Genomic DNA, 144,179 nt, shown 5'->3' on the forward strand with positions numbered 1-144,179 from the left:
GTCAACAAATGTCCATCTAGTAAAGGTTGTGATTTTTCCAGTGGTCATGTATGTATGTGAGAGTTGGACTATTAATAAGGCTGAGCACTAAAGAATTGATGCTTTTGAACTGTGGTGTTGGAGAAGACTTTTTAGAGTCCCTTGGACTGCAAGGAGATCCAACCAGTCCATCCTAAAGGAAATCAGTCCTGGGTGTTCATTGGAAGGGCTGATTGCTGAAGCTGAAACTCCAATATTTGGCCACCTCATGCGAAGAGCTGACTCACTGGAAAAGACCCCGAATCTGGGAAAGATTGAGGGCAGGAAGAGAAGGGGACGACAGAGGATGAGATGGTTAGATGGCATCACTGACTCAATGGACATGTGTTTGGGTGGACTCCGGGAGTTGGTGATGGACAGGGAGGCCTGGCGTGCTGTGGTTCATGGGGTCGCAAAGAGTCGGACACGACTGAGCGACTGAACTGAACTAGAGGTGTGGTCCATGTTTTATTAATTAAAGAGCGATGCAAATTATTCTGATAGGCAGACGATTTTGTCAACTACTGATCAAAGTCTCGCCAATATGCTATTTCCCAGTGCATACTCAAAGAGCCTCTCTCTCACCCTGTCTCTAGCTCTATCATCTCTGTCTCTATTTCTATCTCCACTCTCAAAATATTTCCAAATTTCCTGTTAAAGAACAGAATGTGAAACAACATACTCTTAGTTACCATCTTGAAAAATCCCAGTTTAATTTTTTTTTTTTTTTTTACTTTTTTCTTAATCCTTTTCATATCTAATTAGGACTCACGACATGTCCTCCATCACAATATGCCCTGAATCCATTCCTTTACTTCCACTTTCATTATAAGTACTTCAGTCCAGCTCATAACCACCTCAAGATTTTAATGTGTTTCACTAAAATTTTTCATCCTTTCGCATTCCCAGTATTTATTCTATTTATATATCAAAAAGTAATTAATATTTCTAAATCTATTCAATTCAGTTCAGTTGCTCAGTTGTTTCTGACTCTTTGCAACCCCATGGGCTGCAGCATGCCAGGCCTCCCTATCCATCACCCACTCCCAGAGTTTACTCAATCTCATGTCCATTGAGTTGGTGATGCCATCCAACCATCTCATCCTGTGTCGTCCCCTAACTTAGGTTGTTTATTTGAGTTTTTTCTTTCTTGTAGTTGGCCTGTATTGTTATACAATTCTCTCTTATAACTGCTTTTGCTATATCCCATATATTTGGAAAATTATGTTTTATTTCCATATTCTCAAGGTATTTTGTGATTTTTCTCTTTGCATTCTTCATTGACCCATTGTTTACATTTTTGGTAACATAATTTTTAGTCTCCATGTGTTTGTATTTTCCCATTTTTTCTCCTATAATTAATTTCTAGTTTCATGCCCATGTGATTGGAACAATTACTTGATGTCATCTGTGTTCTCATAAATTTATTGAGACTTGTTTTGTAGCCTAGCATATGAACTTGGGCAAACTCCAGGAGGTGGTGAGGGACAGGAAGCCTGTCTTGCTGCAGTCCATGGGGTCTCAAGCAATCAGACATGACTAAGAGACTGAACAACAAAAGAACAGCATATGAACTATACTGGAGGATGCTTCTTGTTTGCTTGAGAAGAATGTGTATTATATTCTTTCTGGATGGGAAGAGCATATCTGTCCTGTAGATAGCTATTAAACCCAACTGGTCTAAAATATCATTTAGGAGTACTAATGCATATATAAAAGCAGAGACATTACTTTGCCAACAAAGGTTCATCTAGCCAAGGCTATGGTTTTTCCAGTAATCATGTATGGATGTGAGAGTGGATGGTGAAGAAAGCTGAGCACCGAAGAGTTGATCCTTTGAACTGTGGTATTGGAGAAGACTCTTGGGAGTCCCTTGGACTAAAAGAAGATCCAACCAGTCCATCCTAAAGGAGATCAGTCCTGGGTGTTCATTGGAAGGACTGATGTTGAAGCTGAAACTCCAATATTTTGACCACCTCATGCAAAGAGTTTACTCATTGTAAAAGATCCTAATGCTGGGAAGGATTGGGGGCAGGGGGAGAAGGGGACAACAGAGGATGAGATGTCAGGATGGCATCACCGACTTGATGGACATGGGTTTGAGTAGACTCCAGGAGTTGGTGATGGACAGGGAGGCCTGGCACACTATAATTCATGGGGTCTCAAAGAGTCGGACACAACTGAGCGACTGAACTAAACTGAACTGAACTGAATCCCTTAATGATTTTCTGTCTGGATGATCTGTCCATTGAAATAATTACACTGTTAAATTTTCTGATTATTATTTTATTATTGTCAGTTTCATCTTTTATCTTTATTAACATTTGCTATATATACTTTGCTGCTGCTGCTAAGTCGCTCCAGTCATGTCCAACTCTGTGCAACCCCATAGACAGCAGCCCACCAGACTCCTCTGTCCCTGGGATTCTCCAGGCAATACTGGAGTGGGTTGCCATTTCCTTCTCCAATGCATGCATGCATGCTAAGCTGTTTCAGTCATGTCCGACTCTGTGCAACTCCATGGACAGCAGCCCACCAGGCTCCCCTGTCCATGGGATTCTCCAGGCAAGAATACTGGAGTGGGTTGCCATTTCCCTCTCCCATATATACTTTAGGTACTCCTATATTTGGTGCATGTATGTATGCACCTTTATCATTATATAATGCCCTTCTTTCGTAATAGACTTCATTTTAAAATCTATTTTGTTTGATATTACATTACTACTCTTCCTTTCATGTCATTTCTGTTTCCTGGAAATATCTTTTTCCATCCCCTTACATTTAGTCTCTGTTTGTCTTTAGCTCTGATGTAAGTCTCTTATAAACAGCATATAGATAGGTCATTTCTTTAAAAAAAAAAAATATCCAATTAGGCATTTGGTACATTTGGAGCATTTGGTACATTGACATTTAAAATGATTTTTTTTTTTGGGGGGGGTAGTTTTTAAAATTTATCTTTAACTGGAGGATAGTTACTTTACAATGTTGTGTTGGTTTCCTCTGTGCAATGGCGTGAATCAGCCATAAGTGTTGATAGGGATGTTCTTACTGACACTTCCTCACTTGTTTTTCTGGTGCTTTTGTGGCTCTTCTCTCTGCCTCTTTTCTTTCGATTCCTTCTCTTGCAGTTTGATGATTTTCTTTAGTGGTATGTTTGTGTACCTTTCTTTCTAGTTTTTGTACATCCACAGCAGATTTTTGATTTGTGGTTCATGTGGGGTTCATATACATTGACTTATAGCTATATCTATTTTTTTAAAACTGATAGTCATTGAAATTCAAACACATTCTAACATGCATATTTTTTTTATTTCTTCTTTTTCTGATGTTATATTTTACATCCTCACTTACCCCTTCACTGTTAATCTTGTGTATAGTTGATTTTATTTGTTTTTATCTTTTAATCTTCATACTAGCTTATGTAAATGGTTGATTCTCAGCCTTTACTATATATTTACCTCTACTAGTGAGACTTTTCCTTTCCTATAGATTCTTACTTCTTGTCTTAGCCTTTTCTTTTCCCCTTAGACTAGATCTTTAAATATTTGTTTGAGGGTAGGTTTAGTACTAATGAACTCTTAGTTTTTGCTTCTCTGATAAGTTCTTTATCTCTCTTTCAATTCTAAGTAATAATCTTGTTAGATGGAGTATCCCATGTTGCAAGGTTTTCCCCTTTCTGCACTTTCGATATAATATTCCACTTCTTTCTGTCCTGCAAAGTTTCTTCAGAATAATCAGCTGATAGTCTTACTGGGATTCTTTTTTATATGACTCTTTGCTTTTATCTTGTTTCCTTTAGAATTCTCTCTGTATTTTGAGTTCCCTATCTGGTAAACTGTTTATTTCTGCTTCATTTGTTCTTTTCTCAGAGGTTTTCTCTCGTTCTTTTGATTGACACAAATTCTTTTGCCTTCTTAATTTACTTAGCTTTCTGTCTCTATGAAATTAGGTGAAACAGTTACCTATTTCATTCTTTGAGGGGTATCCTTGTGTAGTAGTGTTGCTATACAGTCAGCATGTGCCCAATGGCTTTGGAGAGAAAACTGGATCTGATGTAAGTACAAGTCATGTCTTCCTCCAGAGTCTGCTGATAGCTATCACCTTCAGGTGAGGCAGAGATGGTGATAGAGAGGCTAGAGCCAGGGAGCCAGGTGTAATCCATAGGTTCATTGTTCAGTGACCAACATCACTCTCTTGGGGGGTGAATATGGGCCCGACATTGCTGGGGCAGAAAACCTGAAGGTTGGGTCTGAGCTCGTTTCATTTCCTATAAGTGCATGCTCTTCCCACTTCTAGCAGCAGCACTCTAATCCCAGAGGGGAGTGTTACTGGAGCAAGAGGGCCTGGAGTGAGAGCTGAGCATGGTGTTGGGGGTAGGTTGAGGCACCCAGACCTGTCAGAGCTCCAGAACATACCCCACGTGCTGCCTTTGTGAGCTTTTGTAATGATGACCCTTGCCCTGTTCAGATGCTATTCCATGTCTGAGCCAGCTTCATCACTGGCTTCAGTGCTTTCAATTTGCTTCTTGATTGTTTTTGCAGAAGTTAGGGCTCTCTTCATAGTAGAGTCTAGGTTTCTTACAGCCCTCTTATTAGTCCTACTTGTTTTCAAACCGGCTAAATGGACTCATTTCCCTAAGAGAACTGGGGCATCCAATATGTAACTGGCACGTCCAATATGTACTCACTCCCCAGGGAAAAACTCCAAGCCCATGTAATTCCCCCTCTTTTCTCTGTCCCTTCCCAGGAGGACAAGTTTAACCTGCATGCTTCTCCTCCTTCCTAAATAATTCTCTGTCTCTTCTTTACAGTTTTAGTAGTATAAGTCCTTCTGTCGGTCTCCAGGAAGTTTTCAGTGAGAGTTCTTTCACAAGGAGATGTATTTTTGATATGTTCATGGGTGGAAATAAGGTCTGTGTTCTCCTACTCTGCCATCTTGATCTCCCATTCAGAATCAGTTATTAATATTAACTCCATTTCAAGGTTTTCTTCCCTCTCTGAAGAAGAGTGAGGTGGAGTTGAAAATTCTAAAATTCTGATCATGGTTTTATCTTATTGGTGACCGGTTTCCACCCAAGAGTCATCCAGGAGCCCCTTCAGAATCTCCCTATTAGAACAAAATACGCTCCTAGTGCTCCTATCAATTAGGAATTTGCAGGCATCTTAGGAGCCCCATGTCAGGAAACATGGTCAAAGGCCAAATATTAGAACAAGAGATGCTACTCATATTCTTAATCACTTAAGAAACTATAAGGGTTTTTGGAGATGTGTGTCATGAACTAGACGCAGATATGTATGTGTGTGTGTGTAAAATTAGCTTACATAAATATGATAAAGTTTATAAGATATACTATGAACAACTCCAGCCAGTAAATTTTATGTATTGAATTAAATAAATTATCATGAAAACATGGGGCTTCCCTGATGGCTCAGATGGTAAAGAATCTGCCTACAATTCAGGAAACCTGGGTTTGATCCCTGGATTGGGAAGACTCACTGGAGAAGGGAATGGCTACCCACTCTAGTATTTTTGCCTTGAAAATTCTATAGACAGAGCAGCCTGGCAGGCTACAGTCCATGGGATCACAGATTCAGAGGGACTGAACTACTAACACATTACTTCCCATAACGAATCAGAAAATCTCACTAATTCTAAAATCAGTAAAGCGATATAAGGTCAAAAATATCCCCACAGAGAAAATTCTGTGTCCAGATATCTTCACTGATGAGTTATGCTATACAGTAAGAAAACAAATATTTCAAATTTTAGATATTTTATACAATTTTATGAGGATAGAAGCATTTCTCCACCTCAGCATCATTAACAATTTTTGGTCAGATAATTATTTATTGTGTCATGCTATAGTGTTCGTTACAGGATATTTAGCAACATCCCTGACTTCTACTCATTGGATAGAATCTCCCTAACAGTTGTCCAATTGTGACAACTAAAACTTTCTTCAGATATTGTCAAATGTTCCTGGGATGTAAAAACAGTTACTGCTGAGACCTAGCTTGATATTAAACTTGACAACATTATGTGAATGAAAAATTATAGCCCGATAGAACTCATGAACTTAGATACAATTAATTAAGGCAAAATACTAGTGAACTGAGCATGACAACTTATAGAAGAACAAAAATTATGACCAAATTGGGTTACCATAATCATTAAAGATTGATTTAACATTAGAAAGTAACACAAATCACTGCAAGCACAATCAAAGATCTATAACTATAGGAACTTTTCAAAAGCTATTGGAGAAGGATTTAATGAAATTCAGCAGTTTAGGAGCTTTCACTAACTACAAAAGGAAGAAAATTTCTTTATTCTGGTATCAGTATCTTCAGAAAAAATAAAGGAAACAATCTTAAAGTAACTACAATAATTAATATTGCTGCATTTAAAGCATTTTTTCAGGGAAATTTTGTGTGCCTTTTATCATCATTTTATTTATCAACCTAGTAATGCATTTTTTAAAATAATGAAACATGTAAAATATGTAAGGGATAGAAATCAACCATTGACAATGACATGTCATGTTATTTTAAAAAATAACAAATAAATTATAGGAAATATATTAGCATTAGTAGAGAGTTTAACAAGATCACTGGACACAAAATTACTCCATAAGAAAATAAAACATATAAATGTTATAAATAGAAAATAAATAGAAAAAAAAATCTAAAAGTAGTTTACAATAGCATCAAAAATATGAAGAATCTGGAAACAGATATACCAAATGGTTTACAAGTGATATATGGAAAATATTATGAGATGATTGAGAAAGACTATAATAGACCTAAATAAATGGAGTTGCAGGCTATGCTCATGAATCCTAGATCAGTCATCTTCCAAGTTGATCTGTAAATTTAATGTAAATCCCAATAGATTTTACTGTGGGCAAGCTAACTTGGACATTTGCCAAATATGAAGAAATGTCAGAATATTTTGAAGAAACATATTAAGGATGGGAGACTTATTACATGACAAGATTTACTATAAAGCTTAGCAAATAAGTCAGTGTGGAAATGATGGATAGATAAGTGGATCACTGGAACGACATGGAGATGGACTGACATAAAATATGGACCTAATAGGCTTTATGACAGAGATTGTAATGCAGACCTAAGGAGATAGGATAGATTGTATTACAAAGGTGTTGGGATAATTGATAATTCTTGTGAAATAAAACAAATTTAGATATTTATTTCCCAAGATATATAAAATTCAATTATGAATTCTGTAAGATTTCATTCTAAAAAACAAAACTTCATTAATTTCAGAAGAGATCAGGCAGAATATCTTTATAATCTTGCAGCAGGGAAAGACTATACAAGACACAAAGTACACTGACCATAAAGGTGAAGATTGATTGTTTAATCAGTTTCAAAGTTAAGATTCTCTAGACTTCAAAAATCACCATAGAACGAAAAAACAAAACTAATTGAAAACATGTAACCAACAAATGGTGTTACCTGTAACATATGATGACATCTTATAAATCAATAATGAAAAAAAAAAAAACAATTCTTTTTTTACATTTAAAGTCTCTCAGTCATGCCCAACACTTTGCAACCCCATAGACTATACAGTCCGTGGAATTCTCCATGCCAGAATAGTGGGGAGTGTAGCCTTTCCCTTCTCTAGCGGATCTTCTCAACTCAGGAATCAAACTGGGGTCTCCTGCATTGCAGGGGGATTCTTTACCAACTGAGCTATCAGGGAAGCCAACAATCTGACACGTAGTTTTTTTCTTCCTGCCGCTTAAGAGAGAGATAAAAAATGTCTGACACTGGCAGCCTATTTCCTCCATTTTACAGAGGAAGAAACTAAAATAAACATTAATATATGAAAAATACCATCTCACAATAATCAGACAAATGCAAATTAAACTGTTAGCAAGACACCATTACACAATTACCAGGCTGTCAAAAATTACAAAGTCTGATAATATAATGAGTATTAAACTGGGATGGCATAGACTAAACAGCAACTTAAAAATAAAAATCCTCTGCTTCAAACAACGAAAGATTATTTAATAGCCATGTGCAGTTCAATGCAAGAGCTTGACTAAGGGTTTCACACATAATAATAACTTAGGGGCAAAGCTAAAACAAGTTTTATTGTTGCAAGGCACTGCCACCTACACTTGCTGCAGCACAGAAAGAAGGTGGAGAATTACTTTAAAGGTCTTAAATGCTTTCACATAGAAATAAAAATTATCATTTAAATCAAGGAAAAACTTAGCCTCATGCTTTTGACTGACTTCTAAGAGGTGAGTGAATGTTGTTCACTGAAAATATTAATGACACTAGTGATATCTATCACGTCAAAAGATGACTCCCATATGGATCAATGGAAATGGTCAAACACTTCTGGAAAAGTTAAAATTAAAAAAAAAAAAAAAAAAACATGTTATAAAAGTTTTGTGTTGCCTAGAAAGTGAACAATGCAAGGAAATAGAGGAAAACAATAGAATAGGAAAGATTAAAGATCTCTTCAACAAAATTAGGTACCATGGGAACATTTCATGCAGAGATGGGCACGATAAAGGACAGAAACAGTATGGACTTAACAGAAGCAGAAAATATTAGGAAGAACTACACAAAACAGGTCTTAATTAAAAGGACTCAGGTAACCATGATGGTGTGATCACTCATGTAGAGCCAGACATCCAGGAGTGTGAAGTCAAACGGGACTTAGGAAGCATTACTATGAACAAAGCTAGTGGAGGTGAGGGAATTCCAGCTGAGCTATTTCAAATTCTAAAAGATGATGCTGTTAAAGTACTACACGCAATATGCCAGCAAATTTGGAAAACTCAGCAGTGGCCAAAAGACTGGAAAATGTAAGTTTTCATTTCAATCCCAAAGAAGGGCAATGCCAGAGAATGTTCAGACTACACACAGTTGCACTCATTTCACTTGCTAGCAAGGTAATGCTCAAAATCCTTCAAGCTAGGCTTCAACAGTACATGAATCAAGTGCTCTGGCCTGGTGCACTGGGAAGACCCAGAGGGATCAGGTAGAGAGGGAGGTGGGAGAGGGGGTTGGGATGCGGAATACATGTAAATCCATGGCTGATTCATGTCAATGTATGACAAAAACCACCACAGTATTGTAAAGTAGTTAGCCTCCAACTAATAAAAATAAATGAAAAAAAAAAAAAAAAGAAGAAGAATTTCTAAATGTACAAGTTGGATTTAGAAAAGGCAGAGGAACCAGAGATCAAACTACCAACATCTGTTGGCTCATAAAAAAAAGCAAGAGAATTCCAGAAAAAAAATCTACTTCTGCTTCAATGACTATGCTAAAGCCTTTGACTGTGTGGATCACAACAAACTGAGGAAAATTCTTAAAGAGATGTGAATACAAGACCACTTTGCCTACTTCCTGAGAAGCATGTATGCATGTCAAGAAGCAACAGTTAGAACCAGACATGGAACAATGGACTAGTACAAAAGTGGGAAAGAAGTATTTGAAAACTGTACATTGTCACTCTGATTATTTAACTTATACGCAGAATACCTCATGTGAAATGTAATGCTGGATGATCACAAGCTGGAATCAAGATTGCTTGGAGAAATATCTACAACCTTAGATATGCAGGTTATCTAAGGCACAGAGTGGAGAGGAGTGTCTTGATGCAGGTGACAGAGGAGAGAGCAAAAGCTGGTTTAAAACTCAACATTCAAAAAACTAAGATCATGGCATCTGGTCCCATCATTTCATGGCAAATAGATGGAGAAACAATGGAAACAGTGACAGACTTTATTTTCTTGGCTCCAAACTCACTGCAGATGGTGAATACAGCCACAAAACTAAAAGATATTTGATCCTGGGAGGAAAAGCTTTGACAAACCTAGACAGCCTATTAAACAGCAGAGACATCACTTTGCTGACAAAGGTCCATCTAGTCAAAACTATGGTTTTTTCCAATAGTCATGCACAGATGTGAGAGTTGGACCAAAGAAGGCTAAGTGCTGAAGAATTGATGCTTTTGAAATGTGTTGCTAGAAAAGACTCTTGAGAGTGCCTTGGACTGCAAGGAGATCAAACCAGTCAATCCTAACGGAAATCAACTCTGAATATTCACTAAAAGGACTGATGCTGAAGCTAAAGCTCTAATAATTTGGCCAGCTTATAGAAAGAGTCAACTCATTGGAAAAGACCCTGATACTGGGAAAGATTGAGGGCATGAGGAGAAGGGGACAGCAGAGGATGAGTTTGGTTGGATGGTATCACCAACTTGATAGACATGAGTTTGAGCAAACACCAGGAGATGGTGAGGGGAAGGAATCCTGGTGTGCTGCAATTCATGGAGTTGCAAAAAGTCAGACACAACTGAGTGACTGAGCAATTTCACCAACAACAACTAAAGTGAAACATGCCCACGCCCAGCCATCTGGTAATCCTGTCTCTGGGTATATACTATAGAATCATTACTATATGCGTGTACTAGAACAAACTGAACATAAATGTGAACAGAATCATTTTTCACAACGGCAAACATTCACCAAACATTTGAAGCTTCACAAAAAAATTAATTTATCATATAATAGAAAATAAATGTATTTATACAGAGAAATTCCATAGAGCAGTGAAAATGAATGACTGACCTATGCTACTTAGATCAGCAAGGATAAACATAATAAACAAAATATTGAGGAAAGAACAGTATATAAAATGTGATTCAGGTTGTAACTGGCAAAATTGTATTATATGTACACATATATTCATGTTCATATTTACATCATATCAAGGATATACAAACATGTGTATATAGATATTTAGACTGGAACATATGCAAAATACTTAAGTGATGTGTTTATATTTATGTATACTTAGCAATTTATTTGTAAATATTTTTCTAAGTGGAAAAGCTGTCCAAAAGAACAAAGAATAGCTATCACAAAGGTCAGGATAGCAGTCACCTCTAGAGTAGAAACAGTAGGATGAAATTAAGGATGCTATTAATAAGAGCTCTTTTCCTCACCAGGTGTTTTTAATAAAGGTGATTGGTTTATTCTCCCTATCTGTATGTATGTAAAAAGAAAACAAGACAAATATAGGTAGGTAATATGTAAAACATTTTTTAAAACAGAGAAAATAATATTCAAGGAAGAAATGGCAAGAGGCAATAACTTAAAAATAATACCAAGTAAGAGTACAGTCAGTTAATTTCAAAAGGTCAGAGAATAGTGAAATGACTCTAGGCTGCAATGGTCAAGAATTATATTAATGAAGGAGCCAGAACTTATCATAGAAGTTGTAGGAGGATAAAATTCTAGTGGGTGGGAAGAAAAAGCAGCTTGCAAAATGGAAATGCCACAAGAAGAAAAATGCTGAAAGATAATTGAGTACATGATGAACATGGAACAGTGGCTTGGATAGCACATTTGTGTACAATAATGGGACTGTTTTGTTTTCTTTCTATCCAGTTATTAATTTCACTTCACTTCAGTGAGGTATATATGAGGATAGTGCAAGTATGTTCCATTGTAAAGGTCTGTGCATTTGCATTTAATCCTTAAACAAAAATATAGATACAAAAATAAAATTTTAACTGTTCTCCCAAATATTCAGGAGATGGGAGAAGTATAACTAGAGGATTAGAAAAGGAGAAAAGAGAATCTCTGGCCATTGCTGAAATCTTTGAAACCATATTGTAGAAATGATCCTCTAGACCACTGTTATTTGAAACATGGACAGTGCAAAGGGGAGCTGGTACCTAAGCTGTTCATTACTCGTATGACAAGAGAAATTGACAATAGGCATTTAGGAATTGTTGTAGAAATTTGAAAGTAATCTTTTATTTGTTGAATAAAATAACTAAAAATTTGGAGTATCTATATGTCAGTTTTTAGTTTAAATATATTTGACATAAAATTACATAGATGTAAGATAAACAGCATGTTAATTTTCTAATTTATATATTGCAATATGATTGCAATTATAGAGAAAACTAACACATTGATCATGCTATGTATGTCAATTATTTGTTCATTTTATTTCTACAGGAATTTATACAATTCAGTGTTGGACAGAATTTTTTTTTTTAAAGAAGGGATTTTAACCACATATAATTTAAGAAGTAGTGATATGCATTTTATCTAGACATGAGGCTTACACCTAGATATATTTTGATATTTAGATGAGACCAAGAAAAAAAAATGAATCTAAATTTTTTGTAGCAATTCTGCTAATGCAAATAGTGAGATCACCTTTTAAGAAAAGAAGAGTCTAATTTATTCTCACACTATACCCTGGGAGAAATCCTTGGGTATTCTTTCTTGGATATACTTTCCCTTGACCTTACCTCTATGCCATAAGTAATCAACCCTCCACTTACTCCAAAGAAGGTTAGTTAATCTTAGACCACTACTAACTGATAAACCCTAAACTCTTAAATTTTCACCACACTTGCTTTCTCTGAATCTCAGAACAGATTCATGGAGGCAGGAATTGGAAAGTCATATAACTTTGATCTTGCTATTTCTCTGTTCTCACATCTTGGGTTTTTCCTTTTTATATTTGAAACATATTTATTTTAGTATCCAAAGCACTTTTACACACTCTCTTCTTTCCATGTCTATTGCCACTATCCCATCTCAGAACATCATTATCTCTAGCTTAATCTTCTACAATAACCACCAATATAAATTCCAGCCTACGGCTCCCTCCACCATATTTTATTCCACTCACAACTGTCAGATTTCCTTTCCTGAAGTGGAAATGTAATTTTAGCTCTGAAGTTTAAAATCCTTCAGGGCTGCCTACTGACCAATTGCTATTGATGAATTATAAATTCCTTATATCCAGCATTCAACATTCTCCATGCTATGGACTCAAATGACCTTTCTAGTCTGACCTCCCACTGTTCCTCATCACATAATTTATTATGCTTGAAACAAACCAAATACTATTCTCTAAACACAGCATGATGAAAGTGAAAGAGAAGAGTGAAAAATTTGGCTTAAAGCTTAACATTCACAAAACTAAGATCATGGCATCTGGTCCCATCACCTCATGGGAAATAGATGAGGAGACAGTGGAAACAGTGTCAGACTTTATTTTTGGGGGCTCCAAAATCACTGCAGATGGTGACTGCAGCCATGAAATTAAAAGACGCTTACTCCTTGGAAGGAAATTTATGACCGACCTAGATAGCATATTGAAAAGCAGAGACATTACTTTGCCAACAAAGGTCTGTTTGGTCAAGGCTATGATTTTTCCAGTGGTCATGTATGGATGTGAGAGTTGGACTGTGAAGAAAGCTGAGAGCCAAAAAAATGATGCCTTTGAACTGTGGTGTTGGAGAAGACTCTTGAGAGTCCCTTGGACTGCAAGGAGATCCAACCAGTCCATCCTAAAGGAGATCAGTCCCGGGTGTTCATTGGAAGGACTGGTGATGAAGCTGAACCTCCAATACTTTGGCCACCTCATGCGAAGAGCTGACTCATTGGAAAAGACCCTGATGCTGGGAGGGATTGAGGGCAGGAGGAGAGGGGGATGACAGAGGATGAGATGGCTGGATGGCATCACCAACTCGATGGGCATGGGTTTGAGTAAACTCAGGGAGTTGGTGGGACAGGGCAGCCTGGCGTGCTGCGATTCAGGGGGTTGCAAAGAGTAGGACACGACTGAGCGACTGAACTGACCTGAACTGAAACACAGCATACCCTCTTAAGCCCTCCTTACAGTCTTCAGTAAAATACGTGACATCTCCCTCTTTTACCCTCATATTTTCCTTCTTTCCCTTTATGCCACTTTGCTTGATGGGCATTATAGTTATTGACCTTATAGCATACTGTCATAAATGTTCCACAAAAATAGTCTGTGTGCATGTATGCTAAATCACTTCAGTTGTGTCTGAGTCTGTGTGACTTGGACTGAAACCCGCTAGGCTCCTCTGTCCATAGGATTCTCCAGACAAGAATACTGGAGTGTGTTGCCATGCCCTCCTCCAGGGGACCTTCCTGACCCAGGGATTGTACCCCCATCTCTTAGGTCTACCTGCATTGGCAGGTGGGTTCTTTAACACTAGGGCCACCTGGGAAGCCTGATAGTCTATAGTGTGTGAAAAATTGAATTCTCCACTGCATAGGAGACAAACGTAAGCCTATTCTTGTTTATAACAATCTTTCCAATGTTATTACCCACTTTCACATGTCCAACATTTTCAGTCCAATATATTGACTTAGAATTGTTCTCCATATATATTCTCATACTGTTCTTTCTGGATAGAGAGAAAATTCTTTTTTCTCTGTGTATGCAAACTCTACTTATCCTTTATCCTGTTAAATCCCAACTCCTCCATCTTTCATGTTTTGAGGGTAGGAAGTGATTTCTCCGTTTGCAGTAATTTCTTATTACTAATTTGAAAATTAGTACTGAACTGATTTATGGCATTATATTCATCTCTTTTTCATAATCACTTTGCAGCCATATGTCCATTTTTTATTAGTTTTTAACAGTTGAGTTTCCTGTAGCTTGTCTGTCATAGGCTGTAGTAACTAACAGTATGCACGATGGATCCAGATTGCTTAGGTTTAAATCCTAGTTCTGCTATTTGTTAGTAGCACGGGGAGGTTTCTTATCCTCCATGTGCCTCAGCTTTCCTTATCTGCACCTACCTTATGCAATTGATGAGGATTAAACGAGTTCATACAAGAGAAGCACCTAGAACAGTGCCTGCCCCTTGGTAAGTTCTCAGGAAATACCAACTTCCATTATCATACTTGGAGAATAAGGGCTTTTTCTGCTTTTTTTTTTTTTTTTTTCCTTTTGTTTTTCTTTTCTACCAGAGCACAACATTTAATTTGTGTGTATTTAGTGCACACAGTATACTACTGCTGGCATATTTGCAGGGGGTAGTACGTGAACAAGATGAGGCTTATATTCTGGAAGACATATTGAGCTTGTTTTTTCCCTCAACTTTATAAACCATTACCATTTGCACAAACGAGGCTTTATTGTTCTAAGTTCATGATGCTTCCATCCTTACCTTAGCTCTATGTTCCCAGTAAGAAAAACACTGATTAAAATCCAATAAACTTGAATTGAAATTCTAGGGAACCAGTATGATTCAGAACAAAACCACAGACTTTGGAATAAGAAAGGCCTTAGTTCACTGCTCAGGTCTATCATTTACCAGATGGCTGACTTCAAACCCACTAACTTTCCCGAGCTTCAGTTTTCTCCTCTTTAGAATCTGCATAATATCCACCACTTAAGATCATTGTGTAAATCAATTGAAATAAATATTTAAAGTGCCTGGCACATAGTTATAAACCCAATAAAGCAAGCTATAATTGTTTTCATGGAAGACTGTATATTTGTTATAGACATCAAAGATTTCTATAATAAAACATCCTAGAATGCTTACCCCATGATCCTCCTTCACTAAAATTAGATTTAATCATTCAAATTTAATACATTAGAAGTACATTAGGTAATCTTATAAAGGTTAATGAATTGTGCACATTTTAATAAATAACAATTAATAACCTTTAATGAGGTTTAAATATATAAACTAATATCTTAATATAAAAATGTCAATTTTCTCATAAAAACAAAACTGTTATTTATGATATCTATAAGAAAGTTCATATCTTTCTCATGTTTTTATGCTAATCTCTTTCTCCAGTCTTCTTTTCACCAATAGCAGCATTTTCAACTAGACATATTCTTAAAAACCAGAAGAAGCAATCCTTTCCTTAAGCCCAGACCAAGAACTGAAAGGAAGAGGAGGGTGGTTAGCCAGTTTTGGCTATGGAGTCTCACAGCTTATAGGTGACATGTCGCTGTTTTTATCATTTTTTCCTCTCTTCTGGTGTTTTTCCAAGTGGTATCAATTATGAAAAGCACCATCCTGTCATCATACTTAGGAAAAATTAAAGAGTTCTAAACATACTCAAGAAATGTTTATCAAATAATATAATTTTTGTCATTATCTAGAGATGCATTTTCCAATATGGTAGTCACTAGCCACAGTGACTATTTTGAGGTGGTATGCTGGTAAATAAATGCTTAACAATCAGCTCCCCGCTTCAACCCATCCTCCAAAAAATTTGCAGGAATTGAAGATTCCTATGGAATAAATATTCTTACAGCAACCAATTTTAATTTACCATTGATTCATGAAATTCAGAAAATGTAATAACCAGCTAGAAATTCAGTGCAAGCTGACTCCAACATGACACTGAGATGGCTAGTCCATATTGGGTGCATTTTAAGTGTAAAATACACACCATGTTTTGAAGACTTAGTAAAACAAAAAAATAAAAATATGTAAAATATCCCAATATCTTTATATTGACTGCACATTGAAGTAATATTTTAGATACATTGGGTTAAATAAAATTATTAAAATTAATTACAATTGTTATTTATCTTTGTAATGTTTGGCTACTAGAAAATGTAAAAATTAAATATGTGATTCAAATTCTATTTCTATCAGACATCTAGGGAAATATTTTTAAAACAAACAGGCATATTTGCATTTTATATTATATTTAATTAATAGATATTATTTGCTTAATTACACTGATGATTAAACCCTGGCTAAAATTAAATTTCTGGAAATCCTAACCTGATTTAACTCAGATAACTCAGAAAAATGTTTCAGAACAGTATTTTGGTAATTTTCACCTTACTCAAAAAAACAGCAAAATCTTTGAATATGTACATACATATTTAAAAAAATGCAAATCAAAATCACAATGAGGTACCATTACACGCCAGTCAGGATGGCTGCTATCCAAAAGTCTACAAGCAATAAATGCTGGAGAGGGTGTGGAGAAAAGGGAACCCTCTTACACTGTTGGTGGGAATGCAAACTAGTACAGCCGCTATGGAAAACAGTGTGGAGATTTCTTAAAAAACTGGACATAGAACTGCCATATGACCCAGCAATCCCACTTCTGGGCATACACACTGAGGAAACCAGATCTGAAAGAGACACGTGCACCCCAATGTTCATCGCAGCACTGTTTATAATAGCCAGGACATGGAAGCAACCTAGATGCCCATCAGCAGATGAATGGATAAGGAAGCTGTGGTACATATACACCATGGAATATTACTCAGCCATTAAAAAGAATTCATTTGAACCAGTCCTAATGAGATGGATGAAGCTGGAGCCCCTTATACAGAGTGAAGTAAGCCAGAAAGATAAAGAACATTACAGCATACTGACACATGTATATGGAATTTAGAAAGGTGATAACGATAACCCTATATGCAGAACAGAAAAAGAGACACAGAAATACAGAACAGACTTTTGAACTTTGTGGGAGAATGTGAGGGTGGGATATTTCAAAAGAACAGCATGTATACTATCTATGGTGAAACAGATCACCAGCCCAGGTGGGATGCACGAGACAAGTGCTCCGGCCTGGTGCACTGGGAAGACCCAGAGGAATCGGGTGGAGAGGGAGGTGGGAGGGGGATCGGGATTGGGAATACATGTAAATCCATGGCTGATTCATATCAATGTATGACAAAACCCACTGGAAAAAAAAAATAATAATAATAAAAATTAAAAAAAAAATAAATAAAGACAAAAAAAAAATAAATAAAAAAAAAAAATAAAAAAATGCCTCATTACTTCTCAGATTCCTTAGTATTAAATGGCTCTTGGAAACACTTTATCTTTAGCATATCTGGTAAAGCTGGGGTAAGAGGGAAAATATTAAATGCATGTGATCAAATGACACACCCCTGAGCACACTTACAAGAAATAATGATTGAAGCAAATTGAAAGTTGTAGCACATAGGCTGAATCAGGGACGTGTGGGTTTTTTCAAGGCCTGCAATTTTCCAGCTGGTTCCACTGAGGGCTGTGACTATACTACATGTGATTTTGAAAAGGCACTGATTTCCCTTCAGTGAGCTGATAGATCAGCTTGAAGGAGTGATAACACAGCCTCACTGGGGAGCTTCACCTACACAAAGGAGCAGAAGATGGACCAGGACACACGGACAGCTGTGGGTCTAGAAGTCATAACTGGCAGATGACATATGAGCCCTGCGAGGTTACCATGCCTCACCAATCTTGTCAGAAAACATTTCTTGTAACCGTGTTCACACAAAAGGGTACAAAGGATTCACTTATCAAAAACACAAATTCCAAATTCAGTAGGCCTTTATCATTAGGAAATTTGTGGAATCTGGTTTTTCACCTAAATCACTTTTTTACTATGCTAATATCATCTTTTGAGCATGAGAGAATGGAAAGGAGCTCCATAGGGGTACAATACAATGGGAGGTAGAAAGATATTATGGGACGGAGGAAAGCACTTTGGACTGGGTATCAGAAGACCTCTGTTCCAGTTCTGATTTCTCTTTAACTCTGTTTAACACTGAGCAATCCTTTTAGCTACTGAACTTCAGTTTCTTCATCTGCAAAATTGGAATGATAGTAAATGCCTGATGAAGAGACTGTGAGCTTAAGTAGCAATTACAAATAAAATGGGGTGGTCTTTGAATGTGGAATATTTTAAAGCATTCCTGTTAAATAGTCTTAGGGTGCAAGTAGGTGTCACCAAAGAAGATTCAAAGAAAATTTGATCTTTCAAGATACGTTCAGATAAATAATTCATTGAACAAGGCTGTCTAAAATTGAGAGTTCTCTGCAAAGGGTTTAAGGAATTTTTAAAAACTCAGTTACTAATATTTTCTCTGTTCTTCATTAGTTTATAATTTAGCTTAGAAAATGTGAATAAACACAGGACAATTCTAAGAAACTTTTTAAGCAATAGCATGTTTAAGTGAATTAGCTGAGTTCCCTTAGCACGTTTATCCTGAGTAAGAGAACAGACTAGGTTTTATACTGTGAAGGTTTAAGTCTTAGGCAGGGGCTTGTAATATTTTTGAATTTGACTGGGAGAGGAATGGCATGATAAAGCAGTTGTTGTAGCCAGAATCAAGGGCATATTTTAGGGAGTTGGGAAAACAGTTCAAAAATGTTCAGAAGACAAGCACAGGAGTTTTCAAACATTAATATGAGGGTCTGCATAAACTGAGAAGCATGGCTTGGATTAATTGTTCAGTGGGGAAATCTTGAAGCTCCTGAGTAGAATTGTATTTTCAACAAATGGAAGACCATGATCACTAAAGCCAAACATTCTAGAGTGGGTGGACACTCCAAGAATGAGCTCTGTTTCCTCATCTATAAAATGGAAATCAAATTTTATGATTTTATAAAAATTAAAGATTTGAAACCACAATTGCCTGACATATACATAGATGTTCAATAGGGAGTAACTTTTATTTTACATTTAAGTGGGGTTTTGCATTTTAAAAAGCCTTGGATACTTTTCCCTATACCACAAACCTGACCTTCAGTTTTCCTAAGAGGTTCATTGGCTGTGCATAGATCAATGGCTAGTAAATTGTGGGAACTGAATTGGCTTCAGAAGCTGGTTGGGATTACTCCTTGCAGATATTTGTGTTTCTAGAAAAGAGCATTTGCCTTATTTCATATAGCATATTATTTTCAAAGGTATGCACCCCGCAAGGCTTAGATTTGGATTTGGTTACCACAATGTGTTGTTAGATTATAGAACTTACTCACATACACTTATTCATTCATTCATTCCATGTGAAATATGCTAAGTATTCATGCTGGGTCAGGTTCTACACTAGGCACCCACCATAAAAATTTACAACTAGCCTGCCACCCTACAGACGGGTTCTCCTTTCTGTTTTCTTGTTTTAGACTCTGATCAACTTCATACTTCACAGCCCTTAGAGAGAAAGCTATTTATTCTACAGTGTTCTTTACCTGTGAAAATATCAATTCTCTCTTCCCTTTAGTAAACTGTGGTTTTAAAAATGCTAAAGTTTTCAGATATTCATAGCATTTTTAAGTAGTAAGAATACCAGATAACGGAGTTGGAAAATGATTTTCTTTCTGAAGCTGTGTTATGCCTGGCCAACTACTGAAACTTTCTGGGCTAATTAATGAACTGCAAAATAATCCCTGCTTGACCCACATAACAATGCTGCTATTAAGATGAAATGAAGCAATCTATGTAAAATGGTCAAAATCATAGTAGGTTCTACAGAGATAAACACATAGGTGTGTGTTGAGTATATTGAAGTGTGAGAAAGATATAGTTCAAACTATAGAAATTGTATTTATAAAATTATTACCAGGAAGCCTATAAGGGGACATGTGATTGCAGTGCTGTAGGTGATGTGGCAATTCTGAAACCTTATAAATAGAGACAAGTAGACTAAAACCTGCCTGATCAGTGCATGGATGTTGTGTGACCTGCTACTCTCCTCAAGGACACATTTCGCACATTTATCAGCTGCCTGGGAATGAAAGTCTTCATCTCTGTTAAGACCTTATAAGGTTGACACACTTGTATAAGGCAAAAATGTTTCTTTACAGTAATAAAACATCAATACCGATGCAGGCTACTACAAGCGGGGCAGCCAATATGGGGGCATTTTGCCCTTAGATGGAGGCTGTTTCTGCTCTTTTTTATTGTGAGCCGAAATTGTTGCTCCTGCTGTCATGTGGAGGAGGGAGGAACAGTTCTTGAACATCTTAAATAAGAATTTTTTTTTTTCCCCTGCCCTGGTAGTTTCAGTGAATGACCTCCTATGTTAGAGAGCGTGAAAAGACAGCAGTGCAAACTGTGTAGTGTAGAGGGAAAAAAGAAAGTGAAGTCACTGAGGTATGTCCAACTCTTTGCCACTCAGTGGACTGTAGCCTGCCAGTCTCCTCCATCCATGGGATTTTCCAGGCAAGAATACTGGAGTGTATTACCATTTCCTTCTCCAGGGGATCTTCCCAATGAAAGCACAGGCTTTTGGAGATTGGCTAATCTGGTAAAAATGTATTTTGTATGTCAGTTGCTATCAGCTACCCCTGATACATGTGTGAACATAGTTTCTTGCATGTCTGCAAGTGTTTGAATAAGTTCATATCCATACAATATATAGAAAATACTTATGAACCTATATTATACTACACATACACATAAACACACACAAGATAAATGAAAGAGAGAGAAAATTATTTCCCTGGGGGAGAAATTTGATTGTTCTGTTCAATACAGTATCACTACTATTCAGAACAGAGTCTCACATATAGTAAGTGCTTATATTAGTCATTTTTCATAGATGTTACATTAAAAAAAAAAAAGAAATTCAAGGCTGATAACAATGGACACATTTCTCATGCATAGATCCTTAGGCTTGTTATTGCTTGGCTTCACTCCTCTAAGTCCTACAAGGCTTTTGCTGGGCTTGGTTCCAGGCTGAGGGTTGGATTCAGATCTATTTCATGGGCTTCTCATTACAGAACCTAGGATTGGACATATGGGATATAAGTCCATTTTCTTGCTTCAAATTTAAATAGAAAAATGTAAAGAAAGGCTGTGGATCTTACCAGCATAAAGACCTGAGGGGAAGCAGAACTTGAATTCCCTGTGACTACAGAGGAGTGACCATATTTTTATGGGCAAATCACTGTCCCTCTCTAGGTAGTGAGAGAGGTGGACTAAGTCAGAAGTTTTTAGACTTTGGACAAGTTCACTCACAATCACAATGTACATCAGATAAGAATACCATGGCCTGGTGGCAGCTTCTGGGAGCACAGTAAGAAAAGTGCTACCCACAGTGGTCTCTTGTTGTCCTAAGCAGGAGTAGTGCTCTAAGGAAGAAAGAAGACATGAGCTCCGAGCCCCAGGAGGGTGTCTGGACCGGCAGTAGCAATATGGAACAATGGCAGTCTGAGCAGAGCGAAGTGTAACACAGCAGAGATGCATGATCACACATATTACCATCAACTGTCTTGCCCTAGAGGAGAAGCAGATTTGACAACACCCACAGTCTCCTACTGTTAAGGACAGAGATTGAAACACTAGAGATGAGTGACTGGCCTCAGAAACAAGCAGAAATTCCTTCTGCTCCAGATCATATGATTATGCAATGGCAGTGTATGAAAAAGCACAGTTATTTGTGCTGTTTTCCATTTCTTTTAACTTAAAAACCATTCTGATGTATTAGTGCATATTTATTTGGGCATATGCATGTACACGCTCCCAGTGACATCCCTAAACAGAAACCTCACAGACAGAATTCCCTTAGTGCCTCAAAAAAATAGAGGTTTACTCATCCTTTCGATTTGCTTCCCTTCAAAGATTCACATCCATCTTAATGATGGGAATGTTGTTTCAGTGACTCTGTCTAACAGCTCTAATCTGGGTGAGATTCAATATGAATTCTAGAAATGTGCTAAATATTTGCATACCAGGGGGGTTTGATTTATTATAATTTTTGTTTTTTAATACTAAAACTGTTGTTGTTGTTGTTGTTAAGTCACTCAGTAGTGTCTGATGCTCTGCAATCCCATGAACTGCAGCATGCCGGGCTTCACTGTCATTCACCATCTCCTGGAGTCTGCTCAAACACATGTCCATTGAGTCAATGCTGCCATCCAACCATCTCATGCTCTGTTGCCCGCTTCTTCTTCTGTCTTCAATCTTTCCCAGCAACAGGGTCTTGTCCAATGAGTCAGCTCTTCCCATCAGATGGCCAAAATATTGGAGCTTCAGCTTCAGCATCAGTCCATCCAATGAATAATCAGGGCTAATTTTTTTAGAACAGACTAGCTTGATCTCCTTGCTGTCTAAGCAACTATCAAGAGTCTTCTTCAGAAAATTTTGAGACCATCAATTCTTCAGCACTCAGCCTTCTTTATAATCCATATCACACTTCCATACATGATTAGTGGAAAACTATTAGCTTTTACTAGACAGACCTTTGTAGGCCAAGTGGTGTCTCTGCTTTTTAATAGACTGTCTAGATTTGTCATAGCTTTTCTTCCAGAAACAAACATCTTTTAATTTCATGGCTGCAGTCACTGTCTATAGTGAATTTGGAGACCCAGAAAATAAAGTCTGTCATTGTTTCCGTTGTTTCTCCAGCTATTTGTCATGAAGTGATGGGACCACATGCAATGATCTTGGTTTTTGAATGTTAAGTTTTAAGCCAGCTTTTTCACTCTCCTCTTTCACCTTCATCAAGCGGCTATTTAGTTCTTTGCTTTCTGCAAAGAAGGGTGGTGTCATTTGCATATTTGAGTTTATTGATATTTCTTCCAGCAAGCTTGATTCCAGCTTGAGTTTCATTCAGCCTGGTATTTAAAATTATATACTCTGCTTATAAGTTAAATATGCAGAGTGAAAATATACTGCCTTGACATACACCTTTCCCAATTTTGAAACAGCCCATTGTTCCATGTCTGGCTCTAACTGTTGCTTTTTGACATGCATACAGGGTCCTCAGGAGGAAGGTAAGGTGGTCTGGCAGTCTCATCTCTTCAAAAATTACCTACAGTTTGTTATGATCAATACAGTTGAAGGCTTTAGCATAGTCAATGAAGCAGAAGTAGATGTTTTTCTGGAATTCTCTTGATTTTTTCTGTGAGCCAACAGATTTGGCAATTTGATCTCTAGTTCCTCTGCCTTTTCTATATCCAGTTTGTGCATCTGGAAATTCTAGGATCATGTACTGTTGAAACCTTGCTTGAAGAATTTTGAGCATTACTTTGCTTGCGTGTGAAATGAGTGCAATTGTGTAGCAGCTTGAACATTCTCTGGCATTGCCCTTCTTTGGGATTGGAATGAAAACTGAGCTTTTCTAGTTCTGTGGCCACTGCTGATTTTTCCAAATTTGCTGGCATATTGAGTGCAGCACTTTCACAGCATCATCTCTCAGGACCCCCTGAAAGCAGGAATCCCATCACCTCCACTAACTTTGCTCATAGTAATGCTTCCTGAGTCACAGTTGACTTCACACTCCAGGATGTCTGGCTCCAGGTGAGTGATCACACCACTCACCTGTTCATTGAGACATTTATCAATGGTTATCCTGTTCATTGAAACATTTTTTTTGTTATCCTGTTCATTGAGATATTTTTTTATACAGTTCTTCTGGGTACTCTTGCCACCTCGTCTTAATATCTTCTGCTTTTGTTAGGCCCAGTTTCTGTCCTTTATTGTGCCCATCTTTGCATGAAATGTTCCCTTGGTATCACTAATTTTCTTGAAGAGATCTCTAGTCCTTACCATTCTGTTGTTTCCCTCTATTTATTTGCATTATTCACTTAAGAAGGCTTTCTTATCTCTCCTTGCTATTCTTTGGAATTCTGTATTCAGATGGATATCTTTTCTTTTATCGTTTGCCTTTTGCTTCTCTTCTTTTCTCAGCTATTTGTAAGGCCTCCTCAGACAGCCATTTTGCATTTCAGTATTTTTTTTTTTTTTTTTCCTTAGGGATGGTTTCAGTCACTACCTCTTGCACAGTGTTTTGAACCTCCATCCATAGTTCTTCAGGCACTCTTATCTAATCTCTTGAATATATTTAGATCATACCTGAATGATCTAGTGGTTTTCCCTACTTTCTTCAGTTTATGTCTGAATTTTGCAATAAGGAGTTCATGATCTGAGCCACAGTCAGCTCCCAGTCTTGTTTTTGCTGACTGTATGGAGCTTCTCCATCTTTGTCTGCAAAGAATATTATCAATTGATTTTGGTATTGACCATCTAGTCCATTCGTAGTCCAACATCTTGTGTTTTTGGAAGAAGGTGTTTGCTATGCCCAGTGCATTCTCTTGGCAGAGCTCTGTTAGCCTTTGCCTTGCTTCATTTTGTACCGCAAGGCCAAAATTGCCTGTTACTCCAGGTATCTCTTGACTTCCTACTTTTGCATTCCAGTCCCCTATGATGAAAATGACGCATTTTCTTTTCTTTTTTTGCTGTTATTTCTAGAACGTCTTGTAGATCTTCATAGAACTGTTCAGCTTCATCTTTTTTGGTATTAGTGGTTGGAGCATAGATTTAGATTACTGTGATAATGGTTTGCCTTGGAAGCAAACTTAGATCATTCTGTCATTTTTGAGACTGCATCCAAGCTTTGCATTTCTGACTCTTCTGTTGACCATGAGGGCTACTCCATTTCTTGTAATGGATTTTTTGCCCACAATAGATATAATGGTCATATGAATTAAATTCACCCATTCCCATCTATTTTATTTCACTGATTCCTAAAATGTTGATGTTCACTCTTGCCATCTATTGTTTGACCACTTTCATTTTATCTTAATTCATGAACCTAACATTCCTGGCTCCAAACTGCTGTACCATGATTTAACCATAAAAATAATTTTCAGAGAATAGGTATGTGGCCCACATGGACATAGGGACATAAGGAGAAGACTTGGATGATCTTGAGCGTTCTGCTATTATTACCTCTGAAAACATAAAAGACACATTTTTTTCTAGCTCCAAATCCTGGTTATTGCATATTTGCAAAATTAAAATTCAAAGATTTAGCTCATATTATCACAGAGGGATGGTAGAGACAAAAATTTCCCCCAATTCAGGATCAGGGGACCAAATAGCACCAGTATTTAAAGAGAAGGCTGCTTTGTATCCTTGAATCCTTATAAAAAGGCATAAACTCTACCATAACTCGCTATAGGAATGCTTGATCCCTCTCAAGGACTACCTTATGGTTCTTATTATCTTTTGGATTAAAGAACACTTTTTTTTTTTTTTTTTTTTTAGCTTCTTATCTTGTATTAAGCTATAGCTGATAACACTGTTGTGATAGTTTCAGGTGAACAGTGAAGGGATTTAGTCATTCATAGGCAATGGCACCCCACTCCAGTACTCTTGCCTGGAAAATCCCATGGACGGAGGAGTCTGGTAGGCTGCAGTCCATGGGGTCGTGAAGAGTCGGACATGACTGAGCGACGTCACTTTCACTTTTCACTTTTCACTTTTATGCATTGGAGAAGGAAATGACAACCCACTCCAGTGTTCTTGCCTGGAGAATCCCAGGGATGGGGTCGCACAGAGCTGGACACAACTGAAGTGACTCAGCAGCAGCAGTATACATGTATCAATTCTCCCCCAAACTCCCCTTCCATCCAGGCTGCCACATAGCATTGAGCAGGTTTCCATGTGTTCTATAGTTGGCCTTGGTTGGTTATCCATTGTAAATATGGCAGTGTGTGCATATCCATTCCAAACTACCCTCATGTTTCCCCTCAGCAACCATAAGTTTGCTTTTAAAGTCTGTGAGTATCTTTCTGTTTTATAAGTAAGTTCATTTGTTTCATTTCTTTTTTATATTTCACATGTAAGGGATGAAGGAGCACTTTTAAAATGAATGCTATGAATCTCTCTGCAGAAGACAACACCATATGCCAAAGGTCACAAAGTTCCAGATTCAGGCTCCCCAAGGCTTATCAGTGGAAGACTAAGAAATGGTTTTTGGATAGGGATCCAACAACCTTAGAGTAATAAAAATACTTTGTGGAAATATAGAAAGAAATTATAATTTCAACTTATAAAATACCTATTTTTATTTATTTATTTTTTCCATTTATTTTTATTAGTTGGAGGCTAATTACTTTACAATATTGTAGTGGTTTTTGCCATAGATTGACATGAATCAGCCATGGATTTACATGTGTTCCCCATCCCAATCCCCCCTCCCACCTCCCTCCCCATCCCATCCCTCTGGGTCATCCCAGTGCACCAGCCCTGAGCACTTGTCTCATGCATCCAACCTGGACTGGTGATCTGTTTCACACTTGATAATATACATGTTTTGATGCTGTTCTCTCAGATCATCCCACCCTCGCCTTCTCCCATAGAGTCCTGGAGCCCTAAAATACCTATTTTTAAAAATTTGACTCATTAACATTTAGTATGATTTAAAAGTTCACTTATTTATAGATAACACATATATTGAGGGCACATATTTTAAAAATTACTTATACTACATAACACAGTTTAAAGAACATGTGCCTATAGATCATAAGGGAAGAAATTCTCTCTGTTCAAAGGACCCTAATCCTGAACTCTGGGAACCAAGGCTAGTCTCATAGTTATGTAGAAATGTGATTAGAAGACTTTCTAACTTTAAGCCCAAGAATTCTGATTCTAAGCCCAAGAATACTTGAGTGGGTAGTCTATCCCTTCTGCAGCAGATCTTCTTGTCCCAGGGACTGAACCGGGGTCTCCAGCATTGCAGGCAGAGTTACCAGGGAATTCCTTTCTAATTTTATAACTGCTGGTGTTATTATGGTGTCTAAATCCCTCATTATCCATTTCTTTAGTTGTTATATACTGAAAGCATATATATGTGTGTGTGTATATATATATATACACACACATAAATCTTAAAGGACAAGATAATGAATATGTGCATTGTTTCTCTATTTAAAAGATTCTTGGAGAAGAGAACACCTAAAAGCAATGTTTTATGGATACTCTGGGAAGAAAAGTAAAGCCATGAGAATGTGTGGAGTCACCAGGAGATACAATTTTGGTCCAACCTGTAATAGGGACTCTCATATGCTACAAGAGAGCAGTTGAGCACTAAACATCATGAGCAGCATAGAAGTGGAAGTGTGGTGAACAGGAGTGGAAGGAATGGTAAACAAAGCAGAATTTGGAATCCATTGCAAACACACTTTCCCCTGATTTGCAGTTTTTTTCTGTCTGGCTATATTAGTGACTTTTTCGTCTTTTTTAGTGACTTTTATACATAAACTTTTAGTGACTTTTATGCATACACTGCTTTTATGCTGACTATCTTATAAGGTGATACTTTCCTGTGGCTCAGACAGTAAAGAATCTGCCTGTAATTTGATAGACCTGGGTTTTACCCCTGAGTCAGGAAGATCCCCTGGGGAAGGGAATGACAACCGATTCCGGTATTCTTCTCTGGAAAATTCCATGGACAGTGGAGCCTGGAAGCTACAGTCCATGGTCTTCCAAAAAGTCAGACATGACTGAGTGACTAAAATAATGTAGATTTCTGTTTGGATTCCGAGCTGACTTGAGGGAGACAGACTCTTCAAACACCTTTTTTCTGTTTTTGGTTGTACTGGGTCTTGGTTGCAGCATATGTACTCTTCATTGCACCATTCAGGCTTTCTCTAGTTTGGTGTCCTGGTTTCTCTAGTTGTGGTGGACAGGCTTAGTTGTCCCACAGCATATGGGATCTTAGTTCCCCAATCAGGGACGAAATCCAAGTCCACTGAACCACCAGGGAAGTCCCCTGGAATATCTTAAAGCATTGTTTTTCAATTGGGTGTGAGTTTATTCATGGGACATTTTTAGTTGTCACTACTTATAGGGTGTGTCACTGGTATACAGTGGGTATAAGCTAGGCAGGTGGTAACATCTTACAATGCAGAGGACAGCTCCCCACAATGAAGTATTACACTGTGCTTAGATGCTCAGTTGTGTCTGACTTTTTGTGGCCCCGTGAACTGTAGCCTGCTAGGCTCTTCTGTCCCTGGGGATTCTCCAGGCAAGAATACTGGAGTGGATTGCCATGCCCTCCTCCAGGGATCTTCCCAACCCAGGTCTCCGCATTGCAGACAGATTCTTTACCATCTAAGCCACCAGGGAATCCCCCCAAGTATTACCTCACCCAAAATGACAGTAGTTCCAAAACTGAGAAACCTTGTCTTACAGGGACAAAATGATGCCATTAAAATCGACCCATGTCAGGAGGCAACACCATCTGTGTATGCTCATTCAATGGTTCCTTGTTGTCTGTTCTATCCCAGAAATCTCAATCCTATGAATAACCAGTCTGCTCCCAGTGGGATCTGAAGTATTACTGATTTGTCACCAACTATCTATCTCACAATAGAGAGGAGATTTAAGATGAGCTCTGTCAAAGGAACTGCAAATCTGCCCTTTCCATTGATCTTAAAGAAACAGAATTTAATGGTCTCAGCTGGGACCTAAAGAGCCAATGTTCACATCAGAAAGCTACTCTGTGTTTGACATATTTGCCAGTGTGTTATGGGGAAATAGAGGGGAAACTATATATGTATATTCAAAGACTAATTGAGCACTGAAACTGAGAAATCCATGGACATTCTATCCTCTAGTTAGAGGTTGCCACGCTTCAATGGAGCCAGAGACAGACTCTGCTATGAAGATGTCATTTTTTTAATATGAATAAAAGATGGCTTTAAATATAGCAAAAGCAGGGAACACTGGGGAGGAATGATGTTGGTTATAGGAACTGCTATCAAAAAGAACCATCCAGCTGTGGCTAACAGTTTGACTTCAAACTAAAATGCATCAGATATGAAAGGGTTTTAGGTGCTTCATGTTCTGCTTTGGTATGGAGAAAATAGGACTGAGGTATGCAGGGGATCCCATCACAGAGCAGACTGGGCCAGTCCAGGGAGACAAGGACATCAAGACAGAATTTCTGAATTGGTCAGGGGCTCGTAGCACAAGGACTACCACCTAATATGGCTACTTCAGGACTACAGGACTACAGGATGTAAGGGACTGTTAGCAGAGAGGGTGGGATAACTACGATTCTGGAACAGCCTCAAGCAATTTATCCAGCTCTGGGATGCTGCTAAATTACTGAATCAAGAACTGAGGCCAGAAGTGTAACAAGCATTCATGTGCATTGCTTATGTCAAACTTGCATGTAAAGATTAATGTCAGCTGCTTGCATGTGTGCTTAGTCACTCAGTCATATCAGACTCTTTGTAACCCCATGGACTGTAGCCTGCCAGGCTCCTCTTTGCATGAAATTTTTCAGGCAAGAATACTGGAGTGAGCTGCATTTCCTCCTCAGGGGGTCTTTCCAACCCAGGAATTGAATCCGCATCTCCTCTGGCTCCTGTGTTGGCAAGTGGATTCTTTACCACTGTGCCACCTGGGAAGCTCAATCACCTGCTTAATGTCTGACTAATTAACATTTTTCAATCTCAGTTTTTGCACCTTAAAATGGAGGTACTAATATATTTCACAGAGTTACTTTAAAATCATGCAAGTAAATTACTTATGAAGGTTAACCAAAATCCTGCTTATAAATCTAGCACATAGCATACTCTTAAGGAATATGTGTGAACACATAATTGAAATAATCTGAGATTATAAGTAGGGCTAGTTTATGGCATAGGAAACAGACCAAGTGTATGTGGACAGGACCCTTCATTTCTATTACCCAATTTATGGGTTGCTATGGCATCTGGACTTCCCTGGTGGCTCAGAGGTTAAAGCATCTGCCTGCAATGTGGGAGACCTGGGTTCGATCCCTGGGTCGGGAAGATCCCCTGGAGAAGGAAATGGCAACCCACTCCAGTATTCTTGCCTGGAGAATTTCATGGACAGAGGAGCCTGGCTGGCTACAGTCCAAGGGGTCGCAAAGAGTCAGACACGACTGAGTGACTTCACTTCACTTCACTTCATGGCATCTGGATAGGCTACAGTCCATGGGGTCACAAAGAGTCAGACACAACTTAGTATGCAAGCATGCACTATGGTATCTGGAATATTGTATATGTGAAACTACCCTTCTGATGTAAGGCACCCTAGGTCTTTATTAAAACCTGATCACTGCTTAAAATGTTTACCTTTTCTATCTAATAAATTCTTATGGAAAAAATTTTTTAATTAATTTATTTTTATTGAAAGATAATTGCCTTACAGAACTTTGTTGTTTTCTGTCAAACCTCAACATGAATCAGCCATAGGTATACATACATCCCCTTCCTTTCGAACCTCCCTCCCGTCTCCCTCCCCATCCCACCCCTCTAGGTTGATACAGAGCCTCTGTTTGAGTTTCCTGAGCCAAACAGCAAATTCCCATTGGCTCTCTATTTTACATATGGTAATGGAAGTTTCCATTTTACTCTTTCCATATATCTCACCCTCTCCTCCCCTCTTCCCATGACCATAAATCTATTCTCTATGTCTGTTTCTCCATTGTTTCCCTGTAAATAAATTCTTCAGTTCCATTTTCCACATTCTGTGTATATGTGATAGAATATGGTATTTATCTTGATCTTTTTGACATATTTCATTCTGTATAATACGTTCTAGGTTCATCCACCTCATTAGAACTGCCTCAAAGGTGTTCCTTTTCATGGTTGAGTAATATTCTATTGTGTGTATATACCACTACCTCTTTATCCATTTATTTGTTGATGGACATCTAGGTTGCTTCCATGTTCTAGCTATTGTAACTAGTGCTGCAATGAACCACGGGATACCTGTTTATTTTTCAATTTTGGTTTCCTTAGGGTATAAGCCACGGAGTGGGATTGCTGTGTCATATGGTGGTTTTATTCCTAGCTTTTTAAGGGATCTCCATACTGTCTTCCATGGTGGCTGTATCAATTTACATTCCTACCAACACTGCAAGAGTGTTCCCTTTTCTCCACACCCTTTGCAGCATTTATTGCTTGTAGACTTTTTGATGATGGCCATTCTGACTGGTGTGAGGTGATATCTCATTGCAGTTTTCATTTGCATTTGAGCATGGGCTTCCCTGGTGGCTCAGAGGTTAAAGTGTCTGCCTGCAATGTGGGAGACCTGGGTTCGATCCCTGGGTGGGGAAGATTCCCTGGAGAAGGAAATGGCAACCCACTCCAGTATTCTTGCCTGGAGAATTTCATGGACAGAGGAGCTTGGTGGGCCACAGTCCATGGGGTCACAAAGAGCTGGACACGACTGAGTGACTTCACTTTCAATAATGAGTAATGTTGAGCATTTTTTCAGGTGTTTGTTAGCCTTCTGTATGTCTTTTTGGGAGAAATGTCTGTTTAGGCCTTTTCTCCACTTTTTGATTGGGCTGTTCGTTTTTCTGGAATTGAATTGTATGAGCTGCTTGTATATTTTGGAAATTAATCCTTTGTCAGTTGTTTCAATTGCTATTATTTTCTCCCATTCTGAGGACTGTCTTTTCACCTTGCTTATAGTTTCCTTTGTGGTGCAAAAGCTTTTAAGTTTAAATAGGTCTCACTTGTTTACTTTTTTGTTGTTGTTGTTGGTTTGCTTTTTTGTTTTTATTTCCATTACACTAGGAGGTGGGTCATAGAGGATCTTGCTTTGATTTATGTCATCAAGTGTTCTGCCTATTAGTGTTTCCTCTAAGAGTTATATAGTTTGTGGTCTTACATTTGGGTCTTTAATCCATTTTGAGTTTTTCTTTGTGTTTGGTGTTAGGAAGTGTTCTAATTTCATTCTTTTACATGTAGCTATCCGGTTTTCCCAGCACCATTGATTGAAGAGGCTGTCCTTGCCCCATTGTATATTCTTGTCTCCTTTTTCAAAAATAAGGTACCCATAGTTGCATGGGCTTATTTCTGGGCTTTCTTTCTTGTTCCTTTGGTCTCTATTTCCATTTTTGTGCCAGTACCATACTGTCTTGATGACTGTAGCTTTGTACCATAGTCTGAAGTCAGAAAGTAGATTCCGCCAGCTGCATTCTTCTTTCTCAAGACTGATTTGTGCATTCTGGGTCTTTTGTGTTTTCATATGAATTGTAAATTTTTTTCTTCTAGTTCTGTGATAAATGGGATTCATGTCAATGTATGGCAAAAACCACTAGAATATTGTAATTAGTCTCCAATTAAAATAAATAAATTATTTTTTAAATGCCATTGGTAATTTGATAGGGATCATATTGAATCTGTAGACTGTATTTGGTAGTGTAGTCATTTTCACAACAATGAATCTTCCTACCCAGAAACATGGAATATCTCTCTATCTGTTTATATCATCTTTGATTTCTTTCATTAATGTCATATAATTTTCTCTGTACAGTTCTTTTGTCTCTCTAGGTATGTTTATTCCTAGATATTTAATTATTTTTGTTGCAATGGTGAATGGGATTGATTCCTTAATTGCTCTTTCTGACTTTCCATTGTTAGTATACAGAAATGCAAGTGATTTCTATGTATTGATTTTGTATCCTGAAACTTTACTAAATTTGCTGATCAGCTATAATAGTTTTCTGGTACTATCTTTGGGTGTTCTAGGTACAGTATCATGTCATCTGCAGACAGTGAGAGCTTTACTTCTTCTTTTCTGATCTGAATTAGTTTTATTTCTTTTTCTTCTTTGATTGCTGTACCTAGAAATTCCAGAGCTATGTTGAATAATAGTGGTGAAAGTGGATACCTTTGTCTTGTTCCTAATCTTAGGAGGAATGTTTTCAGTTTTTCACCTTTGAGAATGTTTGCTGTAGGCTTGTCGTATATGGCCTTTATTATGTTGAGGTATGTTCCTTCTATTTTTGAAGCGTTTTAATCATAAATGGGTACTGAATTTTTTCAAAGGCTTTTTCTGCATCTATTGAGATGATCATATGGCTTTTATCTTTCAATTTGTTAATATGGTGTATCACATTGATTGATTTCTGTATATTGAAGAATTCTTGAATCCCTGGAATAAACCCAACTGGATCATGGTGTGTGAGCTTTTGGATGTGTTGCTGAATTCCGTTAGCTAAAATTTTGTTGAAGACTTTTGCATCTATAGTCATTAGTGATATAGGCCTGTAGTTTTCTTTTTTTGTGTTGTCTTTGTCTGGTTTTGGTGTCAGGGTGTTGGTGGCCTTGTAGAATGAGTTTGGATGTGTTCCTTTCTCTGAAATTTTTTGAAAGAGTTTTAGAAAGCTAGGCATTAGCTTTTCTGTAAATGTTTTATAGAATTCTCTTGTGAAGCCACCTGGTCCTGGGCTTTTGTTTTTTGGGAGATTTCTTATCACAGCTTCAATTTCAGTTCTTGTATTTGGGTTGTTCATAATTTCTATTTCTTCCTGGTTCAGTCTTGGAAAATTGAACTTTTCTAAGAATCTGTCCATTTCTTCCAGGTTATCTATTTTATTGTCATATAGTTGTTCATAATAATCTGTTATAATCCTTTGTATTTCTGCATTGTCTGTTGTAACGTCTCCTTTTTCATTTCTAATTTTGCTGATTTGATTATTCTCTCTCTCTCTCTTTTTTTTTTTTTTTTTGATGAGCATGTCTAAAGGTTTGTCAATTTTCTTTATCTTAAAGAACCGTCTTTCAGTTTTATTTATCTCTACTATTGCTTCTTTCTTTCTTTTTCATTTGTTTCTGTTCAGATCTTTATGATTTCTTTCCTTCTAATCTTAGGCATTTTTTTTTTTTTTTTTTTGCTATTGTTGTTCTTCTTTATCTAGTTACTTTAAGTGTAAAGTTAGGTTTTCTATTCGAAGCTTTGCTTGTTTCTTGAGGTAGGATTGTATTGCTATAAACTTCCCCCTAGAACTGTTTTTGCTGCATCCCACAGGTTTTGAGTTGTTGTGTTTTCATTGTCATTTGTTTCTGGAATTTTATTTTTTTTATTTCCATTTTGATTTCTTCTGTAATGTGTTGGTAATTTAGAAATGTGTTGTTTAATCTCCATGTCTTTGTGTTTCTTATAGTATTTTTCTTGTAATTGATATCTAGTCTCATAGTATTGTGATCAGAGAAGATGCTTGATATAAATTCAATTTTCTGAAATTTACTGAGGTCTGATTTGTGACCCAAGGTGTGGTATGTCCTGGAGAATGTTCAATGTGCACTTGAGAAGAAGGTGTATTCTTCTGCATTTGGATGAAATGTCCTGAATATATCAATGAGATCCATCTCATCTAATGTATCATTTAAGGCTTGTGTTTCCTTTTTAATTTTCTGTTTTGATGATCTTTTCATTGGTGTGAGTGGGGTGTTAAAGTCTCCTACTATTACTGTGTTACTGTCAATTTCTCCTTTTATGTCTGTTAGTGTTTGTCATGTATTGAGGTGCTCCGCTGGTGGGTACATAGTTGTTTCCAATTGTTATGTCTTCTTCTTGGATTGATCCTTTGATCAATTATGTATTGTCCTTCCTCATCTCTTGTAATCTTCTTTGTTTTAAGGTCTATTTTGCCTGATATGAGGATTACTAATCCAGCTTTCCTTTGCTTCCCATTTTCAGGGAATATATTTCCATCCTCTCATTTTCAGTCTATATGTGTCTTTAGATCTGAAGTAAATTGCTTGCAGACAGCATATATATGGGTCTTGTTTTTGTATCCATTCAGCCAGTCTGTGTCTTTTGGTTGGAGCATTTAATCCATTTACATTTAAAGTCATTATTGACATATATGTTCTTACTGCCATTTTCTTAATTGTTTGGGGTTGGTTTTGTAGATCTTTTTTGTTTTCTTGTATTTCTTAACTATATAAGTCCCTTTAACATCTGTTGTAAAGCTGGTTTGGTGGTACTGAATTCTCTTAACTTCAGCTTCTCTGTAAAGCTTTTGATTTCTCCATCAATTTTGAATGAGATCCTTGCCAGGTACAATAATCTTGGTTGTAGATTTTTCCCTTTCAGTACTTTAAGTATATCCTGCCATTCCCTTCTGGCTTGCAGTTTTTGCTGAAAGATCAGCTATTAAACATATGGGGTTTCCCTTGTATGTTACTTGTTGCTTTTCCCTTGCTGCTTTTAATATTCTTTCTTTGTGTTTAGTCTTTGTTAGTTTGATTAGTATGTGTCTTGGTGTGTTTCTCCTTGGGTTATCCCGTATGGGACTTTTTGTGCCTCTTGACTTGATTGACTATTTCCTTTTCCATCTTGGCGAAATTTTCAACTATAATCTCTTCAAAAATTTTCTCATACCTGTTCTTTTTCTCTTCTTCTCCTGGGACCCCTATAATTCGAACGTTGGCGCATTTGGTATTGTCCCAGGGATCTCTGAGACTATCTGCAGTTCTTTTCTTTCTTTCTTTCTTTCTTTTTTTTTTTTTACTTTATTCTGCTCTTCAGAAGTTATTTCCATTATTTTATCTTCCAGATCACTGATTTATTCTTCTGCTTCAGATATTCTGCTATTGCTTCCTTCTAGAGTGTTTTTAATTTCAGCAACTGTGCTATTTGTCTCTGTGTGTTTATTCTTTAATTCTTCTAGGTCTGTTAATTAATTATTTTCATTTTTTCCCCTTTATTTTTATTAGTTGGAGGCTAATTACCTTACAATATTGTAGTGGTTTTTGCCATATATTGACATGAATCAGTCATGAATTTACATGATTCTTGCATTGTCATTTCATTTTCAAAGTTTTTGATCATGTTTACTATCATTATTCTGAATTATTTGTCAGGTAGTTTGCCTATTTCCTCTTCATTTATTTGGACTTCTGTGTTTTGGGCTTGTTCCTTCATTTGTAATATTTCTTTGCCTTTTCATTGTTTTTCTTTCTTTTTCTATTTATTGTGTTTGAGATCTCCTTTCCCCAGGCTTCAAGGAAAGTTGAATTCTTTCCTTGAAGAAATTTGAATTATTTCTTCCATTTGGTTTCTGCCCTCCTAAGGTTGGTCCACTGGTTTGTGTAAGCTTTGATTAGGGTGAGATTTGTGCTGAGTTTTTGCTTGTTTGTTTGTTTTTCCTCTGATGGGCAAGGCTGTGAGAGGTAGTAATCCTGTCTGCTGATGATTGGGCTTGTATTTTTGTTTTGTTTGTTGTTTAGATGGGGCATCCTACACAGGGTGCTACTGGTGGTTGGGTGATGCCAGGTTTGTATTCAAGTCATTTTGTTTGTGTGAGTTCTCACTATTTGATACTCCCTAGGGTTAGTTCTCTGGTAGTCTAGGGGCTTAGAGTCTGTGTTCTCACTTCAAAGGCCCAGGGCTTGATCTCTTCAAAAGCTTCCCACACAGTATATTCTGCATCTCTTGCATTCACTTTCCAGCTGCTGAGTTAACTAGAAGCCCCTCCTTCAGACCTACCTCTGATAATTTTTTTTTTCTTTTTTTTTTTTTTTTAAATTAATTTTTTTTTATTATTATTATTATTTTTTTCCAGTGGGTTTTGTCATACATTGATATGAATCAGCCATGGATTTACATGTATTCCCAATCCCGATCCCCCCTCCCACCTCCCTCTCCACCCGATTCCTCTGGGTCTTCCCAGTGCACCAGGCCCGAGCACTTGTCTCGTGCATCCCTCCTGGGCTGGTGATCTGTTTCACCATAGATAGTATACATGCTGTTCTTTTGAAATATCCCACCCTCACATTCTCCCACAAAGTTCAAAAGTCTGTTCTGTATTTCTGTGTCTCTTTTTCTGTTCTGCATATAGGGTTATCGTTACATTACAGCATACTGACACATGTATATGGAATTTAGAAAGGTGATAACCTCTGATAATCTTTCAAGAATCTCAGCCGTCACCTGCAGAGGTCTCAGTCTCCAGAACAGTCTCAGTCTCTAGTACCAAATTGTGAGCCACAGAACTGGAGGAGCACCTCTGCCACTAGTCAGGTTACCTCTTACTGCATGCTGAAAATTATTTCAATACATTTTGTGCAGAACACAGACTTTAAATTTGGAATGATTACGTCTGTAAACTAAACTCTGAGTCTAATTAGCTGTGGACTTTGGACAAACAGTTTAACTGATCTGAGCTGTTGAATCCTTTTCTGTGGTTAATTACAATTCTAACTGATCTTCCATTTCTTAAAGGCATTGAAATATACTGAAAATTTCAAAGTGATGTGTAAGCAAATGACAATATTACTAGAACTATTATTCAACATGTTACATACACATACGTACATGAAACAGAGTGTGTGCTAGTAATAAACTCATCTTTGAATGTAAGCAAAGATAGAAAAAGAAAAAAAAAAACATTTAATTGTCAATATTAAGGTTGAAATGATGGGCATCAAGAAATAGCATTAATCAGGAGCATCTTCTAGAAGGGGGTATCTTGGAAGAAGGAAATAATATGAAAAAACAGAGATGGTGAATCAGGATTTTCCAGATGCATGGCAAGTAGTAGAGGCAAATAATAATTACCCTTTCTCCACCAATCCTAAGGTTCAGTATGTCTCTTCTAGTGAGTGAAAGTCGCTCACTCTTTGTCCGACTCTTTGCAACCACAATTCTCTAGGCCAGAATACTGGAGCTTTTCCCTTCTCCAGAGGATCTTCCCAACTCAGAGATCAAACACAGGTCTCCGGCATTGTAGGTGGATTCTTTACCAACTGAGCACTCAGGGAAGCCCATGTCTCTTCTAGTAGAAGCTAAGGGAGCAATGATTCCAAAGCAATGGAGGAACTTCTATTAGAAGATTATTCCCAGAAAGCCTGAGGCTTAGGTTGACAAATTACATCTCTGGAAGTTTAGAGTTCCATGTAGGAACTTAGTCATGGGGCAAGGAAAAAACAAATAGTATTTTTTAAGTTCCTGGACTTCCCAGGTGGTGCAGTGGCAAAGAATCTGCATGCTAATGCAGGAGACACAAGAGATGCAGGTTCTGTCCCTGGATGGGAAGATTTCTTGGAGGAGGAAGTGACAATCCACTCTAGTATTCTCGCATAGAAAATTCCATGGACTAAGGAGCCTGGAGGGCTATAGTCCATGGGATTGCAGAGTCAGACAGGACTGAGCAACTGAGCAGAGCAGATTAAGTGCCCATTTGGTGATGTGTGTTGAACCAGTTTTAGAAAGTTAACCAATCTAATCACATGGAAACAGCCTTGTCTAACTCAATGAAACTAAGTCATGTGGTGTAGGGCCACCCAAGATGGACAGGTCATGGTGGAAAGTTCTGAAAAAATGTGGCCCACTGGAGAAGGGAATGGCAAACCACTTCAGTATTCTTGACTTGAGAACCTCATGAACCTTATGAAAAGGCCAATAGATAGGACACTGAAAGATGAACTTCCCAGGTCGGTAGGTGCCCAACATGCTATTGGAGATCAATGGAGAAGTAACTCCAGAAAAAATGAAGAGACGGAGCCAAAGCAAAAACAACACCCAGTTGTGGATGTGACCAGTGATAGAAGCAAGGTCCAATGCTGTGAAGAGCAATATTGCATAGGAACCTGGAATGTTAGGTCCATGAATCGAGGCAAATTGGAAAGAGTGAACATCAACATTTTAGGAATCAGCGAACTAAAATGGACTGGAATCAGTGAATTTAACTCAGATGACCATTATATCTACTATTGTGGGCAAGAACCCCTTAGAAGAAATGGAGTAGCCATCATAGTCAACAAAAGAGTCCAAAATGCAGTACTTGGATGCAATCTCAAAAATGACAGAGTGATCTCTGTTCATTTCCAAGGCAAACCGTTCAATATCATGACAATCGAAGTCTATGCTCTGACCAGTAATGCTGAAGAAGCTGAAGGTGAACGGTTCTAGGAAGACATGGAAAACCTTTTAGAACTAAGACCCATAAAAGATGTCCTTTTCATTAAAGGGGACTGGAATGCAAAAGTAGGAAGTCAACAAACACCTGGAGTAACAGGCAAATTTGACCTTGGAGTACAGAATAAAGCAGGGCAAAGGTGAATAATGTTCTGCCAAGAGAATGCACTGGTCATAGCAAACACCCTCTTCCAACAACACAAGAGGAGACTCTACACATGGACATCACCAGATGGCTAACACCAAAATCAGATTGATTATATTCTTTGCAGCCAAAGATGAAGAGGCTCTATACAGTCAGCAAAAACAAGACCGGGAGCTGACTGTGGCTCAGATCATAAACTCCTTATTGCCAAATTAAAACTTAAATTGAATAAAGTTGGGAAAACCACTAGACCATTGAGGTATGACCTAAGTCAAATCCCTTACGAGTATACGGTGGAATTGAGAAATAGATTTAAGTGACTAGATCTGATAGACACAGTTTCTGAAGAATTATGGATGGAGGTTCATGGCATTGTACAGGATACAGGGATCAAGACCATCCCCAAGAAAAAGAAATGCAAAAAAGCAAAATGGCTGTCTGAGGAGGCCTTACAGACAGCTGTGGAAAGAAGAGAAGAAAAAAGCAAAGGAAAAAAGGAAAGATATACTGATTTGAATGCAGAGTTCCAAAGAATACCAAGGAGAGATAAGAAAGCCTTTCTCAGTGATCAGTGCTAAGAAATAGAGGGAAACAATGGAATGGGAAAGACTAGAGATGTCTTCAAGAAAATTAGAGATACCAAGGGCACATTTCATGCAAAGATGGGTTCAGTAAAGGACAGAAATATTATGGACCTAACAGAAGCAGAAGAACTATACAAAAAAGATCCTCACGACCCAGATAATCACGATGGTGTGATCACTCACCTAGAACCAGACCTCCTGGAATGTGAAGTCACGTGGGCCTTAGGAAGCATCACTACAAAAGCTAGTGGAAGTGATGGAATTCTGAGCTATTTCAAATACTAAAGATGATGCTGTGAAAGTGCTGCACCAATATGTCAGCAAATGTGGAAGATGCAGCAGTGGCCACAGGACTGGAAAAGGTCAGTTTCCATTCCAATCCCAAAGAAAGGCAATGTCAAAGAATGCTCAAACTACCATACAATTACACTGATCTCACACACTAGTAAAGTAATGCTCAAAATTCCCCAAGCCAGGCTTCTACAATATGTGAACCGTGAACTTCCAGAAGCTCAAGCTGGTTTTAAGGCACAGGAATCAGAGATCAAATTCCCAACATCTGTTGTATCATCAAAAAAGCAAGAGAATTCCAGAAAAACATCTATGTCTGCTTTATTGACTATGCCAAAGCATTTGGCTATATGGATCACAATAAACTGCAGAAAATTCTGAAAGAGATGGGAATACCAGATCACCTGACCTGCCTTTTGAGAAATCTGTATACAGGTCAGGAAGTTACAGTTAGAACTGGACATGGACAACAGACTGGGTCCAAATAGGAAAAGGAGTATGCCAAGGCTGCAGATTGTCACCATGCTTATTTGACTTATATGCACAGTACATCATGAGAAACACTGGGCTGGATGAAGCACAAACTGGAATCAAGATTGCTGGGAGAAATATCAATAACCTCAGATATGCAGATGATAGATATGCAGATATGCAGATGACAGATATGCAGATGGAAGAAAGTGAAGAAGAACTAAAAAGCCTCTTGATGAAAGTGAAAGAGGAGAGTGAAAAAGTTGGCTAAAATTCAACATTCAGAAAACTAAGATCATGGCATCCAGTCCCATCACTTCATAGCAAATAGATGGGGAAACAGTGGAAACAGTGGCTGACTTTATTTTTGAGGGGCTCCAAAATCACTGCAGATGGTGACTGCAGCCATGAAATTAAAAGAAGCTTTTATGACCAACCTAGGCAGCATATTCAAAAGCAGAGACATTATTTTACCAACAAAGGTCCATCTAGTCAAGGCTATGGTTTTTCCAGTGGTCATGTATGGATGTGAGAGTTGGACTATAAAGAAATCTGAGCACTGAAGAATTGATGTTTTTGAACTGTGGTGTTGGAGAAGACTCTTGAGAGTCCCTTGGACTGCAAGGAGATCCAACCAGTTCATCTTGAAGGAGATCATTCCTGAGTGTTCATTGGAAGGACTGATGTTGAAGTTGAAGCTCCAATACTTTGGCCACCTGATGAGAAGAGCTGATTCATTTGAAAAGACCCTGATGCTGGGAAAGATCGAAGGCAGGAGGAGAAGGGGATGACAGAGGATGAGATGGTTGGATGGCATCACCAATTCAATGGACATGACCTTGTGTAAACTCTGGGCGTTGGTGATGGACAAGGAAGCTTGGCATGCTGTATTCCACAGGTTTGCAAATAGTCAGACATGACTGAGCAACTAAACTGAACTGTTGAAGCAGTTGTCACCATCATATTAGAATCTGAGATGCTTTCTATCATGTACAAATGAAGACAGCTACACTCAAAGAGTCTCAAGAAATCAAGTGGAAAATGCAAAGATCATGTTCTTCTTTACTGTATAATTAATAAAATTTCAGTAATACTGGTTTAGTGGGGAAACATTGAACTGAATTTACTACCACACTGTCAAATAGGCGCTTGTGTGCTTGTACCCTCATCTTCCTCAAGAGGAATGTGAGCCCAGCATATTCTCCTCTTGTACGTCCTTCAGCATAATGAAGGACACATAGCTGAAGTTTAATAGGTACATAGAATTTTGAATGAGACTGAATTGAAAACTTGGACAAGTCTATTGAATCTTTATACACATGTGTCTCCTGAAGGTATTTTCTTCAGAAACTTCCCAAATATGCAAAGCAAAGCCAATACAAAAACAAGGCAAAACAATAAAAGCTACTATATCTGAACATTAGGTAATCCTTTCTCTGATATATGAAGAGGGTATTTAGCTTTCAAAGTGTTTCTCTGAAAATTCACCACACCTTCTTGCCACCTCTCAGAGTCTGTTTTTTTTTTCGCATTGCAAGACTAAGGCTAGTTGACTCACTGTACAAGGGCAATTAAACCCACACAGACTTCCTTTTTGATTTCACCTGGTTATAAGCCTCTGTCCTCTGTTCTCACCTTCAACACACAAATACACACCCCTGAAGCTCATTCACACTGCCTAAAGACTAGGAGACACAGAAAAAGCAGCGGAAATATCAAGCTGCTAGCAGCGCTGTCAACTACTCAGTTTTGAACTTAGAGCACAGCGCTGCCGACAGACACCCAAGAGCATCCACGTGTTTCCCTTTGTTAACTGGACATGCAGGGGCCTTTCACAGAAAGAAATAAAAGAGAAACACATGTGTGTAGAACGTGCTTCACAGTCCTGACTTCAAAGAATCACAGTATTATGTGATTTCCCCCCAGATTCTCTTTTATAACAGATGCTAGTAATATACTGTTGTTTTGTCTTTTACCACAATATGTAAAATAAAAGGAAATGGCTGTTACCCAAGAGGTATGGATCAGCACCAAAAACTCTGTGGAACTATTAAGTATTGCCTTTAATCACATTAAGTGGAAGGAAGTGATATAGCTAATTACAGAAGACCAGGTTTTTCTTTTCATTTTTTAAATATTTGAGTGTATTGCAACCTTCCATAATGTACACTCATATTTCTGCATGTGACATATTTCACACCCACTTTAATGAAGCCCACTGGACATTCATATTCTTTGTTAAGCTAGAATTGGACCAGAATGAGGGCCTCCCCAACATCAGTCAGTAAATTGAATGTATACTGATAGTCAAGCTGCCCTGCTTGCCATCCACTGAGTACAGTTTCCTACCCTTTGCATGCACTATTTCCCCAAACTCCATTCCACAGTCTGACATGGTTATACGTAAATTATTTTACATAACTCATTTCAGTCCTCTATTTCTTCTGTCCCTGACCCTTTTAGTCTACAGTGTATGTTCCTCACCTTGTGTGCTCATTATACCATTCATTTAGTCCTGCTTATATTTCATATTTCCATCTTCCTGCTTATATTGTGCACCACAACCCATCCATTCATCCACAGAAGGGAGCTCCTATGAAACACAGACCAACATTCATGTTTCTGTCTTTAGTTTGTATAGTGTCCTGAACATTAATGGGAGCTTTCCCCCCAAAAAAAGGAGTAAAAAAAGGAAACTACATTTGTGCCTCCAAGTGAGTGAATAAAATACAAATATTATTCCAGCCAAATTTAGATGATTTATGGGTACAATTTGAGGGAGTGATAATAGTGGATTTGGGCAAACTTTTTACTGGGTTGAGAGGGTATAAAAAGAATGAATATGATAGCTAGAAAAGGAGGGTTGTGAAGAGCCATAGAATCTTTTACTGTTGTGAAACAGTGCCAAGAGCACAAGGAAATTTTTGCTATAGTGCCAGACCATGAAGGTCTGGACTATGAATAAATGCTTTGATCATCTGTCTTGTGATATTCACTGTAGTGAATTGTAACCATATCAGTAAATTTTCACTGTAGGCTTAGGTTCTGAAACAAAGGCACAGCTTCATTGCATGGAACTCATCAGAATGGCCTTTGCTTTCATGGAATTTTAATATAGTGAGAGGATGTACGGCTCTCCCCTGCACCAACCCCTTTACAAGATTCTTTAGGGCAAATAAGGCAGCTCTCCGTTCCATGCTTTTGCTCATTCAATTGCTATATGCTCATCTATTGTCCCAATTGTACCCCGTGAGTGGAATAATGACTGTTCTTTAAGAAAAGGAAAGAAAAAAGCTGTTTTGAGAAACAAAAGGGAGCTAGAAGTACTTAACTATAGGATCATCTATGGCTTTGCCCTCCTTCCATTGCATACCCTGGGTCTTATCTCAAACAGATATGAGACAAAAGAAACAGGCATTCAGGTAAAGAAGAACTCCTGGTTATATAACTGAGTGTGATAAACAGGCTCACATACAACTTTATTGATCAGATCTGGCATCTGTAGAGATGATGAGAGCCCCAGAACAAGTTCTTATCTCAAAATGTCTTTTTAATCTGTGCACTCATAACTAATACCTGCACTTCTTTTTGAGGAAGGACAGAGTCTTATCTTTCATAAGAAATGTGACTTCAAATGGCAAATTACTCCTGAGGGAGTGGAAAGCACCAGAAATTTAAAATAATAATAAAATATAAAAACAGAATATAGATAGAAGGCCAAGAGGGTGGGGTAGAAGAATGTTCACTCAAGGGATAAAAATAAAGACAGACTGAAAATTGGGAATGAAGTCCAGATTTATCAGGAACTGGAGAATTATTTCACTCTGGTTTTCGCAGACCTTAAACAACTATTCTCTAACAAAGAAAACACCTATTGAAATAGCATAAAATTCAGCAAGCCATATAACCATCTCTTCCAAAACAGACTGTTGATACACAGTAAGACTCTGTCCTTCCTCAAAAAGAAGTGTAGGTATTAGTTATCAGTGCACAGACTAAAAAGACATTTTGAGGTAAGAAACTTAGTCTGGTGATATCAAGGGAATATTTCATGAAAAAATGGGCACCATAAAGGACAGAAATGGTATGGACCTAACAGAAGCAGAAGATATTAAGAAGAGGTGGCAAGAATACACAGAAGAACTATACAAAAAAAGATCTTAATACCCAGATAATCATGATGGTGTGATCACTCAGCTGGAGCCAGACATCCTGAGTGCAAAGTCATGCAGGCCTTAGGAAGCATCACTATGAACAAAGCTAGTGCAGGTGATGGAATACCAGTTGAGCTATCTCAAATCCGAAAAGATGATGCTGTGAAACTGCTGCACCCAATATGTCGGCAAATTTGGAAAAAGTAGCAATGGCCACAGGACTGGAAAAGTCAGTTTTCATTCCAATCCCAAAGAAAGGCAATGCCAAAGAATGTTCAAACTACTGCACAATTGCACTCATCTCACACACTAACAAAGTAATGCTTAAAATTCTCCAAGCCAGGCTTCAACAGTACATGAACCGTGAACTTCCAGATGTTAAAGCTGGGTGTAGAAAAGGCAGAAGAACCAGATATCAAATTGCTAACAGCTGTTGGATCATCAAAAAAGAAAGAGAGTTCCAGGGAAACATCTACTTCTGCTTTATTGATTATGCCAAAGCCTTTGACTGTGTAGATCACAACAAACTGTGGAAAATTCTTCAAGAGATGGGATACCAGACCACCTTATCTGCCTCTTGAGAAATCTGTATGCAGGTTAAGAAGCAACAGTTAGAACCAGACATAGAACAACAGACTGATTCCAACTGGCAAAGAGTACATCACGGCTGTATATTATCACCCTGCTTATTTAACTTATATTCAGAGTACATCATGGAAAATGCCAGGTTGGATAAAGCACAATCTGGAATCAAGATTGCCATGAGAAATATTAATAACCTCAGATATGTAGATGACACCACCCTTATGGCAGAAAGCAAAGAGGAACTAAAGAACCTCTTCATGAAAGTGAAAGAGGAGAGTGAAAAGGTTGGCTTAAAGCTCAATATTGTAAAAACTAAGATCACGGCATCTGATCCCATCACTCCATGGCAAATAGATGGGGAAACTACGGAAAAAGTGGCTGACTTTCTTTTCTTGGCCTCCAAAACCACTGCAGATGATGACTGCAGCCATGAAATTAAAAGTTCTTGTTCCCTGGAAGAAAAGTTATGATCAACCTTGACAGCATATTTAAAAACAGAGACATTACTTTGTCAACAAAAGTTCATCTAGTCAAAGCTATGGTTTTCCCAGTAATCATGTATGGATGTGACATTTGGACTATGAAGAAAGCTGAGTGGTGAAGAATTGATGCTTTTGAACTGTGATGTTGGAGAAGACTCTTGAGAGTCCCTTGAACTGCAAGGAGATCCAACCAGTCAATCCTAAAGGAAATCAGTCCTGAATATTCATTGGAAGGACTGATGCTGAAGCTGAAACTCCAAAAGTTTGGCCACCTGATGTGAAGATCTGACTCACTGGAAAAGACCCTGATGCTGTGGAAGATTGAAGCCAGGAGGAGGAGGAGACAAAAGAGGATGAGATGGTTGGATGCCATCTCTGACTCAATGGATATGAGTTTGAGCAAGCTTTAAGAGTCGGTGTCCAAAAGGTATCTGTGAAGACCTTCTTTGCAAATAGGGTATTTACAAATGAAATCAAGCTAAGAAAATATCATACTGGATTATACAGGTCCCTAAATACAATGACTAGTGTCCTTAAATGGAAAGGAATATTTAGAGACATAGTAACATGGATACATAGGGAAGAAGAGCATGTGATGAAAAAGAGATTAGAGTAATACAGTTACAAGCCAAGGAATAGCAAGGATTTCTGGGGCCCACTAAAAACTACAAAGAGACATGGGAGAATTATTCCCTAGAGTCTTCAGAGGGACCATGGTCCTGCTAACACCTTGATTGTGGAATTCTAGCCTCCGGAACTGTGAAAAAATAAAAAAAACATTTCCACTGTTTTAAGTCACTGTGGAATTTGTTACAGCAGCTAGAGCAAATTCATAGGGTTCTCAGGAGGCACTCATGGTAAAGAATTCCAATTCTGTGTGTGCCAATGCAGGGCAAACAGAGATGAGGGTTTGATCCCCGGGCCAAGAAGATTCTCTGGAGTAGACAATGGCAACCTGATACAGTATTCTTGCCCAAAAATTTAATGGACAGAGGAGGTGAGCAGGCTACAGTCTATAGGGCTGTAAAGAGTCAGACTGAGCGACTGTCATAGCAAATTCATACAACAAGTACCATCCAATCCATCTATGTGTTCACCTGTGTGAAAGTTAAAAGTGAAAATGAAAGTCACTCAGTCATGCTCGACTCTTTGAGACCCCAGGGACTGTAGCCTGCCAGGCTCCCTCATGGAATTCTCCAGGAAAAAATACTGGAATGGGTAGCCATTCCCTTGTCCAGGTGATCTTCTCGATCCAGATCAAACTCAGGTCTCCCGCATTGTAGACAGAGTGTTTACCATTTGAACTGCCAGGGAAACTCTGTTCACCTGTGTATTAAAGCACAACTCTCCATGTATCTCACTTTCCTGCATATCTTGTGAACAGAGGCACTGACAGCTTTTGATCCAGACTATCTTTTCAAGGATGCCTGAATAGCAAAAGTTTTGAAAGGCTAAGAATCCACCTCTGGACAGGTGGCAGACATATTTGCTGTCCAGGATGATAGATATGATGTCTGTCTTTAGAGTCAAAGTTGAGAAGGTTTGCTTTCAACATCTTTATAAATTTCCTAAACTTGAAGTCTCTCCTATAATTGGACCATTGTGTTGCAGGAAAGGGGACCCCTTCCAGGGCCTGAAACTGGGCTCTTGTCTAACACTTGAAAATGAATTGTCCGAAGAGACACATCTGCTGACAAAGCAAGAGATTTTATTAGGAAAGGGCACCCGGTGGAGAGCAGTAGGGTAAGGGAACCCAGGAGAACAGCTCTGTGGTCTCCAGTTTTATGCTGATGGGATTAGTTTCCAAGTTGTCTTTAACCAGTCATTCTGGCTCAGAGTCTTTCCTGGTGGTGCATGCCTTGTTCAGCCAAGATGGATGTCAGAGAGGATTCCGAGAGGTGGTCGGACACGTGGTGTCTCCTTTTGACCTTTCCCGAACTCTTCCCATTGGTGGAGGCTTTTTAGTTTGATCCCAGAACCCCCTGTCATAAAACAGCTCACACAAATGGTTACTATGGTGCCTGACCAGAGTGGGTGGTTTCAATCAGTGTGCTTCCCGTAACAATTGTATATGCCGAGGTCACCGTGTCCTTGGCCCCAGTGGCAAGTGGGGCTCATAAAACTAGCACAAATGATATCCTGGCTACCAATTATTGCTATGGGTAGAACACTGCCCTTTGTCTCTGACTTAGGAGTCTTGTGTTTTCTGTCAGAATTCCTGAAATTGTGGCAGATGCATTTATAAGCTTGCAAGTAGGGTAAAGTCTCAGACACTTTGCTGTTCTTGAAACTGTGTCTTGACATCCAAACACCAGTCTTCTCCCCTGTCTCCATTAGTGAGTGAGCTCACGGGCCCTTTTCACTTGCTCATCAACATGCCAAACAGGCAGTACAAGACTAGGTGTTTATGGTTCATGATTATTAAATGCATAATTGGGTAATCAAGACCAGCACACACAAATCGGTTAGACCCTCAAGGTCAGCAACATGGATATCCCCTGAGAGTCTGTCAGAAATATGAAATCTTAGACCTCACTCCAGACCTAAGAATCAAAATCTGCATTCCCCCAAGATCCCCAGGTGATATACAGGCATATTATAGCTATTAGCTGAAGAATACCTGCTTCTCTGTGCTATGATAGCTTAGTGAGGAAGACCAGAATTACCTGTGGTTGTCAGGATAAGCTGCATAGAGATAGGAAAGGTAGACATAGGGGACTGGGAGATAGGAGAACACTGAAAATTAGGAATATGTAAGAAAAAGACACAGAAAACTCTGAACTCAAGTTTACAATTTATTATCTTTCATTTGTGGAGAAGGAAATGGCAATCCACTTCAGTATTCTTTCCTGGAGAATCCCACGGACAGCAGTCTGGTGGGTAACAGTCCATGTGGTTGCCAAGAGGCAGACACAGCCGAAGCAACTTGGCACAGCACAGCACACCTTCCATTTGATCCACTCAGACCAATAATAAACCAAAGACTTCCAACCGCTCAAAGTCCCCCATGACCCCTGTAGGAGGTAGGGGACTCAGACTGGAGGATTTCAGAAAGCAAGAAGAGGTATTTAAGCTCCTGTGATTCAGGGGAGCTTAACTCAGGAAGGGAAGAGATTTCACACTTTTGACAGAAAAAAAATATTCAAGCAGAGACCAGTAATGAAATGTCCTCTCCGTCTTTTAGCTGACTCTCTAACCTGTTTCATTGCTGCTAGTGGCCCAAAAATGTTACTTTCTTCTCATACTTTAAATACAAATATTTCAAAAGTTAGGCTATTTTAGTAGATTTCTGGGTCCCCAAAAGCTTTAGGGAAGGAAATTAGGTAAGGAACAGAAAAGTAATGTTACAGGCAAACTAATAATCAGAAACATGGGAAGTGGGCATCAAAGTCTTATGGCTTTCCAGAACTTCTGGCTTCCCAGTGCAGCAGCATCTCCATGTTAAAAAGTTTGAACCACCTCCACCCTAGCTTCCATCTTGGACAGCAGAGGTTGGAAGCTCAGTATACCATTAGTCCTGCCAAGCCCTGCTATAAAGCACAACAAGATGGGGAGACCACAGGAAGAACTGAAAAGGCTTACAGCACCTGGAAGTTTCCAATAGAAAGGTTTTCTTGTAAAAAAAAAAAAAAAATTAAAATATAAATTGCAATGTCTGCTGAATATCCTTTGGGGAATTCTAATACTATAATTATATTATTTACCCCTAGACATGTGCCTGGGTGCATAATTGTGTTAATATGCAGGAGAGCAGCTCATTCTTCTTGTTAAATCTCCTTCTACATTTTACAACTTTGTAAATGTCAGGCCATTAGGTCCTCTTTTGTGAGGACCTCATTACCTATAAAGCATTCATATCTGCCAGATAAAAAATGCAAGTAGATGCAGATTCAGCAATTAACCCATATATCTTTGTCCATCTGGCTGGTCTTTCTTTTTAAAAAAAAAAACACAAAAAAAACCACAAAAAAACCATTTTTTTTTCTTTTAAAAAGTCCCACTCTTTCCTTTTATTTTAAATTTGGGAAATGGAACTGTCAGTCCAAAGATTCAGTTCCTCTGGTAAGTGGCTCAAGTAAGGGCACCATCTTTAAATTATAATCCAGGCAGAGTCCCCAAATTCTAAGCAGTTCCAGGGCAGGAGATCTCTAAGCTCCTTGTAAGGAAGTGAAAACTCCTCTCTCCTGTGCTGTACCCACCCCTGCTACAAACAGGTGACCTGGAAGTCTAAGCCTTGCCACACAGGACTACCTCTTATAGCAATGTCCTTGAGTTCTGCCTTTCTTTACCTCTACCCCTTTGTCAGAACCTGTCACTGCCATGGCAAACAAATGTAACCTTTGGAGTGACAAAAATTCTCATAGATCGAGTTCAACTCAGGATCCTCCAAACTCCAAACTCTTTTCCAACTAGTCTTAATTTTGGGAACTTCTATGTTCGTCTCTCCAATTTATCAACAATCTTGTTAAATCACTTAAACAAGAAGCTCTACCCTCCATTTGTGATCAGATTCCTCATTCTCCACCACCCCCCAGGAGATATCTAATCAGTTTGACCTCCTCCCCACTCTGCACCACCCACCTCTCCACCTCCATCCTTAGGGAGGGAAGGCAACTGTATCCCAGGCATTGTTCTTCATTTGGGGGATCCTCTGGGTTCTGAAATTCACATTTGGAGAGTGTGGATGGCAGTGACATCCTTTTTTATAGATATGACATGAGATACTCCTCTCCACACTAGTAACTGTCTCAGGATTGCATTCTACTCAGGAGTACAGCATTAACCTAAAGGAATGGAATTAATGACCCCATAGGTGAAACTTTTTTTCACTCTAAATGAGTCTTGTTACTTCCTCAAGGTCTACATACAGAATAACAATCAAACTTCTCCCTGTTTGCTTCTATGCTGGGGGTGACAAAGAAGAGGTGCAGCTTTCCTAGTACCATAGAAATGTGTCAGTCTTGACTCCATTTGCATTTCTAAGAGGAATCAGTGAAGCACATTCCTGTACTCAGCCAGAATGTAAATAGGTTAGTTCCCAAGGGAACAATTGCAGACTCTCACAAACAACCCCCAAGAAATTAGATTGTTAAGTGCCATTTTTATGACAACTTTCAAGCACCCAAGATAAAATCCATAATGTCTCACATCTCACATCTATTAAAACAATTTATTACTGGCCTGCCTCACCTACCCAGGTTCTTTAGGTTTTGAGGGACAACTTTCAGTTACTTTGCTAAAAAAAAAAAAATATTTTATCTGAAGGAAAAACTGTCTAAGAAGTGTGATTAGTCAGGTAAGTCAGTCTTGTGAACTTCGACTGGACTGAAAATAACTTTATTGGGTTTCACAATTAAAAATAAATACTGAACATTCTAAGCCAGGTATTAAACAAAGTGAACTTGATGTATGTTTTGTATGCTGAAATCAAATAATAATAATGACTTTGAATTTGTACAGAGGAGTCTAGTGGGCTGCCATCTATGGGGTCGCACAGAGTCGGACACGGCTGAAGCAACTTAGCAGCAGCATACATATATTAGGGCTTCCCAGATGGCCCAGCAGTAAAGAATCCACCTGAAATGCAGGAGACACAGGTTCAATCCCTGTGTCAGGAAGATCCCCCTAAAGGAGGGTAAGCAATCCAATTCAGCATTCTTGCCTGAAGAATTCCATGGACAGAGGAGGCTGGCAAGCTACAGTCCAGAGTCTCAAAGAGTCAGACATGACTGAAGTGACTTAGCACACACATACATATATTAAAGTACTTCCTTATAATTTCATATGCTGGCTGGGTCTCCTTGCTAGCATGAGAATACCTGACAGAGCCCAAATAACAATTCAATATCCCAGAAGGAGCAGAACACTCCCTCTGAGAAATGTAGTATATCCTACCATATCAGTAAACAAGAATGTCACAGTTATCAGTGATTCTAGCTCTCCAGTGTGAGTTCCTGAACTCTAAGGGCACTCTGGAAGGAGAAGAATACCTGTGAACTAGCAGCCATCAGAATTGTAGCCACTCCCTAAGGTGAACCCAAGAGAGCTCAGGATGTGAAAAACACAGGACCCTGGCCCTAGGAAAGCTGAGAGTCTCTGAAAGGAATGATTTCAATGAGCCCAGACTCTTGCATCTTCCCACACACAGAAAAGCTCTAAATTTCTTAACCAGGGATATGTGGTTTCTTTAATTAATAATATTTTGATGTTCAGACTACCTGCTCTTTATTGCAAAACTCCAATATATAACCTGACTCCACTCACCTCCTCAAAGCAGTTCTCTCAAGGTTACTTGAGATGCTGTCTCCCAGTCTTGAAGTCCTAAAAATTCCCACTGAACAAAACATAACTCTCACCTATTAGGCTGTGACTATTTTTCAATTCGACACCACAGAGTAGTCACTAGTAACATTCCTTATCACCATGCAACTCCTTTCTCATATCCTGCCCCTTATCTGGTCCTGTGATTTTCCTCTCTCATGACTCCTTCTTGCCATTTTCATGCCACAGTCAGCTCCTTGGTACACAACATTTGGAGACAGCCTTGTCCTCCAAACTGCTGTTGTTGGTCACTTGAGTAGGAAGCCAAGGTCCAGGAGACCACATTGACTCTTCACATTTGGAGGGCATTTAAAGAGGTTTAAATCCTGATGGGAACTCTGACTGGGAAAGGGAAACATGATTTGAAAAGAGAGGATGGTGAAAAAGGAGAAGCAACATGAACAGAGAATTGTTGACTAAAAAAAAAAAAAAAAAAAAAAAAAAAAAGTTGCTACTTAAGTTTTATTTGGGGCAATATGAGGAATGTAGCCCAGGAGACAGCACCTCAGATAGCTCTGAGTAACTATTCCAAAGAAGTAAAGGAAAGGAGAATATATATGTGATTTCAGTAAAGGAGAAATACACGCTATCAAGCACCTATTTTTCCAAAAGATTCCTACTAGTCTTATGAAACTTCTGCTGGTCACAAGAAACAGTCATCTCCATTAAGGATTTTAGTGTTTTTCTACGTATGAGGATGTACAAGAATTGGGCTCATAAAATCAGCTCCTTAGAATATCTGACTGAAGATCTTTTTCCCTAAGCAGAGAGTGCCTCATTTCTGCCCTCTGCCCTGGAACTCCTTTACAAAGGGAATGTTGATGGTCAGCAGCTGCAAAAGCACATGATTTAATTCTTGTAGAGGTAGACGGCAAGCGATCATGGCAAGTGTCAGCTTGTGGTTGACAGAATAAACAACTTAGTTTGCTTCTGTCTTTTCATGTTTGACGCGCAGCCTCTCTAACCCCTCCTGAGGACCCAAGGTTTGGTTCACTTGTGCACTGTCCTTCCCTGAGAACCTGGCCTTTGAAAATGCTCTACTTCCTAAAAGTCAATATTTACAGAGAAGGAGGTCTAATAACATCACCTCCAGAACACAGGGTCACTAATTGCCACAAGTAAACAAACACAGGCAACCAACATCTTGTAGCCTTGAACATCATTAGTTTTCAAGAACACCAGGGTGACCCATCCCCAATTAGTGGAAAACTGGGAGCAGAACTGAGGGAGTTGAGCCAGGCTGGCAAGCAGGAGACCTGATTCCTATTCTGCTGCCTTCAGACTCCACAGGGAAATTCAAGAAGCCACTTAACCTTGCTGCCTTTGTTTTCTCATCTGTAAAACAGTCGGTGATAAAATCCTTCTGCTTCTTCAATGGGTTTTATATGAGTGAACTAATTAATGATTGTATAAAGTTTAATACAATGCAACATGTAATTGAGTAGTTTAATTATCAAGGTTCAGTTCAGTACAGTTCAGTCGCTCAGTCGTGTCCAACTCTTTGCGACGCCATGGACTGCAGCACGCCAGGCTTCCCTGTCCATCTCCAATTCCCAGAGGTTATTCAAACTCATGTCCATGGAGTCAGTGATGCCATCCAACCATCTCATCCTCTGTCATCCCCTTCTCCTCCTGCCCTCAATCTTTCCCAACATCAGGGTCTTTTCAAAAGAGTCAGCTCTTCACATCAGGTGGCCAAAGTATCATAAAGGTAATTGACCAATAATAGTAGGTTGCAAAACAGTGATAAATAGTGCTTTTAAAATATAGATGTTACCATTTTGATATTTTCTTTCTGATCTGTATTTTTAAATTAGTAGCATATATATTAATATTTTCAGTTTTATTCCCAGTTTTATAATATTATTCAATTCTACAAAGCTATTTCCTCTATTATTTTAATTGTGATATTTCAACCAAGCAGAGAATTGTTGTAGATTTAAGTAATCACTGGACATTCTAATTAAAATATCTTTTATGCTTAGGAGTCCTAACATAAAGCCATAGGGTCAAGGATCTTCCCACTCCTTACACATTTAGAGAATTCACTACTTTTACCTCCATTTTCCAAACTAGATCAAAAGGAGGACTTCTTAATCATAATTTCTTAGTTTTTGACTTCTGTTTCAGTAAGTTCACTTTTGTTTTTCTCTATTTATAAACCTTTTCACAAGCTATTTTCTCCTCCTGGAATGCCCTCTATTTTCCTTCACAGCAGTGCTTCTTTCTGGAAAATTCCTACACCTTTTTCAAAAGGCAAATTAAACTTTATTCACTGATGTTTTCCATCACGTCTTCAAGAAAGCCTAGGATTCTCTCATCTGTTTAATTTCTTTTACATTTATGTGTGTGTGTGTGCAATGAGCTGCTCAGTCATGCCCAACTCTGTAATCCCATGGACTATCACCTGCCAGGATCCTCTGTCCATGGAATTCTCCAGGCAAGAATACTGGAATGGGTTGCTTTTTCCTTCTCCAGGGAATCTTTCCAACCCAGAGACCAAATTCACATCGCCTGCAACTCTTGCATTGACAGGCAGATTCTTTACCACTGAGCCACCTGGAACCTCCATTATATGAATTATCAGCATGTGTTGTTCTGACTTGCTAACTATTGGTCCCCTCACTGTTTACTAAGCAACTTAAGAGCAGAAATTATCTCTTCTAATCATCTCCCTTTCCCAGCACAATGAATGGCACAATGTCAGTGTTCAATGAATATTCTGGTTGTGATTAATAAAGGATAGATTCCAAGAGGGCAGTGTTGAATAAGTTATTGTTTTGTATCATTATATATTTTCTCATTTAATAGTTATCATATGTGAATCTGCAAAAAAAATGTGACTTTAATAAGAGTTGTCTCACTTGACACAGTTGATAGCTGCATCGTGCTCAAATCTTTATGCTTTGCAAAAAAGTCTTTCATGACTTGGTGCCTGCCTACCTTTGTAACCTCAAAATCCATCGCCCATATGTGCTAAGTCGCTTCAGTCATGTTTGACTCTGTGCGACCCCATTGCTGCTGCTGCTGTCGCTTCAGTCGTGTCCAACTCTGTGCGACCCCATTGGCTCTCTCTAATTTCCACTGTCTATGGGATTCTCCAGGCAAAAATACTGGAGTAAGTAACCATTCCCTTCTCCAGGGGATCTTCCCAACCCCAGAGTGTCTCTTACATCTCCTGCATTGACATGTGGGTTCTTTACCATTAGTGCCACTGGTGACATAAGAAACTCGGGTTTGATTCTTGGGTAGGGATGATCCCCTGGAGGTGGGCATGGAAATCAACTCCAGGATTCTTGCCTGGAGAATCTCATGGACAGAGGAAACTGGTGGGTCCATAGGGTTGCAGAGTCAGACACAATTGAAGTGACTTGGAACACACAAAACCCATCACTGCCCCCAAAAAGACACATACTAAAACCACACCAGACTTCCCACAGTCTCTTCAACCATCCTTGTTGCATGGTGCCTATGTTTATGCATCCATCATGGTCTGGAATAGCCTTCCCACCTTCTTTGATAAATTCCTACTCATCCTTCACTTCAGTTATCATCTCTGTGCTTTTCCCTGACACTTTGTGCCCCACCTCCCTTTTATTCTTTGTATTTTCCCAGGGTCTTTACAAGCCACTCCCTCTCTAACCTAATTGATTATTTATACACCTTCTTTTCTTCAAGCTAGGGGCTTCTAGCAGATAAGAAACATATTTGATTCTGACTTGAAATACATCTTGCCGAAGGGCCTGACACACAGTTAATGCTTATGAATAGTTGTCCAATTAATGAATGAATGAATTAGTTACCGCATGAATGAATAAATACTCACTGATTGCTCTGCCTATTATGTAGGTTGTGCTGTGCTGTGCTTAGTCGCTCAGTCCTGTCCGACTCTTTGCAGCCCCATGGACTGTAGCCCACCAGGCTCCTCTGTCCATGGGGATTCTCCAGGCAGGAATACTGGAGTGGGTTGCCATGCCCTCCTCCAGAGGATCTTTCCAAACCAGAGATGGAATCTGCTTCTCTGGTATCTCCTGCATTTCAGGCAGATTCTTTACTGGTAAGCCACTGGGGAAGCCCATTATGAAGGCTAATTGAAAGAAAATGAAAATTACACAACCTTAATCTTCTACTCTTTAACAATAAGGCATAACATTTTCACTTTCTCCCAGTTTATTTTTAGATACACTTGAATAAACATTTAAATTATTTTATGAAATTTCTTTATTTTATTTTCCCAGGATAAACTGTGTCTATGCACTACCTTTCCTTTCTCCAAGATGCCCAGATACCCTGCTATGCAACCTCATGTTCCACTCTCTCTGCCCAGGTTTTAGAATTATTTCCAGGCTACTTTGAGAAAAGTTATTTCTAGTCTGCACAATTCTAGCCAATAAAAGGAAATTTCCTGACCACACATGAAAATTGTCATGGATTAAGGAGCTCAGAGGAGAATAACAGTTATTGTGAGCACCCAAGAGTAAATCCAGCACATGCTAAACTTTAAGAATTCTAGAGATTGAAAAGAGATATATGGCTTGAAGAAGAAGTTAAAAATCTGTATTTCAGCATACTTCTCGAATCTGTGCAATTTGAAAAAGAAAAAAAGAAATTGTGTGAAGACTGACAGACTTAAAATGTTCCATTTCTTTAACTGAAGAATTTCATTGTGCAGCTCAGAAGTAGTGATTGCTAATTAAAACTGAATGTAAGCATTGGTGATATAATCTTATTCTGGAATTTTTATACATAAATGGGAAACCGAAAGCATTCTTTTACAGAGTATGTAGAAAAATTTTGCATATTCATTTTCAAGGAAGATCCTTGCTCAAGGATGAATATAATTTAAATATATATTTATCAAATATATATATTATCAAGTAGATATATCAAAATATACATGTGTATATCTTTTTTAATCAAGTAAGTTCAGCATCATCATTAACAACTAACATCATCAGTGATATTTACTAATATCTCACTGGACTGGGTGGTATTTACCTTGAAATATCAATAGAATAAAATGAGATCATGCCTTTTCTGAAAGAAGGGCCTGAGGAATACTCCTTGAATAAGTATCCAAGACGTTACCAACACCATCCTGAGATGCCAAGCCAGAGCTCCACAGGGAACAGAATCAAGCCCCTTTGATGTTTTGTAAAATAGAAATAACTTAGTCTTGTCCCTCAGAGAAAAACATCAGTTATTTGTAAACAACTCAGAAAATTAAATAATAGGGTCAAGTCATAAACATTCTTTGCATTGTATTTCTCTTCATGTCAATGTTTAATAGGCTGAAGAGTTCTCATTTCTTAAGAATACTCATTCCTCCCCTGATAGTAATGACACTTATGTCAAGTCCACGGAGACTTGGGCTTGATATGGCCCACAATAGATGACTGATTCTGCTATTGTACATTTTGGGGGCTGGTCCTTGTAGGAGAGAAATCCCATAATCAAGTCACAATAGTTTCAACCCATGGGGTTTTTATATAACTTGTTTCTAAATCAAGAGAATTTTCTCAAGGCTGGACTGTAGTACTTTGTAGAGATTGGAACCACTGCTATACTTATTTTTCTTGGTTTCCATAGTTTCTTTTCAGAAGAAAGTGAATTTGAGCAAGGTGTAGGTGTAAAATTGTGAATTTCAGCACAGTTCTTTTTGGAAACTCCAGGTTTGCTTTATTTACGTTTCTTTCCTCTGGACTACTTCTTCCATTTTCACTACCTCCTTCTTCCTCCCTTTATATTCTTCATAAAATGCTCCCAGTGGAGACTCTCAGAGCAAGCCTATTCAGCTTCCTGTGGATTTAAGTCACAGTTACACTTTAATAGGGCTGTTAAGCCTTCTTTTAACATCACCATGGCATGCTTAGGTGAACAAAAACAAAATCATTTTGGAGCAGGAAACCATATCCTTTTGCAATCATAATTAGGTTTGTGGCTTTTCTAAGTATAAATGAGTAATACTTAAATAAAGCGGCAATTTTTATCACTACTATTTACCTTAACTCATTTACTGCTCCCTCTCTCCCACCTTCATGTAAGGAATATATTCCATGGTTGCAGAGACAGAATAACCTATGCTTTTCACTTCCCCTTGAGGGGTATGAATGCCCTTGAACTCTAGTCCTTCCAAATATGCATCTGTTCTTCATCAGACTTAAACACATGTTTGCTGAAACACTTTGGATGTTTTCTATTTAAAAATGTCATTTTTACTCTGCTCAAGGGATATAGATAAATCTCAGTCTTTTCTTTTGAGTCAGTCAGTACTTAGTGAATCACAAATGAATAGTGTAACATGAGGTTCAGTTTATTCTTCTGACTTTTCACTGTAGAAAATCTGAATACACAGGAGAAATCTGCTTCAACTTTAGCAAACATCTTAAAGATCATTTTTAAAAATTAGTGGTTCCTATTCAAGAGCTTTAAACAAAAATCAAAGTGTAAAAGTTATGATATATGTTTAATTATGTGGTTCTTGAAACAGGCTATGAATATTGGTCCTTATGGTAATATTTATAAGCAAAAACATTTAGATATTGGAAGTTTCAGTGGAATAACTGTGTGACTTCCCTAGCCGAGCACTTATATGAAAAGAATATTGATTTGGATTATGAATTCAGTAAATTAAAATCATATGGTGAAGGCATTGGAAGGAAGGGGCCTTGGAGATATTACTAGTATATTTGAACCTGTAGGAAACACTGTCAATAGAGTGGAAAGAATTCCTAATTAGTTTCACAAGCTCTCAGGGTAAGGGGACAAAGATTCTTATATATGTTCTGTGACATAACATTTAATTTCCTGGGATTAACATTTCTGATAGTCATTGGCACCAAAAGCTCAATTTGCAATCCCAAAAGCTTAAACTCATTATCATGCTTATACATTATAATTAATGTGGGCAATAGACTCCAGAAGTTAAGTTTATATCATTTCATCCTTTGTCTCTCTGCCATTCTTTTATCAATAAGCATTGACTAAGCATCCACTCCATGCAGCATCTCGGTGCTGCAGATTATAGCCATGAATCGTTATACCAAGGCCTCTGCTTGACGAACTTACATTTTTGCAAGTGAGTTATAGGAAAGAAAATAAATGAATGAATAATGAGTAAGATATTTTGGAATAATAAAAAAGAAATTGCAATAATAGAATAGAATAGAATGCTCCTGGAACATTTATAGAAAGAGCTTTCTGATAGCATGAAAAACAATGAACAGCCAACTCTGCAATATTGTGGGAGAAGAGCAAAAGAGGTTAGAGGGCTCAATTGGTGCAATGATCCTGAGAAAAACATGTAAGGGGACCAGGAAGAGCCCTGGTACCTGTGACTCAGCCAACTTTTCTTTCTAGGGTTTGTTTCTCTAACCGATTCCTACTGCACTGCATTTGTTTAGACCTAGTCACTTGGGCGGAGAAAGCAACGGCAACCCACTCCAGTACTCTTGCCTGGAAAATCCCATGGAAGGAGGAGCCTGGTAGGCTGCAGTCCATGGGGTCGCGAAGAGTCAGACACGACTGAGTGACTTCACTTTCACTAATCACTTGGGCTCTGCTGCATTCTCATCATTCTCATGGTATCCTCACTTCCATGCTTTTCTTTATTGTTACTCAAAATATCTCCATATATTAGAGTTCTAACTGTCCTGTGGAGTAGTCAAATCTCCATAAGCTTAGCTTCTATAAATGTCATCATCTCGTTATGATTCCTAATGTTTCTATTTATTTGTCTATTACTACAGACATGCCATGAATTTTGCTACCCTAATTTCTATGTTCAGATCATTCTCAAACAGTCAACTTACATAACTTTGTCCTTATATTCAAATCCTACATAAACTTTAAAACATCAGTTTAAGACACTAAGATCAAATGAAAATTTTCCCTCTAAGTCTTCCCTTGTTATTGTAGCCTGAAGTATATCATTTTTCTTTCAAAGCCTGTGGCAATTCCTGCCCATATTATTCATTTTTCCATCAATCAATCTATACTTTACAATATCTTTTCTTTAATTATTGAGAAATATTATATATTCATCCTATTTCTCAAATGCTCATTTTTGCTTCCCCAGTTAATTGTAAATTCTTTCAGACCAAAACTGTATTTCATGTTTCTTCCTTTCTCCTAGTCAGCCCAGCCTAGTGTCTGGCTCACAATAGATACCCAATAACTGGTTATGATTTTATCTGAACTAAACACAGTTCTGTCTGACTTAATGGGCATAAGTGTATGTAAATCAGAGAGTTTCCTTCAATAAAAAGAAATGAACTATTATGGTACACCCTTTAGTGAAAAGGAAATACCTTTCCAACTCATGTCTCAAGTCCCTTCCCAGCAATATTTGTGAAATGTACTCTATAGACAGAAAAGGGAAACTTCAGGAGGCAACACTCCACAGGAAAATTAGTGATTCTGTAGATGATGAATGAAATTGCATAGAAATAGATGAGAGACCCCAGGGATAGTTGTTTAGTCAGCAAAGAATAAGAACAACTAAGAGACAAATCTGTTCAAAAAAACATCATGTCCCATATAAAACCTTTAGAAACCTAGAACCAACATTGAGAACTACTTACTGATGCTAGTCTTACAGCTCTTTCCACCTAATCACATAACTTTTAATACCTCTTATATGTGGTGTCTATCCCGACATCTCGTCATTTGTTGGTCCTTTAGTGGACCGGAACCTGGTGGTCCGGAGTGGACGATAAGAAAGTAAGAGAGAAAGAGGCTGACATCCCCTGGTTTACGCGGAAGCCAATAGAGTCCTGTTCTCAGGGCTGGCGCTGCTGCACGTAGGTACCGGGCGCCCTCTCGGGTGGGTGAAGGCACAGTGCGCCTTCTCGAGAGGGTCTTAGAAGCCCGGGCAAGAAAGTGAGCTCAGCGGGCCTCCGCGCTCCAGGGAATTAGCCAGAAATAGAGAGAGAGAGAAAGAGAGAAGGAATAGAAAGAAAGAAAGAAAGACTCGGGGACCAAAGCTCTGATGGAGCAAAGGTGTTTTAATCAATATGGCGTGGGCATATATACTGTCTTACAAGGTGGTTATCCTCAGCAAAGATAAAGATTAAAATTCCAGACTTACGAAACATAAGAAGATCCCTATCAAAGAGAGAGATGCAAACAATCACCTTTTACTGTTTGGCTCATAAAAAGGAAGAGGGTACTTATTACCGTAATGAGAAATGCCTGGATTCCTCAGCCCCAGGAAAGGCGTGCCTCTCCTCTTAATTCCTGAATATTCAGGAATTAATAAGGGCCAGAGGGTTCCTGACAGATCCAAAACAGCACACAGGAAGCCTCTTGGTAAATGCTTCCTGACAGTCACTCTCTCTTTCTTACTGAAACCTGTAACTCAGACCACACCCTACTGTGGCTCATTCCAAGTTCTGTCTTCACCCTGGTGTCCTCAGTATCCCTGGTTTTAAGTCATCAGACCACCATTACTCTCCACTGCATTTTTATCCCCAAGGTCTCCCCATCTCTACTTATGCTATCCACTTCCTCACACTCATCCTGGACTTTGTCACTGCTTAGTGTTGTTCCTTTTCTAACACATCTGATTTAAAATTTACTTTTCAAATAATTCAAGTGCCCAATAATAGGCCAATGGTTGAATAAATTATTGCCATTGAGGAATACAAAATAACATGCATTTATTCAAACAAATGAGATAGATGTAAATGTACTATGGAAGTTCACTAAGATATTATTTGTTGAAAAAAATCAATTCAAGCATTATCATCCATTAAAAAAAATAAGTTATGTGCAACTATGTAGTATGTATTAATATGTATGTAAATGGGCTTCCCTGATGGCTCAGATGGTAAAGTATCCACCCGCAATGCCAGAGAACTGGGTATATGATCCCTGAGTTGGGAAGATCCCCTGGAGGATGGCATGGCAACCCACTCCAGTATTCTTGCCTGAAGAAGCCCCATGGACAGAGGGGCCTGGGGGGCTACAGTCCATAGGGTCGCAAAGAGTCAGATGTGACTGAGTGACAAAGCACAGCACAGCACATTTACATAAGTGCATAGAAAAATTTCCAAAAGAATAAATACCAGACTGCTGAGAGTGGTCATTTTGGGAAAGAAAGAGCTCGCTGATGGGGAGGATGAGGAGCCCCTTCAATATTTTACTCTCTGTAGTTTTAGATTCTCTGATTTTTTTTTTTCTTTGCTTAATTTTTAAATTTTTAAAATTCAAAATATTTAATGAAGTAAGCTGAAATATAATTTGCATTAGTTTCAGATGTACAACTTAGTGGTTCCCCTGAAACACTTTCATCAAGAGTCTATTTGTACATTATTTGTGTAATTTTAAAATGTATGTATAAATAAATAAATTTCACACCCTGAACCCAACCTTTACCCTTCTAGTCGTTATGCAGTTACTTCTCTCAACTTTGTTTCAACCATATTGTGAGTTTATGAGCTTTGACAGCTATCATTTTTCTGCTTATTTCCTCCTACCTTTCTTTGTTTGACAGTCAATCCTACTTTCCATTGTCTTATTCTTCAACCACCTTATTGTAGTTTTGCAATTTTTGCCCTATTTTTCTTTTATCATACCTACTTAGTATTATTCCAACTTAGAATGTGTTCAACTGTCCACCACATTCTTATTTTCTTCCTACTTAAATGACTCCTCCACCTGCACTGCAGGCTATTTTTCTCTATTTATACCTACAGTATTGTCATTCCTCTGGAGAAGGAAATGGCAACCCACCCCAGTACTCTTGCCTAGAAAATCCTGAGGATGGAGGAGCCTGGTAGGCTACAGTCCATGGGGTCATGAAGAGTGGACATGACTGAGTGACTTCACTTTCACTTTTCACTTTCACGCACTGGAGAAGGAAATGGCAACCCACTCGAGTATTCTTGCCTGGAGAATCCCAGGGACAGAGGAGCCTGGTGGGCTGCCGTCTATGGGGTCGCACAGAGTCGGACACAACTGAAGCGACTTAGCAGCAGCAGCAGCATTGTCATTCCTCAGAGTTTTCCCTGAGAACCTCTTCTTTCCTCATGTTGCAGGCTCTTTACAGCAAATCTCATCTACTTTTGCAACTTTAAACTCAGCCAAAGCTTAGTGATAATTTCCAGGTCTTTGCTTCAGTCTATTTCTCTCTGCTACAATCCAGACTCATGTATCCAGTTGGCACCATGTGACTTTCACAGATACTTTAACCTAAAGGCGTTCAAAACCACACCTTCTTTCTTCTCCCCAGATCTGTTCCTCTGTAGTATTTGTTATCACTATCTCAGGGATGGCCCCATCATCTTCTGGTTGTCCAAATCACCAGATTTTCAGATTTGAATTATGATTCTTTCTTGCTGTCCACATTCATTCATTCACCTGTCTTACTGACTGTACCCCCTAAATAATTAGCACAATGTTTATTTCTAGTCATCATCTCCTGCCTGGAATATTACAACAATGTCTAATCTAGTGTCTCTCATTTCTGCTTTTTTCTCTCTAAACCATTTCTCACACAGCTTTAGTGATCTTTCTAAGACCCAAATCTAATTGGCCACTTCCCTGATAAAGATTCTTTAATGACTATAAAAGTCTTTTGTAGGGCTAACAACACTTTTTACAGTGGATTCCTGGTTACTTCTCCAGTTCATTTCATTTTACTAACACCTTACCTTCCATTCTCCATCTGTAAGGAGCTTCTTTAAAGTGATATACTTTTTTTTGTTACCTCTAAGTGTTTACTAATTCTGGTTCTTCTGTCTGTGCTGTTCTTCTACTACTCTGCATTGAACAAACTCCCACTCTCCTTTCTAATCTCAAGTTAGAGGTAATTTATTTCCCTGGATCCCAGAGAACCTTAAGTATTTTTTCAATATTCTAACTCACTTTTTGTCTACTTTGTTCACTGGACTAAAACCAAGTTCCTTGAGAGTTAGGAAAAGGAAATTTATTGTAATGCTCATAGTTGGAATATGATATCACCTAAACGTTTATGTCTTTTGTATCTCTCCCTCCAACTGAAGTCTCTATTTTAACTCATTATTCACACCATTTACTGGACTTCCCTATTTCAGTATTCCCTGTGCTATGAGTTAAACATCTAATATTTATTTTATTATGTCCTGATTCCCTTAGGAAAATTCTTGTTTGCTTGCATGATTCCCTTTCTTGGTGATTTGCACTAATATGCATCTCACATCAGCCTCCTCATTGGTCTTCCAGATTTCATCTTGCTCTGACTCATTTTTCTTTTAGTCATCTGAACAATTTGCTTGAGGCTAAATAAAATCATGCCACTCCCCACTTAAAACTATATGTTCAATAAATATTTGTTATATTAAAGAATAAACATTGAATGGATGAACAAAAACATAGTTCCGATAAAGTAGAGAGAACCTAGGACAGAAACCAGTGGTTAAGATGACAGGACTACTTTTGTTGTTTGCAGTTATGTAATACTTATAGAGTTAAAAGATAAATCACTATATGGGATATATTTACCCTAAAAAAATGTTCATCTGATATTCATATAAAAAGAACATCCTATATTTACATTTACTAAATCTGGAAAACTTAGACTTGGTACAAAATATAGCTGAGCCTCAGTTTTGCTATCAATAAAACAGCAAATTATTTTCCCCTTATCTGGCTTCTGTGATGATTAAGTGAAATAATCCATGGAATCATTTATAAATAGTAAAACATCTAAGAATCATAGTTACTACCATTTACTATCAACATTCAGTGGTGAGAGAACTGAGACAAATATTCAGATCCTACACATTCAGTTCAGTAAACTTTCTGATTAATAAGCAATCCATTCCTCCAACAATAACTCACTCAATAAAACAAAATGTTTGAGGAGAATTTTAAGAAATGAGCCACTGATGCAGATCTTTTACTTTTAAGTGATAAAACATCATAATATTGTATGTGTATAAATAGATTAAAATATATAATATTGTTTGGCTTGTTATCAAACTTAATACAAATAATTAACATAAAGTATGGATCATTAAGTAGTTTTTCCACTCAACATTTGAGCTCTGGTGGCGGTTTAGTCGCAAAGCTGTGTCTGATTCTTGAGATTCAAAGAACTGTAACCTGCTAAGCTCCTCTGTCCAAGGGATTTTTCCAGGCAAGAATATGGGAGTGGGTTGTGATTTCCTTCTCCACAGGCTCTTCCTGACCAGTGGTCAAACCTGTATCTCCTGCATTACAGGCAGTCTCCTGCATTGCAAGAAGATTTCTTACTGCTGAGCCACCAGGGAAGCCCCATTAAATATTTGCATTTCTTTAAATTCATGCATGTTTATATATCTGAATCCTACTCATTTTAAAACTACCAAATAGTCAACTTAAGAGATTTTAAACTTGACTGAATGTATTTTTCATCTTTAAGCTTGACAGTTAATTTTCATTTCTCTATGTTTGAATATTTTTTTCCCATTGTGTTATGTATTTTCTTATCCTTCATGAAGCTATTTCTTTACTTATTTCATAGGTTATTATAGTTAATACTCAGAACTATTTCTACAGCAATATGAAATTGGCAACAATAATATAGGGATTCTGCCTCTCAAAAGAATTAAGTAATTTGCTCAAATTTTCATCACTATGAAGTGGCATTGCTGAAATTCAAAAGAACAGCTCTTTTCATTTATCCCTTTCATGTGAAAACAATTTATTCTGAAAGCCCTCAAACCTGGTAAATCACTTGAATAATAATGATGATACTGAGAAATAATGGACACAGCAAAGAAATGGTGGGGAATATCACATTTCAAGGTATACATTGAAGGGGAAAAGTCAAATTATATTACAAATGAGAAGTATTTTGGTTTTACCCTTTCCTAAGAATCCCAGAGGCAGGGAAGCCTGGTGGGCTGCCATCTATGGGGTTGCACAGAGTCAGACACGACTGAAGTGACTTAGCAGCAGCAGCAAGATGTTTATATTCCCTAAGGCTTCCCCTACTTATAAATAATGAAAACTCTTCACCAATATCTATGTTTCAACTGGATAATAAAGTTAAGTTCATTGAAATGTGTCTCTAACACAGAGGTCAACAGACTTTGTCTATAAATGTAAATATTTTTAGCTTTGCAGCTTTGTACCTTCTGTCACAAGGACTCAACTCTGCTGTCAGGGCACAAGAATCAACATAGATAATAAGCAAATGAATTTATGTGACTGTGTACCATGTGCTCCTCAGAGAAGGGCATGGCAACCCACTCCAATGTTCTTGCCTGGAGAATTCCCCTGGCAGGCTACAGTCTATGTAGTCACAAAGAGTTGGACACGACTAAGCAACTAACACTAACAATTGCTTTATGAATAGTCACTGGGTTATACAAACCATTGGTCATGGTTTGCTAGCCCCTGTTCTGTAGAAGAATTTATTAGACATTGGTTCTAGACAAATAATGAATAACACTTTGAACAGGAAATAATTCCTATATTACTTCACATAGTTAAGCATGCACTTCTCCCTTACAGGTGGTCAGCCGTGCCTTTAGACCGGCTAGTAAAGGGGTTTGTGATATCTTTCTGCTTACAAATTGTAAAGCAGCTCAAATCTCTAAAGGGAGCCATGAGACCACACATGTATTACTATCTAGGACACAATTGGCTCCTTGTTCTATTCATTTCTGTGTCTGCTAGCAAAAACATCATCAGAGACAGACCTCAAGAATTATTGTCCTGTGATATGTTGCTTAGTATCTGCAAAATGCAAAATTTCCAGAGCATAATTGGAAAGGAAAACACATCTATAATACATCACATGTGAATTTTTAACACATATATCTTAACTTTAACATGCTTTTCAACTATTCACTGCTTCAAGTATTATATACAATAGTTTGTATGCATATTGGCCACATGGAGGAAGAGAAATTTGGAGCAGTAAATTAGGATCCAAAGTTGCCTTAATTCCCATACTTAGGTTTCCAAACTTAACAGCCAAAGAAAATGAAACAAAAGGAGATGAAGAAGGAAAAAAATCTAGAAGGGGAGGAGGAAGAACGAGGGAACAAAGAGGAGCAACCAAAAGGGAGAGAAGAAAAGAAAGGAAGGGAGGGACTAAAAATGAAATTAAGAAGGAAGGAAGGAAGAAAGAAAGGTGAGGAAACTGTACCAAACGTAAACAATCATTGTTTCTAAACAAAACTTGGATCTCCAGATCTCTGTTATTCATTTATTTATCCACTGGTCAAGCACATATGGAGTGCATCTTCCTACACTAGATATCTGGCCCACATACCTTGATATGCCTCTGAGGTACCTGACAATTTATATAATTATTACTTGTAAGTTTCCCTATCTCCTAAAATATTATGATTTCCTTGAATATAAGTACTGCATATTAATCATCTTTGTATCTTCAGATAATCTGTGACAAGTGGTATTGTTAGCACCAACTCTGTCTCCCCAATTCTGTCATGTGACATTGCAGTTCTTCCCATAAGGTTACTGCTAAGCCCCTTCACTTTGGACTTAGCCAAATTTATTGGTTTGATCAATAAAGTGAGAGGAAAAGGTTTTGTGCATCTTCCAATGCCTAATAAAATGTATTAGGTGTTTCTTCTTGCCCTATTGTTCATCTGGCATCATTAGGAGTGCTTTGTCTGGCAGTTACTGCACCGTCAACCTGGGCCCAAAAATAAACATACAGAGAGGGGCTCCTGAGCCTAGAATTTAGTGTGGAGCAAGTCCAGACAAGTCTATGGCTTGAAGAAAAGCTGCTCAGCTGGGACCAACCAAATCAACCAACATCTTCTTGATATCAAGACATATGAACTATATTAACTAATTGTTGTTTAAAGCTACTGGGTTTGGGAATAGTTTAGCAGTAGTAGCTGACATATACTATCCCAACCTTATGTCTAACAAAATGTATGGAAAATAGTAAATGCTCCATAACAAACTAATGGGAACTTTAAAAACCTTTAAACTAATTCTTTTAAGCCTTGCTTTCCTAAGCCTTTTCTAAGCAGACAGCTCTCCTTTTTACCTTGTCTGACATTCCAAATCATACAGACCCTAAATAAATACAAGTCTCAGACACCCTTCAATATTAGTAGATTTAAAATCACTCTGGAAGTCTATATCTTAGGAAAACAAAAAGAACAGAAGAGAAAACAATGTTTGACCCGTTCTAAGGTACACATTAAAGTAATGCTCAAAATTCTCCAAGCCAGGCTTCAGCAATATGTGAACCGAGAAACCAGATGTTCAAGCCGGTTTTAGAAAAGGCAGAGGAACCAGAGATCAAATTGCCAATATCCTCCGGATCATCAAAAAAACAAGAGAGTTCCAGAAAAACATCCATATCTGCTTTATTGACTATGCCAAAGCCTTCGACTGTGTGGATCACAATAAACTGTGGAAAATTCTAAAGGAGATGGGCATACCAGACCACCTGACCTGCCTCTTGAGAAACCTGCATGCAGGTCAGGAAGCAATAGTTAGAACTGGACATGGAACAACAGACTGGTTCCAAATAGGAAAAGGAGTACGTCAAGGCTGGGTATTGTCACCCTGCTTATTTAACTTCTATGCAGAGTACATCATGAGAAATGCTGGGCTGGAAGAAGCACAAGCTGGAATCAAGATTGACAGGAGAAATATCAATAACCTCAGATATGCAGATGACACCACCCTTATGGCAGGAAGTGAAGAAGAATTAAAAAGCCTCTTGATGAAAGTGAAAGAGGAAAGTGAAAAAGTTGACTTAACCCTCAACATTCAGAAAACTAAGATCATGGTATCTGGTCCCATCACCTCATGGGAAATAGATGGGGACACAGTGGAAACAGTGTCAGACTTTATTTTTGGGGGCTCCAAAAATCACTGCAGATGGTGACTGCAGCCATGAAATTAAAAGACGCTTACTCCTTGGAAGGAAAGTTATGGCCAACCTAGATAGCATATTAAAAAGCAGAGACATTACTTTGCCAACAAAGGTCCATCTGGTCAAGGCTATGATTTTTCCAGCGTTTATGTATGGATGTGAGAGTTGGCCTGTGAAGAAAGCTGAGTGTTGAAGAATTGATGCTTTTGAACTGTGGGGTTGAGAAGACTCTTGAGAGTCCCTTGGACTGCAAGGAGATCCAACCAGTTCATACTGAATGAGATCAGCCCTGGGTGTTAATTGTAAGGACTGATGCTGAAGCTGAAACTCCAATACTTTGGCCACCTCATGCGAAGAGTTGACTCATTGGAAAAGACCCTGAAGCTGGGAGAGGTTGGGGGCAGGAGGAGAAGGGGACGACAGAGGATGAGATGGCTGGATGGCATCACCAACTCGATGGGCATGAGTTTGAGTAAACTCCGGTAGTTTGTGATAGACAGGGAGGCCTGGCATGCTGTGATTCATGGGGTTGCAAAGAGTCGGACACGACTGAGCAACTGAACTGAAGTGAAGGTCCACATTCGTCTATTTTTCCTATTGAGTGCTTCAGTAACGAATCCTTTGTCTTTCACTGTATTTTCTCATATATTTTTGCAATTTTGTCATGCTTACCATTGAGGAGATGGAGAACTATCCCCTTTACTAATTAATTTTGCAGAAATACTCTTCTTCTCTTGGTAGTAAATCCAATAGAAATAGTCATGACAGAATAACTTCTAAAGATAATGAACTGTCATTCTCTTGACTCTCATTGGGTAAGGGCTTTTATCCTGATGGTTAGGGGAATTCCCCATTTCTCTGGATGTGTTTACACAGAGAGTTATCAACAGCAGCAATTAATGTAACAAGTCACAATTTAAGACAGACATCCATCACTCAATCACAGCAACTAAGGAGTAGGAAGCCAATTGATCAGGCCCTGAAAACTGATTAGTATGGAAAATTTCAAGTGAAATTGTTCAAGCTGGAATATGAGAGCTTTCCCTCCATCTGGCTCTTCAATATCCCTATATTTAATAACAAATATAAATAAATTAGAAAAAGGTATTTTCTCTAAAAAAAAAAAGAAAGAAAGAAAAAAAGATCAATGTGTACTGAATGTGGGAAAAAGACATTGCTTTCAAGCCCCTCCTGAAACTTTCTCTTAAACCAGGGGATGAAGAAGAGAGAATCTTGACTGGGAGATCAATAGTCTTAATATTTGCACTAGTTGCTGCTAATTCTCTGTGTGATATTGATACCACCATTCTAACATCAATTTTTTCATCTATAAAATGGGATGTTTTATGAACTTAAGCATATTTTCAAAATCTTTGTGTTTGGCATTTATATTTGGTATCCCTTACTAATTTCCATTACTACATATGCTGAGAATTAATTCAGGCTAGCTTTAGTCAAATAATCAACCAATAAAGATTGGCAACTTGACTTAGTTTACCATGATCAGAGTCGATTTTTTAAGAAATATAGATAGCTAAATAATACTCAAAAACTGTAGAATGAATATGAAAGGATTCATTTATATTATATTTTCATTTTATTTTAAGCACTGAATGAACATCTGTCTTTAGCCTCATATTAGGCAGTAATCATATACATTTGCTCATTACTACTTTGTATATTAGTATAATGGGAATGGAAGCTACATCGTATGAATTGCTGTTCTATGTCATAAAACAATCTCCCACAGAAGTTGCTGACACATGTGATTACAAAAACATGGTTAGTCATTATGAACAATTTGTGAGAGGGAGACTAGAATACCAGATATGATCAAAATAGTGCTACTCAAAAAATGTAGGGAAATGAAACACTATTTACTGAATATCTGCTATGGATCAGATTTTTTATTACCTCACTAAAATATTATAAGCCTCCTGCAAAGGATGGTTTTACAGAGAAAGTAGAAGTTTAAGGGGGATAAATGATCTGGGGAAATAAAAGATGAAAACTTTAAGAACCAATCTTTCTAAATTACAGTCATATATCCTTTTAAAAATCACTAAACTGATACTAAAATGAGAAAGTGATCAATGAAAAATAAAAAGGCAAATTTCTTTATTTTATTGACCAGCACACTTAATATCAATTTCTATCAAATTCCAAGAACTGTCACTTTGTGACATGTTATGTAATTTTCGAAGTGTCTGATAAGATGTGCAAGCCCACATACTGGCCTACTATACTTTGATTTCAGGGAGCCGATCCCCTGTGAAATTTTTGTGGACAAAATTAAAATATCTAGACTTGATAGCATAATCAGATGGAGAATATGTGGTTAAATATTTTTATACTTAAATATATTAATTAATGGATATGTAATATTGTATAATAGTTTCAGTTCAGTTCAGTTCAGTTGATCCGTCATGTCTGACTCTCTGTGACCCCATGAATCACAGCACACCAGGCCCCCCTGTCCATCACCAACTCCCGGAGTCCACTCAAGCTCAAGTCAATAGTTTGGAAGACTTAATTCAATCAACTCACTCATGCATATACACACAAAATCACAAGGAGTGTTTTACTTTCTGAATGCTTAGACCAGAACTGAGTGAGGAGGGCCCATGGAAATAGTATCTAGAGTTCTAAAATGCTAAACAAATTGAGGCAAGTTTGTCAATTAATCAGTTATATAGTTATATATATATATATATATAAGCAGTGGCCGAGAGGATATAACCCACGTCCAAGATCAGGAGAGTTGGCCGTGTGGAGCTACCCCACATCCAAGGTAAAGAGAGGCAGCCGTGAGGAGATGCCCCACGTCCGAGGTAAGGAGCAGTGGCTGCGCTTTGCTGGAGCAGCCATGAAGAGATACCCCATGTCCAAGGTAAGAGAAACCCAAGTAAAATGGTAGGTGCTGAGAGAGGGCATCAGAGGGCAGACAGACTGAAACTACAATCACAGACAACTAGCCAATCTGATCACAGGACCACAGCCTTGTCTAACTCAATGAAACTAGGCCATGCCATATGGGGCCACCCAAGACAGACGGGTCATGGTGGAAACGTCTGACAGAATGTGAGAATGGCAAACCGTTTCAGTATTCTTGCCTTGAGAACCCCATGAACAGTATGAAAAGGCAAAAAGATGGGACACTGAAAGATGAACTCCCCAGATCAGTAGGTGCCTAATACGCTACTGGAGATCAGTGGAGAAATAACTCCAGAAAGAAGGAATGGATGGAGCCAAAGCAAAGACAAAACCCAGTTGTGAATGTGACTGGAGATAGAAGCAAGGTTCGATGCTGTAAAGAGCAATATTGCAAAGGAACTTGGAATGTTAGGTCCATGAATCAAGGCATATTGGAAGTGGTCAAACAGGAAATGGCAAGAGTGAACGTCGACATTCTAGAAATCAGCAAACTAAAATGGACTTCAGTTCGGTTTAGTCGCTCAGTCGTATCTGACTCTTTGCAACCCCATGAACCACAGCACGCCAGGGCTCCCTGTCCATCACCAACTCCCAGAGTTTAGCCAAACTCATGTCCATTGAGTCTGGGTGAATTTAACTCAGATGACCATTATATCTACTACTGTGGGAAAGAATCCCTTAGAAGAAATAGAATAGCCATCATAGTCAACAAAAGAGTCTGAAATGCAGTACTTGGATGTAATCTCAAAAATGAAAGAAAGATTTCTGTTCATTTCCAAGGCAAACCATTCAATATCACGGTAATCCAAGTCTATGCACTGACCAGTAATGTTGAAGAACCTGAAGTTGAACAGTTCTATGAAGACCTACAAGACCTTTTAGAATTAACACCTGAAAAAGATGTCCTTTTCATTATAGGGAACAGGAATGCAAAAGTAGGAAGTCAAGAGACACCTGGAGTAACAGGCAAATTTGGCCTTGGAGTACAGAATGAAGTAGAGCAAAGGTTAATAGAGTTTTCTCAAGAAAACGCACTGGTCATAGCAAACACCCTCTTCCAACAACACAAGAGAAGATTCTACACATGGACATCACCAGGTGTCCAACATCAAAATCAGATAGATCATATTGTTTGCAGCCAAAGATGGAAAAGCTGTATAGAGTCAGCAAAAACAAGACTGGGAGCTGATTGTGGCTCAGATCATGAACTCCTTATTGCCAAATTCAGGCTTAAATTGAAGAAAGTAGGGAAAACCATTAGACCATTTAGGTATGACCTAAATCAAATCCCTTATGACTACAAAGTGGAAGTGAGAAATAGATTTAAGGGACTAGATCTGATAGACAGACTGCCTGATGAAGTAAAGACAGAGGTTCGTGACATTGTACAGGAGACAAGTATCAAAACCATCCCCAAGAAAAATAAATGCAAAAAAGCAAAATGGCTGTCTGAGGAGGCCTTACAAATAGCTGTGAAAAGAAGATAAGTGAAAAGCAAAGGAGAAAAGAAAAGGTATATCCATTTGAATGCAGAGTTCCAAAGAATAGCAAAGAGAGATAAGAAAGTCTTCCTCAGCAATCAATGCAAAGAAACAGAGGAAAACAATAGAATAGGAAAGACTAGAGATATTTTCAAGAAATTTGACATACCAAGGGAACATTTCATGCAAAGATGGGCTGAATAATGTGAAGTCATGTTGGTTTTAGGAAGCATCACCACGAACAAAGATAGTGGAGGTGGTGGGATTCCAGTTGAGTTATTTCAAATCTTAAAAGATGATGCTGTGAAAATGCTGCACTCAATATGTCAACAAATTTGGAAAACTCAGCTGTGTCCACAGGGAAGGAAAATGTCAGTTTTCATTCCAATCCCAAAGAAAGGCAATGCCAAAGAATGCTCAAACTACTGCACAATTGCACTCATCTCACACACTAGTAAAGTAATGCTAAAAATTCTCCAGTTCAGGCTTCAGCAATACGTGAACCATGAACTTCCAGAAGTTCAAGCTGATTTTAGAAAAGGCATAGGAACCAGAGATCAAATTGCCAACATCCGCTAGATCATTGAAAACGCAAGAGAGTTCCAGAAAAACATCGATTTCTGCTTTATTGACTATGCCAAAGCCTTTGACTGTGTGGATCACAATAAATTGTGGAAAATTCTGAAGGAGATGGGCATACCAGACCACCTGACCTGCCTGTTGAGAAACCTGTATGCAGGTCAGGAAGCAACAGTTAGAACTGGACATGGAACAACAGACTGGTTCCAACTAGGAAAAGGAGTACGTCAATGATGTATATTGTCACCCTGCTTATTTAACTTTTATGCAGAGTACATCATGAGAAATGCTGGGCTGGATGAAGCACAAGCTAGAATTAAAATTGCTGGGAGAAATATCAATAACCTCAGATATGCTGATGACACCACCCTTATGGCAGAAAGTGAAGAAGAACTAAAATGCCTCTTGATGAAAGTGAAAGAGGAGAGTGAAAAAGTTGGCTTAAAGTTCAACATTCAGAAAACTAAGATCATGACATCTGGTCCCATCACTTCCTGGCAAATAGACAGAGAAACAGTGGAAACAGTGGCTGACTTTATTTTTCTGGGCTCTAATCACCACTTTATTTTTCTGGGCTACAATCGCCACTGCAGATGGTGATTGTAGCCATGAAATTAAAAGATGCTTACTCCTTGTGAGAGGGTAACAGGCAGGAAGGCCAGGGGTCTCCAAATGGAGGAAATAGGCTGCAAGTGTCAGACATTTTTGTCTCTCTTAAGTGGCAGGAGGAAACAAACTAGAGATTTTTTCTTTGTTTCCTTCTCTATACAAATTTAAAAGGAGGTTTCTCTTAAAATGCTCTGTTGCCATGACACCTGGTTTCACCTGAAGCTAACTATTCTCAAACCTTGGGTTAACCAATATATTTTTTTCTTATGGAAATATTTGTCTTAAGCTATGTTAATGTACCCCAGACTCTGTCTTCAAGTTAGTTCTGCCAAATGGCTCAACCTACTTGACAAACCTGTATGTTATACTCAGATATTATTCCCCTAACCTATGTAAATGAAACTATTTGAATGGTAATCTGCCCTTCTACAAGATTTAAGTCAATCGTTTTATGGCCTGGGATGAATTATCTGGTGCCATTCTTAGTTTTAAGACATTCCTTTCTTTTCATTAACAGACTGCTAGTGACTATATACCATCCAGCTGAAGGCTAGCAGCGGGGGTACTCTTTATGCCCCCTTCTGATACCTATTTCAGAAGCCTTCTCTATCTCCTTTATGCTTTAATAAAACTTTATTACACAAAACCTCTGAGCAATCCAGCCTCGTCTCTGGCCCTGGATTGAATTTGTCTCCTCTGGAGGCCAAGAATCCCAGTGTCTTATTGTTCAGCAACAACTTTTCACTTGGAAGGAAAGTTATGACCAACCTAGACAGCATATTAAAAAGCAAAAACATTACTTTGTCAACAAAGGTCCATCTAATCAAAGCTATGTTTTTTCCAGTAGTCATGTATGGATGTGAGAGTTGGAATATAAAGAAAGCTGAGTGCCGAAAAATTGATGCTTTTGAACTGTGATGTTGGAGAAGACTCTTGAGAGTCCCTTAGACTGCAAGGAGATCCAACCAGTCCATCCTAAAGGAGGTTAGTCCTGGGTATTCATTGGTGGGACTGATGTTGAAGCTGAACCTCCAATACTTTGGACACCTGATGTGAAGAGCTAACTCATTTGAAAAGACCCTGATGCTGGGAATGATTGAGGGCAGGAGGAGAAAGGAACGACAGAGGATGAGATGGTTGGATGGCATCACCAACTCAATGGACATGGGTTTGTGTGGACTCTGGAAGTTGGTAATGGACAGGGAGGCCTGGTGTGCTCCTATTCATGAGGTTGCAAAAAGTCGGACACAACTAAGTGACTGAAATGAACTGATACATATTCTGCTTATATATACCCTCATAGTGTGGTTAATTACCAGGGAAATAACTCTGGGTTCAAGGCTAACAGATAATGGGAAGGTATGTCAGTTAATAATTAGGATGACTATTGCTTAGTCCCTCAGTCGTGTCCAAAGTGGCATGTAGCCTGCTAGGCTCCTGTGTTCATGTGATTCTTAAGGCAAGAATACTGGAATGGATTGCCATTTCCTTCTCCAATAATTAGTACTAGAGATGCAATTTTTGCCTTGACTAGTTTTGCTTTGGCTGACAGATGTATATTAACCATCCAGGTCAATATACGTTTCTCCTTAAATGTTTCTCTGCCTGATTATGGTACTGACACTGACACAGCAGCCACCACTTCCTAGCTGAAACCACCTCCTTATGGTACCTGAAGTCCAGCTTTGAGCAGATTTCATCAGTTCCTCTGCATTACTAGTAATTAGAAGAGCATCAATATTATTTCCCATAGTTGATCCCTGAGTGATTATTAAGCATGTCAGTTTCATTCCTAAACAAACAAAATTATAAAGAGTAATTGAGGTCTGAAAGGTGATAGCGAAAATCTATAGATTGCCTCATCAGCTGAGTATAAACCTTGTGTTTTTTGGCTGTTGACCAGGGAGGAGAGGTATGAATGACAGGTGGAAAGTATGATAAAGCATTTCAGGCAGTAAGCAGACACTCAGAGGGAACTGTACAATGATGGACACTCAATATTCTCCAAAAGTACATAGATTTTGGTTAAAAGTAATAAATTACTTTTGTTTAAGTGAAAGTATGGTTTAAGTGAAAGGATATATATATATATATATATATATATATATATATATATATATATATATATAGTTCCCTTTTGGGCAAACCAACGAAAAGGAAGGGAATAAATTGAATAGTATTCACAGCCATCCAGAAATGAGAACTGACATAGTTTTGATACACACTCTTCTCTGTGAACTTCAAATGGACATGAACAGTAAGCCTGGGGTCTAGTCCCTCGTGATGTGTTGCAGGGTTCAATATTTAATCCTGACCTCTTAATGTATTTTTGTGATAGTGGTGATGCATACACGTGTGCTAAGTTGCCTCAGTTGTGTCCAACTCTTTGAGACCATTTAGACTGTGGCCCACCAGGCTCCTCTGTCCATGGAGTTCTCCAGGCAAGAATACTGGAGTGGGTTGTCATGCCCTCCTCCAGGCGATCTTCTTGGCTCAGGGATTGAACTTGTGTCTCTTATGTCTCCTGCATTGGCAGGTGGGTTGTGGTGATGGCTGCTGCTTATTAGAATGACTATACCAATTTTGACTGACAAGCTTTAGAGAGGAAAGACTAATTAAAAGAGGTAAAATCAGTGATGTGTCAAAACTAACTCATATAACAGCCAACTAGTAAACTTTGAGGAAATTTTGGGCCAATTGTTAAAGCAGTGATAGGCTGAAATCAGTGTTGGAATTTGCAAACACAATAAGCAAGATTTTATTTATTAGTTTTAGTTTTCCTGAAAAGCTCACTGTTAAATATTTACCAATTATTGGCTAAAAAATATAATTACAGCCTGAAAGTAGAGAGTTATTTTATTTGATGGGAATGTTTAGAACTTTGAGCCTGGGAGACAGCACCTCAGTATCTCTGAGAAAACTGCTTCAAAGAAACAGGAGGGGAATCAAGCTACATGCAAATTTGCAACAAAGGGAGCAGAGAGTCTGAATATCAAAGATCAGGTATCACGTTAAGGAATTAATCATTGCATTCCCCCAACTCCTCAGCAATCACGGTGGTAGGTGGCAGCATCTGCTGGATCACGTTTTTTGGGAGCCCTCATTTGCATTTGGAGGACAGAAATCACTGATGGCTGTGACATTTCTTGTTCATTAATATGGCAGGAGATATTTTCATTTCACACAATAGAAAACTGGGAAGTGCAATCTATATTAGTGTCAACTATAATTATATTCAAAGAAACAGAGGAAATACCTCACCTATATCCATTTTCTCATCCTTGGTTTAAAGGGATAATTTTCATTACCTAGAACTCTAGATCATCTCGTGGGAAAATAAAAGTTAATCTCATAAAGAGCATGTCCCACATGGAGCTGAGGAATAACAAAAATAGTTAAAGTGAACTATGAAAGAGTTATGAACACAAAGTGCCATTTATTTTAGCTGAAAGCACATAATTTATTAAGAGATAACAAAAAAAGAAGTCATCATTTTTTTTTTTTTTCTCTAGTTAATAATGCTTTCCACTTTCCTTGTCTTCAAATGTTTTGTGCAGGGAAGTTCAGAAAATTTAAAGAAATTCTAATACAGCCTTTCCATCCAGAGTTCCTCTTAAAATCTTTTCTTAAGTTAAATTTAATTTCAAAAGTATCAGCTGTGGTCTTTGTTTGCCACTGTAAGAAGGAATTAAAGTGTTGCAGAGCTAAGATTCTAGAGTGGTGATTTTTCTTTTTCCCTAGATACATTGTCTTTTATGAAACAGAAAGAAGGAGCAGCATATAAAGAAATGTTAGGAAGAATGGCTTTTGCCTTTTGTACATATGCTATGGACCTCAGTATTCCAGGATGAATTCAAATTTTTCTCTCATCAAACTCAGGGATCTGTTATAAAAACACTAAAATGTGGCTCATTTATTTCTCATTTTTCTTTTATTTATTGATTTGGATGCAGGTTTCTTGCCATGGAGGTTTGCCTTCTCTGGCATTAGTCAAGGTCAGAGTACAGAGCCTTTGTGTACATTCTAAGCCACTTCAAGTCTGTTCACTCCCTGGTGTGACGCCTTTTATAAAAGACACCTTGCTCAGAATTGACCCACTTTGGACTCCTCCATTTTGTTTGTCTTCTACTAAAGACTGAGAAGCTACATTTTCATTTCAAGTTCCAAATAAATGCTTTCAGAAGAGCTTACATTGGAGCTATCTAGAAACAAGAAAACTGTTAGATGATTTCCCAAAATCCCTGCCTGCTCTTCAGCTTAAGGTGCAAGGGGCTCCACCTTTCTGTACACACTAGGGTTTCTATGATGGTATTGATGATTGCAGGCTCTCTGACATGAACCTGGATCTAACATTTGCTAGTCATTCCCCAGGTGTTCTTGTCTCCTCTGCTCTGGTTTCCTGATCTCAGTTTGCCTCAGTGAAGCCGCCGATAAATAATGCACAAAGCATATTATATGAGAGTGAATGTTAATATGTGAATATTAGCAATCAGTGTTCAATTAAGGTGGTATTAAATCTATTGAGATTCAGGATCAGTTCAGTTCAATCACTCAGTCATGTCCAACTCCTTGCCACCCCATGGGCTGCAACACGTTAGGCTTCCCTGCCCATCACCAGCTCCCAGAGATTGCTCAAATTCTTGTCCATCGAGTTGGTGATGCCATCGAACCATCCCTTACTCTGTCGTCTCCTTCTCCTCCTGCCTTCAATTTTCCCCAGCATCAGGTTTTTTTCCAAAGAGTAAGTTCTTTGCATCAGATGGTCAAAGTGTTGAAGTTTCAGCTTCAGCATTATCCTTCCAATGACTATTCAGGACTGATTTCCTTTATTATTGATGCTTTGGTCTCCTTGCAGTCCAAGGGACTCTCAAGAGTCTTCTCCAACAACACAGTTCAAAAGCATCAATTCTTTGGTGCTCAGCTTTCTTTATGGTCCAACTCTCACATCCATGCATGACTACTGGAAAAATCATAGCTCTGATTAGACGGACCTTTGTCAGCAAAGTAATGTCTCTGCTTTTTAAGGCACTAAGTTTGTCACAGCTTTTATTCCAAAGAGTAAGGGTCTTTTACTTTCATTGTGAGATACCAACTGCAGTGATTTTGAAGCCCAAGAAAATAAAGTCTTTCACTATTTCCACAGTTTCCCCATCCACTTGCCATGAAGTAATGGGACTGGATTATATGAACTTAACTTTTTGAATGTTGAGTTTTAAGCCCGCTTTTTCACTCTACTCTTTGACCTTCATCAAGAGGCTCTTTAGTTCCTCTTCACTTTAGGCCACAAGGGTGCTGTCATCCGCATATCTGAGGTTACTGATATTTCTCCTAGCAATCTTGATTCCAGCTTGTGCCTCATCCAGCCCGGCATTTTGCCTGATGTACTCTGCATATAAGTTAAGTGAGCAGAGTGACAAAATACAGCCTTGATGTACTCCTTTCCCAATTTGGAACCAGTCTGTTCTTCCAAGTCTGGTTCTAATAGTTGCTTCTTGAAATGCATACAGATTTCTCAAGAAGCAGATAAGGTGGTCTGGTATTCCCGTCACTTGAAGAATTTTCCACAGATTCTTGTGATCCACACAGTCAAAGGGTTTAGGTTAGTCAATGAGGAAGAAGCAGAAGTTTTTCTGGAATTTTCTTGCTTTTTCTATGATCCAATGGATGTTGGCAATTTGCTCTCTGGTTCCTCTGCCTTTCCTATATCCAGCTTGAACATCTGGAAGTTCTTGGTTCATGTGCTTTTGAAGCCTCACTTGGAGAATTTTGAGCATTACTTGGCTAGCGTGTGAGATGAGTGCAATTCTGCAGTAGTTTGAACATTCTTTGGCATTGCCTTTCTTTGGGATTGGAGTGAAAACTGATCTTTTCCACTCTTGTGGCCACTGCTAAGTTTACACAATTGCTGGCATATTGAATGAAGCACTTTCACAGCATCATCTCTTAGGACTTGAAATAGCTAAGCTGGAATTCTATTACATCCACTAGTTTTGTTCCTAGTGATGCTTCATAAGGCCCACTTGACTTCACATTCCAGGATGTCTGGCTGTGGGCGAGTGATCACACTATTGTGGTTATCTGGGTCATTAAGATCTTTTTTGTGTAGTTCTTTTGTGTATTCTTGCCAACTCATCCTAATATCTTCAGCTTCTGTTAGGTACTTACCATTTCCATCCTTTATTGCGCCTATTTTTGCACAAGGTTTTCCCTTGGAATCTCTAGTTTTCTTCAAGAAATCTCTAGTCTCCCCCATTCTAATGTTTTCCTCTATTTCTTTGCACTGATCACTTAGGAAGGCTTTCTTTTCTCTCCTTGCTATTCTTTGGAACTCTTCATTCAGATGGATACATCGTTCCTTTTCTCTTTTGCCTTTAGCTCCGCTTCTTTTCTCAGGTATTTGTAAGGCCTCCTCAGACAATTATTTTGCCTTTTTGCATTTTGGTTTCTTTGGATGGTTTTGACCACTGCCTCCTGTACAATCTCATGAGCCTCCATTCATAGTTCTTCAGGCAGTCTATCAGATCTAATCCCTTGAATCTATTTGTCACTTCCACTGTATAATCATAAGACATTTGATTTAGGTTATACAAAGTGGTCTACTGGTTTTCCCTACTTTCTTCAATTTAAGACTGAATTTTCCAATAAGGAGTTTCTGATCTGCACCACAGTTAGCTAGCTCCCCGTCTTGTTTTGCTGACTGTTTAGAGCTTCTCCATCTTTGACTGCAAAGCATATAATCAATCTAATTTCTGTATTGACCATCTGGTGATGTCCATGTGTAGAGTCGTCTCTTGTGTTGTTGGAAGAGGTTGTTTACTATGACCAGTGCATTCTCTTGACACAACTCTGTTACCCTTTGACCTACTTCATTTGTATTCCAAGGACAAATTTGCTGTTACTCCAGGTATCTCTTGACTTCCTACTTTTGCATTACAGTTCTCTATGATGAAAGGACATATGGTGTTCATCCTAGAAAGTCTTGTAGGTCTTCATAGTACCATTCAACCTCAGCTTCCTTGTCATTAGTGGTTGGGGGACAGACTTTCATTACTGTGATATTGAACAGCTTGCCTTGGAAATGAACAAAGATAATTCTGGCATTTTTGAGATTGCATCCAATACCGTATTTCAGACTCTTTTGTTGACTATGATGGCTATTCCTTTTCTTCTAAGGGATTCGTGCCCACAGTAGTAGATATAATTGTCATACGAATTAAATTCTCCCATTCCAGTCCATTTTAGCTTTCTGATTCCTAAAATGTCAGTGTTCATTTTTGCCATATCCGGTTTGACCACTTCCAATTTACCTTGATTCATGGACCTAGCATTCCACATTCCTATGCAATATTCTTTACAACTTCAGACTTTACTTCCATTACCAGTCACATTCACAACTGGGTGCTGTTTTTGCTTTGGCTCAGTCTCTTCATTCTTTCTGGAGCTATTTCTCCACTTTTCTCCAGTAGCATGAATGAAGCACAAGCTGGAATCAAGATTGCTGGGAGAAATATCAATAACCTCAGCTATGTAGATGATACCACACTTATGGGAGAAAGCAAAGAAGTAAAGAGCCTCTTGATGAAAGTGAAAAAGGAGAGTGAAAAAACTGGCTTAAAACTCAACAATCAGAAAACTAAGATCACAGCACCTGGTCCCATCACTTCATGGCAAATAGATGGGGAAACAATGGAAGCAGTACAGACTTTATTTTTGGGGGAGCTCCAAAATCACAGCAGATGTTGACTGGAGCCATGAATTAAGAGGCATTTGTTCCTTGGAAGAAAAGTTATGACCAACCTAGACAGCATATTGAAAAGCAGAGACATTGCTTTGCTAACAAAGGTCCATCTAGTCAAAGCTATGGTTTTTCCAGCCGTCATGTATGGATGTGAGCATTGGACTACAAAGAAAGCTGAGCACCAAAGAATTGATGCTTTTGAACTGTGTTGTTGAAGAAAACTCTTGAGAGTCCCTTGGTCTGCAAGGAGATCCAACCAGTCCATCCTAAAGCAGATCAGTCCTGAATATTCATTGGAAGGACTGATGCTGAAGCTGAAACTCCAACACTCTGGCTACCTGATGTGAAAAACTAACTCATTGGAAAAGACCCTGATTCTGGGAAAGATTGAAGGCAGAAGGAGAAGGGGACGACAGAGGATGAGATGGATGACAAAAGGCAAAAGAGGATGGTTGGATGGCATCACTGATTCAATGGACATGACTTTGATTAAGCTCCGGGAATTGATGTTGGATAGGGAAGCCTGGCGTGCTGCAGTCCATGGGGTTGCAAAGAGGTGGATATGACTGAGTGACTGAATTGAACTGAACTGAACCCACATGATGAGTTCATCTTTCAGTGTCATATCTGTTTGCCTTTTTGTATTGTTCATGTGTTTCTCAAGGCAATAGTACAGAAGTGGCTTGCCACTCCCTTCTCCAGTCAGAACACTCCACCATGACCTGTCTGTCTTGTGTGGCCCTACACATCATGGCTCATAGATTCACTGAATTAGAAAGGCTATGATCCATTTAGTTATAGGGAACTGGAATGCAAAAGAAGGAAGTCAGGTAACACCTGGAATAACAGGCAAATTTGGCCTTGGAGTACGGAATGAAGCAGGGCAAAGGCTAAGAGAGTTTTGCCAAGAGAACGCACTGGTCATAGCAAACACCTTCTTCCAACAACACAAGAGAGGACTCTACACATGGACATCACCAGATGGTCAACACCGAAATCAGATTGATTATATTCTTTGCAGCCAAAGATGGAGAAGCTCTATACAGTCAGTAAAAGCAAGACCTGGAGCTGACTGTGGCTCAGATCATGAACTCCTTATTGCCAAATTCAGACTTAAACTGAAGACAGTAAGGATAACTGCTAGATGATTCAGGTATGACCTAAATTAAATCCCTTATGAATATAGAGTGGAAGTGAGAAATAGATTTAAGGGACTACATCTGATAGACAGAAAGCCTGATGAACTATGGATGGAGGTTCGTGACATTGTACAGGAGAAAGGGATCAACACCATCCCCATGGAAAAGAAATGCAAAAAGGCAAAATGGTTGTCTGAGGAGGCCTTACAAATAGCTGTGAAAAGAGAGAAGCAGAAAGCAAAGGAGAAAAGGAAAGATATTCCCATTTGAATGCAGAGTTCCAAAGAATAGCCACCAGAGATAAGAAAGCCTCCTCAGCAATCAATGCAAAGAAATAGAGGAAAACAACAGAATGGGAAAGACTAGAGATCTCGTCAAGAAAATTAGAGATACCAAGGGAACATTTCATGCAAAAATGGGCTCAATAAAGGACAGAAATGGTATGGACCTAAAAGAAGCAGAAGATATTAAGAAGAGGTGGCAAGAATACACAGAGGAACAATACAAAAAAGATCTCCATGACCCAGATAATCACAATGGTGTGATCACTCACCTAGAGCCAGACATCCTGGAATGTGAAGTCAATTGGGCCTTAGAAAGCTTCACTACAAACAAAGCTAGTGGATGTGATGGAATTCCAGTTGAGCTATTTCAAATCCTGAAAGATGATACTGTGAAAGTGCTGCACCCAATGTGCCAGCAAATTTGGAAAACTCAGTAGTGGCCACAGCACTGGAAAAGGTCCGTTTTCATTCCAATCCCTAAGAAAGGCAATCCCAAAGAATGCTCAAACTACCACACAATTGCACTCACCTCACACGCTAGTGAAGTAATGCTCAAAGTTTTCCAAGCCAGGCTTCAGCAATATGTGAACTGAGAACTTCCAGATGTTCAAGCTGGAATGCCTTTGTAGAAAAGGCAGAGTAACCAGAGATTAAATTGCCAATATCCTCTGGATCATTAAAAAAGCAAGAGAGCTCCAGAAAAACACCTATTTCTGCTTTATTGACTATGCCAAAGCCTTTGACTTTGTGGATCACAATAAACAGTGGAAAATTCTGAAGGAGATGGGCATACCAGACCACCTGACCTGCCTCTTGAGAAACCTGCATGCAGGTCAGGAAGCATCAGTTAGAACTGGACATGGAACAACAGACTGGTTCCAAATAGGAAAAGAAGTATGTCAAGGCTGGGTATTGTCACCCTGCTTATTTAACTTTTATGCAGAGTACATCATGAGAAATGCTGGGCTGGAAGAAGCACAAGCTGGAATTAAGATTGCCGGGAGAAATATCAATAACCTCAGATATGCAGATGACACCACCCTTATGGCAGAGAGTGAAGAGGAACTAAAATGCCTCTTGATGAAAGTGAAAGAGGAAAGTGAAAATGTTGGCTTAAACCTCAACATTCAGAAAACTAAGATCATGGCATCTGGTCCCATCACCTCATGGGAAATAGATGGGGAGACAGTGGAAACAGTGTCAGACTTTATTTTTGGGGGCTCCAAAATGACTGCAGATGGTGACTGCAGCCATGAAATTAAAAGACGCTTACTCCTTGGAAGGAAAGTTATGGCCAACCTAGATAGCATATTAAAAAGCAGAGACATTACTTTGTCAACAAAGGTCCGTCTGGTCAAGGCTATGATTTTTCCAGTGTTTATGTATGGATGTGAGAGTTGGCCTGTGAAGAAAGCTGAGCACCAAAAAATTGATGCTTTTGAACTGTGGTGTTGGAGAATACTCTTGAGAGTCCCTTGGACTACAACGAGATCCAACCAGTCCATCCTGAAGGAGATAAGTCCTGGGTGTTCATTGGAAGGACTGATGCTGAAGCTGAAACTCCAATACTTTGGCCACCTCATGCAAAGAGTTGACTCATTGGAAAAGATCCTGATGCTGGGAGGGATTGGGGACGGGAGGAGAAGGGGACAACAGAGGATGAGATGGCTGGATGGCATCAGCGACTCGATGGGCATGACTTTGAGTAAACTCCAGGAGTTTGTGATGGACAGGGAGGTCTGGTGTGCTGCGATTCATGGGGTCGCAAAGAGTCGGACACGACTGAGCGACTGAAGTGAACTGAATTGTGATCCATGTGATCAGTGTGGTTGATTTTCCCTGATTGCTGTTTTCATTCTGTCTGCCCTCTGATGGACAAGAATAAGAGGATTGTGAAAGCTTCCTGATCGGAGGGACTCCCTGTGGAGGAGTCTGAGTCTTGCTCTGATGGGCAGGACCATGCTCAGTAAATATTTAATCCAATTTTCTGTTTATGGGTGGTCTGCCTTCCCTACTTATAATTTGGCCTGAGGCCAAACTATGGTAGGGGTAATGGCAGTGATGGCAACCTCCTACAAAAGGACTTATGACAGGTCACCAAGCCTCCCAGAACTGTTATATTTAGTGCCCCTGAGATTCAGGATAATAACAATTTAATAAGGTGGGCTGATATAGTTCCTAGACATATAGTTAAATTTTTTGCAAGGTTCTTCCGCAAAAAGAAGTACTTTATGGATCATCTCTACATCTCAAGACCTGTTGCCTTTGTTGCAAAGAGGAAGCTTATTCTGAATCCATGGGAAACTATTTCTTTGATTTGCTCTTTGTTGTTTTTATTTTTATAATCATACTCGATGGCTTGATGGAGGACCCTGCCCCTCTGCTTGACTGTAAACTAAAGTGCTTTTGTTCAGCTCAGGGAGAGATAGTTTGTCCCTGCTCAACTGTGAATGGAAGAGATTAACACATCCCTTCCAAAAACAGGCCAATCTCAGGAGATGTTTCGCAAGACTGAAGACCCTTTCACTTTACTTCCCACTACCTCTCCCTCTCTATTCCGCCATTTGACTTTAGTACCTCATTGCTTCTTTCTCTCTGATCTATAAAACATCCTGGCATCAAACCCCAATAAGATGATTATTTTGAGGTGCTAGTCTGCCATCTTCTCAGTCAGCTGCTTTCCGAATAAAGTCTCTTCCTGGACTCAACACCTCATCACTCAGATTCATTGGCTTATTGTGCAGCGCAAGCTTGGACTCAGTAACACCCTGTTTGTAAATTTGAGGAAAATCGTAGTTACTACTTCATAGGCTTATTGTGAGAATCAGATTATAAATTGTATGCGAAGTGCTTGCTCTCATTTAGGAAGTATGCAAAAATACAAATAATATAATAATTGGTGCTCAATTACCTGTGCCTGGAAAGGTTTAAGCAAACTATAAGAAAGTAAGATAGTGAATTCAGACACTGCTTCCACTAACCTCAAATTCAAACACCAGGCAGCTGCCTGGGGCAAGATACTCCACCAGGAAGGAGGCCCAGATGCTCAGAGTTAATAGAAAAGAATTCAAAATCAAAACCAAAACAAGGCCCCAGGCTCCCTGACTGACCTTTGATTTTCTTAGTCTCTATTCATCTCAACTTTCCTAGCTACACAACGTATTTCATAGGGCTAGAGAAGCTGAAGAAGGAATTCATAGGGCCTGGACTCCATCTCAGGCCTGTCCATGCTGATCGTGCTAGGCCGCCTCTCCAATGGGCTCTGAACTCGTGCTTAGCGCCTGTGGGGATGACAATGGAAGGATAAGACCCCCTCTGGGCAGGGGAATCTTGAAGATCCTAAGAGAAAACAGACACTAATCACCCCTGCCTCCAGACAGTATCTACAGTATCTATCGGAATGTAACCACAGGCTTATCGGTTATTAACTGGTTGGAATGTAACCGTGAGCTTGTTGATTATTAACTGTTTGAACACATAACACGTGAATGATGGGGTTATTGTGATTGTATTTACCCTTCCTTTGTAAGCCTCAAGGGATTTGGGCTGGTGAGTTTGGACATGTACACATGGGGTATAAAAGATTTTCACAAATGCTGGTTGGGGTCCTTGGCTAAGAGGAGACTCTGCCTTGGGCCCACCGGTGTAATAAACTGCACTCCACTATCTGCATTGTCCTTCTGAGTGAGTTTGTTTCCCGGAAAGCGTGGCTATAACAAAGCAATGTAACCAAAATATTTGCAGACGTATACTCCATCACTAGTTTAATATACTGATTTAATAAAAGTTTTGAGGGAAAAATATATTTTATACATTTGATATAATTATTAATTACAGGATAAATTGATTTCAGAAACATAAGAAATGAAGAAATCAAGTATGTTTTTCTGAATCAAGGAAGTAGTCACAGTAAATTCTAAATTAGTTCTCATACTCTGAGATCCATCCTTCTCACCAATTCTCATTCATGCTACCACAATTTGTTATAGAACTTAGATTGGTTTCTAAGGAGAAAAAAAAAAAAAAAAAAAAATGTGCATGATGTTTGGCCAAGCATGATGTCCAAAAAGATGGGATAAGGCTTGGATCAGAAGCTCACTGAAGGAGGTGAGAAGACAAAAACTCAGAACCAGGTGGGATTTGGATTTCCAAAATCCGTACCTGTGTACACTCAAGCGACATGAGTACCAAGAATGGGGTTTTGGGGTTACTACCTATAAAATAAAATTCATATTTTATGGGAAGATAAAAAAATTGATGCAAGTTTTTTCTTTGCCCATCTGGGCCTCCTCCCTTCCCTTTAGTGTGTGCTGTCCATCTGCATTTTTCAGACCACCTTAGGAGACCACCTTCCTTCTCAGTCTTGTAAGGAACTACAGTAACCCATGACCAACTGCTCACTTTGTGAGTGTAGATCTGGATTGTGTAAGCTGTCAAAAATACATCATTGGGAGAACAAGATGGTGGAGGAGTAGGTGGATGTGGAGTACATCTCTCTCCACAGACACATCAGGAATACACCTTCAGACACAGAGGGGCTTGCAGAACACAAGCTGAGAGCGGAGAGGAGTACCTGACCAGTGGAAAAGGATTTATCAGTTCAGTTCAGTCAGTGTGTCCGACCCCATGGACTGAGCACGCAAGGCCTCCCTGTCCCTCACTAACTCCTGGAGTTTACTCAATCTCGTGTCCATTGAGTTGGTGATGCCATCCAACCATCTCATCCTTTGTCGTCCCCTTCTGCTCCTGCCTTCAACCTTTCCCAGCATCAGGGGCTTTTCAAATGAGTCAGTTCTTCACATCAGGTGGCCAAAGTATTAGAACCATGCAAAACTCAGTAGGACACAGGAAACAGGAGTGTTAGTAGGACTAAACCAGCCCTCGGTGGGAGGGGAACTGAAGCAGTGGTCCTATCCCCACAGCGGGGCAATTGTCTGAGTCAGAGGAGAAACATTTAAGACTGACAGTGAAACAGCTGATCTGTGGCAGCCTAAATGAAATGAGAATCAGACAGTCCTTGCCGCAGCCATACATATGCCAGGGGGAAACATGGGTGTCCCAGAAGAGGCAGAGGCTGGGAGCCAGAGTTTAGGGATTGTGGAGCAATCCCAGTGCAAGGGCTGCTATTAACTGTAGAGGGACGGATGTGAGGGGATGTGAGGGAGGAGATTGTGCCGGGAAATACCTGTGGAGGAAAGCCAGGCAGCATGGAAACAAGGTGATACTGCTGAGTCATGCGTAGAGGGTGGAGCCATCACCATGGCCTTTCTCTCTCCACGTGCCAGCATCAGCAGCTGAATAATAGAGAGGCTGGTCCATCAACTGCCTGCTCACAGAACTACAGAGTAGGACCTCACCCAGGGTGCCCCTTTAAGTGCCTGATACGCTGATCTGCAGAGTAGGACACCAGTCAGGGGGGTCCCTCTATGTACCTGATGCACCGAACAATAGAGAAGAACCCCAGGCAAGGGATCCTTCTAAGTGCCTGAATGGGTGGGGCTATGGAGAAAGACTGGCCAAAGAGGCCTTCTGATCACCAGCTACAAGAGGCTCGAAAAAAGACTCTGATAGGGTCATAACTCCTGCCTCGGAAGCAGCGCATGTTCCTGAATACTTGGCACCACCAGGGTCCCCAAAAGCCAAGCAGCTGCACCACCTTCATGCTCAACTCTAACTGGGGCAGAGCTGCCACAGGCAGGAAAAGACCCAAAACCTTCCCACTAGCTGCACAAGCTGCAGGTTAAATCCACATGATCAACTAAGCAGCCTCTGTGTCTATGGAATATATAAAAGGTCATTGAGAGCTCCCACAAAAGAAAATGCGCTAGCTCTGATAGCTGTGGACATCGGAGGCAGGAAAACCCAGGAGTAGAACTAGATTAGAATCTGAGCAGACCCCACAGCAGGTCCAGAGATCAGTACAGTGTTGAAGGGCATCCTGCAGAGATAAGGTGTACTGTGATTCCCAGCGCGGGAAAGGACTCTGACAGCAGTGTATATTCCATACAAATGGGAAGCAAAAGAAAACTGAAGTAGCAAGCCTCATATCAGAAAAAGTAGACCTTAAATAAAGAAGATTAGAAGAGATAAGGAAGGATACTACATAATGATAAAGGAATCAATCCAAGAGGAAGATATAACAATTGTAAATATCTTTGCACCCAAAATAGAAGCACCTCAATACATAAGACAAACACTAATAGACATAAAAGGAGAAATTGACAGTAACACAATCATAGTAGGAGACTTTAACACCCTACTCACACACAGATCATCAAAACAGAAAATTAATAAGAAAACATAAGTCTTAAATGATACATTAGATGACATGGATCTCATTGATATCTTCAGAACATTCCATCCAAATGCAGAAGAATACACCCTCTTCTCAAGTGAACATGGAACATTCTCCAAGATAGACCACATCTTGGGTCACAAATCAGATCTCAGTAAATTTAAGAAAATTGAAATTTTATCAAGCATCTTCTCTGACTACAACACTGTAAGACTAGATATAAATTGCAAGAAAAAAGAACTGTAAGAAACACAAACACATGGAGATTAAAAAACACGTTTCTAAATAACCAACAGGTTACTGAAGAAATCAAAAGGAAAATTAAAAAAAATTTCTAGCAACAAATGACAATGAAAACATGACAACTCAAAATCTGTGTGATGCAGCAAAAGCAGTTCTAAGATGGAAGTTTATAGCAATACAATCCTACCTCAAGAAACAAGAAAAAACACTGAATAGACAAACTAACTTTATACCTAAAGAAACTGGGAAAATAAGAAGAAAACACCTCCAAAATTAGTAGAAGGAAAGAAATCATAATAAATCTGAGCAGAAATAAATGAAACAGAAATGAAAGAAACAAAATTAAAGATTAATAAAACTAAAAGTTGGTTCTTTGAGAAAATAAACAAAATTGACAAACCCTTAGCCAACTCATCATGAAAAAAAGAGAAGAATCAAATCAACAAAATTAGAAAGAAAAAGGAGAGGTTACAACAGACAGTGCAGAAATACAAAGGATTATAACAGACTATTATGAACAACTATATGGCAATAAAATAGATCACCTGGAAGAAATGGACAGGTTCTTAGAAAAGTTCAATCTTCCAAGACTGAGCCAGGAAGAAATAGATATTATGAACAGTCCAATTAAAAGCACTGAACTTGAAGCTGTGATCAAAAATCTCCCAAAAAACAAAAGTCCAGGACCACGTGGCTTCACAGGAGAATTCTATAAAACATTTAGAGAAGACCTAATGTCTATCCTTCTAAAACTCTTTCAAAAAATTGCAGAGTAAGGAACACTTCCAAACTCATTTTACAAGGCCACCATCACCCTGACACCAAAATCAGACAAAGACAACACACAAAAAAAGAAAACTACAGGCCAATATCACTGATGAACATAGCTGCAAAAATCCGCCACAAAATTATAGCTAACAGAATTCAGCAACACATCAAAAAGCTCACACACCATGATCAAGTTGGATTTATTCCAGGGATGCAAAGATTCTTCAGTATACAGAAATCAATCAATGTGATATACCGTATTAAAACTTGAAAGATAAAAAAATAAGATCATCTCAATAGATGCAGAAAAAGCCTTTGACAAAATTCAGCACCCATTTATGACTACAACTCTTCAAAAAATGGGCATAGAAGGAACATCCCTCAACATAGTAAAGGCCATATATGATAAGCCTACAGCAAACATTATTCTCAATGGTGAAAAACCGAAAGCATTCCCCCTAAGATCAGGAACAAGACAAGGGTGTCCACTTTCACTGCTGTTATTCAGCTTAGTTCTGGAAGTCCTAGCTACAGCAATCAGAGAAGAACAAGAAATAAAATGAATCTAGATTGGAAAAGAAGAAGCAGAATTCTCACTGTTTGCAGATGACATGATACTGTGCATAGAAAACCCTAAAGGCAGTATCAGAAAATTCCTAGAACTAATCAGTGAATTTCACAAAGTTTCAGGATACAAAATCAATACACAGAAATCACTTGCATTTTTACATACTAACAATGAAAAATCAGAAAGAGCAATTAAGCAATCAATCCTATTTACCATTTCAACAGAAAGAATTAAGTATCTAGGAATAAACTTACCTAAGGAGACAAAATATCTGTACACAGAAAATTATAAGACACTAATGAAAGAAATCAAAGATGGCATAAACAGATGGAGAAATATTCCATGTTCCTGAGTAGGAAGAATCAATATTGTGAAAATGACTATACTGACAAATGCAATCTACAGATTTAAGGAAATCCCTATCAAATTACCAATGACATTTTTCACAAAACTAGAACAAAAAATTTCACAATTCATATGGAAATACAAAAGACCCAAAATAGCTAAAGCAGTCTTGAGAAAGAAGAAGAAAGCTGGAGGAATCAAGCTTCCTGACTTCAGATTATACTACAAAGCTACAGTCATCAAGACAGTATGGTACTGACCCAAAAACAGACATATAGACCAATGGAACAAGATAGAAAGCCCAGAAATAAACCCATGCATCTATGGCTACCTTATTTTTGAAAAAGGAGGCAAGAATATATAGTGGGGCAAAGACAGCCTCTTCAATAAATGGCACTGGGAAAACTGGAAAGCTACATGTAAAAGAATGAAATAAGAAGACTTCTTAACAACAAAAACTCAAAATGGATTAAAGACCTAAATGTAAGACCAGAAACTATAAAACTCTTAGAGGAAAACATAGGCAGAAAACTCGATGACATAAATCAAAGCAAGATCCTCTATGACCCACCTCCTAGAACAGTGGAAATAAGAACAAAAGTAAACAAATGGGACTTGATTAAATTTAAAAGCTTTTGTACCACAAAGGAAAATATAAGCAAGGGGAAAAGACAACCCTCAGAATGGGAGAAAATAATAGCAAATGAAAAAAACTGACAAAGGATTAATTTCCAAGATATACAAGCAGTTCATACAACTCAGTGCCAGAGAAACAAATAACCCAATCAAAAAGTGGGGGAAAGACCTATACAGACATTTCTCCAAAGAAGACATACAGATGGCTAACAAACACCTGCAAAGAAACTCAACATCACTCATTATTAGAGAAATGCAAATCAAAACTACAATGAGATATCACCTCACACCGGTCAGAATGGCCATAATCAAAAAGTCTACAAACAATAAATGCTGGAAAGGGTGTGGAGAAAAGGGAACACTTGTGCACTGTTGGTGGGAATGTAAATTGATACAGCCACTATGGAAGACAGTATGGAGATTCATTAAAATCTAGGAATAAAAGCACCATACAACCCAGCAATACCACTCCTCGGCATATACCCTGAGGAAACCAAAATTGAAAGAGACACATGTATCTCATTGTTCATTACAGCACTATTTGCAATAGCTAGAACACGGAAGCAACCAGATGTCCATCGATAGATGAATGGACAAAGAAGTTGTGTTATATATACACAATGGAATATTCAGTTCAGTTCAGTTCAGTCTCTCAGTCGTGTCCGACTCTTTGTAACCCCATGAACCATGCACTCCAGGCCTCCCTGTCCATCACCAACTCCTGGAGTTTACTCAAACTCATGTCCATGGAGTGGGTGACACCATTCAGCCATCTCATCCTCTGTCATTCCCTTCTCCTCCTGCCCCCAATCCCTCCCAGCATCAGGGTCTTTTCCAATGAGTCAACTCTTATTACTCAACCATAAAAAGGAACACATTTGAGTCAGTTCTAATGAAGTGGATGAACCTAGAACCTATTATACAGAGTGAAGTGAGTCATAAAGAGAAAGATAAATATCATATTCTAACATATATATATATATATATATATATATATATATATAATCTAGAAAAATGGTACTGAAGAATTTATTTACAGGGCAACAATGGATAAACAGACATAGAGACTAGGCTTATGGACATGGGGAGAGGGGAGGAGAGAGTGAGATGTATGGAAAGAGTAACATGGAAACTTATTTTACCATGTGTAAAATAGCCAATGGGAATTTGCTGTATGGCTCAGGAAACTAAAACAGGGGCTCTGTATCAATCTAGAGGAGTGGGATGGGGAGGTAGATGGGAGGGAGGTTCAAAAGGGAGGGGATATATGTGTACCTATGGCTGATTCATGTTGAGGTTTGACAGAAAACAACAAAATTCTGTAACGCAATTATCCTTCCATATAAAATAAATAAATTAAAAGCCTAAAAAAAAAAAAATAAAAAATAAAAAAAAAAAGAATTTTCCACAATTTGTTGTGATCCACACAGTCAAAGGCTTTGGCATAGTCAATAAACAGAAGTAGATTTTTTTTTAAAAAAAAATACATCATTGATGAACAAACCTTTGTTTCAAAACCTTATATAATTGTCTTTTGATCTCGAATGAGTAGAACAGTCTTCAGAACTTTCAAAAAGACGTCTCTCAGGTTGGCTCAAATAAAATTTTCCATTTCCTTCTTAGGTGGACTATTGATTTGAGCCACATCACTGTGCCAGCAGTGACGAACACACACACACACACACACACACACACACACACACACGTTTACCAATAAAGGTCCTTAGAGTCAAAGCAATGGTTTTTCCAGTAGTCATGTACAGGTGTGAGAGTTGGACCATAAAGAAGGCTGAGCACCAAAAAATTAATACTTTTGAACTGTGGTGCTGGAGAAGACTCTAAGACTCACGGACAACAAGAAGATCAAACCAATCAACCTTAAAGGAAATCAACACTGAGTATTCATTGGAAGGACTGATGCTGAAGCTGAAGCTCCAATATTTTGGTCACCTGATTGGAAGAGCTAACTCATTGGGAAAGACCCTGATGCTGGGAAAGATCAAAGGCAAGAGGAGAAGGGGGAAGCAGAAGATGAGATCCTTGGATGGCATCATTGATTCAATGGACTTGAGTTTGAGTAAACTCTTGGAGAAGATGAAGTACAGGGAAGTCTGACATGCTGCAGTTTATGGGGTTGCAAGGAGTCAGACACAACTTAGCAACTGAAGAGCAACAAATAGTTAAGGGGCTCAAATATTATTTTACACACCTATTCTATAATCACAATGCATAAAGTATGGATAACAGTCCTTACTATCAAGAGAATAGTAAGGGTGGCGATGTAATGAGCTGGCTCATAGAATAATGAGTTTTGGAGTAAGGTCAGAGGACTAGGAAGAACAATTATGACTAGTTACTTTAGCATCGGTATTGTGGTCAGGTTTAGACTTGGGCTTTTAGGAATTTCAGAATTACAATTTGGAAAGGAGCTGGTACCCAGGTATAAGACCAGCCAAATTTCTGTACCTGAAGAACACAGATTCAGCTGTCTTAGGGAGAAGAGGGTCACTTAGATAGTGGGTATCATAGGCATAACCAACAAGGAACAGGATAATGATTTCTTTGGGAGTATGAACTTATCTCCTTTCCTTTCCAGTGGTCATTCCTTTGCCTTGCCCTTATACTGGAATCTCTACCTCAATAGCTGTCTCTTGCCTGTACATATCACTGAAATAGCTATACTATGAATATTTTTAATTTAAATCTGGCCTATACAGGCCATCAGGAAATCTGGAAGGATCTCTAAGGAGATCTAGACAACCCCTGACCTTGAGGATAAAGGAAAATTTTGCTCTCAGTTTAGAGAGTCCTTCTATCCCTCTGACAAGTCTTCATGATTTCTTTATTTCAGATATTTTCCTTGCATTATGCAAATGGCTCAGAGTAGCACAACAGCACTTGGACATCAATCTCATTAATACTCAGAACAATGTTATAAAATTCCCATTGCAAAATAATGGTAGAACAGAAAAGTATCAATTAATATAAGGATGTCTTGTGTCCCTTTATCATTAACCTTTAAAATGTTCTAGTCATAATATTTCACAATAATACATTTAATAAATTAAAAAAAATTAAAACCTCAAAATAAAATTACACTCTCATAATGATATCTCTTTTTGGCATGTGTGAGAAAAACAGTATATGAAAATACAGTGTCACATATGCCATAGTAGCAGTATGTATGGGAGTATTCAGGAAATTCAGAAGAGGGGAATAAACTCAGGCAGAGAATCAAGAAAGGTTGTATAAGGCAGGTGATCTAGGATCACTGCCTTGAAAACTGACTAGAAATTATCCATGATAAGATTCTAGGAAGAAGAAACAATATAAGAAAAGTCAAAAATATATGTAGAAATGTGTGTCTGTGTGTGTAGTAGGTGAAGAGGATGCATGTGTGTGTTTGTGTGTGTGAGAATTCCACTATCCCCCTTCCTTCTGAAGTCAGTGCAATCAAGTATATATATTCCCTGATAAATGAGTATAAATTTCACATTTTTTCTACACAGTGGTCTTGCACTTTAAGTCTAACTTCCAGCTATAGAACCAAGTTTTTGTTCCTCAATAAAGGAATCTCAACTACCCATGTCACAGGGATGTCATATATTTAGTGGGAAGACTTAAAATAGACTTTAGAGAGTCACCTCCTATGCATGCAAGCAGGCCTGTTCTTAGCTTTGGCAATAATGCCAGCTCCCAAGATGGTACACAGCTAGGAGGCTATTTCTTGCTGCAGTGAGAACATCCAGTATTTACCAACCATGTGGTTTCTCCCCTATCCTGGCCAGGCTCCAGGTTATTTCTATCTGTGAGACTTACTACTTGTGATATAATTGGGTCATACCACACCATGTGGGATACTCCTGGGGATCAAGCCAATTTCTTTCTATCCCCAACCCATTCACTGCTCATTGGGTCAGTAAGCATTATGGTAAGTGACAAGAAGTGCAGCCAAGCAACAATGAGGTGAGGGGTCCTGTGGCAAACCTGAATTTCAACTTCCAGGTGTCCATGGCCTCCAGACCTACAGGCTAATCCTGCTTGGCAACAATTTTTGTCTTTGTTTTTCATCAAATAGTATCACCCTCTAAGTTGTGCAAAGAAGCAGTTACAAATTGTGTTAGTAATGGTGAAAGATAAAATGCAGTTCTAGACATGAAAGCTCTAAACTTTAGTCCTCATGGTGTGAGGACTGACTGTCACTTTGGAGAATCCAGTAATCTCTGCCCTTGTGCTTTTTAGTCATACAAATAAGGATTCTCACTGCAAGGAATACCTAGCTATGAGAGAGATAAAAACATTTTCAAAACTTTAAGACATTAAATAATATGGAATTAAGCCAGGTAGTTGTTCATCCAGAACATGTGTTAACACCACTGAGAGCAAGCAGGCCTGTTTTCCAAGGCAAGTAGGTCAAATGCAGTTATCACACTTTTCTACCCATGTACTATATGCTGCCTAATTTAGGACATCTGGTATCAGAGAAGTTAAGTTCATGCCACTGAATATTAAAGATTCGTGAGAGCCTATCATGTACAACGTGCTGTACTATGTTTTAATTTTAGTAATTTGTTCAAGGTCAGATAGCTGGTTAGTGTAAGGCTACATTAGCTGACCTTACTCCCAGCTGCATTCTCCATCATTCCATTCCATCACATGTTCTGGAATCAATTGTTTTCAATTGGGCAAATAGAAGAATTTATGTGCTTTAGATTCACAACTGTTTCATCTGTGGTTCTATCTACATAAAGCACTTAGATTTTTTTCAGAAATATTTAATCAGGTTTTGCTTAATTTATGAAAGAAAATATATATTAATGACACCAGGACTTTTACAAAGAGAAAAAAGAATATTTTGGAAAGACAAGTAAATTCCTAAGCAAAAGCAGTAGGAGCAAAGAGAGAATGAGGTGCCAACAATATCAACACATAAATAATTCTATAAGTATTGGCAGTTTTAAGTTTCACTGGCTGTGATTCTTAAGAAAAGGAAGTTAGACCAGCAACATGAACCAAATGATCATCTGCCGCTCTAGTCTTAATCACTGCTGCCCATTGCCGGATATTCTCCCTGGGCTATATCACTCAACTGTGGCCCTGACCACATGGACATGAAATAAAGAAAGGAAAAGAAATTTGGCTCTTATCACAGAGTATGTCATGCTGATTTATTAACCTCAAATATAGCTTAATCTGCATAAAAACGGAGCCTTACAAACTGACTGGGACTAATGACTCTAGTTTGAGCTCTAATTGCTTCTGGTAGTCTCACTTAAAAGTGCTTGTTTGTAGCTCAGATGGTAAAGAACCTGCCTGCATTGCAGGAGACCCAGATTTGATCAGTAGAGATGCAGGTTAGATCCTGGGGTCAGGAAGATCCCCTGGAGAAGGAAATGGCAATCCACTCCAGTATTCTTGCCTAGAGAATTCCAAGGACAGAGGAACCTAGTGGGCTACAGTTCATGGGGTCATTACAGTCAATGGGGTCACTACAGTTGGGGTTTCTACAGTCCGTGGGGTTGTAAACAGTCCAATACAACTGAGTGACTACACTTTCACTTTTCACTTTCAGTCTCATTTAAATAGGTCATTCATCACTGTGAACTCTTTTGATAATTGTCTTACTGTATTATTGAATTTTACATTAATTCTGTTATAATTTAGCCAATGTTTATTTGAAAAATAATCATTAAGGTATTAGTTCTGCTCCCCCTCCCTCAAGATGGGTCCTTACCAACATTTTTCTGAAGGCCCACACAATTGAAGATAGTCTATTCCATTATTTGCTAAAATGTATTGTTCAAGAATCATTGTGTTTGAGAAGGACAGAGCATAAGGAAAAGGAGACATTATCACAGACACTTTACCTGGATTGTGAGGTAGGCCATTCATTTTGAGCCAATCAAGACATAAAATATGTCTCAATGATAAAAATCCAGGTCAGTTGGCACACATTGGTTGATTTCTATTTGTGCTAGGGTCTGGTAAGTTCACTTATTTTATTATTGCTCATTAACCAGAAAATGCCTGATTGTGTTATTGTTCAGTTGTTAAGTCATGTCCAACTCTTTGCAACCCCATGAACTCTACTACATCAGGTTTCCCTGTCCGTCACTATCTCCTGGAATTTGTTCAGATTCATGTCCATTGAGTCAGTGATGCCATCCAATCATCTCATTCACTGTCACCTCCTTCTCTTCCATCTTTCCCAGCATCAGGGTCTTTTCCAATGCATTGGCTCTTCCCATCTTATGATGATTGGAGCTTCAGCTTCACCATTAGTCCTTCCAATGAATATTCAGGGTTAATTTCCTTTAGCATTGACAACTTAAAGAGGAACATTATGAATTCTAATAAATTCAGTCTAATTCATTACAATGTGACATGTTAATGGTTCAAGTATTATATATCCTCTGAAAGGTACACTTAGTGCACAGGGGCAGATGCACAGGAAACAGATGTGTAAGTGTATGTGTGTGTGTGTGCATGTGTATGTACATGATCACACATAGTTCCATGGACAGTCAGAGAAACCAGAGAGTGCTCTGTCTGGCAAAGACCGAGAATATAAGATTAAAACTGTCCTTCTGCGAAAGAATAACATAGGTACCGAGGTGATTTTTCTCTTTCCCATTTCTGATAGATCTCAAAGGGGATTGGCCATTGCCACCTGAAGGCTACCTAAAGAATCTGGATCTGATAAATGAGCTAATATGTCAGAAGTGTCCTGAGCAAACAGCCTGATGAGTTGATCTCAGCATTTCTGTCAAGATAGATTATAAGTAATATTGTTCCACACTTTGTTATATTTCCTCTTCCTTTAGGTAATATACCCATGATTGATAATGAAATTACCTATTTTAGAATTTATACTTCGATTAAAGATTATCTAATTCAACTCTAGATGAGACAGACATTTCTCATAAGAGTAAGTAATTTGCTCACAAGTTGCAGATAAAAAGGTGAGCAGTAACAGGGACCAGGCCAGAATCCATATCTTTTGATTATTGTCTCACTGCTCTGTGTGTGTGTGTGTATGTGTATGTGTGTGGTGTGGTATGTGTGTGTGCTTAGTCACTCAGTCATGTCTGATTCTTTGCAACCCCATGAACTGTAGCCCAACAGGCTCCTCTGTCCATGGGGGTTCTCCAGGCAAGAATACTGCAGTGGATTGCCATACCCTCCTCCAGGGGACCTTCCCAACCCAGGAGTCAAACCCAGGTCTCCTTCATTGCAGGTGGAATTTTACCATCTGAGCCTCCAGGGAAGTCCTGTCTCACTGCAACTTCCAAAATTAATGTCCCTGATAGGCTATTTCAAACATTTCTCACTATGAGCATTCATTAGTATCAGATCTCAGTCAAAGAGGGAACCAGGTAGGCAGCTCCCTGGTAACCAGTTTACATGATGCATTAAAGTGTTGACTTGGCAAAAAAATTCTGTTTAAGTTTTCTGTAAAATGTTATGGAAAAATCTGGAACTTTTTGGCCAACCTTCTGCCTCCACCTTCACCACTTAGATAAAATCATTTTGAAAGGAAACTTAATGACTAACATAGCCAGTGTATCCACATCTCTCAATCTAGCCCATATATAGACTGATGTGTGTGCATGTGTGCCATCACTACAGTCTTGTCTGACTCTTTGCAGCCCTGTGGAATGCAACCTGCCAGGCTCCTCTGTCCATGGGATTCTCCAGGCAAGAACACTTGAGTGGTTGTGGAGCCCTCCTAGAAGGGATCTTCCCAACTCAGGGATGGAACCTGCATCTCTTACATCGACCTGCATTGACAGGTGGGTTCTTTACCATACCACCCAGGAAGCCTCATAGAGAAAGTTAATCCTTACAGTGTGGTAGCCAAAGACAAAAAGAGGAGGTTTTCTATGGGCTAGCAAGATATTGCACACTGTGCTGAGATGACTAAAGGATAAAAAAAAAAAAAAAAAGAGTCTGATAAGGTTGTGAATTGACTGATTTTCCTAAATAATCATTTAACATATTTTCTTTCTTCTAATATCTCATTAATATCACTTCCACACCACAATCTCAGCTCTTGACTATTTCACTGGGGAAAAAAACAAACAAAAAAGCAAGCAATGGGAAAAGAAATTCCACATGCACCCACCTTGAAATTACACATCTGAAATTATACCTGTGCCCATGCATTCTGCCTTGAGGAAACAGTGAGCAAACTGCCTGTGTTTCTTATCTTAGATGAAGTCAAGATGCTCTGGGACGAGGCTCCTGAAATCACTCCTCTCTCTCCTATATCAATAATATTTACCCCTCTACTGGATGGTCTCCACCAGTAATTCAACATGCTCGATACAACACCATTTTATAAAAGCTTCTCCTAACCTCTCTTTTAGTGCCTGAGTTCTCTTCTCTCTTTTAGTAAAACTCATTGGAAGGGATGTCTATATTTTACTTTATTTCCCCGTCTTGATGTTCTCTTGAACCATCATTAGTCTGGTTTTCATCCTCAGTCTGGTTTTCATCCTCATCCCTTCACAAAAATAGGTCCTATGAACCTCTCCAATGATATTCATGTTGCTAAATTTCATCTTCAGTTCTCATCCTACATAACTTCTCTGTAGCGTTTGTCACAATATTTCATTTTTTTTTTGTTGAAGCACTTAGTTCCTAAGACATCACTCTCTCTTGGTTTACCTCATGTTGGCACTATATTGGCTACTCCGCAATTTCCTCTGCTGGTTTCTCCTAATTTTCCCAATCTCTAAATTTGGGAGAACCCCTTAAACTTTGGCTTTTTGTGGTAAGGAAAGCCAGAATAAATCTTTAAATTATTTTAATGATGTATCTGTTGGAAGGGAGATTTTTAACTATCCCCTTTAGCCTACTATTCATAATTTATACAATTTGTAATCACCAATCACAATATGATCACCCAAGTTCAGACCAATATCATCCCATGCTTAACTAGTGCAATAATATATAATTCGTTTGCTCAGTGTTCCACCTCCTTTTCCTCCAGTCAATCCTATGCGGCATTACAAGTGTATCATCCTTTGGTACAATTTTATACTCATCATTCCATACTCAAAGTTGTATTTCCTCTTTCCTATAACATCCAACTACTACTAGCTGTACCCAGTCAGTCTATTAATAGAGAAACATTCCCTTCTTTCCATCACCTTTTAATTCCCTTATTAATGCCTTCTCAGTATATGTCAAGCCTTATACTGATTCCTGTATATGAACTTTAACTCAAGTCATGTAACAAGTTTCTTGTCCCTTGAGCACTGTGATCTCCATAGTTGAGGACTTTCAGACCCCCTTAAGGGGTTAGAGTTTTAGGTCCAGGCCACAAAACAGGTAAGATACAAAACTTCTAGGTCAACATTTCCAAAATGTACTCAAATTCATACTAATTTTATGAGCTGTTAATATTTATAGCTCATGCATATTAATACACACACATATGCACACAGCATCTATAGCTAAAGGTTAGTCTGGGAAATGATGATTTAATCAAAGTTTAATTACTTTAAATTACTTTAATTTTAATTACTTTAATTAATTACTATTTAATTTAATAGTAATCTTTGTCTTTTCTATGGGATTGGATATGTCACTTTACAGTGTATTCTCTAGTTCTATGTAGCTCGGTTGGTAAAGCATTTGCCTGCAATGAGGGAGACCTGGGTTCAGTTCCTGGGTCAGGAAGATCCCCTGCAGAAGGAAATGGCAACCCACTCCAGTATTCTTGCCTGGAGAATCCTATGGACAGAGGAGCCTGGCGGGCTACAGTTCGTGGGACTGCAAGAGTTGGACATGACTTGGTGCTATTTTTCTTTCTTTATACAATGCCAGCATATGAAGAAGTAGTAAGTATGTGGAAACTCCTAACAAGATAACTACACCTCAGTCCTAACATTGGTGTCTCTGTCGCATCACCCTGCATATGTATTTACTGTGAGGCCCTAAATGTACTCTCCTTTTCTTGGAACTAGATTCCCGTCATTGTTCTCATGCTTTCTTCCAAGAACGTAAGTCCTGCTGACGGCACCAGTCATTTTGAGTATATGTTACATTCTCCTCAAAGTCCTAATCTATGGAGACTTTCTCTGAATATTTATTGTTGGAACCAAGTTTGGTTCAGATTTATTACTATACTCCTCTCCTTTGGCCCTTTTGGGGAAATTTTAATTGCTCAGTTAAATTTAAGGTATTGATTTAAAAAAAGAACTGTGTAAGAGACTGAACCTTCCTTAACAGACATTTAACCAGCTCTACTATTAGAAAATCAGCTTAAATATGAAAAAATATGAAAAAAAAAATAAAAATAAACAAGTAGGTCTTCATCAAACTGAAAAGCTACTACAAAGCAAAGAAAACCATCAACAAACTGAAAAGACAACCTACTGAATAGAAGAATTTTCATATATCTGATAATAAGCTAATATCCAAAATATACAAAGAACTCATGCAATTCAAAAGCAAAAACCAAACAATCTGATTTTAAAATGTGCAGAAATCCCATGGACAGATGAACCTGGTGGGCTTTAGTCCATGGGGTCACAAAAGACTTGGACACAACTGAGCATCTAAACAGCAGTAGCAAACGACGATATCTGAATAGTTCATTTTCTAAAGAAGATATACAGATGGTGAGAAGGTACAAGAAAAGATGGTCTACACTGTTAATCATCAGAGAAATGAAAATCAAACCACAAAGAGATATCACCTTACACTTGTTAGAATGGCTAATATCAAAAAGATAAGAGATAACAAGTATTGGTTAAGGTATAGAGAAAAGAGAATTCTTGAGCACTGTTGATGGAAATATAATTGATGCAGTTACTATGGAAACAATATGGAGGTTCCTCAAATAATTAAGACTAAACTATCATCAGTTTAGTTCAGTTCAGTCACTCAGTTGTGTCCGACTCCTTGCAACCCCATGAATCGCAGCACACCAGGCCTCCCTGTCCATCACAAACTCCAGGAGTTTACTCAAACTCATGTCCATCAAGTCAGTGATGCCACCCAGCCTCTGTCGTCCCCTTCTCCTCCTGCCCCCAATCCCTCCCAGCATCAGGGTCTTTTCCAATGAGTCAACTCTTCACATGAGGTGGCCAAGGTACTGGAGTTTCTGCTTCAGCATCAGTCCTTCCAATGAACACCCAGGACTGATCTTCTTTAGGATGGACTGGTTGGATCTCCTTGCAGTCCAAGGGGCTCTCAAGAATCTTCTCCAACACCACAGTTCAAAAGCATCAATTCTTTGGAGCTCAGCTTTCTTCACAGTCCAACTCTCACATCCATGCATGACCACTGGAAAAACCATAGCCTTGACTAGATGGACATTTGTTGGCAAAGTAATGTCTCTGCTTTTTAATATGCTATCTAAGTTGGTCATAACTTTCCTTCCAAGGAGTAAGCGTCTTTTAATTTCATGGTTGCAATCACCATCTGAAGTGATTTTGGAGCCCCAAAAAATAAAGTCTGACACTGTTTCCACTGTTTCCCCATCTATTTCCCACCATATGACCTAGCAATTCCACTTCTGAGTGCTTATTTGAAGAAAACAAAAACACTAACTTGAAAAGATATAAAGATACATGTACCCCTATGTTCATTGCATCATTATTTATAATAGCCAAGATATGGAAGCAACATATTAATGCATAAATGAATAAAGAAATTGTGGTATATATACACAATGGAGGAGTATGCAGCCATAAAAAATAGCAAAGTCTGAACCGGATTAATAAAGGGCAAATAACTTTTTTTTTTTTTTTTCCAAATATGTGAGCGTTTATTCATTCATCATCTCAGGTAGCTAGAAAAATAATAACTGCCTCCTCCACTTTTGACAAGGAGAGTGTATGAACTGCCAGTTCCCTGGAACAAGAAGCAATTGCACATTATCATCTATATTTGCAACTTGGGGAACTAGTGAGTTCTATAATATAAATTTCGTGAACTGTGTAGTTCCATCTCTTCTAGACCATGTCACTTCATAAACACTCACATTAAAGCATAAACTGGAGAAGGAAATGGCAACTCACTCCAGTATTCTTGCCTGGAAAATCCCATGTACAGAGGACCCTGGTAGGCTACCTTCCATGGGGTCGCAAAGAGTCAGACAAGACTGAGCAACTTTACTTACTTACTTAAACCATTAACAGTAATATTAATAATAAAGGAAAGATTTGAAGAAGGCAGAAATTTAAAAGTAGAAAAAATCAATAACCTTGTCTCTAAGCACAAAAGCAAAACAAAATAACACCACCAACAAAATTAAGGCACAAATATCTATTGAGTCTTTAGCTTATCGGTAGAAATGTTGGAGGGGTGGAAGCACTCAAATAAAAATGAAATGTATACAGACTGTCAGAGAAAATATCAGAGATGAGGATACACATCAAGAAAAATAAGTCTGGACATGTAAGAAAGGGTTGGATTATTGAGGCTGGGAAGCTTCAACTCCAATTTCTTTTTTTTCCTTTTTTTTTTTTTTTTTTTTCAAGTATTTATTTGGCTGCACTAGACGTGGGTCTTAGTTGCAGCACATTGTCTCAGTATGTATGGTGCACAGGCTCAGTAGTTGTGGTACTTGGGTTGAGTTGCCCTGTGGGATATAGGATCTTAGTTCCCCAACCAGGGATTTAATCCTCAACCCCTGTATTGCAAAGTGAATTCTTAATCACTGGACTACGAGTGAAGTCCCAAATTTCCTTTTTTTTTTTTTTTTTTCCATTTATTTTTATTAGTTGGAGGCTAATTACTTTACAATACTGTAGTGGTTTTTGCCATACATTGACATGAATCAGCCATGGATTTACATGTGTTCCCCATCCCGATCCCCCCTCCCGCCTCCCTCCCCATCCCATCCCTCTGGGTCTTCCCAGTGAACCAGCCCTGAGCACTTGTCTCATGCATCCAACCTGCGCTGGCGATCTGTTTCACACTTGATAGTATACTTGTTTCAATGCTATTCTCTCAGATCATCCCACCCTCGCCTTCTCCCACAGAGTCCAAAAGTCTGTTCCGTACATCTGTGTCTCTTTTTCTGTTTTGCATATAGGGTTATTGTTACCATCTTTTTAAATTCCATATATATGCGTTAGTATACTGTATTGGTGTTTATCTTTCTTACATACACACCGAGGAAACCAGATCTGAAAGAGACACGTGCACCCCAATGTTCATCGCAGCACTGTTTATAATAGCCAGGACATGGAAGCAACCTAGATGCCCATCAGCAGATGAATGGATAAGGAAGCTATGGTACATATACACAATGTAATATTACTCAGCCATTAAAAAGAATTCATCTGAATCAGTTCTAATGAGATGGATGAAACTGGAGCCCATTATACAGAGTGAAGTAAGCCAAATTTCCTTTTATTTTTGTCCTTAAAATCTCCTTTTGCTAAGAAAATAAAGTCTGTCACCATACACAGAATTTTCATTCCTAGCCAAAGTTCTTTTGAAAGTCCAACATACTCACTGCCCTCTCTTGACATCTGTAATGTTTAACTTCAATGTCTCTGCCCCCAAGGATGGCATGAACACATTTTGGCCTGAAGAACTAGTTTCTTGGCAGGGTATCAGCAGTTGACCTTTCCTAAAAATACTGTCCTCAGAGAGGCTCAACCCCATAGACAGGAATAAATTCCTTTCTGAGCTAAGCCTCAGATCAATAATGGGAAATTGTGTACCCATAATAAGGAGAAAGACTTTCCATGGCAAAGAGAGTGAAAAATCATAAAAAAAAAAAAAAAAAAAAGGATCCAGAGAGTGTGTCTTCTCCACCAGTTGTGGCCCCACCTGGGAGAAAGCCATGGGGTTTGAGATGCAGTTGTCTGCCAAATCAAAATTGGGATCTGGGTGAATGAGTTTTCCTCCTCTCAGCCCTGCTGAGCTTCATTTTCAGAGCTCCAAGGCCAACCTGCCATGAAACTGTAATTTGGAAAAGTTCTTCATCTGTAACACTTTGATCTTCTATACTTTTAACAACATTATGGCATGACAAATTAAATTTGAACTAAATTAAAATATTGAACTGTTTATTTGTGGGTGGCTTGTGGTGAAAGATTGGGGAATATGATGAGGTTTAAAGCTTTAAAGATTCAGTAGATCAACAAATTTTAAACATTTTAAACTATAAAGTTTATTTTTAAACCCCAAGGAAACTCAATCTATGCTACAAACAAAAGTATAGCTTTTCTGGTTAAAGAGGTTAATGACAAAAGAGCTCTAATTCTCCCCCCAAAACAATTCAGAGCCACAATACATGCAATCTTGGACCTCTGGGGATGATATCGAAAAATGCTGCCTGGTGCAGAGGGGTTGCTCTAAACACAGGTTTTTGTCATCAGGATAAAAGATCTAATTCTTGGCAGAAATAATAGACATGTAAATCATTCAAAAGACGCTTCTACTCAGTTTTCCCAACATCATTTATTGCAGACTATCCTTTTTTATTTAAATACTCAACTCCCTTGTCAAATATTAATTGACCATATATGTGAGGGTTTTTTTTTTTTTTTTCCTGAGCTCTTGATTATGTTCCATTAATCTGGGTGTCTTTTTTTTAATGCCAGTACCATACTGTTTTGATGACTATAACTTTGAAATATACTTTGAAATCTGGATATAGGATGCCTCCAGTTCTTATTTCTCAGGGTTGCACTGGAAGCTCAGAGTCTTTTGTGATTTCACACAAATTTTAGAACTTTTTTTTTTCTATTTCTGTAAAAAGAGTCATTGGAGAAATAATAAACAAAATTTTCAGTATTACAAAAAAGGCAGTTATATTTACATGTTTAGCACATTTGGTGATTTTGAAAAAAATAATTAACCTCAATTGAAAGTTATGTTCCATTTTTATAGTCCATAGTTGTAACAAGTAACTTTACCTCCTAAAGTTCCTTCAGGCTCACTAATCCTTAGAGCCATTGGAAGGATTAAATGCAAACATAAGTAAAACACCTGGGGAAGTATTTAACCTAGATCTGTCTCCTCCCAACTTCCACCCCACTGTTTTCAGTGACTTTATAATGTTGAGTGGAGGAAGGAGAGTATATACGTAAATAACCAACCAAGAACACTTTAGTGTGTTGTGTCACATTAGAAACATACATAAAGTGCTGTGGGAACATTAATAAGCAAAAGGCTCCATACACTTTGATCACAGGAAAGGCTTCAAAATGAAAAGGCTACCTGAACAGATGGAAAGAAAAAAGGATGGAGTAGTTGGAACTTATTAGAAGGATGAGTTCACATTCACTAGACATACAAAGGAGGCAAGTGAATGTTCCAAACAGAACAAGGCTTGAGCTAAAAGCAAAGGCAAGAAAGGATGTCAGCATTCAAGGCAGTCACAGCACTGGATGCAGGCTCCTTACAGACCATCGATCTTGCCTGTCATGTGCCCAAGTTAGCATTATCTACGGTGCAAAGTTGACTATTATCTGATGATAAGGCTGTTATATAATATCAACCATTCCCATTAGTCTACACAGCTTTGTGAAGAGTCTAGACTTTGTTCTTTGCATAATGGGGAGGTTTTTAAATCATAGTAGCCAATTAGAATCTGATTTTACAGAGATAATTCTGGTTTCTCTCAAGAAGAACAGTTGTATTACAAACATTGATCCCAAGGAGATGATAAAGGAAGGTATTTTAAATACCCCAGCAAATGATGATAATATAATTACAGCTAACATTTACCTTAATATATGCCAGGGAAATTGCTAACTCTATTATTGCATTACCTCATCTTTTCCTCAACATAATCTAAAGGAAAAGGTACTACAGCCATCCCTATTTTAGAGATGAGGAAGCCAGGGCATTAAGTTAACTTATTTAGCAAACCCTGGAACTACTTAGCAGTGAAATTTACTTATGACTATAGAGGATTTCACTAATGATGATTTGATTTAAAATCAGTAGAATCTGATGGCAATTTAACAGGAAACAAAGTGACCAAAGCAAACGACAAGGTTTCTGGCTTGAAAGACTGGTAAATCATGCATGATGTCATCAACTGAAAGGGAAAATTTAGTGAAATGAACATATGTGCTGAAAAGTATGGGAAATGGTTAAGAAGACAGATGAACAGAAAACTGTAGAATGGAAGTCAAATATTTAATGACAAATTGCTTCAGAGTTTTAAAAATGTTGATTTTCTTTAATCAACAAGTAAGAGTCATAAGATATATCTATGTATGTCAGATGGATAGAAAGATAAATTGATTAAGCCTATATTATTCACTTAAAAGACAAAGTCATTTTGAATTTGGAGTTATGCCTTAGCATTATTTTCAACTCTGAGTGGTTAGATTATCAGCACAGTTGGTATCTTCTGGATCTTTCAGAATTTTCTGCCTAAGAGACAGAGTAGGTTGAGAATATCTATAACCACAAAATACATATATGGATTAAAAAAAAACTTTATGGCATTTGCAGAATGTCCAAAATACATGAGATTATAAAAGAAGAAATATTGATTATGAAGGGAATTTAGATATTATCTGATATAAACTCCTCATTTTTCTGAACAAGGGACATAAAGACAAGAAGATAATGTAACTAGGTCAAATTTTTATTCATACCACATCTTGGATTCCTATCAGAGATACAGCAAGTAAAATTGATGGAGATAGACCAAGGAGAATTTTCAGCTGATATTCTTTTTTAAAAAGCTACTGAAAATGAAAAAACATTTGCAATTTTTAAAATCAGATGATTGCCTGCATCTTCCAAATAAACATTTTTCAGGAAGGATACTTTTACATGCATATGGTGGAAAGGAATTGTGTGATCCTCTTAGGAGCCTGGGACCATTGCTGTAGGGGCCATATTTGTACCTCTCCTTGTTTCTCCTTGTAGAGTGATGGGCTGGTACATTTACTACTACTCTACGGTAACATGAAGGGCTTCCCTTGTGGCTCAGATAGTAAAGAATCTGCCTTCAGTGCAGGGGACTCGGGTTCAACCCCTGGGTCTGAAATATCCCCTGGAAAAGGAAATGGCAAACTGCTCCAATATTCTTGCCTGGAGAATTCCATGGACTGAGGAGCTTTGTGGGCTATAATCCATGTAGTTGCAGAGAGTTGGACACAACTGAGCAACTAACACACAGTAACATTGTTCCTACCTTCAATGCAGTTCAGTTCAGTCTCTCAGTCGTGTCCGACTCTTTGTGACCCCTTGGACTGCAGCATGCCGGGCCTCCCTGTCCATCTTCAGCTCCCAGAGTTTACCCAAACTCATGGCCATTAAGTCGGTTGCACCATCCAACCATCTCATTCTCTGTCATCCCCTTCTCCTCCTGCCTTCAATCTTTCCCTGCATCAGGGTATTTTCAAATGAGTCAGTTCTTCATATCAGGTGGCCAAAGTATTGGAGTTCCTACCTTAGTGTTTTTCTAAGACCTTGAATGGTACTTGAGACAAATATGATTCCCAGCAACTGTAAAATTCTGGGGCATTTGAAGGCTTTTTAAAAAACTCTAGCATTTGATACCACTCTGCCTTGTTTTATAGGCTTTCTTTCTTTCTGGAATAGCAGATTCCTTCAAAGCAAAGAAAATATTTTTATTTCTTTTGCGTTTTCCCTATTGTCTATCCAAGAATAGGAAATAAAATAGAAGCTCAAAGTATTTATTGATATATTTTGCTTTCAACATGTAGTCAGCTTAAATAAACAAATTGTAGAACAGTATTCTGTCATTTTTTTTTAGAAAAAGGAAGATTGTTTTCAACAGTGAAAGTGACAGTTCTACATTATTTTCATGTTTCATTTCTTAACTGTACTGTTTTAAAAAAGATATGAATAGTTAATTAGGAAATGCTGCATTCATTCAGTAATATATAATTGGTGATTCTTGTCTAGTGATCATATTTCATTAAGAAACTCTCTTTTCTATATCCAAACAGAGCATTTCCATTTTTCCCCTCATTCTTTAAGTCAGCTTCTTTGAAGTGTAGCTTTGTGCTAGTATTTTCTTCTCATTATTTATTATAATGTGTACATAAAATATTAAGTGTTGATATTTCAGGTGTCAGTTTATGGCTAGAACAGAGGCAATTTCTAAATGTGAATGGCATTAAGGCTTAGAAAGGTAGCTGGTGCAATTGCTGGGTCACTGAGCTTTTAAAAACTTTGTATTTCTATCAAGGAAAGATTTTACATGTTTGAAAAGTGGAGGGAGATACAAATGTGCACACAATCCCAACTGATAGAATGCACATGTTTTTAGGGGGTCATTTAAGCTTAAATAACAGCATTTTATAAGCTCAGAAAACCAAAAGGTCTCAGTTCTCACTGTTTCTTTTCCACTGGGAAATTAACAAAGCTTTATATAAGCTAGATAAAACAATACATATTAACCTGGAAGTTTCATTATAGTGTATTTTTTTTACATAAATACACACTCAGTTTCTTTCTTTCTAGTCACAATTGAGGGCTTAATTGGGAAAAATGGAAAGGACTTGAGAAGGGAGAGCCAAGTCGAAGGGCTGCTTGTGGAATTCTCTTTGCATTCTGGTTTGATCACTATTCACGTATGAATTATGTTGAACCAAAAATTTCCTTCATGTTTAGCATCTAGAATATTAATTATTTTTATGCAAAATACAGTCTTGACTAGCCTCCCACTGTCCCCCTGGACATTTCTTAAATCATGAGCGCTGATTTGTTCTATCAGAGAAGTACGTGCCAGTCATTGATATGCAGTACTACCTCTTGGTTAAAAAAAAAAAAAAAAAAAAAGTGGAGGGATTAAAGTGCTATATTTCAAAGGGATTGTATTAAGGTAGTTACACAATTTGATTTATAAAGTTACTCTGATTCTATTAAAAATGGATTCTAAGGGGAAATTAATGGAAATAGAAAGATCAGACAAGAGATTACACAGTAATTCTGGTGATTGAGAGAGTGGTTTCATTTAGAATGGTGGATGTGGATATGGAAAAAAGTAAAGAGATTTTTTTTTTTTTTTTTTTGTCTTTCTTTCTTTTTTTTTTTTTTTTAATTTTTTTTATTAGATGGAGGCTAATTACTTCACAACATTTCAGTAGGTTTTGTCATACATTGATATGAATCAGCCATAGATTTACACTTATTCCCCATCCCGATCCCCCCTCCCACCTCCCTCTCCACCCGATTCCTCTGGGTCTTTCCAGTGCACCAGGCCCGAGCACTTGTCTCACGCATCCGACATGGACTGGTGATCTGTTTCACCATAGATAGTATACATGCTGTTCTTTTGAAATATCCCACCCTCACATTCTCCCACAGAGTTCATAGGTCTGTTCTGTATTTCTGTGTCTCTTTTTCTGTTTTGCATATAGGGTTATCATTACCATCTTTCTAAATTCCATATATATGTGTTAGTATGCTGTAATGTTCTTTATCTTTCTGGCTTACTTCACTCTGTATAAGGGGCTCCAGTTTCATCCATCTCATTAGGACTGTTTCAAATGAATTCTTTTTAATGGCTGAGTAATATTCCATGGTGTATATGTACCACAGCTTCCTTATCCATTCATCTGCAGATGGGCATCTAGGTTGCTTCCATGTCCTGGCTATTATAAACAGTGCTGCAATGAACATAGGGGTGCACGTGTCTCTTTCAGATCTGGTTTCCTCAGTGTGTATGCCCAGAAGTGGGATTGCTGGGTCATATGGCAGTTCTATTTCCAGTTTTTTAAGAAATCTCCACGCTGTTTTCCATAGCGGCTGTACTAGTTTGCATTCCCACCAACAATGTAAGAGGGTTCCCTTTTCTCCACACCCTCTCCAGCATTTATTGCTTGTAGACTTTTGGATAGCAACCATCCTGACTGGCGTGTAAAGGTACCTCATTGTGGTTTTGATTTGCATTTCTCTAATAATGAGTGATGTTGAGCATCTTTTCATGTGTTTGTTAGCCATCTGTATGTCTTCTTTGGAGAAATGTCTGTTTAGTTCTTTGGCCCATTTTTTGATTGGGTCATTTATTTTTCTGGAATTGAGCTGCAGGAGTTGCTTGTATATTTTTGAGATTAATCCTTTGCCTGTTTCTTCATTTGCTATTATTGTCTCCAAATCTGAGGGCTGTCTTTTCACCTTACTTATAGTTTCCTTTGTAGTGCAAAAGCTTTTAAGTTTCATTAGGTCCCATTTGTTTAGTTTTGCTTTTATTTCCAATATTCTGGGAGGTGGGTCATAGAGGATCTTGCTGTGATTTATGTCGGAGAGTGTTTTGCCTATGTTCTCCTCTAGGAGTTTTATAGTTTCTGGTCTTACATTTAGATCTTTAATCCATTTTGAGTTTATTTTTGTGTATGGTGTTAGAAAGTGTTCTAGTTTCATTCTTTTACAAGTGGTTGACCAGTTTTCCCAGCACCACTTGTTAAAGAGGTTGTCTTTTTTCCATTGTATATCCTTGCCTCCTTTGTCAAAGATAAGGTGTCCATAGGTTCGTGGATTTATCTCTGGGCTTTCTATTCTGTTCCATTGATCTATATTTCTGTCTTTGTGCCACTACCATACTGTCTTGATGACTGTGGCTTTGTAGTAGAGTCTGAAGTCAGGCAGGTTGATTCCTCCAGTTCCATTCTTCTTTCTCAAGATTACTTTGTCTATTCGAGGTTTTTTGTATTTCCATACAAATTGTGAAATTCTTTGGTCTAGTTCTGTGAAAAATACCATTGGTAGCTTGATAGGGATTGCATTGAATCTATAGATTGCTTTGGGTAGAATAGCCATTTTGACAATATTGATTCTTCCAATCCATGAACACGGTATGTTTCTCCATCTATTTGTGTCCTCTTTGATTTCTTTCATCAGTGTTTTATAGTTTTCTATGTATAGGTCTTTTGTTTCTTTAGGTAGATATACTCCTAAGTATTTTATTCTTTTTGTTGCAATGGTGAATGGTATTGTTTCCTTAATTTCTCTTTCTGTTTTTTCATTGTTAGTATATAGGAATGCAAGGGATTTCTGTGTGTTAATTTTATATCCTGCAACTTTCCTATATTCATTGATTAGCTCTAGTAATTTTCTGGTAGAGTCTTTAGGGTTTTCTATGTAGAGGATCATGTCATCCACAAACAGTGAGAGTTTCACTTCTTCTTTTCCTATCTGGATTCCTTTTACTTCTTTTTCTGCTCTGATTGCTGTGGCCAAAACTTCCAACACTATGTTGAATAGTAGTGGTGAGAGTGGGCACCCTTGTCTTGTTCCTGATTTCAGGGGAAATGCCTTCAATTTTTCACCATTGAGGGTGATGCTTGCTGTGGGTTTGTCATATATAGCTTTTATTATGTTGAGGTATGTTCCTTCTATTCCTGCTTTTTGGAGAGTTTTAATCATAAATGAGTGTTGAATTTTGTCAAAGGCTTTCTCTGCATCTATTGAGAAAATCATATGGTTTTTATCTTTCAATTTGTTAATGTGGTGTATTACATTGATTGATTTGTGGATATTAAAGAATCCTTGCATTCCTGGGATAAAGCCCACTTGGTCATGGTGTATGATTTTTTTAATATGTTGTTGGATTCTGTTTGTTAGAATTTTGTTAAGGATTTTTGCATCTATGTTCATCAGTGATATTGGCCTGTAGTTTTCTTTTTTTGTGGCATCTTTGTCTGGTTTTGGAATTAGGGTGATGGTGGCCTCATAGAATGAGTTTGGAAGCTTACCTTCATCTGCAATTTTCTGGAAGAGTTTGAGTAAGATAGGTGTTAGCTCTTCTCTAAATTTTTGGTAGAATTCAGCTGTGAAGCCATCTGGTCCTGGGCTTTGGTTTGCTGGAAGATTTTTGATTACAGTTTCAATTTCCTTGCTTGTGATGGGTCTGTTAAGATCTTCTATTTCTTCCTGGTTCAGTTTTGGAAGGTTATACTTTTCTAAGAATTTGTCCATTTCATCCAAGTTGTCCATTTTATTGGCATAGAGCTGCTGGTAGTAGTCTCTTATGATCCTTTGTATTTCAGTGTTGCCTATTGTGATCTCTCCATTTTCATTTCTAATTTTGTTAATTTGGTTCTTCTCTCTTTGCTTCTTAATGAGTCTTGCTAATGGCTTGTCAATTTTGTTTATTTTTTCAAAAAACCAGCTTTTAGCTTTGTTGATTTTTGCTATGGTCTCTTTAGTTTCTTTTGCATTTATTTCTGCCCTGATTTTTAAGATTTCTTTCCTTCTGCTAATCCTGGGGTTCTTCATTTCTTCCTTCTCTAGTTGCTTTAGGTGTAGAGTTAGGTTATTTATTTGGTTTTTTTTCTTGTTTCTTGGTGTAAGCCTGTAATGCTATGAACCTTCCCCTTAGCACTGCTTTTACAGTGTCCCATAGGTTTTGGGTTGTTGTGTTTTCATTTTCATTCATTTCTATACATATTTTGATTTCTTTTTTGATTTCTTCTATGATTTGTTGGTTATTCAGAAGCGTGTTATTTAGCCTCCATGTGTTTGAATTTTTAACAATGTTTTTCTTGTAATTGAGATCTAATCTTACTGCACTGTGGTCAGAAAAGATGACTGGAATGATTTCAAGTTTTTTGAATTTTCCAAGACCAGATTTATGGCCCAGAATGTGATCTATTCTGGAGAAGATTCCGTGTGCACTTGAGAAAAAGGTGAAGTTGATTGTTTTGGGGTGAAATGTCCTATAGATATCAATTAGGTCTAGCTGGTCCATTGTGTCATTTAAGGTTTGTGTTTCCTTGTTAATTTTCTGTTTAGTTGATCTATCCATAGTTGTGAGTGGGGTATTAAAGTCTCCCACTATTATTGTGTTACTATTAATTTCCTCTTTCATACTCGTTAGTGTTTGCCATACATATTGCGGTGCTCCTATGTTGGGTGCATATAAATTTATAATTGTTATATCTTCTTCTTGGATTGATCCTTTGATCATTATGTAGTGTCCTTCTTTGTCTCTTTTCACATCCTTTATTTGAAAGTCTATTTTATCTGATATGAGTATTGCGACTCCTGCTTTCTTTTGGTCTCCGTTTGCATGAAATATTTTTTTCCAGCCCTTCACTTTTAGTCTGTATGTGTCTCTTGTTTTGAGGTGGGTCTCTTGTACACAGCATATATAGGGGTCTTGTTTTTGTATCCATTCAGCCAGTCTTTGTCTTTTGGTTGGGGCATTCAACCCATTTACATTTAGGGTAATTATTGATAGGTGTGGTCCCTTTGCCATTTACTTTGTTGTTTTGGGTTCACGTTTATACAACCTTTCTGCATTTCCTGTCTCGAGAAGATCCTTTAGCATTTGTTGAAGAGCTGGTTTGGTGGTGCTGAATTCTCTCAGCTTTTGCTTATCTGTAAAGCTTTTGAATTCTCCTTCATATCTGAATGAGATCCTTGATGGATACAGTAATCTAGGTTGTAGGTTATTCTCTTTCATTACTTTCAGTAAGTCCTGCCATTCCCTTCTGGCCTGGAGGGTTTCTATTGATAGATCAGCTGTTATTCTTATGGGGATCCCTTTGTGTGTTATTTGTTTCTTCTCCCTTGCTGCTTTTAAGATTTGTTCTTTGTGTTTGATCTTTGTTAATTTGATTAATATGTGTCTTGGGGTGTTTTGCCTTGGGTTTATCCTATTTGGGACTCTCTGGGCTTCTTGGACTTGGGTGGCTATTTTCTTCCCCATTTTAGGGAAGTTTTCAGCTATTATCTCCTCGAGTATTTTCTCATGGCCTTTCTTTTTGTCTTCTTCTTCTGGAACTCCTATGATTTGAATGTTGGGGCATTTCACATTGTCCCAGAGGTCCCTGAGGTTGTCCTCATTTCTTTTGATCCTTTTTTCTTTTTTCCTCTCTGCTTCATTTATTTCCACCATTTTATCTTCTACCTCACTTATCCTATCTTCTGCCTAAGTTATTCTACTCTTGGTTCCCTCCAAAGTGTTTTTGATCTCATTCATTGCATTATTCATTTTTAATTGACTCTTTTTTATTTCTTCTAGGTCTTTATTAAACATTTCTTGTATCTTTTCAATCTTTGTCTCCAGGCTATTTATCTGTAACTCCATTTTGTTTTCAAGATTTTGGATCATTTCTTATTATCATTATTCTAAATTCTTTTTCAGGTAGATTCCCTATCTCCTCCTCTTTTGTTTGACTTGGTGGGCATTTTTCATGTTCCTTTACCTGTTGGGTATTTCTTTGCCTTTTCATCTTGTTTAGATTGCTGTGTCTGGAGTGGGCTTTCTGTATTCTGGAGGTCTGTGGTTCCTTTTTATTGTGGAGGATTTACCCCGTGGGTGGGGTTAGACGATTGGCTTGTCAAGGTTTCCTGGTTAGGGAAGCTTGCGTCAGTGTTCTGGTGCGTGGAACTTGATTTCTTCTCTTTGGAGAGCAATGGAGTGCCCAGTAATGAGTTTTGAGATGGGTCTATGTGTTAGGTGTGACCTTGGGCAGCCTGTATGTTGATGTTCAGGGCTATGTTCCTGCGTTGCTGGAGAATTTGCATGGTATGTCTTGCTCTAAAACTTATTGGCTCTTGGGTGGTGGTTGGTTTCAGTGTAGGTATGGAGGCTTTTGGACGGTCACTTATTACTTAAAGTTCCATGTAGTCAGGAGTTTTCTGGTGTTCTCAGGTTTTGGGCTTAAGTCTCCTGCCTCTGGATTTCAGTTTTATTCTTCCTGTAGTCTCAGGACTTCTCCAACTATACAGCACTGATAAGAAAACTTCTAGGTTAATGGCGAAAAGATTCTCCCCCATTAGGGACACCCAGAGAGTTTCACAGAGTTACATGAAGAAGAGGAGAGGGAGGAGGGAGAGAGAGATGAGCAGGAGGAGAAAAAGGGGGACTCAAGAAGAGAGAGACAGATTTACGCAGCTGTCTGTTCCCATAGTGTTCTCCGTAGCCCAGTCACCTACAAAGATTCACAGAATTGGATTGGGAAGAGAAGGGGAAAGGAGGAAATAGAGGTGTTCTGAGGTAGAAAACAGAGAGTCAAGATTGGGAGAGAATAATCTTTGGTTTAAAAATAGGGCTTCTCTTCTTTTTTTTTTTTTGTAAGGTTATAGTGTATTGAAAATGAAAATTAAGGAGTAGTAGAGGAGTACTAGAGGACTTTAAAAGAAATCAGAGAAAAAGAAAAATAGAAAATAGAAGAGAAAAAGGAAAGAAAAAAAAAAGAAGAAAAAAGAAAAAAAATAAAGAAAAAGAAGAAAAAAAAAGAGAAAAAAAAAAAGAAAAAAAATTTTTTTTTCCCCTAATTAAAAAAATCGTAAAAATCTATGGAAATGAAAGTTACGGAGTAATGGGGGAGTAATAGCGGGTTTTAAAGGAAAATAGAAAAAAGAAAAAAGAAAAAAAGGAAAAAAAAAAAGGAGAAAAAAGTAAATTTATATCTAGGAGTTTCTCTGGAGCTGTTGCGGTCAGTGTGGGTTTGGCTCAGTTTCAGATAGCTCCTCGTTCCAGCTTACACTTCTTGATATCTACAGGCCCCTTCCGGTGTAGTCGGTGTTTTCTACAGGGATTTTAATCTGTTGCACCAGTCCCTTCTGAACTGGTTCCCTTTGTTTATTTGGCTTCTGTTTGCCGGTCTCTTCAGAGCCTCATTTCTGCCCTGACACAGGCGGGCGGAGGTGGACTCTTATTCAGGTAGCTAGTTCCTTCGCTCTGAGGGGAGGGGCTGGTGCTGCAGGGAGGGGCTGGCGCTGTGGGGACGGGCTTGCGCCGCGGGGAGGGGCTGGCGCTGCCAGGAGGGGCTGACGCTGCTTTCTCCGTCTGCGTTGCTCAGGCTTTCCGCTGTTCTTTATGGAGTGCGCCCCGCGCTGCGCGAGGTTCCAGCCCTCAGGTGTTCCACAAAAGCTCAGAACGAAAAGCTGCGCCTGCTCTCTGTGCCTTCCCCGTCAGAGCGGTCCAGGCAGCCAGGGGCTTGGTGGGCGCACTCTCCCCAGGTGTGGCGCGCCCACTCCCTTCCACGGACCCAGTTTCAGTTTCCGCTGTCGCCAGTCGGGTGCGCGCGCCTTCTGCCCTCCGGGTCCCCAGCCCCAGTCCCCGCCCGCGCCGGTGGGGTGCCTGTGCCCTGTGTCTCGCCGCGACCTTCCCCTCCCCCCTGCCTCCTGCCTCCGGTGGAGCTGGGCCGGTCCGCAGCCTGCGAGCTCTTCTCTGGATTTTCTCGGTCTCTTTGTTCTGCGAACAGCCGGCAGTGTGTTCGGGCTGGTTAATTTACTCTCTCTCTTTTGGTCTCCCACAGTTCAAGTTGGCAACTCCCAGAAGCTCCCTCCGATTGTCCTCAGGGCACTCAGGCCCGGACCCTACCCCAAGCAATGCCGCCTAAGCCTCCCTTCCCGGGACGGATCTCCGTCCTTAGCTCTTTTGTCTCACTTTTTATCTTTTACATTTTGTCCTACCTCCTTTCGAAGAGAATGGGCTGCTTTTCTGGGCGCCTGATGACCTCAGCTAGCGATCAGAAGTTGTTTTGCGAAGTTTGCTCTGCGTTCAGTTATTCTTTTGATGAATTTGTAGCAGAGAAAGTGGTCTCCCCGTCCTACTCCTCCGCCATCTTGGCTCCTCAGTAAACAGATTTAGAACATATTTTTAGGGTGTGGACTTAAATAAGAGAGTGAGGGCAGAAGAAGATGATATCTACACAAGGGATTCAAGAGATAATTTCTACAGTCAGTTCTTTTCTTGGGATTCTTGGCTAATTCATCATATTAAACATGATCTCACTTATTCTGAAGGACATAGGTCCAACTAGTACTTCCTGTTCAGTTTTGACTTTTACAAAAACTTTTTTTTTTTTTTAATCTATAGCCTTCTATATTCAATCTGACCTATACACATAAAGAAAACTGCATGTCTGCACTTAGTATACAGGTGTGTACTTAATACGGAAAGCGGAACATTTATCTACCTATATGTCTGCCTGTCTATATCTCTTAGAGACTTTGTATCTAGAAGTCATTTAGCTGTTGCATGCCACAGTTTTTGCTCTTTCCTCCATACTGCACCGTCTCCTCATAGGCATGATAGCTTAGTGAAGAGGACAGCCAATATAAGCATATATGAAGGATATATTTCTTTTGGATAATTTACAATCTTTGTGGGAAAAAGGAATTTTGTTTTTACTTAGCAACATGAATCAGTAAAGGGCAAACAAATGATTAGTCTCCTGAGTCCTGAAGAGATACAAAGACTTTTCTGGGCAGAGATAAAAGATATATGGAGACATTGCCAGACAAAAAGAATGTAGCAAGTCTAACTTAATTTTTGAAAATTGATAAGAATCTGGCAGGCAGAAAGAAATTGGGTGAATATTGTAAACACTAGAACCAATGAGTATGGCAGAAGCAAGAAATTTGTATGAGGAATGCCAAAGAAAAGTTGACCCTAGCACTTGTTAAGGGTCAGCTGTGTCAATCCACGTGTATTATATATTTACTAATTTAATACTTATAATGGTGAAACAGGAAAATATCAGTATCTCAGTTTAATAGATGTGAGAACTGAGACTCAGAATATATGAGATAATTTTTCCAGGACCATGGAAAAGTAAGAAGCAGAGCTAAGATTTGCTTCTACATTTCGTACACTTCTAGAGTTAACTTCACTGTGCTGAAACTGCTTAGTGAATAGTAAGAGAGAGAAGGTGAATCGAGGCTAACTTGAGAGGTACCTTAATTAGTAAGCTTATTAATTTGGTGGTGGATGGACAATGAAGACTTAAATAGAGTGATGCTTGCTAAATTTGTTTCATTTTGGTTTTGTGTGTGTGTGTTGTAAATTAATTTATTTCTTTTAATTGGAAGCTAATTACTTTACAATATTGTAGTGGCTTTTGCCATACATTGACATGAATCCACCATGGGTGTCCCTGTGTCCCCCATCCTGAACCCCTCTCCCACCCCCCTCCCCATCCCATCCCTTAGGGTCATCCCTGAGCACCCTGTTTCATGTGTTGAGCCTGGACTGGTGATCTATTTCACATATGGTAATATACATATTTCAATGCTATCTTTCAAATCATTCCACCCTCTCCTTCTCCCACAGAGTCCAAAAGTCCGTTCTTTACATCTGTGTCTCTTTTGCTGCCTTGCATATAGGGTCATCATTACCATCTTTCTAAATTCCATATATATGCATTAATATACTGTATTGGTGTTTTTCTTTCTGACTTACTTCACTCTGTATAATAGGCTCCAGTTTCATCCACCTCATTAGAACTGATTCAAATGCATTCTTTTCAATAGCTAAGTAATATTTCATTGTGTATATGTACCACAACTTTCTTATCCATTCATCTGCTGATGGACATCTATGTTTCTTCAATGTCCTGGCTATTATAAACAGTGCTGCGATGAACACTGGGATACATGTGTCTCAATTCTGGTTTCCTACTTGTGTATGCCCAGTAGTGGGGTTGCTGGGTTGTATGACAGTTCTATTTCCATTGTTTTAAGGAATCGCCACATCGTTCTCTATAGTGGCTGTACTAGTTTGCATTCCCACCAACAGTGTCAGAGGGTTCCCTTTTCTCCACACCCTCTCCAACATTTATTATTTTTAGACATTTTGATAGCAGCCATTCTGACCAGGGTGAGAAGTACCTCCTTGTGGTTTTGATTTGCATTTCTCTGATAATGAGTGATTTTGAGCATCTTTTCATGTTGTTTTGTGGAAGTTGCTCAGCATTCAAATGATCTTTTGATGAATTTGTGGGGGAGAAAATGGTCTCCCCATCCTAATCCTCTGCCATCTTAGGACCCTCTCCTCATTTTGTTTTGCTTTGACTTTACTATGAGTTCAACATGTTAAGCAATGATTTCTAAAACAGTTGAACAGTCTTCTGAGGTAAAAATTTTGGAGCATTTGGAAAATTTGAAAAATTCTGGCAAGTTTGTTTAGCTGGTCCAATTATTTCATAGTCTCCCTTTCTAGAGTTGATACTATAACACTAAGGAGGTGTGAATCACAGATTCTACAACATGAGGGTTTTTAATTTATAATGTTGCAAAATAAACCATCATTTGCTCTGTTCACTCCTTTTTTGGAAATAAGATGACTATAATTCAACATTTTGGTAATTTTCCAAAAGAATAATGCCTCCTGTCTGACCTCCAATATGTATTTGTTAGTTTTCTGTTATGTTCACAGCTTTATGGTGTTGGGAAAGTCTGCATTTAAAGTATCTTCTGCTAAATGTTTGCTGGGCTTTTCCTCTGAATTATCTTGAGATTTTCATGACAGCCATGCTCTGCTAGGCCTATTGCCAGCCTGGGGCAACCAGTGTACAGCCATGGGATTGAAAGGCAGCAGCTGGAGGAGCATTTAGGACCAGACTTCTCTGAGCAAGTGTACATCTAGTGGGGCTCACGGCATCTGACAACATCCACATCAGGCCAAATTGTATTCACTTGTGTCTCACCTCGTCAGCTTGCAGAATGCCAAGATTCCCCATGTTCTAGCAAAAGGGGAAGCAGATTAGCTCTGGGCCAGATAAGGAAGGGAAAATATGAGACATTTGTCAAAGTTAGTGAAAAATTAAATTCTGGACCATTGATGCAAGGGTCTCAAATTCTCTATAGAATTCTACCTAAGTCAAAGGAGGAAATAAAAGAAACACACAACCAACATAATTGTTGTCAAAATGTCTAAATTTTGTCAAATGTCTTAATTTGTCAAAATGTCTCTGAATATCATGGGGTGAAAAGGCAGAGGATTCTCTTTCATAATGTTCAGACAGGATCAGGAGGGACTAAATGTCTTCTCAAGAAAATTAAAATAAGTATACGTTAGTACCATGATATAATATAAGGCAAAATTGCAGATAGAGTGCAGACAGAAGAGAAGCAAAACAGAATATGGATAGTAGATTGAGTTACATTCAGGCTTGTAAACCAGTAGTCATAGTATAGTTCTGAATCTGGAGGAGAGGTCAAAGTAGGGAGAATTTACCACTAACTGTGATAAAGAGAATATTCCAGAGGTTAAACCAAAACTATGGATAATAACAATATTAGTTGGGCAGCAGGAATTCAAAACCACTCAAGGACGCTAAAGGAAGGTATAGGTAAAAAGGCATTAAAGGTTTCAACTGGACAAAATAGAGAGATAAAAAAAGGTTATATTATTTTTAAAAAGAGAGAAGAAAAGATAGCATAAAGCTGGACACTCAAAAAAATATATAGAGATTAGAACAAGGAAAGAATAATCTTTTTTTTTTTTTTTCCCATCTGATGGTAGAATACTTGCTAAATTTGTTCACATTAAAAGTGTGGGTGCCCACCCACAACAGGAGTAACAGATTAATAAAAATAAAGTAAAACTTGGCCTAACAAAGACTCTGGATAGATTGAGGTATTTCAGTCTGAGAGAGGAAAATGAAAGTTGCCTTCAGATATTTGAAGGACTATTGTCATAGAATAAAAATTGTTACTTTCTATAGTCTCATAATCTTATCATTCAGATTTCATCTGCTTAACATTGCCTTGCAACTTCCTTCCGTTCCCTAATCCCCTGAATTCTGGAATTTTATGATGTAAATTAAAGTCAGAAATCAATGCAACAAAAGGTGACAAGAGAAGAGGGAAAGAATGAGGACGATTAAATTAGACTGGCAACTTCTGAGGGGAAAAGTTGCTTGACCTGAAGACAAGCTACTGATTCATGAGGAACAAGATAAAGTAGTGACAAAGTGGGATGAAGGGCAGTGAGGCTCTTCTGACACACTGGGTTTGTGGAGCCACTGAGCCTAGGTGATGTCTAGACTAAGTTCTCTTTACCACCTGATATTCATAAGTCTCAACTCTAGCCTCTGGCCCACAGTACCATTCAGAGTTACTGGGGAGTAGCGTTTTCATAGAATCAATGTTCAATAACTCAAATAGTAGGCATTTCCTAGTAAAGGCATAATTAGCTTTCAATTTGTCACAGGTCTATGCCAACCAGCTCCAGTATTCTTTCCTGGAGAATCTGCATGGATAGAGGAGCCTGGAGGGCTACAATTCATGGGTTGTAAAGAGTGGATATGACTGAGTGACTAAGCAGAGCACAGAAGGAAATTTAAAGTAAATACTTGGAAAGCTATACACAAGAAATTGCTTTAAGATGCAAACTTCCCCCTTCCTCACATGGTGTTAGGTCTTGTTTCTGAGTTGCTGGAATGAACTATCTATAGTGTTGATTCAAATCAGCCTTCTATTTATTAGTCCTGAGTTATTGCTTTCAGGTGTACAGATCAAGGAGAAAGTCCATCTGTTTCAGTTCTAGGAAACTCATGATCGATTAGCCATTGTCAAAATTCCAAGTAGATCAAATTATTATGATTACCAGTTATGCCCTGCTGCTTTCAATGGTAATCTTGCTTCTGTGTATTAATAAATCATTCTTTGCCTCTGCTATTCTGAGAATCCAGAGTTCTCATTGAAATCAGGAGTCCATTTAAATGGTTGAATTTCCACTTATATTCTAGCCTAGACACAACCAGTGAAGTGCTCTTTAAGGCCTTGGGTATTCACTTATCAATAGGGAACATCATTTAGGATGCTCGCAGAACATGTTTTGGGAGAATGACCAATTATACATGATAAAGCCACTCCAAAAATCTCATGTTTTCCTAAGCTTTTGGATTTACTCCGTTCATTTCAGTTCAGTTTAGTCGCTCAGTCGTGTCCAACTCTTTGCAACCCCATGGACTTCAGCACACCAGAATTCCCTGCCTGTCCATCACCAGCTCCCAGAGCTTGCTCAAACTCATGTCTGTTGAGTCGGTGATGCCATTCAACCATCTCATTCTCTGTCATCCCCTTCTCCTCCTGCCTTCAATCTTAATCTTTCCCAGCATCAGGGTCTTTTCCAATGAGCCAGTTCTTTGCATCAAGGTGGCCGAAGTATTGGAGCTTCAGCTTCAGCATCAGTCCTTCCAATGAATTTTCATGATTGATTTCTTTTATATGAACTTGTTGGATTTCCTTGAAGGCCAAGGGACTCTCAAGAGTCATCTCCAACAACACAGTTCAAAAGCATCAATTCTCTGATGCTCAGTTTTCTTTATAGTCCAACTTTCACATCCATACATGACAACAAGAATAATCATAACCTTGACTAGATGCAACTTTGTTGGCAAAGTAACGTCTCTGCTTTTTAATATGCTGTCGAAGTTGTTCATAGCTTTTCTTCCAAGGAGCAATAATCTTTTAATTTCATGATCTTTTAATTTCATAATCTTTTAATTCCACCATCTGCAGTAATTTTGGAGCCCCCCAAAATAAAGTCTGTTACTGTTTTCATTATCTCCCCATCTATTTGCCATGTAATGATGGGACCAGATGCCATGATCTTAGTTTTCTGAGTGTTGAATTTAAAGCCAACTTTTTCAGTCTCCTCTTTCACTTACATCAAGAAGCTCTTTAGTTTTTCTTTGCTTCCTGTCACATGGGTGGTTTCATCTGCATATCTGAGGTTATTGCTATTTTTCCTGGCAATCTTGATGCCAGATTGTGCTTCATCAAGCCCAGCACTTCACATGATGTACTCTGCATATAAGTTACAAAAGCAGGATGACAATAAATAGCCTTGACCTATTCCTTTCCCAATTTGGAACCAGTCTGTTGTTCCATGTATAGTTCTAACTGTTACTTTTTGATCTGCATACAGATTTCTCAGGAGGCAGGTCATGTGGTTTGGTATTCCCATCTCTTGAAAAATTTTCCACAGTTTGCTCTGATCCACAGTCAAAGCTTTGGTGTAGTCAATAAAGCAGAAATAGATGCTTTTCTGGAACGCTCTTGATTTTTCTATGATCCAACAGATGTTGGCAATTTGACCTCTGACTTTTCTAAATTCAGTTTGAACATCTGGAAGTTGTCAGTTCATGTACTGTTGAAGCCTGGCTTGGAGAATTTTGAGCATTACTTTGCTAGCATGTGAGATGAGTGCAACTGTGCAGTAGTTTGAACATTCATTGGCATTGACTTTCTTTGGGATTCAAATGAAAATTGTCCTATTCCAGTCCTGTGGTCACTGTTGAGTTTTCCAAATTTGCTGGCATCTTTGACAGAGTGCATGAAGAACTATGGATGGAGGTTCATGACATTATAAAGGAGGCAGTGATCAAGATCATCCCCAAGAAAAAGAAATGCAAAAAGGCAAAATGGTTGTCTGAGGAGGCCTTACATATAGCTGAGAAAAGAAGAGAAGCTAAAGGCAAAGAATAAAAGGAAAGATATACCCATTTGAATGCAGAGTTCTAAAGAACAGTAAGGAGAGATAAGAAAACCTACCTCAATGACCAGTGAAAAGAAATAGAGGAAAACAACAGAGTGGGAAAGACTAGAGATCTCTTCAAGAAAATTAGAGATATCAAGGCAACATTTCTTGCAAAGATGGGCACATTAAAGGACAGAAATGATATGGACCTAACAGAAGCAGAGCCTATTAAGAAGAAGTGGCATCAATACACAAAAGAACTATACAAGAGAAATCATAATGACCCACATAAGCACAATCATGTGATCACTCACCTAGAGCCAGACAGCATGGAATGCGAAGTCTAAAGGGTCTTATGAAGCATCACTAACAACAAAGCTAGTGGAGGTGATTGAATTCCAGTTGAACTATTTCAAATCCTAAAAGATGAGTCTGTGCAAGTGCTGCACTCAACATGCCAGCAAATTTGGAACACTCAGCAGTGGCCACAGGACTGGAAAATATCAGTTTTCATTCCAATCCCAAAGAAAGGTAATGCCAAAGAATGCTCAAACTACCACACAATTTCACTCATCTCACACACTAGAAAAGTAATGCTTAAAATTCCCTAAACCAGGCTTCAACAGTATGTGAACTCTGAACTTCCAGATGTTCAAGCTGGATTTAGAAAATGCAGAGGAACCAGAGGTGAAGTTGCCAACATCTGGTGGATCATCGAAAAAGCAAGAGAGTTCCAGAAAAACATTTACTCCTGACTTATTGAATACAACAAAGCTTTTGACTGTGTGGATCTCAACAAACTGTGAAAAAGTCTTAAAGAGATAGGAATGCTGGAACACCTTGACTGCCTCCTGAGAAACCTGTGTGCAGCTCAAGAAGGAACAGTTAGAAATAGACATGGAACAACAGACTGATTCCAATTTGGGAGAGGAGTACATCAAGGCTGTATATTATCACCTTGCTTATTTAACTTACATGCAGAGTACATCTTGAGAAATGCCGGGCTGGATGAAGCACAATCGGGCATCAAGATTGCACGGAGAAATAGCAATAACCTCAGATTTGCAGATGACACAACCCCTATGGCAGAAAGCAAAGAAGAACTAAAGATGCTCTTGATCAAAGTGAAAGAGGAGAGTGAAAAAGTTGGCTTAAAACTCAACATTCAGAAAAGTAAGATCATGGCATCCAGTCCCATCACTTCATGGCAAATAGATGGGGAAATAATGGAAACAGTGAAGGACTTTTTATGGGGGGACTCCAAAATCACTGCAGATGGTGAATGCAGTCATGACATTAAAAAATGCTTGTTCCTTGGAAGAAAGTCTATGACCAACCTAAACAGTATATTAAAAAGCAGAGACATTACTTCACCAACAAAGATTCATCTCGTCAAAGCTATGGTTTTTCCAGGAGTCATGTATGGATGTAAGAGTTGGACTATAAAGAAAGCTGAGCAGTGAAGAATTGATGCTTTTGAACTGTAGTACTGGAGAAGACTTGAGAGTCTCTTGGCCTGCAAGGAGATCCAACCAGTCCATCCTAAAGGAAATCAGTCCTGAATATTCATTGGAAGGACTGATGCTGAAACTGAAACTCCAATACTCTGGCCCCCTGATATGAAGAACTGACTATTTGGAAAAGACCCTGATGCTGGGAAAGATTGAAGGCAGGAGGAGAAGGGGATGACAAAGGATGAGATGGTTGAATCTCTAGTCTTTCCCATTCTCTTGTTTTCCTCTATTTATATTCATTAATCACTGAGGAAACTTTTCTTACATCTCCTTGCTATTCTTTGGAACTCTACATTCCTTGGTTGAATTGAATTTGGATTCCTTGCAATACATTAAACTAAGACATTTCTGGCATCTTCACTTCTTTTGGCTTAGGTTACTCCTGAATCTAGTTTCAGTTAACAATCCATGAAAATAATTAAATCCACTTTCAGTTACTTGAGTTAGTTTGTTCTAGTACATCAAATCCATACTCTTGTAATTACATCAAAACTGACAAATTCAACTTGATCTAAAATATGTTACTCTTTCCCTGGCCTAGCACCCTTGGGACCAAATCCTATATGTTTATTCCAAGATTTTTTTGCAGATATAGACTATGGAAATATATAAGTCAACATCTAGGTTAGATTTTTACTTAATGCCCAAGAGCATACTGGGATCTAACTCCAGATACCACATGGAACAATCCAGGGTCGTAGGAGGAGACCTGACATACTTTGTGTTGAAATCATCACAATGTTTCCAAGCATCACAGTTGGCCTCACCTCACAGGAAAGATGGAATATTTCTGAGATGTTAGTGTATTTGGAGGAGTTGGTGTTGTTCAAATTCTCTCAAATGTTCCAATTCCACTCCTTCAGGGTCCAACTCTTCACCAAACAATGTCTCGTCTTTTATCTGATGATCTAGTGAAGTTGTGAATTTAATCCATGTTTTATTCAGAAACTCACATGATAAGATCCTATAACTGTTTTTGCACGCATCAGCATTGGAACCGTAAGAGATTATTTTAAGCAGGACATTTAAATGCCTTTATCCTCTACTGTAGTTAGAAGTAGACAGTATTTTCCATTATAACTCTGCTCTCTATAATGTTCTATTACAGTGTTCTTTTAGCCTGTCCAAATCATTCATTCTTGGTGGCCACAAATGATGACATCAGTATAACAGTTTGCACTGGATGGCACAGAATAAGACTAGAATAATACTAATGTCCTCCCTATAACAGTAACTGGATCCTTCCCCACCCAAATCAAGGAGCCTTTTCTTTTGAGTCTGTGCCCTGCAACTACTTCTGCTCCCAATTATTCTGTGAGTCACTGTTCATACTTGCAGGTAACAGAATCTATTCTTACTTTAATTTAATAAAAAGAGATGCCCATCCACACCACAGGTGTCTGGTGAAAACCCTACTGAGACAGCCACCTATTGCTTAACACCTAAAACATTATAATCTCCACTATAACTGCTGCAAAACAAACAACAATGAAAACAAGAGGTTCCACCAGTATATTTTACACAAAAAAATGCATATCATTGTATCCTGATGTTTACATATACCTTCCAGATTTCATCCAGGTACACCTACTTGACTGAATCAGATCACAACAATCTGAGGTCTAGGGCATCCAGCAAATGAAGCAGTTAGCTTCAGGAAACACATGCTACAAGGAGATTGGGGTGGTATTTTATGAACCCAACTCAGGAGATGTCACAGTCACATTTACCAGTATGCAGTGATACTTTGATCTGAGATAGTTTTGGGACAAAATCTCCTTACTATTCGAACCTGGAGTATTAGAGTTAGCATGACTGCTATATTTCTCTGAGAGGAGAAAAGCACCTACAGATGAAAATTTCCATATGCAAAATAAAACTTGCTTTACTTGTTTATATTAGATATTCAAATTTACATCAGCACAGAATGTTAAAAAAATATCTTATTCAAGGTCAGTTCCTACCTTCAGGGATCTGCAGTCAGGTAAGGAGAAAGACACATAAGTAAATAATGATAAAATATTATGACAAATACAAAGGATGAAATGTGCACAGGGAAATCTTGTTGATACACAATAACAACAATGATGCTGGAAGTTAAAATGGATTGAACGTGTCCAGCTGTGTTCTTGGTTTATTTCCACGTGTGTAATATATCATGCCAATATCTTATGATTGAAACTCAATTGGATCTTCGCAATTTTAACATCCTGTAACTCATAAATTCTTTTGGTCCAGAAGGGATCGTACCTTTACCTCTTATATCATCTGACAGAGGAAGAGCTTGGTTTCGTTTACACCTTAAAAGTGGAAACTCTCGTCATAGGCTCTGGCACCCTCCCCCTTTTAGGCTAGACAATAATGTTGCTGCTTAGATTTGTGTCAGTTTTCTCTTATTGAAGTTGACAAAATATACTTTGGGGGAAAAAAAAGCTTCCTTATAGTATTCTATGACTTTAGATAAGTATATTTTCCAACAAAAAAAATTTATTTTTATAAGTTTGAACCTATTGGAGTGGGGGAGGGAATATCTAATTTGTTCCAAATTATTTCATTTCACCCTCCTAAAATTTGGGTGATGCTGAAATAAAATAGGATAATTTCATCATATATCTGCACTGTCATCTGTTGTAAAGAATGGCACTTTATAGCAGTTCTACAAAGCCATATCCAGTGAACAAAGTTAGAATCAGCTCTGCCAAAAGTACTAAGTGAGAATGTCACCACCTCAGGTGTGCTGTGGGGAATATCTCCCTGAAACTATCCTTGAATAAGACATCTTTTTCTCTCACTTGGAGTAGTTTACACTAGGGAAAGTTCACAAAGGTTTTTATGTACACTATCATTCTCATTCTCGAACTTATTTCCCTGTATGCATAGGACACCAAAACAAAAGAGATCAACTCTGAAGTGCTAGATGAAACCACCCATTCTAACTTCCACTTTGAATCAACGAGGAAGTATTATTTCTAAAGTAACTCGGCTAGTCTGAGAGGAGGCCCAGGATAGTAATCTAAGTATACTTTAACACATATGATGTCCCTGCATGCAGCTGGCACTCTTGATCTGCTGTTTTTGTTTTTTGTTTTTTTGTTTGTTTTTTTTTTTTTTTACCCCAGGGGAAGAAATAGTGCAGCCAGGTTAGACGCAAGCCTGTCAACAATTTGATTTATGGGGTCCTAGTCCTGATTTCTCTCTGAAAACATTAGCCAAAGAAGCTTTTATTCAGTCATTACAGTTTTATTCCTTTGAGGTTTGGGGCACTTAATCCTCAAGACATTGATTAAACCTCTGTTAGCAGTCAGAACTGTGTTATTACCAGTGTCCTTTGCGGAAATTTCTAAGATTGGGCCATCTGACAAAGACTTGAGAGAAGAAGACATTGGGTGGAAAGATGGGGAAAATCTAAGAGTTCCGCTGACATCCTAATTTATCAAAGAGATGCCTATGGTGACACAGCATATCAATACTACTCTGCACTCCTCTTGGTTCCAAAGATATTTATTTGGAGTAAGCTGGCTTAGGTTATAAGAATTCTAAAGCAATAGATCAGGAATAAGAAAATCAAAGTCTCTCACTTGAGAATGAATCTCATGACCTTGGGTTGGGGTGGTTTTCTCAAAACACCCACACCTTGAAGCAGACAGTTGGAGCCAACACCTTGTATTTGATATTGCCCACATTGTAAGTGGAAACAGCTATTTCAAGTCCAATTTCAAAGTGTAAATTATTTTCCAGGAATGACCTTTAGGGATTTTCACCCAGGAGGCTAACCTTTTAAAATCCATAATAAAAGCCTGTCAGATCCTATGTGACAGTCTAATATATTATTCTTGTATTAGGATCAATCACAGCCCAAGGCCTGAGATTCAATATATCTTGTTGAAAGAAGGCAAAGTTTTCAGAATACATTACAGTGAAATTTACAAATCCCATGGACATAAATTAGTAAATCTTTTTAATATACCTTTATGTCACCAAATCTTTGCTGGGCACTGTGGTGGTGTGGAGACTGAGCAGGGCTCTTTCTGAGGCAGAAAATATAGCAGCTCCCTGGACATGCTCCCTACCTCCTCTACCTCCATGACATTCTTGGGTTATTGAATCTATATTCCTCATAGCACATTATAATAACCCTTATAACCTTAAAAGAAGAAATGGTGGAAGATAGAAAAGGAAGAAACATCAAGGAATAAGCAGAAATGGAAGTGTATTTGTTAGTTCAGTGAAAGAAAGTAGGAATAAAAAATGTTTTGCTCTGGAAATTTTGATTCATTTTTAAATATTAAGCTATTTTTTAATAGCAATTGGTCTTGGTTCTGCAAAGGCTATGGTTTGGCATGGCTGAAGGAGACCAGACTTCTCTCTTTCAGAGTCCAGCTCTATTGTGAAATCTTCCCCTGTTGACCTGGAAGGACATTGTTGCAAGGTTGCTAATCCTTTGCCTCAGTCAGAAGTGTCTCTGAAATTGGAGGGTGGTAGAAGCAGAACAAACCAAGCAGGTGCTAACACTACCTGACTTCTGAGAAATATTAATTCTCTTGAGAATTACAGCTCTGTAACTTCTCTGACTTCAGTGCTCACACCTTTTAAAATGTTTTACCCATCAGTTATTTGGTGAGTGAAGTCAGAGAAATTAAATCATGAAACTCAACAGAGGACAATACTTTGTGTCATTTGTGATGATTACTTCTCTTCTTCTTGTCTTTCGAAAGTTCAAAGTAGAGACATGATAACCCTTGTAAAGATGTTACGTGCTTCTGTGTTTTAATATTCAATTTCAAAAGAACTTCCAAAGTGAAGATTGTCAAATAAGCAACTATATCCCTCCAGCAACTACAGCAGTGACACCCAACACTTTGGAGCAGCAAGTTCTACATTTGTGTTACCTTATTTCACTATCAACATGAATAAGGTAAAAATATAGATGAGCCATGAGACTGACATCCTTCATGAAGAATGGATTATGTCAGAGGCCAAGAAAAAAGCCAAATTCTTCACAAGAAAATGTGATCAGAGTACATGCTATGCGTGCATATTGGAACAGTTTTCTCTAAGTTACTCAAGTAACCTAGAGGTCATTAGTAAGACATCAAAATATAGACTTCTTGGCAGCAATCACTAAGTCAAAGATAAATACATTTCTCTTTTACATGTAAATCTGTTAATCCAAGCTTAGCATTGTGGCACTACTGAGTTGGAGACCCCTGTGGTTCTGCTCTTTCTATGGTGCTGCCTTGTCCTCATCATCCAAGAGAACTCATCATCACACCTCATTCAGCCCACAGGAGAGGGGAACAAGAAGACACAGAGGTCATGCCCACTCTCTATTAAGGGCATGACCTAGAAATTTAACAAGTGAATTTGCTGACATCCATTGTCCAAAACTTATACAAATGGCTGCACCTAAGTGCAAGGAAATCTGCAAATTTTAGTCTTCATTTTAGGAAGCCACAGGTTGGGCTAAAATTTAGAGGTTTTAGTTCTAAAAGGAAAAGATAGACTATAGAAACTGGGAGGCTACAGCTATCTTTGACATACATGTGAACAGCCAGAGCCTGTCATAAAGTATTGAGTAAGGAGTGGTCAGTCTTCTACAGCCTAAGTCTTTCTTCTTGTCCAACTGCATGACCTAACAGTCTTCAAACATTGTTTGCCTTCAGCACTATGCCTTAATTTACCTTAAAAAACCATCCTCCCTGGCCCCTTTCTGTTGGGATTTTCCTTGGCATAGCAACCCTGTGTCATTAAGAGAAATGCATTAACAGACACTATATCATGAGTACTTACCTTGACATTTTTTAGAAAACAGTGCCCTCTGTGGCAACTATGCTCAGGTTATTGTCTTCTCTAACATACCTGACCACCCCTAAAATTCTCTGTTGTTTCATAAGAAACTTTGGGAAGCTTCTTTAGCTCATAATGCTTGTATGGATTCTCTCAGTCCATCTTTCATTTATTTCAAGTAATCAAATCCATCGTGATGGTCCAGGTTTAATCTCAACTCCTTTCCGAAGTTTCCTCTGACTACTTGGGACCTCACTGACTATATTCTTCTTCAAACTTCTCTTGGCTCTTAGAGAAATTTTAACCCACAATTTATATTTATATGCTCTCTTACATAACTCATTCATATCATGTAATGTCATAGGTATTAATATTCAGTCAGTCAGTACAGTCGATCAGTCATGTCCAACTCTTTGCAACCCCATGGAATGTAGCATGTCAGGCTTCCCTGTCCATCACCAAATCCTGGAGCTTGCTCAAACTCATGTCCATCGAGTCAGTGATTCTATCCAACCATCTCATCTCCTGTCATTCCCTTCTCCTCCTGCCTCCAATCTTTCCCAGAACCAGGGTCTTATCCAAGGAGTCAATTCTTCACATCAGGGGGCCAAAGTATTGGAGTTTCAGCATCAGTACTTTCAATGAATATTCAGGACTGCTCTCCTTTAGGATGGTCTGGTTGGATCTCCTTGCAGTCCAAGGGACTCTAAAGAGTCTTTTCCAACACCACAGTTCAAAAGCATCAATTCTTCAGTGCTCTGCTTTCTTTATGATCCAACTCTCACAGTCATACATGACTACTGAAAAAACCACAGCCTTGACGAGATGGACCTTTGTCAGCAAAGTAATGTCTCTGCTTTTTAATATGCTGTCTAGGTTGGCCATAGCTTTTCTTTCATGAAGGAAGTGTCTTTTAATTTCATGACTGCACTCACCATCTGCAGTGAATTTGAAACCCAAGAAAATAAAGTCTCTCACTGTTTCCACTGTTTTTCCATCTATTTTCCATGAAGTGATGGGGCTGGATGCCATAATTTTAGTTTTTTGAATGTGGAATTTTAAGCCAGCTTTTTATTAACATTGCCTTCTATCAATTCCTTGAAGACAGTGATCATTTATTATGCTCAGTACCAGTTCAAAACTTCAAACCTGATGAATCAATTAAGTATTTAAAAAGTGTTCATTTTAAGACTATCACTACAATCAAAACTAATATCCATGAAAAATAATAAGGAACTTTTGGAGATGATGGGCGTGTTTATAGATATATAATTCTTCTAGTGATGGTTTCACAAATGTGTACTTTTGTCCAAACTTAACAAGTTATATATATCCATATAGCTTTTGGTAAGTCAGTCATACCTCAATCAAGTGGTTAAGAATGATCAAGAACTAAAATATATTCTGAAACACTAGGTCTAAAAGATGAACAGGTAAAGAGAGCAAGGTAAGAGGTAAGGAACAGGCTCCACGGAAGCACCAAGAATGCAGACTTCCCCTCAGTTTGGTTGTACAGATGGGCAGACACTTTGACAGAAATACTGTAGAATGATATAAGAAGGGACCATTATCAGCGGTAATATTTCCCTGTTCTGCCAGTTTTACAACTTACAGTTTCTACTTCAGATGTCATTTGGATCTAACTTTTTCAAAACTGTTTCCTCCGCACCACTTCAGTGTTTTTTTTGTTTTTTTTTTTTTAATATCAAAACTTTACAAAGATCACAAAGGAATTACTTGAACATGATATAAACAGATTATTTTTTTAACTAAAGTTATGTACGGAGATAGAGAGGTAAAAGACAGTTGATAGATACACACACATACTATATATGTAGGTAGTACAAAGTATTATTGATGCATACCATACGGTTATGGCATTAACTATAATTCTTCCTCAGAATGGGCCAAGAAAAGCCCTAATCCATCTATCCAAATAGATGACCCCTGTATCTTCTTTTGTCTTATGATTCTATGTCATCATTACTTCTCTTGATCCCAGATCATTCCATGCCATATGGTGACTCACAGGAATGACCATTTTCTTACATTAAATCTGAAATACGAATTACATAGCACTTCAGTTCTTCTTCCTCCTCCTTTCTTTTCCTCCTCTTCCTTCTTCTGACACTAGCTTCTTTCCTTTGCTGTTAGCTGCAGCATGAGTGATATCAGAAATGTTCTTTTGGGCAGGAATTAAGTAACTGTCTAGAGAAGTGACATACCATAAAATGTTCACTAAAAATAATATTCTTAAAAGTCTATTATAGCTATTTTCTATCTCAAACTACTACACTTGTTTATGCTCTCTTATGTGTGTGTGACCATAGCTCTACACATTGCAAGTTATATTTGTTTTGTCACATCTATGCAGCCAAAATGATCCATATAATGCATGTAAAACTTTATCCATTTCACACATTTTGAGATGTGAAGACTCTGACATAGAAGAAAATCATTATCTTTTCTTTTTCCTTTTATTGTTCCACATTTTGTATTCTGTCCTATAGTGCAACTTCTCTAATCACTCCAGCTTTGGAGAGATACAATGCATTAAAGTGGCTTTTATGATTGATTAAATGCTCCAGCTCTGCTCCTACATTTAATCAATGGCAGCAACCCAAGCTGTCTCCATTGGCTACAAGGCATTGCAGATTAAGAGCACACATTTTTTTCTATTTCAGAACAAATTATGATTTCTGTAACTACAATATTTTTGAGCTTCTGAAAGTGACAATTACTTCTAGGAAAATAACATATTCGTCTTAATTATAATTAATTAGAATGCTCAATGTTATTACAACATATATTCTGTTACTACCTTGTTCTGCAAAGGCTATGATAATGTTGGCTCCACAATTATTTCAACAGTTTGTAGATGACTCATTAAATGACTACTAAAGAAAACCTGACACTTTAGCCACAAGACACCACACTTTTCAAGCCTTGGAGAATATTTATGAAGAAATTTTCATCTGCTTGAATCGTCCATGATAGGCAAATCTTCCTTTGTTCTGATGACACAGGAGATACTTATTGTCTTTTATATATATTTTTTCTAGAATGAAGTGAAAGACACCTTTCATCCTGTCCGAGGTAATATTTCTTCCCTAAATAACTGGCCCAGATACTGATGCTGATTAAGATTGTTAGTTTATAGTTAGCTTACAGTTTATAGGCTTTTGGCCACAACTATAAAAGGAACCTAAGGATCACTGTTTACTGTCCTCTGAAAGTTAGCCCAATGTTTTGTTTTTCTTGAGAGCAGAGAGTATATCTTATCATCTTTGTGTCCTTCATAAGAAGTGCAATTCTGTACTCATAATAAGAGTTTAATATACATCCCTTGAGTGTGATATTTGTGAACTATTTTTTTTTTTTAAGTCCTGAAATCCTTCACTGGAAATAAGACAAAAATTAATTAAGATGCCATCCATTTTATTTATGTGTATGTGAAGTGGCTCAGTTGTGTCCGACTCTTTGCAACCCTATGGACTGTAGCCCACCAGGTTCCTCCATCCATGGGATTTTCCAGGCAAGAATACTGGAGTGGGTTGCCATTTCCTTAAGACTAAAAATATCCTCTAAGTGAACTCTTATACTGTGTTGATTGCCACCCTTTTGTAAACAAAAATGTTTCCAGATTACTACTCAAGATGTCAAGAACATTGAAAAACTTACAGTCATGAATATACCAAAAATAGTGAGTACAGCTTTGACTAATGATCATGAGAAATAAACATCAGCATTTTCCAAAAATGTCAAGATATTGAAAGACAGAGACTAAGGAACTGTTCAAGATTGGAAGAAACCAAAGAGAAATTGTAACTAAATGGAGCATGTAATCTTGGGTAGGATCTTTAAACAGAAAAACAGATATTAGTGGAAAAACTGATAGAATTCAAGTAAGGTCTGTATGTTATGAAATGAATTGGGACACGTTGCTCATTCCTTATAAAATCAATTGCATGCTCACAAATGGTAGAAAAGAAAAGCACCTTAATTAGAATGCCAGCAATCTAGGGAAATGGTGGAATCAGCATCCCCCAAGAACCACCTCTGAAGATTCAGCTCATCCATGAAATTTCAAAGAGAAGGAGGGAAGTAATCTCAGTTAATCATTGAGAGAACCATCAGAATTGTCATCATCCCCCTCTGTGTGCATGCTGTTGACTTCTGGTGATCTTCCCTAGATGTTATCTTGTTCACACAGTTTGGTCACAGTTTGGGAGATTACCAAGGAGGAAGCTAGGGAAAAGGTCTGGTTATTTGTTCAACCTAGAGGATCAGGTTATCACTTAGGAGTTCCTCAGATGCAAGCAATAGAAATTAGCTTAAACAGGAACGTTATCAGCTTCTTGAAAATTCAGAAGTAGGTGACCTTCTAATTTGGCCCAACAAGGCCAGAGGGAGCTTGGCAGCTCCAGTTCCACTTCTATTACTCTTTCCTTCTCTAACTATGGACTGTCTTCAGGCTAGATTTCTTCATGGTCTTACGATGGATACCAGCAGTCACTGAGAACAAGCTTCATCATTTGCTTTCTGAGAGAGAAACAAACCCTTGTTTTCCTTTTTCATCAGAGCAAGACTCTTCACAAAGTCCTCCAACCATTTTCCTCTTGAGTCTCACGGGCCAGAATTGAATCATATGTACTTTCCTATACCAGTGACTGCCAAGAGGTCACATGATTAATCAGAGCTCATCTGTGAGACAGAGTGTAGAGTTAGATAGAAATCTGAGTATAATCATATGTCTTTAAGGGAAAAGGAAATGAATATTTGGGAAGCAAACAACAACAAAAAAATCATTACAATTATAATTTGAAAGCGTTCACTGTTGAATATTTAAGATGAAGTATCACTGCAGATGGTGACTGCAGCCATGAAATTAAAAGACGCTTACTCCTTGGAAGGAAAGTTATGACCAACTTAGATAGCATATTAAAAAGCAGAGACATTACTTTGCCAACAAAGGTCCGTCTGGTCAAGGCTATGGTTTTTCCAGTGGTCATGTATGGATGTGAGAGTTGGACTGTGGAGAAAGCTGAGCACCGAAAAATTGATGCTTTTGACATGTGGTGTTGGAGAAGACTCTTGAGAGTCCCTTGGACAGCAAGGAGATCCAACCAGTCCATCCTAAAGGAGATCAGTCCTGGGTGATCATTGGAAGGACTGATGCTGAAGCTGAAACTCCAATACTTTGGCCACCTCATGTGACGAGTTGACTCATTGGAAAAGACCCTGATGCTGGGAGGGATTGGGGACAGGAGCAGAAGGGGACGACAGAGGATGAGATGGCTGGATGGCATCACCGACTCGATGGGCATGAGTTTGTGTAAACTCCAGGAGTTTGTGATGGACAGGGAGGCCTGGTGTGCTGCGATTCATGGGGTCGCAAAGAATCGGACACGACTGAGCCACTGAACTGAACTGAACTGAACTGCTAAGTTGCTTCAGTCGTGTCCGACCCTGTGCGACCCCATAGACGGCAGCCCACCAGGCTCCTCCGTCCCTGGGATTCTCCAGGCAAGAACACTGGAGTGGGTTGCCATTTCCTTCTCCAATGCGTGAAAGTGAGATCGCTCAGTCGTGTCTGACTCTTAGCGACCCCGTGGACTGCAGCCTACACCAGGCTCCCCGTCCTTGGGCTTTTCTGGGCAAGAGTACTGGAGTTGGGTGCCATTGCCTTCTCCAAAGATGAAGTACTACTCTACACCAAATAGGGAATGGAGTATGTCAAGGCTGTATATTGTTACCCTGCTTATTTAACTTATATGCAGAGTACATCATGAGAAATGTTGGGTTGGATGAAGCACAAGCTGGAATCAAGATTGCCAGAAGAAATATCAATAACCTCTGATATGCAGATGACACCACCCTTATGGCAGAACGTGAAGAAGAACTAAAGAGACTCTTGATCAGAGTGAAAAAGGAGAGTGAAACAGTTGGCTTAAAGCTCAACATTCAAAAAAAAAAAAAAAAAAAAGCTCAACATTCAGGAATCTAAGATCATGGCATCTGGTCCCATCACTTCATGGCAAGTAGATGGGGAAACAGTGGAAACAGTGACAGACTTTATTTTGGGGGGCTCCAAAATCACTGCAGATGGTGACTGCAGCCATGAAATTAAGACTCTTGCTCTTTGGAAGAAAAGTTATAACCAATCTAGTTCAGTTCAGCCGCTCAGTCGTGTCTGACTATTTGTGACCCCATGAACCACAGCATGTCAGGCCTCCCTGTCCATCCTCAACTTCTGGAGTACACCCAAACCCATGCCCATTGAGTTGGTGGTGCCATCCAACCATCTCATCCACTGTTGTCTGCTTCTTCTCCTGCCCTCAATCTTTCCCAGAATCAGGGTCTTTTCCAATGAGTCAGCTCTTCACATCAGGCGGCCAAAGTATTGGAGTTTCAGCTTCAAAATCAGTCCTACCAATAAACACCCAGGATCTTCTTTAGGATGGACTGGTTGGATCTCCTTACAGTCCAAGGGACTCTCAAGAGTCTTCTCCAACACCACAGTTCAAAAACATCAATTCTTCAGCACTCAGCTTTCTTTATAGTCCAACTCTCACATCTATACATAACTACTGGAAAGACCATAGCCTTGACCAGATGGACCTTTGTTGACAAAGTAGTCTCTGCTTTTCAATATACTGTCTAGGTTGGTCATAACTTTCCTTCCAAGGAGTAAGAAACTTTTAATTTCATGGCTGCAATCACCATCTGCAGTGATTTTGGAGCCCAGAAATATAGTCAGCCACTGTTTCCCCATCTATTTGCCCCGAAGTGATGGGACCAGATGTCATGATCTTAGTTTTCTGAATGTTGAGCTTTAAGCCTACTTTTTCACTCTCCTTTTTCACTTTCATCAGTAGCCTCTTTAGTTCTTCTTCACGTTCTGCCAAAAGGGTGGTGTCATCTGCATATCTGAGGTTATTGATATTTTTCCTGGCAATCTTGATTCCAGCTTGTGCTTCGTCCAGCCCAGTATTTCTCATGATATACTCTGCATATAAGTTAAATAAGCAGGCTGACAATATACATCCTTGACATACTCCTTTTCCTATTTGGAACCAGTCTGTTGTTCCATGTCCAGTTCTAACTGTTGCTTCCTGACCTGCATACAGGTTTCTCAAGAGGCAGTTCAGGTGTCTTTCAGAATTTTCCACATTTTATTGTGAGCTACACAGTCAAACACTTTGGCACAGTCAATAAAGGAGAAATATATGTTTTCCTGGAACTCTCTTGCTTTTTTGATGATCCAGCAGATGTTGGCACTCATCTTACACACAAGTAATGCTTAAAATTCTGTAATCAGGCTTCAGCAATATGTGAACTGTGAACCAACCTAGACGACATATGGAAAAGCAGAGACATTACTTTGCCAACAAAGGTCTGTCTAGTCAAGGTTATGATTTTTCCAGTAGTCATGCATGGGTGTGAGATTTGGACTATAAAGAAATGGAGTCATGAAGAGTTGATGCTTTTGATTTGTGGTGTTGGAGAAGACTCTTGAGAGTCCCTTGGACTGCAAGGAGATCCAACCAGTCCACCCTAAAAGAAATCAGTCCTGACTATTCATTGGAAGGACTGATGTTGAAGCTGAAACTCGAATATTCTGGCCACCTGATGCGAAGAGCTGACTCATTTGAAAAGACCCTGATTCTGGGAAAGATTGAAGGCAGGAGGAGAAGGGATGACAGAGGATGAGATGGTTGGATGGCATCACTGACTCGATGGACACGAGTTTGAGCAAACTCCGGGAGTTGGTGATGGACAGGGAGGCCTGGCGTGCTGCAGTCCATGGGGTCACAAAGAGTCGGACACAACTGAGTGACTGAACTGAACTGAACTGAACTACTCTACACAGTAGAGAGCAGGTATGTAGAGAACAGCAACCTAACATTATAACAAGCAAGTGCTACAGGTTTAAGTGCATTTCCAGCTGAGGAGAACTAGATAGCCTTAGGTTAATATACAAAACACATACCACCACAGAATCCTAGATTTAGAGATTTCTTACAGATCTGCACTAAACAGTGCAAAACTCCTCCATCCTAATAACAAGCCTCTTCTAAAACACCTCTCATATGCATTGGCTGCTCTCAGGTCTACTGGCCCAGAAATTATGTTTTACATTGCTTTCATTGTATCTTCCAGATCATCACTCATATTCACTCCTTTTCTCCATGGGAAACTTTCTGAATCTAGATGATAACTTTCACATTTCGCTTCTTCTTCACACTGAACAAGGTTGTTTTAGATATCTTCTATGCCTACTCAGTCTCTGGATCACCATGTTACCTCTCATACTGTAGCCCTCACCACCTCCCTCTCCCCAACAAGTTTGATTTCAGTAAAAGAAGCACAGTTTTACCACAAGTTGCAGGAAACTTGGATATTATATTAATGAATGCACCCTCACATTATGTGATTAATATGTTAATATTATTTCATTTTAAGTTCCTTGGGGAGTGTGGAGGAATGAGTTCCCACATAATAAACTGCTTAAATGTGCTGAATAATGATACAAATGTCACTTCCATTCTTCTTCCCACGAACTCCTGCTTAGTGGCCTCCTGAGGGTAATAACAATAAAGCAAAGTTAAGGAGAAAGTTGGGGAAGAACTTAGCAGATGTTTAGCTTATTTGAGCCAGGGGACATACTTTCCTACCAAGGCCCCAACCAACCTTCAAACTGCAATAAAATAAACCTTGTTATTGCAGCTGAAGGCAAGTCTGAGTTATTGCCTTTCATTAGAATATGCATCAATCTATTTGGTGGCCTTGAGAGCAGTTCTAACTCAATATGCTAAAGTAAAGGTGAGAGGAAGAGACTGGAAAATCATTTTATCTAGCAAATCCTCATTTTCCACTCAATGCACTAACATGTCCTTCACACGAAACATGGCTTCTGGACAGAACTGTTTTAAACTGGAGAATAAAATTCTCAGTTTCACAAAGCCAAACAATCTATTCCTGTGTAGACAAAGAATTCTTTCTCTTTCCCCCAAAACATAGTTCTAGTGATGGTCTGGTCTGCCTTCACTGGGGTGACCAAGCAGCTTGATTGGCTAGTATAGCTCCAGTTGATGACAGCTGTTCTGATGTAAATATTAGCAAAGGTCCCTTTCATTCTCAGGTGTCTGGATTTAAACAATAAATTATTTGGTCATTTGATAACAGAATATCACAGATTTAAACCAGGGATATTGGAAGTCCATATGAAGTTATCATCATCCCCAAAAAAAGGTCTTTATGGAATATGAGGCAATCATAATACACCCCCCATTTTGTATATCAGAGAGTAAGTGACACACATTGTCATATAATTTGGTCTTAACAGGACCAGCTATAGAACTCATTTCAAATGTTTCACTAGAAAATGTTGGAAATCATTTATTCTCCTCATCTCCTTTCTTGCAGTCAGACTGATAGGGAGAGAAGGGCAGCTAAGGAGAGCTCTTTTTTTTTTTCCTCTGTGCACATTACTTTGCTGTTTTTTTTTTTTAATTATTATTTTATTTTGGATGAAAGAGACAATATGATGTAAAGAAATATAAAACATGTCTTTCCCCTCTTCTTCACAAAATATATATTATTTATTTTATCTTTAAAAAATAATATATTATTACTAAAACATTTGGAGCATACACGAAATGTAGAGAGAAAAAGAAATGTTTAGTTCTCAGAACACTGTAAATGGAGAGTCTACAAAGAAAAAACTAAAAGTTTTATTTAGAATTGTACTTTTACTTTATTTACTCTTTTCAGACTGCCCTTCCTACTTTTCTCTATTAATGTAGTCTTTGCATGTTCTTAAGACCTCTCTGAAATATTTCCTAAGAGTGCTGGTCCACAGTAGTTCCTCTTCCCCCACTGTTTCTCAATCACCTATTTCACACATGGTATATATTCCTTTGTAACTTTCTATTATTTATTTTATTGAAAAGTTTTTCTCAACTAGACTCACACCTTTTCATTCAATGGAAAGTCCTATCTTATACCTCTTCATAACCTTAGCACCTAATGTACACATGATAAGAGCTTAAAAACTATCTGTCATTTGAGTTGAAGATATGATGATGATGATAATGATGAAAATGCTACTGTCAAATGTGTTTCTAATTGACTCCATCTTTGTATATACACTATGTTCACTCTGCTCTCTTTGGTTATTAGCCTTGATCACATATCTTAAAGGACTTTTAAATCCTGTCAATAATATCTGTGTCCCCACATAGAAAATTACATTCAAATCTAGAGCTTCTCAGATATAGAATGATGTTTACAAATTGCTGCAAATTCAGGGGATAGTTGCTGGATTGAATAAGTGAATGCAGGACTTGATTTATGAGGAAACATTTAAAGAAATAAATATGCATAGCTGGTTTCCACAGAGATTTAGAACTGAACTGGGGGATCTGACAAATGTATATTAGTAGCTAATGGCTGAAAATAGCATTGCAAGAAGCACAGCTTAAATTAGGGAAAACAGCCTTTGGAGACACTCACCAAGGATATTAATTACTAGTGAATCAAATATACCAATACATGAACCAGTGTTTTCTCAGTGCTTCATATGCACAGAAATCACCTAGGAAAATTGTTACAATGCAGATTCTGATACACTGGGTCTGAAGTAGCCAGGATTCTGCATTTCTAGCAAGTTTCCAAATGGTCCAGAGACTAAACACACTTAGCCAAGCCCCTTCTCTTTAAGAATTGTGCAATTCTGCTTAATTACAAAGAGTAATAATCTTCAAATAAGGGATATATATATATATATATATATATATATATTTTTTTTTTTTTTTTTTTTTCCTGTTCAATAGAGAGGGAGGTGGGAGGGGGGATTGGGATGGGGAATACATGTAAATCCATGGCTGATTCATGTCAATGTATGACAAAAACCACTACAATATTGTAAAGTAATTAGCCTCTAACTAATAAAAATAAATGAAAAAAAAATAAAAGTATCAAAAAACTCCAAGTTAAATAAGGGATATTTAAATGAAATAAAGTATCCTGGAGCCTACAGTGAGGGAATTGGGGCACAAGCTAGTCAAGCAGGGCATGAAGATGAGTTCTTTCCTCCAAATGTTCATCTGTTTTGGCATCCATATAGGGCCTGAACACTGCCATTAGCCACACTGTGATTAGCCTCATTGGTTCTCCCATATTTTTATTCATATTTTCAC

This window comes from Dama dama, chromosome 27 (genome assembly GCF_033118175.1).
Source record: "Dama dama isolate Ldn47 chromosome 27, ASM3311817v1, whole genome shotgun sequence".
Taxonomy (NCBI): domain Eukaryota; kingdom Metazoa; phylum Chordata; class Mammalia; order Artiodactyla; family Cervidae; genus Dama; species Dama dama.